General features: G+C 39.3%; 3 protein-coding genes and 1 long non-coding RNA gene across 4 annotated transcripts; 3 read left to right on the top strand and 1 right to left on the bottom strand.

Annotated features, from left to right (window-relative positions):
• The first annotated feature begins 19,010 nt into the window (after positions 1–19,010).
• On the top strand, positions 19,011–46,099 carry dennd3a (DENN/MADD domain containing 3a). Its single transcript, XM_015973603.3, has 30 exons — positions 19,011–19,149; positions 26,580–26,671; positions 27,605–27,748; positions 27,841–27,976; positions 28,559–28,674; positions 28,763–28,893; positions 28,969–29,080; positions 29,154–29,273; positions 29,343–29,441; positions 29,522–29,641; positions 29,947–30,062; positions 32,314–32,469; positions 32,548–32,644; positions 32,742–32,845; positions 33,703–33,905; positions 33,976–34,135; positions 35,182–35,338; positions 35,706–35,928; positions 36,809–36,888; positions 36,984–37,163; positions 37,255–37,425; positions 40,744–40,873; positions 41,043–41,150; positions 43,783–43,880; positions 44,434–44,588; positions 44,932–44,998; positions 45,105–45,177; positions 45,262–45,371; positions 45,469–45,606; positions 45,690–46,099. The coding sequence occupies exons 2-30, from the start codon at positions 26,591–26,593 to the stop codon at positions 45,882–45,884; spliced, it is 3,780 nt and encodes a 1,259-aa protein (XP_015829089.3). The 5' UTR covers positions 19,011–19,149; positions 26,580–26,590; the 3' UTR covers positions 45,885–46,099.
• Positions 46,100–50,408: 4,309 nt separating this feature from the next.
• Positions 50,409–78,399, top strand: LOC139064268 (uncharacterized). Its single transcript, XR_011517335.1, has 3 exons — positions 50,409–50,559; positions 51,256–51,331; positions 78,171–78,399. It is a non-coding gene; the product is annotated as an uncharacterized lncRNA (long non-coding RNA).
• A 405-nt stretch (positions 78,400–78,804) lies between these two features.
• Positions 78,805–110,144, top strand: LOC107394603 (solute carrier family 45 member 4). Its single transcript, XM_015973604.3, has 14 exons — positions 78,805–79,339; positions 101,854–102,042; positions 103,922–104,101; positions 104,175–104,365; positions 104,451–104,637; positions 104,719–105,180; positions 107,050–107,321; positions 107,400–107,561; positions 107,649–107,748; positions 107,830–107,910; positions 107,989–108,119; positions 108,233–108,301; positions 108,933–109,087; positions 109,737–110,144. Exons 1-14 carry the CDS (start codon positions 79,033–79,035, stop codon positions 109,912–109,914), a joined length of 2,664 nt encoding a protein of 887 aa, XP_015829090.1. The 5' UTR covers positions 78,805–79,032; the 3' UTR covers positions 109,915–110,144.
• A 6,046-nt stretch (positions 110,145–116,190) lies between these two features.
• On the bottom strand, positions 116,191–119,477 carry LOC129164536 (G-protein coupled receptor 20). The gene is made up of 4 exons (XM_054744948.2): positions 119,466–119,477; positions 118,879–119,135; positions 118,042–118,174; positions 116,191–117,862 (listed from the first exon to the last, which is right to left on the bottom strand). Exons 1-4 carry the CDS (start codon positions 119,475–119,477, stop codon positions 117,257–117,259), a joined length of 1,008 nt encoding a protein of 335 aa, XP_054600923.2. The 3' UTR covers positions 116,191–117,256.
• Between the last annotated feature and the right edge of the window lie 14,855 nt (positions 119,478–134,332).

Raw genomic sequence — 134,332 nt, 5'->3', positions numbered from 1 at the left:
GAACCTGATGTGCAGAAGAAAAATGGAAGATGAGACGAACAGGCTATGAAAAAGACAAGAAATTAAGGATGCACAATATATCGGCATCACTATCGGTATCGGCCGATGTTGGTCATTTTTTAAACTTATCTGTATCTGTCCTACAAGCAAAACTGGGCTGATATTAACATTTTTTCTATCTAGTTTCCGTATTTTTCAGAGGACGAGGGGGGTGATGATGTGTAACTATTTAGTCATGTGACAATGATGGTAATCACCGTGTAAATGGGTGTGGTGTGTGTATATACTGGTATCGGCAAATATTGGTTATCGGCCATAACAGCAATATTAATATCGGTATCAGCCCAAAGATTCCATATCGGTGCATCCGATGTAATGTAAAATCCGAAATACGGCAACAACAACCCTAGACAAGCACACATGAACAAAGAAACATTTTTGAGAATCTAAAATCCATAAATATGATTTTTTTGTTGTTGTTTAAGAGCTAAATATGAATCCATAATCAGTGTTTTTATTACTTATATTTACAAATGTGACGACCAGTTTCTCCATTTTAAAATGACTGCTATACATCTATCACCAGTTTAGAACTTTTGGTCTTTTTACGTCTCTTGACACCAGTGTTTCCCTGCAGCCACACGCCTGACTTAAAGCTGCATTCCGGAGTTTTCCCCTTTCAAAAATGATGTATGATTTTTCAGAAATCTTCAAAAGTGATTATCTCATCATGTACTGTGATATAATAGAAGCAATACGTCTTTTTTTTTATTTATTTTTTTGCTGCCCCGCAGAGCTCCATTCAATAGGGAACTGAGCGCCGACCAGAGCTAACCAATAGTGTTATACTACCGCTGATTTGCTTCAAATTTAAGGAATACCTCGGCTGATGCAGAGTTGATTAACTTTTCACGGACAAGTATGTCTCTAAAATATAAATATATGAAAACACAACATGCCATGAGAATATTACTCATAAAACAGCGTGTTTTAGCTTCGTTTGTCGGCTAAGAAGCACATTTATAAACAGAAACGTGAAGTCGTGATCTAAACAAACAGAGGAATAGACTTTTTGTGTGATATGCTTGTCGGCCACTAGATGGTGCCATCAGATAAGAGAAATACTCCAGAAAGAAGCTTTCAATAAATGAGTGATTAACAGGCATCTGTAGCACTTGATGTCCTCCTGAGGAGCCGATGTTGATCAGGTGTGCTGAAGCAGACATGGAAAACATGCAGGTCAGTGTGGCCTGTGGACCAGGGTTGGGAACCACTGTCTTACACCATCTACAAAGACTTTTAGCCCCCCAAGTTCCTGACCTATGACCGTAACCAAAGAAGCTTTTGGGATGAGAGAAGAAACATTTTCAGGGAACGGCAAAAGAAATCATGTCCTGGATGAATGAGAATCTACACCAAGGTCTTCCACAAGCTTCTATTTAACACGATCATTTTAGATCGATGGAAAACAAAGGTGCAAACTCATAATACTTTCCTTTACCTTTATAGGATGCAGAAAAACAAAACAAACACTGTTTACACTGAAAAATGTCTTACCATGGTAAAGTCCCTCCATTTACAGAAGAGAGAGAGCAGAAGAAGAAAAGAAGAGAAGACTAATCCTCTTCTGAAAGACCGCTGAATTGGAAAAAGCCTAAATCCCAGGCTTCAGTGGTCTCGAGGCTAAAGCTGAGCTAGCCAGCTCACTCAGTAATGACGGGTGATGTCGACTTAAGTTCACAGCTCGGCTCCTTCCGCCTCCCGTTTGTACCACGACTACCGCTGCTACTACACTGACACCGAGCAGTGTGTGCAGAGGGAAGAGAAGGAAAACGGGGGAAAGAGGAGCATGAAAGGGGGAGGGAGATGAAAGGGAGAAAAGGAATAAGGGGGAGGAGGGGGGAGTGGCTTTGTCCCACAGGAGAGTGATGGACCGGAGGAGCAGAAGCCAGATGTACAGAAGTGAGGAGGGAAGAGGGGTGGAAAATATGATGCAACAACTGCAAGAAGAGCAGTGAAAAAAAAAAGTCTTTATATCTAAATAAGGGACCATAAAGAGAATACCTGTGACACAAGGCAACAGGAAGACAGCCGCATATAAAATAAGGAGATAAATGTGTTATTTAAGCATGGGGGTGTTGTGTTGCCTGGGGCTCTTCTGTCTCAGTGGCACAAATGAACCCCAGAGGAGTCACTCAATTAGTCATAAAGTAATATTCTCTCAACAGAAATCATCCATCTTCAGAGCAACAGAAAGCAGGAAAACGAGGGGAATCCCAGTCAGTCGTTCCACTGACTTTACACGTTTAATCTAATTATATTGTAATCAAATCGCACGCAGCTCAAAGAAAGATCTACTCTGCTAGCGTTGCACCTCCTTTTCCTCCACATGGAAGCAGAGCATTACTACTTAACCAGTTATGTGAAAATGGTAAAAAAAAAAAAATAATAAAAATAAATAAATAAATAAAAATAAAAAAAATCAAGAAAATGAAATAATGACATTTTGAGAAAAGAGCATTTACTTTTGGAAACAGTTCGATGTAGAGTTTAGGACATCCTCAGGTCTCAGGTGAACATGGTCAGACATCAGACCCTAGAGGGATTGGCCACTCCCATCCCCGAGGGCCGGTATCCAGCCTGTTTAAGGCCCTGTCCACACGTAGCCGGGGACCTGCCAAAACGTAGATATTTTTCTACGTTTTGGCCTGTCATCCACACGAAAACGGAGTTTTTTCACACGAAAACGGATCTTTTTAAAAATTCCGGCCAAAGTGAAGATCTGCGTTTTCTCCGTTTTGGGTGTCTGCATGTGGACAGACAAAACCGGAGTTTTAAGGTCCGCAACGTCACTTTCCGCGACAAAAAAATGCTGACATCACGTGTGCGACCTGTGTTTACACTAGCCGACAGCATGGACGCCCTCAGAGCTGCGCTCGCTTTATCAATTGTCCAAGCGCTTTCTGCTCGTTTGTTTTTGCAAGCGGAATTAATGCTCCTTGCGGAAGACCACAGACGAAGGACGAGGTTAAGAACGGGGGAAGTACTGCCGCCTACAGGTCTGGCATGTCCTTAACAACGTATTTATCCGGGTACGTGTGGACAGTTTGTTTTTAAAACGAGGTGGTGTGGATGCAAGTTTTTGGAGGGGCGGATATTCGTTTTTTAAAAAAGCCGGCTACGTGTGGACTAGGCCTCAGTTGTTTCACTACTCAAAACACATTTGATTCACCTGTTTAGCAGCTCATAAAGCTCTACAGAAGTCTGCTAATCACCTCCTGATTAAAATCAGGTGTGTTGAAGCAGGAAAAACAGTCAAACATGTTGGATACCAACCATCAGGGAAGGGAGATGGGGCTCACTGCTGTAGAGCATCACAGTTCTTTCAAAACATCAGACTTCTGACTAAACAGCGTCAGAAAAAAAGTCAGGAAGAAACTTCATCAGGTGAAACTTTCAGACAGAAGCATCATGCAGGTGGCGCTGTTGTTAGGTGCGCAATACTTTTCCACAGACTTTTGTGATATGTTTGTAATAAATGCAACAATTTAAAATAGTAACGGTCACCTGTAGAACACTTCTTTGAGTAACTTCTTTCTGAAACTGTGCAATTGTCTGATGGCAATTTTCCTGAGTCCATTTTATCACGTTTCATCTGATGATCCAGAGTATGTTTTATCTGAGGGTGTTTCGTCTGATGCCAGTTATCCTGAGTCCTTTTCATCTGACTGCGGTTTTTCGACTCTGTTTTGCCTGACAGTGTTTTGTTTGACGGTATTTTCCTGAGTCCATTTCTTCTGATGATGTTTCATTTCATGGCAGTTTTCCTGATTCCATTTTATAAGACAGCGTTTTGTCTCATGACTGGTTTTCTTGAGTCACTTTCATCTGAGGGTGTTTCTTCAGACGGTGTTTAGTCTTGTGGCAGTTTTACAGAGTACTTTTCTTCTTATGGCAGTTTTTCTGAGTCCTTTTCATCTGACTGCAGTTTTTTTGACTCCGTTTTGTCCGACAGTGATTTGTTTTGACGGTATTTTCCTCAGTCCCTTTCTTCTGATGGTGTTTCATTTCATGGCAGTTTTCCGGAGTTTGTTTTGTATGCCGATAGTTTTCCTGAGTCCGTTTTGTATGATGATAAGTTTTCCTGATTCCATTTTATAGGACAGTGTTTCATCTCATGGCCAGTTTTCTTGAGTCAATTTTGTCTGAGTGTTTCTTCAGACAGTGTTTAGTCTTGTGGCAGTTTTCCTGGGTGCTTTTCTTCTTATGGCCGTTTTCCTGAGACCGTTTTGTCTGACGGCAGTTTTCCTGAGTATGTTTCATCTGACAGTGGTTTTCCTGAGTTTCTTTGTCTGACAGTGTTTCATCTTATGGCAGTTGTCCTGAGTATGTTTTGTGTGTCCCTGAGTCCATTTCATCTGATGGAGCTTTTCCTGATTCAGTTTCGTCTGACGGTGTTTTGTCTGCAACCTTTTTTTCTGATGCCATTTATTCAGAAGCCTTGTGGGTTTAACTGAACTCTGATGCATTTTTCTATCTATGGTCTGATTTCTGACACCCTTTGTCCTGTTGTTTGATATTGTTTCTCTGAGACCTGAGCATATCCTAGAATGTGGACTGTATATCTGTGTGAAATCGGAGTGAAGTTCACCATAAATCTACACTCAAAATAAAGCAAGCAGGCAGATGAGATGAGAAGTACTCAAGTGGAAAGCAGATTAATGGGCCACTGGATTAGTGGGTCAAGATGTCTCACACACTCACACACACACACACACATCTCTGACTATCATTTAGAAGGTAAGTCTAAGCTCTGACCTGATGTCTCTCTAAATGTGAGAATATATGTTGAATGGCGTCGATGCTCGAACATCACCCTCTAGTGGATTTTTCATTCTTGATGGGTAAATACTGTGCTTTGCTTTCTTTTCTCAATAATTATTAAAAACATGCGAAAGATGTTCAGTGGGCTGTGGTAAAATAAACACATGAGTCATTGTGACTAGAGATGATAAAAATAGACCAACTGTTTAATCAATTAAAAACAGTTCATAAGACCAAAATCAGTGTTTTCATTTATTTTGGTTTATGTGATTTTGATTTTGAAACCAGACAATGTAGAAGAGAGCAGAGAGTGAAGTACAAACAGCGAGCCACAAAACAATTCCTCAATGAGTCTTTGTTATACGAGGGGCCCTGTTGGTGACTAATCACGTAGACAAGACACACAGACACGGTGCTGTTATACCCACATCTGACCTCAGCCCTGTTAGTTTATGTGAGTGTGATGATGTCATACACATGGCTTAAATCCAGGTGTTTCAGCAAAGATATCTGCGTTTCTCCCTGTGGGACATTATGACTCGGACCTTTTCTGTTTCAACATGTGGCTGAGGATGGATCTAGAGAAGACATGTCATGGATTGAGTAGACACTTGGACCTGGTTTGTGAAACTTTAAACTGGGCGGGTATTACCCAGAAACATGATATTCTGCAATATTTATTGTCCATCATTCCTGCAATACCTAAACTATTTGATTTGGGTGACTTTTATCATTTAAACAGTGAATCGGTATCTAGGATTTTGTTATATAGGTAACATTTATCATCGTGGAACAGGGAAATGTTTGAACCCCCAAGATAACTGTCTCCTAAGCTATTCTATAAACTCTGGCATCTTATAATTTCATTAATATAATTCTATACTATGGTCTGAGTTAATATGTGGAGATTTACAAATATGCAACCTAGCCCTGCCTCATTCTTAAGCAGTTATTACATCCCTCCCCGATCTCTGCCTAAAGGACCAACGTGCTTTCAGTGGACATTGGTGTCTCGTTCCAAACGAGACAGGACTGAAGCAAACGGACCCAGATATATGGATGAAAGTCCAAGGTCAACCAACCCTGTTCCTCACTATCTTGCATTCAATTTACAAAATGGGATCATGTGTCATGGACTCTGAACATTATTCCTTTTACCCTCTCCTTCAGTTACACTTTAGGAATTAAATCTTCCCTCAGGATATTTTAGAGAGCGACTACAGCCAAAAGCAGGACAGATAAATGTGCTAAAAGAAAATTGCAAAGGCAAAAGGGGATGTAAAAGTGAGGCGAAGTGAATCCACGGAGAATATGTTATGGCCGTGACAAAAGAATTAGACATTAGAAAGCTTCTCTAACCACTCTGACCAACTCCAAGCTAAAAAACCTGTAATCTTATGAATAAGGTAAAGAGAGATAAAGTTTAGTTTGGTCCATAACCTGGTGATAGATATGGAAAACTAAATACAGCCCTGCTCTTAAACCATTGTATTTTATAAAGAAGTGTGAGAAACTTCTCTTGGTGTATTGTGGACAACGATGCTAGAGTCCAGGCACAGCAGGAGGTAAGAAAAACCCTCAAACATGGCTACTTCCTGTAGAAAAGCCCCCATGAAACTAAAACATCTTGCAGATGAAGCCGAGTGAAAACAACGTGGTGCATTTTGAACAGATGCATTTTCTACACACCGTCTCGTCTGCCTGTCCAAATGACAAAGACCAACAACTACTTCTTTCTCCCAGACTTCTCTGACTCATCCAGTGTAATTACAACACACGCACACACGCACACACACACGCACACACACACACACACACACACACACACACACACACACACAAGGGGCAACCCTTTTAATAATTTCTGCAATGTTAATTGCTCTTCTATAGCTGGTTTAATCACAGCTCGGTGAAAAAGGAGGAAATATGAGAACCGTAATTAGTTTCTCGGGTCGTACTGGTTGAGGAATTTGAAACAAACCAGACACCCAACTTTGCACCAGTGGTTCTGTTCCATTCATCAATGAAATGTTGCTGCAGTGACCAGCTTGGCTGAAGGTAGCTAGCTAACACTGAAAGCCCGAGGGAGAAACAAGCCATCAAGAGTGATGTCATTTCCTGATAGTGTAAGAAATTCTGTTTCCGCAACAACAGTATTGCACTGCATCCAGTGCATACTATCGCTGCACAACAACAAATGCTTGACTCATTAGCTGCCATTGATGACTAAAGTTGCCATTTGCATTTTTTTAAATGAACGATAAATGACCCGCAATTGTATGGCGCCTCTCAGAGTAAGGACTCCAAAGTGCTTTACACTACAGTGTATCATTCACCCATTCACACACACATTCACACACTGATGGTGATGAGCTACGATGTAGCCACAGCTGCCCTGGGGTGCACTGACAGAGGCGAGGCTGCCGAGCACAGGCGCCACCGGTCCCTCCGACCACCATCAGAAGGCAAGGTGGGTTAAATGTCTTGCCCAAGGACACAACAGCAGAATTCTCTGTCTGGAGCCGGGATCGAACCTGCAACCTTCCAATCACTGGACAACTCACTCAACCTGTTGAGCTACTGCTCCCCCTGTGTGGGAGTCGGAACGAGCCAGCCGATCTTCATACACGTACGTCACGTGATCAGGAAGCAGAACATCCATGTGTTAGGAGATCGTTTTGGGTCTTTGCTGTAAAAAAAAAAATGAGGCGCGAACCAGAAAAGCTTCTGCTGATCACAATTCGACAACGGATTATGAAAGAACAGATAACAGTCGAAACGCGCAGATTCTTTCTGACATTAAGAGGTGAGTCTCCTCTTTGTTTTGGTAGTTGTAGCGTTGACATAATCCCAGCACGCAAGGTTCTGTGACTCTTCAAAAAAACAGTGAAAACGCTGAAAAATGCTGACAGCGAAGGGCTTTACTGATCAGGAAACGGCTGGCAGTGAATGAGTTAAATCTCTGAAAGAAATGTGATTATGAATGAAGTGTGATTAAACAGATGTGAGATCAGTGGGATGGAGCTTATCAAAACTATGAAATGGACACTTGGGCCAGTATCTTAGTGCATTTACGTGTGCATCTAAATCAAGCTTTGGCAATAATTTACCTAAAACCTTAAAAAGAATGGGAGTTTTAATCCTAGTTTACATGTCAGTTAAAAAACCAAATTACTGAATGAAGTAGGGATGTACATAGTTAACCAGTTAATTGCAGTTAATATTGTAACCACGTAAAATAGCTTTGTCCGGTTAACTGCTTCAAGTTCTTCTGCTGCACTTGGGTGTAATATATTTTGTGCCTCTAGGGGGCGGAAGTACGTCACTATCAAAATATGTTTACTGGGCAACCGCAGACGAAGAAACAAGCTCGTCACATGACCAAACAAATGTGCCCAGCGTGGGAGAAGTTTATTCTTTTTCATTCTTGGAACACAAAAAGCCTCACATCAAAGTGCTGAGCCTTACAAAACATGGCGCAGCAAACTGAACCGAGACCAGCAAACAACAGATCAGTGGGCCATGACGCTCCAGCTGGTGTCTGACTCCTAGTAAAATACAGAAATGTCAGTGTAATTATTTTGTTCAGTGTAAGGAAACTAAAGTGTTTTATTTAGTCAAACGACATACATCCCTACAATGAAGTACCTTCAACTCCACAAATTTAGGTGCAAACTGCGCCCTTTTGTGTTAGCATTCGTCCTGTTAGCTAATAGGGAGCCTGAGTGTCCCCCCTTTCTGGTTGGCTCATGGGTCCTCGGAAGAACAAAAAAATGAATGCAAGTCGGGGGCTTTACCTTACGCGTTGGATCACATGTTATACTTCTATTTTAATGAAAAGTAATGATGGGTGTTTCGACCACTCCAGTCACGTACTTTGAGTTTTATCAGCTTGTAAAAGTTAGTAATTAGCATGACTACACAGCAGAAATTGGCACGTCAACACATAATTTTCTCTCCCCTAACGTAGCTGCTACTTACCAAATGACCAGATATATGGTGGTTCTTTCTTCCTGTGGGAAGTTCGCTGAACTTACAGCAATTTTCCCTCAGTTTTCCTCGTGTCTGGTTCGATGACGTCACTTTGGTGAAGCACATTTGTAGTCCTGGACTTATTTTCACACAAAACCTAAAATATCGTTTCCCCCGTTCCAAAATAGACGCGTTCTTGGTATCAAAATGTGTCTTTAAAATTCACGGACATCATATGTGAAATCCATGGCACAAAACAAGCGGAATTAGAAAATGGCATTTTTAGCCCCGTTGACTTGCATTCATTTTTTCGTTCTTCCCATGGTCCCGTGGTCCGGAATTAGATGGGCGTGACTTAGGCTCCCTATTGGCATTGTTGATGATTTTGAAAGCAACCATAGGCTGTCTTACATTTCTAGAACTTTCTGACTTGCAGAAACTAAACTGAAATGCTTGAGACAACTATCTTTTTAACGCGTCCTAAATCTAAGCCACAAAATGCTACATTTACAGAGATAAATTATCACCATCGCCCACTGAAAACAAAAAACGCAAACGCAACTTCACTCAGTTTACACCGACTCGACAAATCTAACATTTAAAAAATAGCCTTAACTGTTCAGTAGAGCAAAACACACACAATCATGCTAATAGACAACTGGCTGGTACACACACACACACACACAAAGAAAACGTTTGAGCAGTGTTGCTGCTCGATAGGAAGAAGGCGTTTTCCTTTTACGCTCCTGAGGGACGCGGCATGTTTTAGGATGTACAATAAGTGCTCTGGAAACGTGTGTGTGTGTGTATGTGTGTAGGGTCGGCTTCCTGAATGCAGCTCAGAAGCAAGAAGGGGGGAATAGATGTTGGTTTAGCTTCATAACCACTAAACATTCAAACACATACCTATAAACCCCAGCCAGGACGGTAACACGAGGAAGGAAATGTAGACAGATATCACATTTAATTGCACACACATGTGAACACATAAACTAACAGTAAAAAATGTGTGTGTGTGTGTGTGTGTGTGTGTGTGTGTGTGTGTGTGTGTGTGTGTGTGTGTGTGTGTGTGTGTGTGTGTGTGTGTGTGTGTGTTTTTTATAAATACAAATTAACACAGATCCTAGCTGTATTAGCCATGCTGCCAAAACTTAGTTCAACAGTTTTATTCATGGGTTTTCGTTGCTTCCGTGGAAAACAGGTAAATAGCAATGGTAGATGTGAACAGTTGACCTTTATATTGCAGCAAATATTTACTCAGTAGGTGAAGTGGCCAATCACACTGAAAAAATAAACACCCAAACACCATCAAACTGAGAGGAAGCCACTGCGCAGATGTGTTTTCTCCACCTAATTAGGTATTATGAATTCCTCATGACATACACACATGGTTCTTTTCAGGATCTCCACACACAGGAGGAGTATGAGGGCGATTACTTGTTAGACTCAATGTGAGTCATTGCAGACTGCAGTTCACTCACACAAAACTGCAGTCTTTGTTACCATCGCTGGGCTTTTCTCCGTTTCCCTCAATCTGAAGTAGCCCAAAGAGTCCGCATTGAGTTCAGGCTTTAAAAAAAAAAAAAAAAAAAAAAAAAAGCATAAATAAATGGCTAAATGACCAAAATCAAAACACAACGTCACAGGAGTGAAATAAAAATGTATAAATCAGGAGATCTTGGTGCAGTATAGTGGACTGCTTCTGCAGGATCTCGGAGTGAAGTCAAGTGTTTCTATAAATACATGCCTCCTGCACTGCTCTGCAATTCACACACACACACACAAATACGCCACGCCTGTTAGCCTGCTGTAGACCTGCCTCGGGAAGAGTGGGTTTTCATTGTCTGCTCTCTACTCCTCCAACAAAATTCTACCCCCTGAAACAGAAGCACCAGAGCTTTTCCCCCCCACAGAAAACAACTCACAAGCCATTCAATCAAGAGACCCCAGCAGATTTAATGAGAAAAATAAAAACAAGGAAATAAGACTTTTTAGATTTGGTATCACTGTTGACACTTGTGAAACTAAGAAAATAAAACATTAGATAAATCTTTTTCTAACAGAGATGCCTGCATGACACCATCCAGGCAGACATCTACGATTCAGCTCGTCAGTAACTAAGTATAATTTTAAGTTTATTAGATGAAGCATAACATTAACTAATGTTATTTGCACATTAATGATAACGCAAGATTGCGTTACAAATCAGCAATCCAAGAATGGAAATGTAAGTGTGCGTGACTGCAATCTTATTTGTACACAGTAGCTTTAATGGCCATGGGGTACTGCACTGCATTTGCATTTTTCTTGTATCCAGAATATGAAGTGGAAGTAGAAGCAAGGCTCCACCACACTTGGATATATATATATATATATATATATATATATATATATATATATATATATATATATAGGGATGTGTATTGGTGAAATTCTGGCGATACGATACGTATCACGATACAGGGGAGGCGATACAATGTATCATGACATATTGCGATACATTAAGTCAGACATTATTAGTGATTTTTTTTAACTGAATTTATTGTAGGAATAGTCAATACAGTCCAAACTAATACTTAACATGTTTAACTCATTCACTGCCAGCCGTTTCCTGTTCAGTAAAGCCCTTCGCCGCCAGCGTTTTTTAAGAGACACAGAACATTACGTGCTAGGATGATGTCGACGCCAAAAGTACTAAAACAAAGAGTAGACTCACTTCTTACATCAGGAAGAATCCAAGCGTTATTCGTTCTTTCATAATCCGATGTTGAATTGTGATCAGCAGAAGCTTTTCCGGTTCGTGCCTCACTTTTTTTACAGCAGCGGCCCAAAACGATCTCCTAACACATGGATGTTCTGCTTCCTGATCACGTGACGTGTGACGTATGCGGAAGAAGATCGGCTTTAGAGCTGGGATGTTTGTTCTCATGGTGCGGGGGCTCGTTCCGATGCCCACACAGTAAAAAATGCAATTTCAAAAATTGGCAGTTAATGAGTTAACGTGAGGTATCTGAACCAAAATGGAGGGATTTACATTTCAATGGTGGAAACAAAACAAATTGCACACTGCTGCCAACTAGCGGTCAGCGTTTGAATTGCACCAAAAGAAAAGAAAATACACAAATGTTTGCCATGTAAATTCTTCCAAAAATTAGATACACGGCTTTTAAAAAACGATATATCGCTGGAAAAAATATTTACAATACATTGCCATATCAACATTTTCTCACATCCCTAAATCAAATCAAAGATACTTTATTAATCCCAGAGGGAAATTAGAGTTTCAGTACACACAAATCAGAGATCAGACATACATGGGCAAGACATAGGGCTGCTCAATTAATCGAATTTTAATCACGATTACGATCTGAGTTTTGAACGAATATACAAACAAAACAAGCCGATTATTTGCTCCTCCCACTTGCGCTGCCCTGAGTTGCAAATGAAGCGCTCCTCCCACAGTGTTGCCAACTTGGCGACTTTGACGCTATTTCTAGCAGCTTTTCAGACCCCCTTCTTGACTTTTTAAATCTTAAAAATATCTAGCGAACACCTGAGAAACATCTCTGGTAACCCTTAGCTACTTTCTGGATAACTGTCGTTGACATTTCCTGCAGGTTGGCTAAACACTCCGCCTGCACTCCGGACCGTTCTTCAGGACATTAGGAAAGGGAATGATGCAGTGATGTGTCAGTCGCTAAAGAAACGGCTCTCGGAGCCGGCTCCTTGTTGGAGTAACCAGAGTGAGTGACACACACACCGCACCTGCGGACTCCTGAGCCACTAAAAATGGCTAAATGTGCGCACAGCTGTAGTTGGGACAATTATTACATTAACTGATGGACTTGTAAATAAATAGTTTATAAATAAGGTAGAAATAAGTTCCTCATGCTGATAATAACTAATCTCTCTGAGGACACGGTGCTAGTGCACTCTCCTACAGCACCTTGACACGACTCAGTAAATGTTATGCAACATTTTGTGAACATCAATTTATTTACATTTATTTGTTATGAATGCCACTGCATAATTATTGCTGTCAGTATTTGCAAGACATTGGTATTTGGGTCTGTACTGGTTAGACTTAAATGAGTTAAACCAAGGTCTATAGCCCTTGGGTCATAGACTATGAGCTATAAGTATATTGGTCTTTTTATACTGGGAATCAGGAGTTCTTTTAGTGATCATCTTGTTTCTTATTTATTTTTGTCCTGGTTGTGCCCTGAGCAATTTTATGACTGAATAAAAACAAATAAAATCAACACAAATTGAAAAATCGTCCTAAATAATCGAGATCTCAATTTCAGTCACAATAATCATGATTATTGTTTTTGCCATAATCGAGCAGCTCTAGCAAGAAACATGACAAGAATTGGTGACTGTGGTCATTCGCAACCCTGAGTCGCGCTACCTTAATAGAATATAATATATGCATATATTATTTATTTAAAAAATAATTCAGTAAGTCTTTATATATGAGCAAAATTTCGTAATTGATAGATGTGTTGATGATATTTAGTGGAATCTGCCTCTAAATGTCTGCCAAAATGTTTCAATTACATATGTTATTTACAAAAAATTACTTATTTGATCTGGAGGAGGGAAAGCCAATTATTACAATATATGTTTGCTTAGCTGGAAACAACCTCCATGAAACCTAAAGCCACTCAAAGTGAGAAAAATTGAATAAAATTGTAAAAAAATAAAAATAAATAAAGAAAAGAAAAACTGGACAACTGTGATCCTGAAGATCCAGAAAATAGTCTGGACCCGATTTGTTCGCACATCTCTCCACTAAGCAGCGTAAATCACAGCAGTCATCTGGATATTCACACAAACACTTGAGCTAACTGGGCTAATAAGCTCTTTATAACTAAAAAGGGGATAAAAGAGGAAATAAAAAATGGTTCTTTAAGGTGGAAAGTTCATCAAGTTCAGTTTGTTGTGGAGGTGAACACACCGGTGAGCACACGGAGCTGAATTCGGGGCCGACTGCGGAGCTAAATGTAGGTTAATCTGGTGAGTTTAATAGTGACAACGTTACTGTGGCGACGAGTTTGGCTCCGGTGACCTTTTCATCAAGTTAGAAACAGGAGCAGCACTCCGGCACTGGCACGAGAGTAAAACACGTGTTGTTTTTTTTTATTTCACTACGAAAACGGGGAGAGTAAACTAAAGTGCTACTGAGAGGAAACGGGTGGCGAACGTTAACCACATCCCCGTGAATTTATTTTAGCACTTGAAACTGTCCCAACAAACGCATCACTCACCTTGACTTCGTCCCGGAGGTTTTTATTTGTCCCACCGGCGGGAGAAGTTGTCTCCAGGTTGTTGATAATCCGTTATTTCGGTAGGGGTGGTTAGGGAGAGGGTTTTCCTCGCTCCCGTCCCTCTCCACTTCGTTCGCACTCACATCAGACTATTCCTACTACTTCCCACCCGCCCGCCTCCCCACATCCAGCATTCCAACATGGCTGCTGCAGGGAGGGAGCGACGCGCATTAGCCATGTAAGGCAGCCCGTTGTAGCATATAATCATACCACATGTTTGGACCTTTTTATCAATCCACAGCTTATCCGGAGTCGGGTCGCGGGGGAGGCAGACTAACCCGAGAAGCCCTGACTTCCCTTTCCCCAGCCACTTGGGCCAGCTCTTCCGGGGGAATCCCAAGACATTCCCTGAGCAGCCGATAGTCCCTCCAACGGGTCTACCTTTGGGTTTCCTCATGGTTGGACGTGCCTGGAAAACCTGACCAGGGAGGCATCCAGGAGGCATCCTAACTAGGTGTCCGAGCCACCTCAACTGGCTCCTCTCGATGTGGAGGAGCAGCAGGTCTACTCCGACCCCCTCCCAGATGACCGAGCTTCTTACTCTATCTCTACGGGAGAGCCCAGCCACCCTGCGGAGAAAACTCATTTTGGCTGCTTGTGTCTGCGATCTCATTCTTTCAAAGCTTGAGAGCACAGGTGAGGGTAGGAACGTAGATCGACCGGTAAGTTAAGAACTTTGCCTTCCGGCGCAGCTCTCTTTTCACCACGACAGATTGATACAACGCCAGCATCACTGCAGATGCAGCACCAATCTTCCTATCAATTTCACGCTTCATCCTTCTCTCACTTGTAAACAAGGCTTAGAGATACTTAAACTACTGCACTTGAGGAAGGACCTCATCCCTGACCTGGAGAAGGCATTCTACCCTTTTCCAACTCAAGACCATGGTCTCATATTTAAAGGAGCTGATTGTCATCCCACCTGCTTCACATTCAGCTGTGAACCGCTCTAACAAAAGCCGGAGATCACAGTCTGATGAGGCCAGGAGGACAACATCATCTGCAAAAAGCGTAGAACTGATCGTCAGGCCACTGAAACAGATCCCCTCAACACCTTGGTTGCACCTAGAAATCCTTTCAGAAAAGTTTTGAACAGAATCGGTGACAAAGGGCAGTCTTGACAGAGTCCAACTCTCACCTTAAACGAACCCGACTTACTGCCGGCAAGGTACACCAAGCTCTGACATCAGTTGTACAGGGACCTAACAGTACCTTTTTTTTTTTACAAAGAAGTTCATTTAATTTCACCTGTTTGCTAATAAAGTGGAATCTCATCTATTGTTTCTTCACAAAACCAAACTTATCCTTGAAAATATTTAAAATTACATTTTACTTTATTGAAAAATAAACAACTAAATTAGATTTTAACTTGTCACATTATTATCGACTGTAATTACACTGTTATTGTTTCCCACTCTGTACACAAATTCATATAACTGATGGTTTTTACACTGTACACTTCTAAAGTACTAAATTATGGCAAAGTTTTCTTTTAATTATATACAACGTTCATTCTGGAGAGAATTCAAGCTTGAGGGTGGATGAACTTTTAAATGATAAATTGGCTTGCCAACACTCACAGAGGGGAAGGAGGCAGGAAAAGGCAAAGAAAACAGCAGGATATGAATGAATGGATGTTCATAATACTTTAAAAAATCTATCTCATTTTAGTTAGTAACAGTTCTTTTTTTTTATTCATATTTTTCTTGAATGGCTCGTTTTGTTTTTTTACACTCGTGGAAAAATGTTGTTTATCCACTGGTTATACAAAATAGCTTTGGATTATGACATAAATAAAATAAAATTTACACTTTGCAGAGAAACTGGATAAATCTGTTTATGTTATCAGAGAAAGTCAATAGCAGTTTAAAAAATAAGTGGACATTTTGACTTATTGTTATTACAGTGAAAAACTCTAAACTACATTTTACTTTTGTGAAATAATAGCTACTTTCATTTACTTTATCAGATAAAAAAAGATACAGGCCAGAAGTTAGCTTTTAAAAAGGGAACAACATAATCTCACAACCAGTGACAGTAGAAAAATATCACAACAACACATTTAAAAGAAAAGACAGAAACTTTGTCGTTTTTAAACGTTTTACTTTCAAGTTCTTGAAATTACAATTTAACTTTGCAATCAAACAATTTAGGAAGAAATCTGAAGTTTTGAAGCCTAAAGAGGTCTGAGCGATAAACTAACTGCTCCTTCTGCTTGTTTGCTATTGATATTTTAATAATTAATCTACTTATAAGATTATTTCCTCTGAAATAAAATTTTTATCTTTAAAAAAATGAATATTTAACCAAAACCTCTAAATGTTTAGTCAAGTATTTGCAACAACAGTAACTTTTACTAAGTAATTAAAGCTCAAATGTCTGTCCTCTTCATCAGTGTAGTCAACAGCGACATCTAGTGGTCATTTAATACCACGACACTTTGTCTTTTTTTTTCTGAAATAGAATAAACCCATGTTGCAGAAAACATATTATTAGAGTTTTTTAATGAAGTTTTATTTATTCAGCCTGCACTCCACTCACTAAAACGGATCATATTTATTAAATAAAGGGATCAAAAACATAATGTGTCTTACAGATTTTGCAGGATTCCATGGTACACTTGTTGAGTCTTTTTTTAATGATGTTTAAGATTTTTGCGATTATTAATGATCATTTTCAAACAAAATTTTTTATTTAGCTGGTGTTTGGTTTGTGCATATGTTTAAAATCCAAGCTTTAACTCCAGAGATTAATGGAGGCGATTACGTGAAGAAAACTGCTTCGGCATGGATGCTGCAGCTGCATGTGTGCAGTCATCAGTAATTTGCATTCTGGGATTTTGCTGTAATTAGGTCAAAGCACATTTTAAAACTATTTAAACAATTCTAAATGAAAAAAATCAGGAAATTAAAACAGTAAAAAAATCTGAGGTTTAGGCCACAAAGGTACATTTTAACTGTGAATTACATATATATATATATATATATATATATATATATATATATATATATATATATATATATATATATATATATATATATATATATATATATATATATATATGTAATTCTATAATAATAATAATAATAATATAAGACTTGCAAAAGCCTCACATTAGGCCTAATGCAGACTGTTTTTTGGTGCAGATTATTCTGGGGCAAGTATGTCAAATTACATACATGTGCAAACCCCCATTGAAAAACAACAATTGTTTGACATAATGAAACATTATGAGACAAAACAAAAAATATGAATGCATTTCTTTTATAACTGTGAAAGACTTGTTGGGCGAGTATTCTAATCCAAAACATCCAGGCTGCATTGTCTCAGACTCTTCATGTAATCTGCCTTAATCTGCATCAAACACAGTTTCTTAATCTCTATTTTTTGAATCTGCAGCTGGCTCCCCAATTCACAGAACTGGAATTTTATATTCAAATTCAAAAAAAACTTTAATCATCCCCGAGGGGCAATTGTTTCAGTACAGACAGTTCCTACATCATACATACATAGACACATGACGAGAATTGGTACTGTGGTCATTCGCAACAAGAGTCGCGCTACCGTTATAGATCAAAGAGGGTTTATATGAGGGTAGAGTCAGGGAGAGGGAAAAAAGGCACTTCAGAGTTACCCCCGACAGAGAGGATAGCTTTGCTATGCAAAAAAACACCTCAGACGAATATGCACACAGACTTCAGACAATACACAACATAAGTGTCCACTAGGTGGGGAGGGAGGGTTCTGGGACTCTCCTCACTTCAGAGTGCGCAGCCGCAAGAGCAGCGCTCACTCACCACCTCCATTTGGACAGGGGAGGGCAATTATTGGGTTAGAGAGCACATTAACTCCTAGATACGATTCTATGGCCTTCACCGGTCACAGTCCCGCCCAGGCTGGGATAGGGAGAAAGAGTTTCCATGGCGACAGCAGCATTCCACATTTCTTCTGAGGGGAGTTTACACTTCAGCCTCACAGGCTCCAAGGGCACCAGATTCAGATAGCAATAATTGTTTTGGGTACAGGCAGAGATAAGTTCCTCTCTGCCTTGGAGTTCTGTCGGTCTTCAACCCCTCCAGATCCAATAATGGCGTTATCAAACTATTCCAATCTGTGCTGATCCGTCAACTCTCTCCTTGATCGAATCCACCTTCTGTGCCAGAGCCTGAATCTCAGCCAAAGTTCCAAGCTTACGACTCATCTCGACAGTTAGCTGAGTCTGAGTTTACAGCACAGTGCAGTCCATCCCTGAGCTCCGGGATTAAGGCTCCTCGAAAGCTTGTTAATTTTCCGGTATGCCAGGTAACCGCTCAGGCCAGACAGCAGAAATCCCGACACCAACGCAACGAATATCCAGACATCTTCAGAATCCTCTACTGACAGTTGAGACAGGCAGATCAGGTTCCACTGTTTCCAGGAGTCCATGATATGCCCAGCTGGCATAGAGGAGGAGGAGAAAAAAGTGTCTGTACTCTCCAAGAGCCGGAAGAAGTTATGTGCTCAAGTTGTGTGTGTGTGTGTGTGTGTGTGTGTTTGTGTCTATGAATAGGTTTCTGAGAGTTTTATAATTAGCAGATTAATCTGCAAGTTATAATCAAATCATAAATCAATTGGGATATAAATTAAATGAAGTCATACTAGCTTTTCTAATTTATTCTTTAATTTGACATGAAAAAAGTGGCCAGTGTTACTTTCCTGTGTACTTTGTCAACATAAAAAGGTGTGTTATACTATTTGTACTCCAGGGGGTGCTATTGTAGCACTTTTACACATCTTTTTCCAACGTGATTCTTTTATTTTGAAAATTGACCACAGGAAATCAATCTTAACAATTTCCTTGCTAATTTTGACAATCTAGCGGTAAACTTGTCTTTGTGTCTTTTTCCACAGACATTAGTGTGCGCGCGTAACTTTGGAATCTTATCGTACAGTAAAATACCGAACGGACAGCTAACTGGAGCTACGTTAGCTAACTAAGCACTCGTCACCGTCTATCTGGTGGAAATGATCGAGTAAACTTAAGGTCAGTCGCTGGTTTGATTTGAAATGTTCTTTTTTTGCTCAAAGTTTGCTTATTTGCGACAGATTATAACTTGTTTGGTTAAGTTTTGAATGGAAACACCCGTCAGCAGTGGGACGCGTAAAGAAAATTGATTAATTTCATAAAAACTAGTTTCCGAATTAAGTTTCTTGGTAAATAAATAAGTGTTTCCTTGTTTTCTCGACAGCTAAGAAAATGTACGATAAAATAGAAACTTGAGAGGCAACAACTTGTATTTTTAGCATTATAAAAATGCACTGGTGTTGGTGGATTTTGTGGGTTAAAGAAGGAAATAATTAATAACCGAAAAATGGCTGCGTCTTTTTCCTGCAGGATTTCTACATTTTAGCCATTTTAGCTAATCTTCTTCTTCAGCAGCAGCATCTTGGTATTTTCTCAGAATGCAAAGCTAAGGCACATTTTCAAAAAACAAACAAACAAATGATTAGCCCCTGAGAATTAATACTAATTATAAGTAACACTTTACAATAAGGGTCCCTTTATTAAACTTACTTAGTGCATTGTTAAGCATTAATAAACCATAACGTTTTAACGACTGCTAATAGTTAACAATATTGGGAACGTGAACAAAGGGACATCTGTTTATTAATGCTTAATAATGCATTATGTGACATTAATAAAGGGGCCCTTATTGTAAAATTTTACCATTTAGTGTGTTTTGAGTCTGCTGAGCAACACAAATCACTCAAATAAATCCCTGAAATCATTTTAACTGACTTGTTAAATGGCTTTTGAACATTTACATATCAGTTTCTGCCACTCTAACTTCTATAAAGCAACTCACCAGCGTGATGCTTATTTAAAGCAGGTGACTGCAATAAAGCTTCGACAGAAATGAGGCCAAACTTGTTTGTCGAAGTCTTTCTGGATGTCCTACCTCCTCAAAGGTGCACGCCCAAATCGGGTCTAAAGTTTCATGTATTTATTTATTTATTTTTGACTTTGTGTTTATCTTTTCACATTTTCTTCAGAATGCAGCTGAATCTTTTGGTTAATGTTCTTCTGGGTTCGCATCTGTTGTTAATCAAATGTGCATGTAAAGCACGTCAGTGCAAGAAACTGTTTACTTGTGTGAAGAGTTTATGTGTTGCGCCCATGTCATCAACTGCACACACAGTCTACTAAATAAGAGGTTTTCAGGGTTATAAATGACTCCAGTGTGTGTGTGTTGCTCCGTGACACAGCAGGGCAGTAAGTCAGAGTCCGGAATGGCCTGGAGACCAAGAGAATGAAAGAAAGAAGGGTGAAAAAGTGTGTCAAAGGTGAAGGAAGAAGAGAAAACTTTAAAATAAAAGAGGATATTTGAAAATCAATAGTAAATATTTGACATTTATGCATGAAAATGTCATTTGTAAGAAACTAGAAACAAAATAAAGCTGAAAGCACTGTAAATTAAAAGCTGTGCCACCATAGACACTTTAATTAGAATAGAATAGAATAGAATACTTTATTGTAATTGCTCATGGCAATTAAATTACAGATGGTCCGCCATCAACAGTGCACAAGACAATAAATATCAAAACCACAGAGGACTAAAACTATTTAAAAACATTTAGCAAACATCAAGAAAGTGCAGTGCAACCAGTGATTCAGATCTGCTAAAACAACAATTGAAAAGGATTTAAACCAGATGAGTCCACATTACTGACGGGGATGTGGGGGTTAAATGGTGCTGTTGTGTTGAATGTTCTGATGGCCCAAGGGAAGAAGCTGTTGGAAAGTCTGGTGGTATGTGATTTAACTGACCTGAAGCGGCGCCCTGAGGGCAACAGGTCAAACAGGCAGTGGGCAGGGTGGGTGGGGTCACGGAGGATAGCAACGGTTCTCTTCAGGCAGCGGGTTCTGGAGAAGGCCTCAAGGGATGGCAGGGTGCAGCCAATAATCCTCTGGGCAGTGTTTATTGTCCTCTGAACAGCCTTCCTGTAATCAGCAGTGGAGCCTCCATACCACACACTCAGAGAGTAGGTGAAGGTGATCTCCAGTGGTAGAAAGCCAGCAGCAGTTTCTGATCCAGGCCACACCTTCAATGCCTGGAGAAAGTGCAGCCGCTGCGGAGCCTTTTTAACCAGAGCTCTGGTGTTGGCAGACCAGGACAGGTCAGCAGAGATGATGGTGCCCAGGAACCTGATGGAGGGGACACAGTCCACATGCTCTCCATTTATGAGGAGAGGGGCGTGTGTGTGACTGTGTCTCGTGAAATCCAGAATGAGCTTTATTGTTTTTTGTATATTCAGAGTGAGGTTGTTATCTGAGCACCACCTTGACAGATTACAGATCTCTGCCTGGTATGCTGCCTCATCTTCGTCTGTGATGAGGCTGACCACAGTGGTGTCATCAGCAAACTTGAAGATGGCAGTGGATGGGTGGGATGCAGTACAGTCCGATGTGTACAATAGGGGGCTCAGCACACAGCCCTGAGGAGAGCCAGTACTAGGGTTGTCACGGTAACCGGTGTAGCGGTAAACCCCGGTAAAAAAGTTGACAATAATAATAACCATCCTGTTTTTAAAAAACTATATTATCTCGGTGGGTTTACCGTGGCTGCGGTGTAGGCGCGGTGACCCTTACCAGCTACCGTATCGTCTGCTGAAGTTGCCGGCGGCACATGCGCACTTTGTTGTTTACAACCAAAACTTTCTTGAAGCTAAAGCTGAAATAATGGTCAAAGGAGGAGACGGCAGCGCTCAGGACATTTATTATCCCTCAAAGAAGACAAAGTGGGAAGTACGGGCATTTTTTTTGGATATTTGAAAAATGCCAAGGGACAGTTGATAGAAGGCAGCTATCCTGTTTGCAGCACGTGCAGAAAAAGTGTCTGTGAAAGGCAGCAACGCTTCAAATCTCATGACACATCTGCGTGACCATCACCCACAACTCTACAGTCAACGCAAGGCAAGCTAACGTTAGCGTTTTAGCTAAAATGCGTGATCCGATGATTTGGGTTGAGGGAGAATGCAACGAGTCGCTACATAAAGCAGCCGCAGCGCCGCTACCTGCATATAAACCGTGTCGCGGACACCCCCATGTTGAAATGACGCTATGCATTACGAGGCTCCCAGGGGCAGATAAGAGTTGGTCTCTCTCCGAGAATAATTATGAATTTAACAATGATTACTGCCTGATGACATTTTCCCACATCTGCAAAGCTCACTGGAAGAACACAAACCGAGGACAATATTTTCCTGATATAGGGTTTATTACTCAAGTAAGGGTAAAAAGGTATCTGATTAGAAGGCTACTTGAGTACTGAGTATCATCTGATCTAATATTTTTAAAATGATGACATCAAACAGACAAAAAATAAGAAGTTATGGGCAAATATTGGTATTTTAAAGACTAAAGGGGAAAAATGTAAACAAATAAACAACATAATTACAAAATAACACATTTTAGGCAAAATTTAGACACAAACTGAGGACAATATTTTCCTGATATACAGGGTTTATTTAATTGTGTGAAAATGTAGCATGTTTAAAAAAAATACCGCGATAATACCAAAAACCTTGATAATTTTGGTCACAATAACCGTGAGGTTAAATTTTCACACCGTGAGAACCCTAGCCAGTACTGAGCAGGGTGGAGGAGGAGAGATGGGAGCCAAGTTTAACATGCTGTGGACGATTTGTGAGAAAGTCTTTTATCCAGTGGCAGGTGGAGGGAGGTATCTGAAGGCTTAGCAGTTTTCAGATAAGGATGTCTGGGATGATGGTATTGAAAGCTGAACTGAAGTCAACGAAGAGCATCCTGACGTAGCTTCCCCTGGTCTTTAGGTGGCTCAGTGTTGTGTGTAGCGTCAGGGCGATGGCATCCTCTGTTGATCTGTTTCCCCAGTAGGCAAACTGAAGGGGGTCGAAGGAGGTGGGGAGACAGGTTTGGATGTGGTTGGAGATAAGTCGCTCCAGACACTTTGTGGTTACAGGTGTGAGGGCAACTGGTCGATAATCATTTAAGCTGTCTATGGAAGATCTTTTGGGGATGGGAATAATTGTTGCAAACTTGAGGCAGCTTGGGACTGAAGCGTGAGACAGGGAGAGGTTAAACAACTTGGTGAGGATACCTGCCAGCTCACTGGCACACTCCCTGACCACGATCCCCGATATGCCGTCTGGTCCAGCAGCTTTCCTGGGGTTTACTGCTCTCAAGGGGTAAAAGTGGGTGGGCAGTGGTTTCAAAACGAGCAAAGAAGTTGTTTAGCTCCTCTGCCTGTGTTCTGCTGCTGCCAGTGTTGGACAGAGTGTGGCCTCTGTAGTTGGTCAGAGTCTGAATCCCCTTCCACATCTTCCGGGGGTTGTTGCTGTGAAAGAGGTCTTCTATTTTCCTCCTGTAGACTCTCTTTGCCTGGTGAATGCCCTTCCTCAGACTAGTTCTGGCTATGCGGTACAAGTTGCTGTTACCTGACTTGAAGGCAACATTGCGGGCTCTGATTAAAGCCTGGACCTCTGATGTCATCCAGGGCTTCCTATTTTCCTGTTTGGTCACTGATATTTTCTACACGAGTTCTGATGTAGGATAGCACTGTCTCTGTGCGTGCCTCCAGGTCCTGTTGTTCAAACACTCTCCAGTCTGTGCAGGCAGAGCAGTCCTGTAGCTGAGGGAGGGCTTCAGCAGGTAAGGTGGTGATGGTGTGTGTTGTGGGCTTTGTTTGTTTCCTGAGGGGCAGTGTAAGCTGGGATGAGAAACATGGAGAGATGGTCAGACTGTCCAAGATGGGGAAGTAGTTTAGCTCTATAAGCATGCTTGATGTTGGTATATACATGGTCCACTGTATTTTTACCCCGGGTTGCAAACTTGACATGTTGGTGGAGTTTGGGGAAAACAGTCTTTAAGCATGTTTTATTGAAGTCCCCAGCTATTATGTGTACCCCATCTGGATGAGTCTGCTGCTGTTTGGTTAAAAAGTGATGAAGCTGTATGAGTGCAGCGCTAACGTTAGCATTAGGTGGGATATAAACAGCAGTAGCAATGCTGCAAATAATCAGCAAACAACAATCACAAATGGTGTGGTTGTAAGCAAGCTGTGATGGCGACCGGCTGGTCTGTCTATCTCAGGAGGAATATTGTATGTCCTGGTGAATTCAACTGTTACTTTAGTATTTAGCTGAGATTCGATGGCCAGTATCTCCTGGGGTGAGTAATAAGTCCATGGCAGAAGTGGGCTGATAAAAGAAGACAACCTAAAAGACAAACAATTGTGCCTAGTTGCTGGGAGCCATGAGCCGCTGCGTCCGTGCGCGCCGCCATCTCTCTGGAATTAATCCTGTTACAGATCTTATTGATGATTATAAAGATGAGAGCTGAAGGGACCGTGGGAAAATGGAATAATCTTAAAAAAAGGATTAATTTACGATAACTTGGATTATTTTACAGTGTGGTTTTGATGACTAAGTTGTTTCCTGCTCCGGTGACACAACAGCTGCCTGGAGTGATTTAGGATGTGTTTAGTTGTGATGCTGTGCACGATTGCATGCATCTGGAGGAAGTTGCACGCTGAGCTTTTTATCTGTTCATCATGGTCATAGTTTTTGTAAAGCTAACCAAGTCAGATTTCACAAGTGATGATTAGTTTCTTCTGTAAAAGCTGGTGGATAAATGACCTGTTTTATACGTAAATGTGGGATCTAATAGGTTTAAGTATAGATGCAACATCTCGTTATTATCCTCTCATGTGCAGCTCTGGCTACATTAACTCCACATGCTGTCTTCTAGGAGCAACCCTTTTTCCTTTTTATGCTGCACAAATACAGTGGGGCAAAAAAGTATTTAGTCAGCCACCGATTGTGCAAGTTCTCCCACTTAAAATGATGACAGAGGTCAGTAATTTACATCATAGGTACACTTCAACTGTGAGAGACAGAATGTGAAAAAAAATCCATGCATTCACATGGCAGGATTTTTAAAGAATTTATTTGTAAATCAGGGTGGAAAATAAGTATTTGGTCACTTCAAACAAGGAAAATCTCTGGCTCTCACAGACCTGTAACATCTTCTTTAAGAAGCTTTTCTGTCCTCCACTCGTTACTTGTATTAATGGCACCTGTTTGAACTCATTATCTGTATAAAAGACACCTGTCCACAGCCTCAAACAGTCAGACTCCAAACTCCACTATGGCCAAGACCAAAGAGCTTTCGAAGGACACCAGGAAAAGAATTGTAGACCTGCACCAGACTGGGAAGAATGAATCTACAATAGGCAAGCAGCTTGGTGTGAAAAAATCAACTGTGGGAGCAATTATCAGAAAATGGAAGACATACAAGACCGCTGATAATCTCCCTCGATCTGGGGCTCCACGCAAGATCTCATCCCGTGGGGTCAAAATGATCATGAGAACGGTGAGCAAGAATCCCAGAACCACACGGGGGGACCTGGTGAATGACCTGCAGAGAGCTGGGACCACAGTAACAAAGGTCACCATCAGTAACACACTACAACGGCAGGGAATCAAATCCTGCAGTGCCAGACGTGTTCCGCTGCTGAAGCCAGTGCATGTCCAGGCCCGTCTGAAGTTTGCCAGAGAGCACATGGATGATACAGCAGAGGATTGGGAGAATGTCATGTGGTCAGATGAAACCAAAGTAGAACTTTTTGGTATAAACTCAACTCGTCGTGTTTGGAGGAAGAAGAATACTGAGTTGCATCCCAAGAACACCATACCTACTGTGAAGCATGGGGGTGGGAACATCATGCTTTGGGGCTGTTTTTCTGCTAAGGGGACAGGACGACTGATCCGTGTTAAGGACAGAATGAATGGGGCCATGTATCGTGAGATTCTGAGCCAAAAACTCCTTCCATCAGTGAGAGCTTTGAAGATAAAACGTGGCTGGGTCTTCCAACACGACAATGATCCCAAACACACCGCCCGGGCAACAAAGGAGTGGCTCCGTAAGAAGCATTTGAAAGTCCTGGAGTGGCCTAGCCAGTCTCCAGACCTCAACCCCATAGAAAATCTGTAGAGGGAGTTGAAAGTCCGTGTTGCTCGGCGACAGCCCCAAAACATCACTGCTCTCGAGAAGATCTGCATGGAGGAATGGGCCAAAATACCAGCTACTGTGTGTGCAAACCTGGTAAAGACCTATAGTAATTATGTTATGTTACAAAGTATTGAGTTGAATTTTTGTTATTGACCAAATACTTATTTTCCACCCTGATTTACAAATAAATTCTTTAAAAATCCTGCCATGTGAATTCATGGATTTTTTTTCACATTCTGTCTCTCACAGTTGAAGTGTACCTATGATGTAAATTACTGACCTCTGTCATCATTTCAAGTGGGAGAACTTGCACAATCGGTGGCTGACTAAATACGTCTTTGCCCCACTGTACCTCAAGAGAAAAAGAAATGATCTCATGTAATTAATGCGTGTCTGAAAATGCTGTTTGTTCTTTCTGGCAGCGTTGGAGGAGATGGCAGAGCTCCCGTCTGGTCTGCTGGAGGCGTGTGTAGTGGTGGGGGCTTCCAGTGATAAACTTCGGGATTTACATCACGTATGTAAACAAAACGGCAGCCTGATAACAAGCAGAGAATAACTTAAAATATGCAAACTAAAGGCAAGGCAGCTTTATTTGTACAGCACATTCATACGCAGAAGCAATTCAGTGTGCTTTCCCAGGAGCAAGAACATAAAACATTCAAATCAACGCGACAACAGAAAGCAGCTGATTATAAAATCTAATTAAAAAATGCACAAATAAAACTTGTCGTAAGATAAAAAGGCAAAGTTAAAGACTGAGCAGTTACAGCGCAGAAGGTGCGGCAGAAACGAGTGCTGCGTGTTTACTTCTGAAACAGGATTACTTTATTCATGTTTGACGAGACAGTGTGTATTTTCCTTGGCAATGGGGGTAGTACATACCTAAATCATTGCAAGCAAGCATTATTTTTGTGTTGGAGTAAGACCTTATCTATGAAAGGCCGTTAGGGTCAAAAATCCCAGGGAGCACAACCTCCAGAAAAATGACAAACACATCTGACTCCCTGGCAACAAGCAAAGAGGTAAATGTTTAAAACAACATTTATGAACGGCGAAAGTTTTTTATCCGCTTGGTACAAATCAGTAAATGCACTTTGTCCTCATGGGCTCCCGTAGAAGGAAACACGGGGTCTAATATGGCGTCGCCCAGAGATTAGACCCACTCTAATAAATTTTAGGCTCAATTTTTATGGTTATATGTTACAAAGTTGCCAGTATTTTTCAACAAGTGGGCATCATTTAGTTTTGATGGATATTTCCAGAGATTACTGCTATAAACTACACTTTGTCTCTTTAAGTGCTTTAGACACTATATTTAGCTAAAGTGTGTTAATTTGTGACAATAATTTTATTTTTATTTTCGAAAAAAATACATTTAATCTGCAATTTTTTCATTGTGTTTTACGTTGTCACAAAAACTACGTTTCCCATCATTTTGGTTTTGCAGATTAAGCTATATGAGCTCCCCCTGCTGGAAGCAGAGGTATTGCAGGTCCATGCACCGCCCTTTGTTTCCCGGGAGACCAACTCCAGCCACATGATTGGTCCAGCTTTCAGCCGTGTCCAGAAAAGAAAGAGCTTCATTAAAAAGGTCAGTAATTGATGTTTTTATTTTATTATTACATTACTTTTAAAAATGATTTCCACATTTCAGAAAGGTTTTGTGCTTTTTGTGGTTTGCAGAAGAGGCGAGATCGTGCTGCCGGATCACTTTCTAACGGAGAATCGAGTAGTCGGGATGAGGTGTCGTCAGCGACGGAGGACATCAGCGTTCCCAAGGATCTGGACCTCATCGCTCTGCCACAACTCTGCTTCCCTGGTACAGTTGCCTCTGCTGCTTTATTTAGCAGACATCGCACTTAGACAGGTTTTCTGCCTATATAGCTGAACTCATTCACTGCCAGCCGTTTCCTGATCGCTAACGGCCTTCGCTGCCAGCGTTTCTCACCGTTTTTACAGTTTTTTTTAAGAGTCACAGAACGTTGCTTGCTAGCATGATGTCGATGCCAAAACAAAGCGGAGACTCACCTCTTACATCAGGAAGAAGCCGCGTGTTTCGAGCGTTATCCGTTCTTTCATAATCTGTTGTCGAATTGTGATCGGCAGACGCTTTTCCGGTTCGCGCCTCACTTTTTTTTACAGGAACGGCCCAAAACGATCTCCAAACACATGGTTGGTCTGCTTCCTGATCATGTGATCTGTGACGTATGCGGATGAAGATCGGCTTCAGGGCTGAGATGTTTGTTCTCTCAGCGCGGGGGCTCGTTCCGACGCTCAAACAGTAAAAAAAATGCAAATGACGACTTTAGTCGTCATTGGCATTGAATGAGTTAATAACAGTCACAGCCCCTTGCATACCTTCTTATTTTATGTATCTACTCATCTTGTTTTCTTTGATTAGGTGGGCTTCACTTAGCTGTGGAGCAAAGGGACGATAGTTATCACTTCCTGGTTTTCACCGACCTGTTTGGCAACCGAACCCATGGAGTTGTAGTACAGTACTACAGATCTGTACAGGTACAGACACACATTTACACTCAATTAAAATGTGTTGAAGAAAATCTGAGTGGTTTTTTTTGTCCTCGCTGGCCCTCTGCTCTACTAGTCGTGTCTGGGAGATGGCGTCCAGAACGGCCATCGACGGAATTCAACAAAGTCCCGCCTCTACGTTCCCTTTGCCGTGTGCATCATATCCAAGTTTCCTTACTACAACGCCCTGAGAGACTGCTTGTCGTGGTAACGATTCATTTTAAACGCAAAAATGATGGAAACCCTTGTTGTGATTATCCTGACGAGTGTTTTCCTCCTCAGTCTGCTGGTTCAGTTACGGACGGCAAGACAGAGCGACTTTGATGAAGCGATCAAGGAGTTTTCCGCCAAACTGTCTCTTGTGCCGTTACCACCTCCTGGACAGCTGCATGTGGTCAGAAAACCTTCTTTCTCCTGATTGGAACGTTTACTTTTTGATGGATCTAAACCGTGATTCCCATCATCAGTCTTTCAGTCTCCGCCCTCTTCAAGTGGTCCTTCCATCCGCTGAGGATCAGGACGGTCCTGTTGTCGACATTGATCTTCATCTTCCACTTCTCTGCCTTCCTCCCACGGCTCTGCTCCTGGTAACGGAGAAAACAAACATATAAGACGAGATGAACTGTGGGGAATTAAGTATTTCCTTTGTTTTCCAGGTGCTCTCCTGCCTCCTCCAAGAGCAGAGGACGGTCTTCTTCTCCTCCGACTGGGCCAGACTCACCCTGTTAGCAGAGAGTCTGCTGTTATATCTGCAGGTTTGTGTAGAAACCATGTTGGGTGGCTTTTTGTTTAAAGGAATATTCTCATGCTGTTTATGTGTCTTATCTTCTCCCAGCCACTCTCCTGGCAGCAGCCTTATGTTCCTGTGTTGGCGAGAGGAATGCTGGACTTCCTCATGGCTCCTACAGCCTTCCTGATGGGCTGTCACATTAATCATTTTGAAGAAATCGCTGCTGTGAGTAAACCGGGGAGTGGCAGAACGTATTCTGGGGCTTTAGTTGTAGGTCGGTCAGCTCTGGTTCTGTTGTTCCTCAAAGAAAACACGACGCTCAATGATATAAATGTGAAAAAAGCAGCAATTTAAATGTACATCGTGCAAACCAAATAGTATTTGTCTTTAAAATCACATTCAAAAGTCAACAATAACAGCTTTTTTCCAGCTGTGTTCATCTTGCTGAGTTCATATTTTTACAGTAGCTCTTCGTTCTTCATGTCCAAGACCTTCTCTTTGTTGAATTGCACCGCCATCTTTGTATGCAGGAGACAGAAGACTTGATCCTAGTGAACGTTGACGAAGGCATCGTTCAGTCTTCTTGGTCTGAAACCATCGAGCTACCTACTATCCCTGCAGCTGCAGCAGAGTGCTTTACGTCAAGGTAGCACATTCAAACCGCTCTGCAGACTGTTGTCCTCTAGCTATGAGAAGATGAATCAACATTTTTTATTGTTTCATTATAAATAATTCAAGCTATAAAGTTTGTTTTATTCCCTAAAAAGCACAACAGAAGATGTACAGATGTGGTTTCTTTGTTTTGCTGAAATAAGCAACGTCTGTTTTGAAAAAGGAATCTGTCTTTTAAAATAATGGTCCTAGAATTTAAAACCACATTTACCTTGTTGCAGTGTTGGACGTCTAATCTAGCATACCTTAAAGGCTGCGCTGTGTGCGACCTACTTTCCTATGTAGTTAAGAGATGTAATCGCCATGGAGAAAAGCTGGTTTAAAACGTCATAAGCGTAGACACACACACACACTTTATATTTATTTATTTATTTATCCATCCATCCACTTTCATCCGCTTCTCTGGAGTCGGGTCGCGGGGGCAGTAGCCTAAGGCGAGAGGCCCAGACTTCCCTCTCCCCAGCCACTTGGGCCAGCTCCTCCGGAGGAATCCCAAGGCGTTCCCTGGCCAGGTGAGAGACATATGGGCCATTCCCATCTGTACCGGGTCGGCCCAGGCTGGGTAGCGTAGGTTGTTTACATATCTGGGTGGCCTGGTATTTTTCCGGGCCAACCAAGGCTCATTCTCAGCCCTCTTCTTGAGGGGGTCTGCTTCAGGCCGACCAGGGCCAACACACCCACTGCTGACAGCAAATTTGCGCCTTCCATTAGAGCAAGCCTCTGATTGGTGGGTAGAATCAGCCCACATGGGCTTAAGGCAAGGATGTGTGGAATCAACCGGGCCAGGCTGGGGCCGACTGGGGCTACCCGGCCCGGGTCGACCCGGTACAGATGGGAATGGCCCAATAGTCCCTCCACCGTGTCCTGGGTCTACCTTTAGGTCTCCTCCCAGTTGAATGTGCCCGGAAAACCTCACCAGGGAGGCGTCCAGGAGGCATCCTGACCAGATACCCTAGCCACCTCAACTGGCTCCTCTTGATGTGGAGGAGCAGCGGTTCTACTCCGAGCCCCTCCCAGATGACCAAGCTTCTCACCCTATCTCTAAGTCTGAGCCCGGCCACCCCATGGAGAAAACTCATTTCGGCCGCTTGTATCAGCGATCTTGTTCTTTGGATCATTACCCAAAGCTCGTGACCACAGGTGAGGACTGGGCGGTAGATCGAGAGCCTGGCTTTCCGGCTCAGCTCCTTCTTCACCACAACAGACCGGTTCAGCATCCACATCACTGCAGACGCTGCCCCAATCCGCTTGTCGATCTCCCGCTTCCTCCGTCCCTCACTCGTGAACAAGACCCCGAGATACTTGAACTCCTCCACTTGAGGCAGGACCTCTCTCCCGACCCGGAGTTGGCAAGCCACACTTTTCTGGTCGAGAACCACAGTATCAGACTTGGAGGTGCTGATCCTCATCCCAGCTGCTTCACACTCGGCTGCGAACCTCCCCAACAAGAGCTGTAGGGCAGAGCCTGATGAAGCTAGGAGGACCACATCATCTGCATAAAGCAGAGAGGAGATTCTCCTGCCACCAAACTCCACACCCTCAACACCACGGCTGCGCCTAGAAATGCGTTATAAACGCCATGAGCAGGATTGGTGACAGGGCAGCCCTGGAGGAGTCCAACCCTCTCCGGGAACAGCTCAGACTTACTGCCGGCTGGGCGGACCAAACTCACACTTCTCTGGTACAGGGACTGAATGTTCCTTAGCAAAAGACCATCCACCTCATACTGCTGGAGTGCCCCCCACAGGTTGCCTCCGGGGACACGGTCATTAGCCTTCTCCAAATCCCCAGGGACTCGTTAAACTAAAGTGTGTCCTGTTATTAGAACCATGGCTTTCTTTGGCTTTAATTAGTCAGCCTGTCTCTTTAAAGTGTGAAAGGTAGTCACAGTGCTGTTGGGTCTCATGCTGTGTACTGATCATGGACCACAGAAAGATCGGGAGAGTTGTCTCAGGAGAACAGAAATACAGTTATGGACCAGCATGTCAAAGGTAAAGGCGAAAAGACCGTCTCCAAGCAGCTTAATGTTCCTCTGAATATGGTTGCACAGATTAATCAGAAGTTTAGAGCCCAAGGGACTGTAGCCAACTTTCCTGAAGGTGGGCATTAGAGGAAATGTAGTGATCAGCCTAATAATGTAAACAGCACTTAATTAGGATCAAATAGAAGTGATCTGACACATTACTGGACTTGTGTGTGTGTGTGTGTGATGTGTGGTTGTTCAGAGCAGAGAGCCTCCAGCTTCACTACGACCTGGAGCTGTGCCACCTCGGAGCGGGCACCGATATCGACTCTCTTCGATTCCAACGCAGAGGCTGGCAGAGGAGTCTCAACTCCCAGATACAAAACATCGCCCTCGAGCTAGTGGTCAACATCTTCAGGTGAGTCTCAGCTAGTGGCCGATTTATTAAAAATGAACATTCTCCGAAATCACACGATGTGGTGTTTGTTCTGATCAGAGGAGTTCAGGACTTTCTAAACCACGAACACCGAGTCTTTAACAGCGAGGAGTTTCTGAGAACGAGGGAACCTGAAGATCAGCTGTTTTACAAGAAGGTAGCGATGAACATTCATAGAGATGGATACGATCACACACACACACACACACACACTCGGCAGGACCGTGACTTTTACCCTGTGCTGTTGTCCTCAGGTATTAGAAACTCATATCTTTCACTCATTCCTGCGAGACAGGCTGAACAGGAAACGGGACACCTTCAGTCGCATGGAGCAGATGACTCGTAACCAAGTGTCCAGGTACGATGATTTAGTAACACCATAGCCAGATGACAATAGGACCCAGGCAGCTGAAGACGAGAAAATTATAAGTCATGTACTAGTTTTCAGACAGAACACGCTAGGGGATATTTTTGTTGTTGTGCAATTTGTGAGCTGATGTGATTTCCTTGTACAAATGTCTGCTCTGGATTTATGGATGATCAGTCACTGAGCTTTCTGAAAATATTTGCTCTTTTTAGTCTTGGTCAGTAATTAGGTGGATTTGTTGAACTATCAACCAATCACCTTTGTTTTTAAAGTGCTTTCCATACTTTTCAAGATGATCCAGCCTGAACACAGCATAAAAACGCTGAACACACGATTGAGGCCTTACTTCCTCCAACATACAAGGAGTTACAGTAGTCCAGTCTTGAAGTAACAGAAGCATGGGTATGCTTGTTCAAAATTAGCTCTAGACAACATGGTTTTTATTCTAGACTGTCAACGTAATTGAAAGAAGTATGATCTCACACGCATTTATTTGCTCATCTGTTTTGAGGGACACATCTAATTCCATTCCCCAAGTCGGTAACAACCATATTCTCATGCAGGGCTAATGAAGAAAGGTCACAACAGTGGCTCCCTCTCACTGCTAGGTCTAAAGACCAACTCAGTTGGATTGGTAAATACACTTGGTAATCATCCACATACAGGTGGAATTTAAGGCCGTATTTGTGAAGGATCCACCCTAATGGCAGTAGGTAGACAGTAAACAAAGATGTCCAAGGATAGAGCCCTGTGGTACTACTTATTATAAAACTCTTTCTTTGAGCTTCATGTCACCATTTTTGTCCAGTCATGGTCTTAAAACGGTTCCCCAAATTGTCCCCCTGCAGGAATCGTGCAATGACGGAGTCTCCCCGCCGTCCTCCGATGTCCGAGATGTCCCGTAGTGGCTACAGCAGGTACACCAGTCCAGACCGTCGACTGAGCAAAAGACTGGGAGCCAGTCTGCCTAATCTGGACCAACCCATCCATGAAGTCCACAGTATCAACCCCAACAGATCTCAGTCCGTCTGCAAGATGACTCCTGATACGGGTCAGAACCAGAAATGAAAACCAAAATCTAAAAATTAGGAATCACTTGAATTGTTTTCATCTCTCTCCAGGGCTGAAGCTTTCTCAGAAACCTGTGAAGGTGTTTCATCTTCCGGAGTTCCCGCCACCGCTGGCCTACCACTATGTCCAGAATTATTACAACAGCATGGTCGCGTCTCTGAAGAAGGCTATCGAGATGACATCACCAGAGGAGTCTGCTCTGTTGGCCAGGTACTGAGAAGACGCAGAGCTGGAAGTTTTAGTGGTTCCTGGTATAACGAAGAGTCTATTAATGTGTGCACAGTAATGTACCAATGTACAGTAAGGATGTCTACTGCATTGAGCATTTATATATATGTATATATATGTATATATGTGTATATATGTGTGTATATATATATATATATATATATATGTATATATGTGTATATATGTGTGTGTATATATATATATGTATATATGTGTATATATATATATATATATATGTATATATGTGTATATATGTGTGTATATATATATGTGTATATATATATATATATATACACACATATATACATATATATATATATATATATATACACACATATATACATATATATATATATATACACACATATATACATATATACACACACATATATACATATATATATACACACATATATATATACACACATATATATATATACACACATATATACATATATATATATACACACATATATATATATGTATATATATATATATATATATATACATATATATATATGTATATATATATATATATATATATATATATATATACATATATATATATACATATATATATATATGTATATATATATATATACATATATATATATATACATATATATATATGTATGTATATATATATATATATATATATATATGTGTATATGTATACATATATATATATATATATATATATATATATATATATATATATATATATGTGTATATGTATACATATATATATATATATATATATATATATATATATATATATATGTATATATGTATATATATGTATATATATATATATATATATATATATATATATATATAGATATATGCTTTTCTGTAGATATTCTGCTGCTTCATTACTTTATGTGACATCATTAACTAGAACAACAGGACTTGTATTGGCTTTTTATTTTTTTATATCTTGATGTTTTACGGTTCGATGGTTTTAAAGAAACTCTTCTGTATGAAGATTACACGAATAATTGAACCACACCTCGCCGCTCTGTGTTCAGGTATCATTACCTGCGTGGTTTGGTGAACACCGTGTCCAACAAGCGTCTGGATGCCTTAGAGGACTTCCAGAGCCTCTACAAGACAGATGCAGAAATCTTCCCTTCGCAGATGGTCAAGTCTTTGGTTGCCTCCCTTTCAGAAGCGGAACGTTTACAAGTCAGTTAAGAGCAATAATCACGTTGCCTTCATTTATTTTAGTAAAACTTTAACAATAATGTAAAAGCTGTGTTGTGAATTACACTCAACTAGAGCCATTTAAACATTTTTAGATCAGTATTTGTAAAGTCAACTGATTTGTTGCAACTTTTGTGTTTGCAAAATTCAGTAGGCTGTGGTAGCCATCTTGAATTGGATTGACTCCAAAAAATGATCAGTGGAAGTTGTTCATCCAATGTTTACATTTACTAAGTTTCATTAAAAGCTGTTGAGTTGCCAAGATTCAGTGTTTTTATTGCATCATTTAAGTCATGTGACCAACATGCAAAGCATCACTTTATTTATAAATGCATCAATCTCCCTGCAGGGCGACAAGCGACCAGACATCAAAAGTCTTATCAGTCGAGTGAAGAGGGAACAGGAGCGGGAGCGGGCGATCGAGGGCAGCAAGCACAACGAAGCTGCCATAAAGCGCTTCCAACTACCGAAAACCTACATGCAGCTACAGGAGTTTGTTAAATGTGTTCAGGAGTCGGGAATGGTGAAAGACCAAGGAACCATTCACCGGCTGTTTGATGCTCTGACTGTTGGTAAGACCTGTGTGTGTGTGTGTGTGTGTGTGTGTGTGTGTGTGTGTGTGTGTGTGTGTGTGTGTGTGTGTGTGTGTGTGTGTGTGTGTGTGTGTGTGTGTGTGTGTGTGTGTGTGTGTGGTATAATTCTGTATTAAAATTCACAGTTCAGGTGGTTTTGGAGAGTTTCGTTCACAAACTCTAAGATGTTGGATTAACAGCCTCTCACACACACACACACACACACACAGATTTTCTTCCACCACTCCTTACTTTCTTCTGCCAAACATTTCTTCCCGGGGTTAATCATTGCCTCAGTCCTTCCAAAGGGGTTCTCATTCACCTCTGTAGACATAACAAAGAATCATTCATGCCAGCTCCGGGTTTAGTTTACAGGAAAACACACAAGGAAGGAATATTTATTTAGATTAAAGCAAAAAAGTAGGACGATTAACAACTCAACCTTCTTTTTTTTACTAAAATCTTGTTTTTAGCTTCAGGAATTAAGATTAGGGTGAGATCTTATCTTTCCTTGCTGATGGGAACAAAAAGCCTTTTCTGTCAGGCGGGTTGTCATAACAATCAAGGTTTGCTTTTACACCTGAACCTGAGATGGATACAAAGATAGGGAGTGTTAAACCCAATCACTTCCTCCAGCGAGCCACAGCCTTTCCGTGCTGAGCCCTTATTTTTTTATCTCAATCTACTGTTGCATCTCAGTGGGGTTCATGTTGGGGGCGAGGTGGTGCACGGGTGTGGTGCTGCAGTGAAAACAGCCTCCAGCTGCTCCCTTTGCTGGCATGCACTGACCAGAGGTCTTTGTGTTAATCTGTGCTATTCAAACAAAAGTCTCTCAGAGTAAATTATCCTGAAAACTTGTTGAGTTTGTTTGTTGTTTCAGGTCATCAGAAGCAGGTTGGTCCAGATTTATTTCGGGTGTTTTACACCATCTGGAAGGAGACCGAGGCCGAAGCTCAAGAGGTTAATTGTTTATTTCTGAATCCTATTTAGCCTGATTGTGAGTTTGTGTTTTTTTTATTGAGTCACTGATGCAATGAACTCTGGTTAATCTCCAGGTTTGCTTGCCACCGTCGGTCGTGGAGCACATCGACGAATCGGAGTGCGTCTTTAAGCTGTCGTCCTCGGTGAAGACCAGCCGAGGCGTGGGGAAGATCGCCATGACACAACGACGGCTTTTCCTGCTGACCGACGGACGACCAGGATACGTGGAGGTGGCACAGTACCGAGACTTGGAGGTGAGAGGAAATGGAAAACAAAATTCCACGTAGCCGTGACCGCTCGACAGATATATTAAAACACAACTCGTCTTCACGTGTTTCCTTCTAGGAAGTGAAGGTTTTCTCCGCTCCTTTCTTACTCCTGAGAATTCCCAGCTTGAAGCTTCGAGTTCATGGAAGGAAGGAGGCGTTTGAGGCAAATCTGAAAACAGAGACGGAGCTTTGGAACCTGATGGTTAAAGAAATGTGGGCCGGCCGAATAGTTGCTGACCGACACAAGGTGAGGCTGTGTGTGTGTGTGTGCGCTCGTGCGTGCCTGTGTGTGTGTGTGCGTGTGAGAGATTTATGCATGCTTGACTGTGAACGTCAGTGACCTTTGTGGGTGTGGTTAAATTCCATGCAGTGTGAACGATCAAAAATGTGCACGCTTGAGCTCAGACAGAAGGTTTCCTTTGTGAGACCAGAGGGCACATCTGTACTCTGCCTCACACACTTGTTCTTTTTTTACCTCCCTCCTGAGACCTGAGCCTTTTTTCGAGGGTGTGAAGTTTGTATTTCCTCTTTGCTGTTCGGTATAAGTAGGACCTCATAAAAGCCAGAAATTTAAAAACTGAAGAAAGTCTTTAAATAAATAACACTAAAGAGTTTCCTGCTTCTCCGCCCTGCTGGTTAAAAGTGGAATTACCACAGTTGTACACAATCCTGCTGCAGTGTAATGAATCAAAAGGGTCAGTTTTCACCATTGAATTGACACAGTAACCTTTCATACACGCCAGAGCTGCAAAGTCGAGGTTACACCAGCTGGAGGATCCAGACACACAAATCAACCTTTTGCTCACTTAGTGTTCTTCAACACAGACATAAATAAACTGTCATGGTCTTCCACAAAAGCCCTTCTCTCTCTGCTGGACTGCTGGAATCCTCGCTCTGAATAAAAGTGAACCTACATGAATCCTACAAGGCTTTATATAGCTTATAAGTTTTTTAACTTATAAGCTTTTTAACTTATAAGTTAAATTATCGTATGTGATGAATGAACAAGATGTTTAAATGAAATGTTTGAATAATTTGTGCTTAAATCAATGAAGTTTAAATGAATATTGTTTTTACAATGATCCATTGCAGATCTTACGATCAGTATGTGTTTGATTTAACAAGTTAATCATTCTTTACTCTCATACACTTTACAGTAAGATACATATTAATGTTAAAAACATTTTTGTATCTGAGGAGGACGTGGCTTTCTGAGGCATGTTGGTAAATACTCAGAAACGTGTCAAATTCTGATTGGCCAAACTGGGCCAGAAATCATAAGAAAGTAGTTGAATAAAACAAGAATTACTTCCTGAGTAATTCAGTTTCTAGCGGAGTTCCGAACCGGACAATTGGGCACAAGCATCCTTGAGACATCTCTTTTGACATACAGTCAAAACCTGTTTGCACGCTGCAAGCTGACACAGCCAGCCGGCTCCCTAAGAGCCACATCCACTTTGGACGCAAACAAGCATTCCAGCTACTGTTGTGACCTGGAGACATCTCAAAACTCAACGGGTCGTATCAGATTTAATCTACGAAATCCTGGTGCCGTGAGATCCGCCCGACTTCTGACAGTCTGCTGGGGGTCTCCTCCTCCAGGGTTTGTAGACACAGCAGATTGCGTCTGATGCTGTTTTATTAATAATCAACTCTCTAGTTTATAGCAGACAGCAAATTCTTTTACACCCAGATTTCACAATTGTTTTCAGATACTAAGATTCTGATAAACATCTAGTTTCCATCACTGCATATCCACTCCATCACATCTCATTATTCATATCTTGTCATGTATAATCATTAGTTTAAAAAAGAATAAAATTCCTTTTTATCTAAATACCTGAATCTGTCTGAATTAATACGAAGTGTGTTTGTGGTCCCTGAACAAGTAAGAGTAACTATAATCTTATAATTAAACATTCAAAGATCAATCAGAGTAATATTTCATATTTATATAGAATCATCACATCTTATTGGTCATAATTAATTTGCAGTCGTCATGCTATTAAGTGTGATCGCTACAACAGCCTGCTGCAGCTAATGCTGACAACAAGCTAACTCTAACCAGAGACATTTATTACTAAAATAAACCTTAAGGTACAAAGATCCACACTGTTGAACAAAACAACAAAGCCAGATCATCATCAGTCCGCAATTTCATATCTTCCTTTAGCTCCCTCAGACAAGTCCCTGCCGATGTTCACGCCGGATTTAGCTCTTTGCTTCACCTCCAAAGACATCTCTCTTACTTTTACTTCCAGACTCCGCCATGATGCCAACAAAAAAAGCAAATGTCTTATTTTTCTCTTTCTTGTGCTTTTTAATGATGATCAGCCAACTGAAAAAGCTAACTGCTAGCCTTTATATAGCGACAGGAACAGTAAGTAGCTATAGTCGTAAAGCCAATAGAGACCTGCCCATCCCGGAAAACTGTTAAATGCTGCATCTGGTCAAGTCAGAAGTTTCTACCTCAAAAATTATTGAAACCATTTTGAAAGCTATAGGTTGGCGTGTTAACAACTTTTTAATGTAACTTTCTTTCTTAAGGAACACTAAAGTCCAGATTTTCTAAATATTAAAAACTGAATAAAATAATACATTACAGAACGCCTGCGCCCTCTTTAGAGGATTCAGGGTTCAGTAGTTTAACACAAATGTTGTCATTTGTTGTATTTATTGTCTGAGCAGAACCTCCCTGAACCGTCTACAGGTGGTTCAGAATGCCTGTGCTCGGCTTCTGACCAAGTCCTCCAAACACACCCACATCACCCCGCTTCTCCTCCAGCTTCACTGGCTGCCAGTCAACGTCAGGGTTCGTTTCAAGATCCTGGTTCTGGTCTATAGGGCCTTACATGGACAAGCACCATCTTACATTGGTGATCTTCTTAGTCCCTACACCCCCAGCAGGTCCCTGAGGTCCAGTGATCAAAGCCTACTGGTTGTGCAACGCACCAGGCTAAAGACCAAAGGTGACAGATCATTTGCTGCTGTGGCCCCCAGACTCTGGACCTCTCTCCCCCTGAGCCTGAGATCAGTGGACTCAGTGGTCTCCTTTAAAAAGCAGCTGAAGACTCACTCGCTGGCTTTTGTATGACCTTCTTCACCACTCTCTCTTTATTCTGCTCTCCCCACCTATTCCACCTTCCTCAGGATCCACTGATTTCCCTCTTTCCTATTCACTCTCTCTCTTTCTTAACATTTTTTAATCACAATTGTCTATTTTTTGCTCATTTTAAATATATTTTTAAACATTTTCTAAATGCTTTTTTATATTTTTTACATTTTTTGTTTTTGTGAAGAGCCCTGTGATTTTTATCTTGAGAGGCGCTATAGAAATGATTTTTTTCTTCTTCCTCTTCTTCATTTCTCAGTTCCTCTTATTCTCTCTGCACTTTTAATCTAGTCTGAGCCGTAAAAACTGTCTTAGATGGAAGTTTTCCGAATCCTGAACTGTATTCTAGCTCTGATGTTTTATTTCCCTTCTAAGTACCTTTAGTAAATCCTAATTTTTGCATTTCCTGCTGTGTTTTCGTCCATGTTTCATTGTTGGCATGTTTCTCTCCAGGACCCTCAGTACATGCAGCAGGCTCTGACCAACGCCTTGTTGATGGACGCCGTGGTGGGCAGCCTTCAGAGCAGCAAGGCCATCTACGCTGCCTCCAAACTGGCTCACTTTGACCGCATCAAGATGGATGGTAGGGAATGACTCGGGAAGATGTCACTCGGGTCATCATAACGTCTTGATTTTATGTAGGAACCTCCTCAGAGACGGTCCTGAGATTAATTTCTTGTAGTTTTTTGGAGGATTTTCTTTGAATATCATGATGTTAAAGTTTCTTCTTCTTCTACTTCGTGTGTCTGAAGTTCCTATGATGATTCCTAAAACAACAGCAGACACGCTGAAACATAAAATAAATGTTTCTGTGGAGCTGGCTGCACCTCAGGCTGTGGATGTACTGCTGTACACACCAGGTATGCACACACACACACACACACACACACACACACACCTCCAGAATGTATCCTATAACCAAGCAGCGTTCTTATTACCACCATGATGACAGGTGTCAGGTTTCTCTACTCTCTGATTGGTCCGGGGGAATTCTGTGATTTGATTGGCTGTTAGAAGAAGCAGAACATTTTCACACCTGCTTAGTCAAACTTTAACTTGCAGGGAAAAAACACGTAAAGCTGAACATCAAACATAGCTTCCTCCTTTAGTGGAAAGTACGAGAGAAATTTAGAAATACCCTTCCTCGCGGTTACCGAAACACTGAGTCATAAACACGAAGGCGATGCCAGTGTCGGCATGAGCTGTGATGTTTTTTATTAGGAACTCAAACACTTAATCCACAGCTGTTAAACCTTAATCCTAAAGCTGCTGTTTTTTGTTGACTTTGAAATAATTTAAAAGCATGCTTTCACTTCGGTGGTGCATCTGGTGGAGCAGCTGGAAGCTTCCCAACAGCTGAAAACTGGGTACGTAAATTAAGTCCATCTCTGTGGAGGAGAAAAAATCAACTTTATTATTTAACAAGTAAAAGCAGATCAATTATTAGAACAGTTTCAAGTTGGTTCACAATAAAAACTGAAACTTTCTTATCATTTTATTCTGTTCCTTCCTTCATACAAGTGTTGAATTGCTTTTATTTTCGATTTTTCATCGTGTTTCACATTTCTCATGTACCGTGTTCAGCGCCGTGGGCTTCCCGACAGGGTCGCGGAAGGTGCTTTATAAATAAAGCTTTGATTGATTGATTGTCACATATTAATGGAGTGTTTAAAGGTGTGGTTTACTCATTTATTCAATACATTTGCAGTGTTCTCTGGTGTAGATCAGTGCCGTATGAATCATTAAAATAAAAAGCCATGATGATCCTGTTCTGAGATGCAGAAGTTTGCTGGTGGGTTCAAAGCAGCAGGATCAATCATTATTAATGAAATGCACACACCTTGCTTCTGATTGGGTAACAGAACGCGTTCAGCCATGATGCGAAGTCACTATCGACAAGACACACTCCGCTCTCTTTCCTCACTGCAATTTAAAAAAAAAAAGCCTTCCTGTGGGCGAGCACGAGCCAAGATGGACGAGGCCATGAATGCAAATTCTCAGTGTGACATAGATTTGTGAGGGTTTTCAAATCCTAGCATTTCACCGTCTTTTTTCAGAAGCCAACGCTGGACATCGGTGAAGGAGACTGTTTTATGTTCAGCCTGCATGAAAAACTCAAAGGGACCGATTAGAATCAGAAATAATATTTAAAAAAGTTGTTTTTCAGTCATCTGCTAACAAACACACACACACACACACACATGGCTGTGTCTTACTTTCCACAACTAAAGTTATGTTTTGTTAGAATTTTGGTAAAAAGTACTAAAATGATATTTCTCCTGATCACATTTAAAGACCAAGTTCACAGTGGTTTCTAGTCTAAATGAACGCCTTGTGAGTCGAACTCTGTGTGTGTTTGTGTGTGTGTGTGTGTGTGTGTGGGGGGGGGGGGGGGGTGAAAAAAGCTCTGGTACTCCTGTATCAGAAACTAGACGTGAGCCAGAGAAGAAGTGAGTTTCAGACGGCAGAATTTGGAGTCATATTTCCTGATATTTGGACATCTCTCCTCTGATTGGATAACCGCAACGTGACTATCACTGACTCCATTGATGTTTTATCTCCACAAATAACACAAGCCTGAAGGAGTTCTGCCGTGTGGTGGAGTTGCCAATGCTAACGGTTAGCTTCTACTTACCTAGCTTGCTCTGCTCTCTCGTCGTGAGCCAAGATGGGTGAGTCTGTGGATGCTAATTAGGAAATTTAACGTAAATCTGAGTGTCTTTTGTAATCCGAGCGTATCCCCGTCTATTTTCTATCAGAAGCTAATGCAGGAGATGCGTTCAACCTGCTTGTTAAAGTCAGAGCGATCTATCTTATTTAAAAAATAACAAGTGAAAAAGCGGTTTCTCAGTGAACTTTACCCTTTAAGCAAATGTGTGCTACACTTTATGTATAAGAGCTGAAGTCTTACCAGCCTTTGTGTGATTGCCTCTTTTTGGTGGCAGCAAAACCGGAAAAAGTCCAACAAAGCTGTGACCTTCAGTGTGAAACCATCTGGGGCCACTTTAAACATGCTGGGGCTGACTGAAACACACACACACGCACACACACACACACACACACACACACACACGAGCAGCACAGTTCTTCTGTATCCATCCTGTCTTTGGTGAAAATAACACATCTATTCATGCCTCTGGTTGGAATATAGGTCACTGAATTCACACACACACACACACACACACCACTCTGCCCTCTCTTTATACATCTCTCTCACTTTGCTTCTGTTTTGACATAAATCAGGATTCTACTTTTGTTCTAGTAAATTCCCACCAGCAGTGTTTCGATCCAACTAGACGTTGGAGTAAATGCGACCATTAGCTTGGGTGCGGTCCGAAATAAGAGTGTTTTCAGTGAAGTTACTGGATTGTTTCACATTTCCATAACAGTTTGTGATTTTTCCCGTTGACGATCACACGCCAGCAGATGGGAGTTTGGGATAAAATACTCAAACGCGATCAGTAAACGCCCCGTGTGTTTGTTTTGCTTCAGGTCAGCTGTGGGTGTCTGTGAGTGGGGGGAAGATGATGGTGTTTGATGCCTCCAGCTGGTCTCTCATACAAACCTGTCAAGTTGGGAATGCAAAACTGGTGAGAAAGAGATGCAAGAGTGGCAAGAAGACACGAGCGTTAAGTACTGAGCACTGACCGCTTCATTAGATTGTTTTCGATAAGAAAAGCCAGGAGGAGGTCAGTTTTTCCCCATGATTAACCAAACGGATCTATTTAAAGTCGCCTTTAGTCATCGCTGACGGTCTGTTAGTCCTGAACACAAAAGATCCCATCACGGTGTTGTGACTCTGTCCTGATTAGATTAAATTTGTGTCTAATCTATTAAGCACACCTGCTAATAGTGAGCATCAACAGTTACACACCAGATAAGTTCGTATTTTATAGAAAACTAAAAGGTTTTAGTGTTTAAAATGACACAACCCAGACAGATCCAGGAGATACTCTTCACACGCGCGTCTGACACAGAATTAGGTGATATTATTGTCAGAACTTCTGTTTCATAGTTTTGTTGACATATTTTAGCAAAAACAAACTTTAATGTTGGATTTGAGCACTCCTGCCACCTAGTGGAGAGGTTAGGTAGTGTTGTGTACAAGATTTCTGCTCATGACTTTGTTGGTTGTGTTTGCAGAACTGCATGCTGGGAGTAGACAAGGACCAGGTGTGGGTGGGCTCTGAGGACTGCGTTATCTACATCATCAGCATCGTGTCCATGGTGTGTAACCGACAGCTGACAGAACACAGGGCAGAGGTCACCGGATTGGCGCTGGACACTGACAAGATCAGGTAACACGCAGCAGCTCTCAGATCAGCTACAAAATCTAAAATCCACTCTGAATCTCACCGGAAATACTCCGAAATATCATGGATGCGTCATTAAAACCGTATATGTGACTCATCCCAAGCGTTGGAATAGATTTATTTGTTGTTTAAAATTCAGAAGTCCTCTTCAAACTGATGCTACAGATTGGACGCATAAATGTGCTCATTAGGTACTTACAGGTATATACATATATATATTATATATGTAAATGTGTGTGTGTACTATATATATATGTACTTTGTTACTTTTTAGAGTCTAGAGGTCATTTAGAAATGGAGGATATCTAACGTGTGTTGTGTCCTGCAGCCACAAGGTGGCGTACTCTTGCAGCGCTGAGGGGACCATTATCGTGTGGGACGTCTCGACTCTACAGGTCAGGTCACAACACAACTTTGTTTTCACTTACTGGCAACATGAGGCAGAAACATCCCAAAATGAGCTTCCTGGCTTTAGTACCGACTGGTGTTCCAACCCTCCAGGTGAGGAAGCAGTTCCGTCTGTCCTGTGATCGTCTGCTGTCCGTCCACAGCTGCAGCAAGACCCTCTGGTGTTGTGAGTTGCGCCTTTCGCTCAGAAATTTTAAAAGGAGAAAGTTTTCTGATTCTGGGTACCTTTTTTTTTTCTTGCTCCTTTAAGGTTCCAGAGATAGTATAATGGAGGTATGGAGGAACGGTACTTTAAAACAGCGCACGAGCTTTCCAGAACATCAAAGAGTTACGTTAAGCTTCACGTTGCTCTTAGCTGAGGTAACAGGCAGTGTTTTTGTTTGTTTGTTTGTTTGTTTGTTTGCTCTCCCTGTGTTTGTGTGTAGAAGTGTGATTGTGTTTTATCTGTTTGTGTCAGCGGGAGGAGCTGTGGTGTGTGTTTGGAGACTCCACAGAGGTGTACATTTGGCACATTAAGGACACTGTCAGACTGTTCCACCGCATGGTGCTTCCAGACTGCATCGGCTGCTTCGGCATGATTAAAGTTAAAAACCAGGTTAAAACACAACAAGCACACTCAGTCTTCCAAATGTGGCGGCAGGGTGGAATCCAGCAGCGTTACCTGTTCACTCTCTCCAGGTGTGGGTCGGTGGGTTGAGCCTCAGCTCGACCAAAGGGAAGGTTTACGTCATCGACGCGGAGCGCTACGAGGTCCTGAAGGAGCTCCACGGTCACGGCGACAAGGTGACGGCACTGTGCTCCGCTGAAGATCGCTACGTCCTGAGTGGAGCCGGAAAACAGGACGGAAAAATCGCCATCTGGAAGGTGGATTAGAAAGACCTGGAATCAAGCACTTTAGGGTTCTGGATGAGTCGACTGCTACATTAAGCTTGGTTTCAAGGTTAGAAATTATTTTTTAAAACAAGGTAAAATCCACGTGAAGGAATTTGTTTATATGAAGGAGCAGCCAGCGTGAAGCATTTCCTGCTTTCTTAGTCAAATGAAGGAATAAAAACAAGTGAAATACAAAATCTGAGCACGAATCCTGCTGAAGGTGTTCAAGCCAACGTGCCTCAGTCCTCTGAAGGCCATATTTGTAGGCCGTGTGCAATGTGGGAACGTTATGTGAGCGAGCTTCACCTCCAGCTGTGAGGTTGATATGAAAAACTAGTTCAGAGGAGTCAAACTACCAGGAAAACAGGAACGAGGCGGGAGGTTTCAGCAGCGTGGTGGGAATGCCGCAACAGGAATTTGTTTGGATGGAAGTTGGGCTTTGATTGTAACACTATGATACTTGGTGGTGGGAACTGGACTAGTGGAGCGGACGAGTATCAGAGGAAACGTGTCCAAAAGTCTGTCAATAGGGTCATTTCTTCGTTTCTACCGTTTGTTTCACTGGTTTAAAAAAAAATCTAAATTGTTAGATTTTAGGTGTCTTAAAGTTGAAAAAGAAAATGTTTCACATGTATTGATTTATATTTATATTCACTTGTGTTCTAACTTTGTCATTTTTACAGTGTTATTTGCATCAGTACTGAAAAAAGGAACAACTTTGTTGTGTTTTTTAGATTATTTCAAGAAAAAAGTATTTTTGATTAAACTCTTTTTAAACTATCAATATCAGTCCAAAGGCTCTCCTTTTTATCATTTTTGTTTAAATTCTGTACAGCACATACAAAAAAACATGTTTGTAAAATTATTACCAATAACTGAAATAGCTATTTATGATGTTTTTAGCAACAAAACTTTGCAAGACTTGGCATTAAACCATTAACACCGACTTTTAACCGACTGACAATATAAAGACTTGAGTGTGTTTTTGAATTTTTTTATATGTGAAAAATTCAGGTTGTTTTTCTACATGTCAAACTCTAAATTTGAAACCCTTTACTGGCATTAATGGTGACAAACGTGGATTATTTAAAAAATAATAGCACCCCAAGCTGGATGGAAACCTATAAAGTGCTAATTTTAGATGCACAAAATAACTCAATTTAATGGAGTTATATTTTGTAGTTGTGACTTTTCTTTGAGTTTGTCAGTAGAGGGCGCTGTTTGATTCCAAATCAGATGAAAACTTTGCTACTTGTCTAGTCCACAAGTGGCAGTACTCTCACAGATTTTATTTTTCACTATCAAATTTGTTTGCAAATAACTTTTTTTAAAACCACAATCTGTTTTTAAAAGTAGTAATTTCATGATCACATTTAAGCTAATTTTTTAAAACCCTTGTAACTGATCTGGCTGCAACTCAACAGATCATCGTACTCTGTGTCAAGCTGTTGGACTCCCTGCTCGGGGAGAACGGTGGAAGACAAAGCTAAAAAGGCAGTCCGCCCTGCTCAAGTGTCCTTGAGCAAAACACCGACTCCCTACAGGGGCGGCCCGATCCACGAAGAACCTCCCTGTGGAGTTGATGCAAGTGTTTTTCAACTCAAGGCCTCTGGTGTTTAGAATCGTCTTTGTTGTTGTAGAGCTGTGCGGCTGGGATGGAGATTGTTTTGTAACAGAAAAAAATGAGCAACTGGTAATCTCCCAGCATGCTCTCTGTCCCGGTGGCATGTATGCTGCCTCCTGCTGAGTTCTGTTAATGTAAAAAATTACCTACCATGTGATATTTTAAAAGCAATGCTATTCAGTGTTAATCGCTCATCCGGAGGAAGTGCAAGGTGATGGGCAACAGTGGGAAGGAATTACTCCGTAACAGAAAAAAAAACCTAATTCATCTAGAATCATTTGTTCTTGCTCAAAAGATGAGATTCATCTAAGCCAATTTTTTTTTGGTAATTAACGTAACAACGGATAGTTTTATAAACTTTAAGCTAGAGCTTTAACGTTTTAAGCTAGAGCTTTAACATTGATCTCAGTGATTGCTGAGTTAGAAACCTGACCAGTTTCATATTTGACACCATTCTGCAGCCCTCTGCTGACCAAAAACCACACTAGATAGTTTAGTGGGGTGGGTAGGTGTTCCAAGGGGTGCTCTTTACCTGCTTTAGGGCTGTTAGCTGTAATGCAAGCAGTTAGCATTTTCAGTTCGCCAATCGTCAAGAAAAAGCACAAGAAGAAGCTTATTCTGTTGGCATCATGGTGGAGCCTGGAATTAAAAGTAAGAGGTTAATGTCTTTGAAGGTGAAGCAAAGAGATCAAAAACCAGAGTGAGCATCGCAGCCTGCAATAGTCTGATGAAGCTAAAGGAGGCTTCAAAATCACGGACTGATGGTGACCTGGCTTTGTTGCTACTAGACTTGTAAGTAATAATCTTTTTTTCCAACTGTGTGGATCTTTTTACTTTGTTGTTTATTTTAGTATTAGCTAACTGATGTTAGTGTTAGCTGTCTGTTAGCACTAGCTACAGCAGGCTGCTGCAGGTTGGTTTACGACGGTTGTAATTCCACTTTTAACCAGCAGTGCAGAGGAACAGGAAACTGCTCGGTGTAAGTTTAAAACGTTTTTAATAATTAAAATAAATATGAACACAAATTACATAGACTAAAAAAATACAGAGCTATTATCCAGGGGAACAGTGGAAGATTTGGAGAAAGTAAGGAAAAAGTCAGAAGAGGACTTTGCAAATAAAAAGAAGTAATGGATTTAAGCAAAAAACAATTTTGATGGTCAGGACAGCATTTCTGGGCCATCAAAACCATCTGTGTGGTCTAGAAATAACAGTGAGCTCAAAACAATGTCTAATAGTAACTGTTATAAGTAAAATTGTATTTCTAGCACCTCTCAAGACGTACAATGGTAAAGGGCTTCACAGAATATGAAAAGAAATACAAAGAAAAAGCTCTGTCCCCTTGAGTCTTTCTTTTAGTATTGGGCAGCGATTGACCGATGTGGGTTTTCTATTGCCAATAACTAGAGCTGATGCTGGCGATTTTTTAAGGCCTGTTATGGTAGATTGTCTCATTTGTCTGCTAAATTGTCTCTTATAACAGCGGGTGCACATTTCTTAACCTGACTTTTATTTAAACATTGAAATTAACCAACTCTTGTGCACTGCTCTATTAAAATCAAACATTCAACCAAAGTTAAGTAAACCAATAAACTGGCAAAGTATTAAATATAATTCAGGTAAATAAAAGGAAATTTCTCTAGAAAATAATGTTAGAGCGTTTAATAAGCTGATATTAGTCAAGAACGTAAAAATGATATTTAAATAAAACTCAGCAGCTGCCCACATATGTGCCTGTTATTGGCACCATTTTAGACATTGGTTCAAACCACAGACATCAGTAGTTGTCACATAGATGAATTGACACTGCCTATTGGAGCTGGTGTAGCAATGGGCTGCCATCTTGGATGGGTCTCCATCTGCCCCAGTGCATTTATTTCTGTGGAGGAAGGTGCTGCTTTACCCAACTAAAAAACACATTTTATTATGCTTTTTCACAAAATCATACATATGGTATGGCATTTTAATTAAAATATAAAAATAATTAAGCAAAATAAATGTAAATATAAAATCCCAACAGGTAGGCTAGAAAAGTCAGTAATAATCTCACGCAATCTGTTTCAATAGTACACCGGTTGTTGCAATCGTTGGCTGTACAAAAAACGGGCATAGTTGCTCACTCTGTGTTGACTCAGTTGGGTTTGAAGAGTGAGGAACCCATCCAATATGGCGGTGACACTGTTCTGCTTTCCAGTGCCCAATGGGGCATCCACATTTACATGTCTATATTTCATCAGATATAAAACAACTGTATATTTGTCAACCATGTAGATCGGTCTATCCCTAGTATGGGGTCTGGAAGCAGGCCACGGTCAGAGGATGTGAGGGCCCATTTGGGGGTAAAAGTTTGCAGCACACCACTAATGCACTCTGGTGTTTGTCGGTGCAGGGCTCTTCAAGTTAGGACCAGGATCTTGAAATGCAGACGATAGGCGGAAGAAACAAAAACAGTGATGAATGGGGGAAAAAAGTATTTTCTTGTATGTGGCAAATATGTAAATCTGTTACTTTTGCTGCCTCTTGGCCTGGACTCCCTTGAAAATGAGGTTTTTAATCTCAATGGGACTTTACTGGTTAAATAAAGAATAAATAAATATAATCGAATGTATGGTAATGTATGTTTTGTGCAAACCACCAAGCAACAATTCAAGATGGCAAGTTTCTGCTGCTGTTTTATGGGTTTGGATCCAAAAACGATGTGATTTTCTTGCACACATAAAAGTTGCTCAAATTTGAAATCATACCAATTCAAAACGAGTCATTTTGATAAAAACGCTTCCTGCTCGAGTATTTTTGACAGCCTGTCCCTTTAAATGAAGTGGGCCGCGGCCCTGCCTCTTTATGCAAATGCACCGTGACGTTGACGGAAGCCAGCCGCTACGTCTCTTCTTCCGACAGATATTCGTTAAAGGCGTATTTAAAGCCCTGGCTTCGGTTGGAGCAGCAGTGGAGGATCTATGCAACAAAAACAAAGCTGCCGCAGAGCCGAGCGACAGTCCGAGCCCGGAGCGGACACGAACACGGAGCCAGCGGGTGATAGGACCCGGCGAGGTGAGCGCGGTGTCCGGGTGTAAAATAGCAGCCTCACCGGGAGATCGAGACGGACGGCTTTTAAACATTTGGCTCACACACACACACACATACACACACACACACACACACACACATACACACACAGCATCTCAGGTTGCTGCTGCAGAGAGGAGGTAGAGGGGGTGGTGTTACAGTAGTTTCTGCAGGCCTGCAAAAACAAAAAAAGAGAGGTGGAGGCAACTGGAGACAGGTCAGCCTGCGTCAATTAGAAAGTGCGCTTAATTAGAAATGAATACAGGATGACGTCACTATTCCTACTTTTATATTCACACCGGGGGAAGTTTTAGGAAAAATCGTTACTGTTTTGTTTCTATTGGGAATTTTAAACAGACAAAAGATATTTATTAAAAATATTTTTGAACTTCAACCATTAATTTTTTTTTTCAAACGTTTTAGTCTTATTTTAAAACTCTGCTTTATTTCCCTTAAACGACACACTCTCGTTATATTTGTTTACGTCCAAATGTTCCTGCAAGGGAGAACGTATTGATTTAATGTACATTAAAAGCTGATAAAGTGCGTGTGTGTGTGTGTGTGTGTGTGTGTACAGTACACTGTGTGCTGATTTCTTTTAGAATTTAACTCTTTCGTGTGTGTGTGTGTGTGTGTGTGTGTGTGTGTGTGTGTGTGTGTGTGTGTGTGTGTTGTATTCAGACACAGGGCTTAAGATTGCTGCCTGGACCAAAGAAGGGCGTCTCAGAGACATTTATGAAGCTTTCACAGTCTATTGGTGAGTCTAAATCTGCACGTAAACATCCCAGCTGTCCGGATAAATAATGCAAATGCCCAGCAGCAAATGTTGGTTTCAGATTTTGTTTCAAACCACCAAACTGACCTGCTAACAAACACATCCCTGCTGTGGGGACTGGTGTGTCAGGCTCTTGTTTTCTTGGGTGATGCAGTTGAAGTTTCAGTTTTCACGCTGAGTAAGCAGCAGGTTCAGCTGAAGTGAAAGCAGTCGACTTCCTCCTGATGAAGTCTTTGCTGACGATCAGCCGCCGCTGAGTCAACATCCAGTGATGAAAACATGTTGCTGTGGCCAGACATGCATTGGTCACGAGCAGAACGTCGTGTGAACTCGAATATGCTTCTATATATTTCCAGTGTGTGTAAGCAGACACACAAACTGACCTTTTATCAGTCACACGTACCAAAGTCTGTCACTTTTCCACACATAAACAAACTCTAAAGTGTTTAAATATCAACTTGAGTTGTAACGATTTATTATTATTTCTAGTAAAGTCGTAAAAAAAAAGCACATATCGAAGTTAAAAACTGACTAATAGTTGTGTTGTTATTAATTTGGGCACAAATGCACACACAGACTTGTTGATAACAGCCAAAATTCAGCCTTTAATCTTAAATGGTGCTGAGTGGACTTTTTCTGTGAGTCCAGATCTGTTCACGTGAAAGAGATTTGAGTTTTAGCAAAAGCTGAGTCAGCATGCAGGTTCCTTTTTAGAACAAGCCCACAAACTGATCTTTGTTCTCATAAGAATCTAAACGTTGGTATAAAAAACTGTTAAGTAATGGAGTGAAAATGGGTTCACCTTTACAACTTTTCTATTAAGAACCAATAAAATGCTAAATTTAAAAAATAAGTATCAAGGGAATTTATTATGACACCGAAACAAAGTTTGAATAATAGTAGTTCTAAATTATTTGCTATAAATATGTATGAATAAGCCGCATTTATTGAATTTAACATTTGGTGAACGTAAAGAAAATAGGAGATTTTTAACCACTTTTGGAAATAGCAACCAGAAATATCCGGAAAATATTCTAAATTTTTCTCTAGACGATAAATGTTTGATATTGCTAAAATTCTTCTGTATATTTAATATCTTTGGGATTTTTGACCGTAATGACCATCCGTTGGTAAGGTCTTACTCGAACACATAAATGTTGCTTGCTTGCAATGATTTAGGTACGAACTGCCCCCTATGGCCAGGGATAATACACGTCATCACTTTAAAAGACTGTGTTTTGATTTTATTTTATTTTTGGGGCCAAAAAATAATACAGCATTGAAATAAAACAAAGCACGTGTCTTTTTGATCACTTTAACTCTTGTGTTTTTCAAATGGATAGAAATTAACAGAAGCACCGCTATTTTTCACAGATCTGAATTCTTTTTTATTTCCTTAATAACATTAATGCAAAACAACTGCCTTTTTTTGCAAGAGATTTTCTTTTTCCATGTTAATAAATAATCATTTGGGATTGGGAGTTTTCACTTTCTTGTACTTGGGCGTCTGAGTAAAACAAGCTGGCTTTTGATGGAACTTTCTTCAGCTTCGGTTTAGAGATTCTAATGTAAATCCTGGAGAATTTTTTATTTTTCCAAAATGGAAAAACAGCAAAACAAGAGAACTTACGTTGTTTTTGCCTCCTCCTGTTTTGAGGAAGACAGTTTTGGCCTGACCAGCGTTGCTTTCAGGTCTGTTTATGTCACCATATTTTTGCGAAAGCATCTTCATTCCGAGTTTCTTTCCTCGCAAAAGGTTTTCATTTGTTTCTTTTTGAGCTTATGTCCAGTTTCACCGCTACTGACTAAGGAGGTGATTGCCCAATGACTAAATGAAGCCACGCGTCTTAATTTAATTATCAGAAAGCTGCCCGGATGCCAAAGATGGCTGTGAGCGGCTCTGTCTTGGTGTAATGTATCTTAGCCCCCCGAAGGCACGTGCCACGCCCTCTTCTCAAACATTTATCTCTTGAGTGTTTGCTGTGTTGCCCCAGTCGAAGACATGTAATCTGAGATATTAAATCTATTTACTCAACACATGGATTCAGGAGGGAGAACAGTTCTCTAATATCAGAATTTCATAAACATGCTTGCTAACTTCAATGTCTTTCTCATTGTAAATCTGATCATAAAAAATGTAGTCTCATTTCTAAAATGCCCGCAGATGGCTTAAAATGTTCTCTATCAAAACAACAAAGCAGCAAAGAAACACATCTCCTTTTTTTGTGCCTGGTGAGGAGTTTTTCCACTTAAAAAAATTCTCATACATGTACAGCTTACCAAACAGTGCAGTGATTGTCTGGCCTCTGGATGTGAACAGAGTCTCTACAGATGACACCATCTGAATGGTGCTGCACACTGAGAGGCTGTCTGTTGTGTTGGGAAAACGAGGAGAGGAGAGAAGTGGCTGTTTGCCAGTAACGTCATTAATGCTGTTACTAATACTGCACTCGGAGTACTTGCTCCATCTTGTGTTTTTCTTTTTACGAAAACGAAAGAGGAAGTGATGTCCTTTTCTAACCATTTCTCGAATCGAAGCTGATCTGCTAGTTGTAACTATTTAGCTTTTAGCATCTTGGCTACATATTTTAGTAGGGCTAGGTGGTATTCCAGTATGACGTCTTGAAGGTTTTGAATGTGTCGAGGAGCTGCCAAAGCAAAGAGATCAAAGAATTGCCACATTCTGTAATAGATTAACAGAGAATTGTTTCCACCCTGACTGTTTTAGACGTGACACGCCTCGAGCCTGATCACTTCAGTGTATTTTAATAGAAAACCAGTAATGCTAAAGATGTTTACTTGGTGATGACTTTTTTCCCTCAGTCTGTTAACGTGATTTAACAGTGAGACGATTAAGCTAACTACTAGCTACAGAAATATGTTGGCGTTGCTGGGATGTTAGCATAAGACATTTATTTGTTAGCTACAGTTAAGGGGATTGCTCGAGACCGTTTTGCAAGCCCTTCTGTGCTGTATCTTTTAAGTCTATTGAGGTCTGCATGCTTGCCATGTTTTTAATACGTAATTCTTTTTTTAATGTTGGTAAAGGGAAGTATAACTTTGAAGCATGCCTCACACGGTTGTTAGACTGTGCAGCCTCTAGGGGGCAGTGCAGAGTTCAGCATCGCCCACTTGACCTGCTTGTTTCATCCAATATGTTCCCAACTGGTGTTTTCTGGCAGCACCACAGATAAGTTTGTAATCTAGACATTCACGAAGCCTCTTTTCCAAAAGTTCCCCCATTTTTAAAAACTTTTCTTCTTTGTCTCTTTTACTTTCTGCTTTATTTCTTGTTTACATGTGCAATTTCTCCATGAAATACACGTTTTTGTTCATGTGTTTAATATTGAGTATGAATGGACCTTAATCCTAAAATTCTCAGACATTGACTAGTTTGAGACACAAGTTGGACACTAGAGTAGAGATGGTGTGATGGAAAATCCATAGGAAATTCAGATCACTTGCAAATATTTGGAGATAATTTTCTAACTCCTTCACAAACTCCATTTTGCAATTTGTCAGCATTTGTCCCATGAGATACTTGCTTAAAGCAGAAATCTGGAGTTTGTTCTCAGAGGTCACCATCTAGAGGCAGAAAAATGTATTGCACTTTAAACCCCTCTCCCTACTTACGTGATTACGGCTGAAAGCAACACTTCTTTTTCATGAATGCGCACCTCTAGCAGGCCACCAGAGCTAAAACACATCGTTTTACAATTATTATTCTCCCAATATGCTGTTTACTCATTTATAAAAAAAAAAGTTAGACTTACTTTTCTATAAGAAATGTTGTCAAATCTGCATAGATACTTCCACAAACACATGCTCGCTTTGTGACATCTGTACGTAGGCGAATGTCTAACCCATTGGCTAACGTTGAGCAGTGCTTTGTTTAATTGCATGGGGTCCTACAGGCAGGCTTAGCGAAAAAATATGTGTTGTTGCCTTCATTGTATCACAATACAAGGTAAGACTATGACATTTAGGTACCGTATTTCTCAGGGATGTGTATTTTTGAAATTCTGGCGATACGATACATATCACGATACAGGGGAGATGATACGATATATCACGATATATTGCGATACATGCAGTCAGACGTTACAATTTATTTTTTTTACTATTTTTATTGAAAGAATGTTCAGTAAACAGTCCAAACTGATACGTAACATGTTTAACATGAGGTATCTGAACCATGATGGAAGGATTTACATTTCAATGGTGGAAACAAAACCCGTTGCACACTGCTGCCAACTAGCGGGTGGCGATTGAATTGCACAAAACGAAAAGAAAATACACAAATGTTTGCATGTAAATTCTTTCAAGATTTAGATACACGGCTTTTGAATATCGATGTAATAATCGCAGGAAAAATATCACGATATATTGCCATATCGATATTTTCTTACATCCCTAGTATTTCTATAAAATCCTCCATAATTCCTGAAAAGGGAGAAAACGCCAGATTGTTTCTTTAAGAGCTACAGATGAACCTGAATCCTGATCCTATGACCATAACATACATGCTAAATGTACTTTTTTAAGCTGGTTGATTTGATCTCGTCCTCTTTAAGCAGAATCTTCAGGCGAACATAATGACATGTTGCAAGTTTTTAAATTAGTGGTGTTGACACAGCTCTTGGTTGGTGTTTAGTCACACTTTGGTCTCTGTGCCGCCAAAGTCACACCAGTCTTTATTCTTGTCTGACGGATAAGCAACATGTGAAAAGGGGAAGTAAAGGAATAAAGAAAATCTATGAAGTTTAATAATGATTTTCTGTAAAATAACTACAGTGGTTTTTTTTAGGATTTATTTCTGTTTGTAATTAAAGTAGTCGATCTGGAAGATGCAGGTCAAACAGTTTGGCACGTTATCTTCTCGTGGTTTTTTTATCAGCACTAAGCATGCTGTGTGAGAACCAGGAAGACTTGTGTGTTCATGTAGTGGAATATTCCATTAGATGAGTGCAACCTTCAGGTTTTATTCCATCCCTGTTTTTTTTTTTTTTTTTTTTTTTTTTTTTTTACATGTGTGGCTCTTTCACATGCACTTATCCTTCATTTTGGCTCACTGCCAAATTCCCTGACATAAAACAAAAATGTTGGTTGCAGAACGAAAACAAAAACATCCGTGTGAGGACTACTGTCAGGCTTTTGTGCTGAGTCGATCACCGATGCGTGAACTGACTCAGAGGCAGCTTTAGGGTTTTATTTTTTTGTTTAGATGCCAAGAAGAAGCAAAACTTTATAGTGTGACAGGCCGTTCGTGGTCACATCGTTTGCCAGAAAGTAGAAAACGAGCGGTGTATTTCATCTTTGTTTGCTCTTTTTTTTTTTTTTTTTCTTGTTTACATTTATGTGATCATCAGGTCCCCTGCGGGGTGAAATCGTCATAGAGGAGGGGGAGGGCATACACAAACACCCCTCCCCTGGGTCAGAATGTCAGAATGCAGGTGGGGGGTTGTAGGAACGGCGTTTGTGGTAACGTGTGACAGGAGGAGCAGCACTTGAGGGCAGAAGTAGGGTTACAAGTGTCAACCTTCAGAAATAACCAGACTTGCGGGATTTAACACGACTTTTACCTGATGCCTCATTTGTATAAAGATGCCAAATTTCTGTGGTCCTAAATGTCACAAAGACATGCAAACCTTAGCTGAGTCTGCTGCTGCTGCAAGTTAATGATGATTTATCACAGATGATGTAGATAAACCGTTCAGCCTTTGCTAGATGTTGTCTGAATCCCTCAGTGGAAATATCACAAGCCCAACAGTAGATAACTAGCCCAAACACAAGTGTGTGTGTGTGTGTGTGTGTGTGTGTGTGTGTGTGTGTGTGTGTGTGTGTGTGTGTGTGTGTGTGTGTGTGTGTGTGTGTGTGTGTGTGTGTGTGTGTGTGTGTGTGTGTGTGTGTGTGTGTGTGTGTGTGTGTGTGGGTATGCATATAAACTGGCTGCTATGTGTATGTAGGCCAGCTGTAGAGCTAACTAGCCAGGCTATTAGTTATCTGGGCTAAAAATAATCATTAGAATGATCAAGCTGTTGCAACAGCACAGCCTACTCCAGTTCCATTTATGTTAGGTCAGCCGTGCCTAAAATCTTTGCCACATAAGCCAAAAAGCCAGGTCAACATCATGTGATTTGAAAGCCTCCTTTGGCTCATGTAAATTTGCAGAAAAAGCAAAGTTGACAAGCTGTGTAATGTAAACGTAAATTATTTTCATTTGAAATAAAAAAAATAGACGAAGTGAGAAAAAAAATACAAGCTTCAACCGATGGCTTCAACCTTCAGGGGAGATTTCATGCAGCTGCGCCCTCTCTGGTAGACTTTGGCACTGCAGGCCACTTCTAAACTGGTGAAGGTTCTCGGTTATCCAGGTCACGGTGATGAAAAGGGGTTCAAATGAAAGCAACTGGGCATCTTTGGTTTCTTAAAGACGTGTTGCTTCTCATCCAAGGAGCTTTGTTAATTCTTACTGGAATATGGGAGGGTCAAGTAAATAAACTAGTTTTCTATTGCTGCTTAACAATCAGAAACTACCTACGAACACCCCTCTGCCCTACCCTCTGATGAGTCGTTAGCCTCTATTGTGTGGGAGTCGTGTTGAGTAGATGCAGGAGGGTGTGACCTTCAAAAGCAAAATTTAGATTTGGGGCTTTTCATAAAACATCTGTGGCTTGAGCCCAAGTAGCCACCCCCTAGCTCCGTCCCTGGCTTCAAAGACAAGTGTTAGATTTTGGTATCAGATCAGTCTTGACTCTCCTCCCCATGTGGTTTCACAACTATTCACACCTTGAATTGTTCTTCACACGTTGGTCCTTTTCGTGCGACTGCCCAAACGGGTGAGTCAGGGACTAAAAGCTTAAAACTTTCAACCCATTATGGGTGAGAGGCAAAGCATCCTGCATTTAAACGTCAACACTAGCTGCTTGTTTGGGATTTGCTGCTGTTCACCTATTTATCACCAAGATACCAAAAAGACAAAGAAACTAAACATAATTTCTAGTGAGGCGTCTTTCAAATGTGTTCGTTTCTTCTTCTTCTTTGATGGATGGACCAGGCCATCGGCTAGGCTGGAGTTTCATTACGAAAAGTCTTAAGTAAAGAAAATAAAACCCAAGAAAAACAATGAGGGTTTTTTTATGAGGTCAGTCTCTCCTGCCTTTGCAGCTTTACTGGTCTTCAGTAGAAAAATTCAGCTGGAGACCAGCCCGCCATCAAAAACACAATAATGTTATCTGATGATGATGATGATGATGCAAGAAATTTGACCTGCCTGGGGGCAGATGGCAGCTTTCAAATTCAGGTGATGTTTTAATAGGAGACTTGTTTAAGTCAGAATAAAACCGTGCGTGTGCGTGTGTGTGTGTGTGTGTTCACTTTATATTACATCATGCTCCTAAAAGCCAATATAGTGTACAAGCCTTGTGTTATGATTGGGGGATTTGTCATTGATGCTAGTGCACGTTGATACACATGTGCCCACAAGCACATCTTGTGCTCACTGCACTGCAGCAGCAACGGCACAATACTGCACTTATCCAATCCACCTCTGTTATCCTAATCCATCTGCTTCCCAAAGCTGGGAGTAGAGTCACTTTCCTTTGGACTGTTGCAGCATCACTGAAGCGCTAAAGTGTTTGTAGCCTGGACACATCTGGGAGCATGTGTGATGTGAGAGTTATTCATCTCAAACCATGCTCCGTGCACTTTGTAATGCATGTTTTCTTTGTGTGCATGCTCTCGCGTGTACCCGAGACTAAATTGTTTCAGCGCTTCAAAGTATCTTTGATAGAAATCTTCAGAAAGGCCCAACTTATTTATATAGCGTCAAATCACGATGAGTCCCCTCAAGGCACTTAACCGTATTCCAATACGGTTCAGGTCATAATTTAAATTTGATACTTTTAACTGGGTACAAAGTTTAACAGATTTGCTGTAGAATTCTCTTCGTTTGTATTTTGGCTGTAAAAACACCAGGCCTGTTTCCACTGGTCCTTGAACGCTGCTTTTTACATCGCACAACCACCCTCCCTGTCCCCTGAAACTATTAAATTATGGCGTTCTTTGGCAGCATAAAACTTTCTTATGTCTGTGGACGCCTTTAGGAGCTGATCAGTGACATCACTGCGGAAACGGTCCCGATATGCTGACGTCTTGGCAAAGTCCTGAAAGGGATGATTTTTCACGGAGACACAATGGCTTAGAGGACCAGGCCATCGTGTTTTGCCCCTTGTCATTTTTCTCCTCCCAGAATTTTCTCAAAACTCCTGTAATAGAAACACAGCTATTGGTATATAAACTTTGCACCACCACTACCACACACACTTACACGGACCGTATACACAAGGACAATAGGGACAGACTGGAGTGAATGTCCAAGAATGTGGCTCAGACATCTCAAATTGCAGGTTAGATTACATCCTCTCTCCTCCTCACCTCTAGACGTATCATTTTATTCTTGAAGGAATTCCTCAGATTTTATAGTGATTTTAATCCTCAAATAGTGTAAAGCTCCAGATCAGGTCTCTGAGATTGTCCCATTCTGGAAATTAATGTTGTATGTGTCTTTCACAGTAACAAAATACCCCTTTCTATTTCTTTTTCTGACTCACCAGGATGGAAAGAAATAACTACTAGTTTGAGTTTGTTATTTGTTTCTGTGAGCTTTTAAGATGGCAAGTATGTTAACATCCATAAAATAATGACTGTTATAATATTATAATGACCTTTTTGCTTTTTTATAAATGTAATTGTTCAGACAATGATCAAAATGAGGCCTGTTTTGGAGGAGTACAAATGATATAAACATTGCAATAAAATTTTTGCATTTTTAGATTTTAAAAAAATCCTATTTTTGTTTCCCATGAGGACTGTAACTGTGATTATTACTGCACTCGTATTGCAAAATCCATACGTCTCTGAACTAGAGGAGTTAGTGGCCGTAAAATTATTCAAAAACATTTTAATGACTTTGGGCAATAAAGTAAGCCTTATATCACAGTCAAACTTTTATGGATTTTTGTGTTTGTTAAAGCTACTTTAACAAATTTACAGAACAAGCTAGGTTTTGAACGCAAACACGGTAACGGATCACTCACCCCTGTCCTTGGGTATCTCCTTCGAGATGCTTCTGCCAGAACCGGGAACCCGCAATGACGGAGGACACAAGATTGCGCTAAATACCAGTTGCTCTTTTCTAGGTCCAAACATTTTTTATTGTCCGTGACTTCAAATAGTGTTTTTCTTCCAAATTCAAAAAATTCTAAACCCATTGCACATTGCTGCCAACTAGCGGTCGGCATTTGAATTGCATCAAAACAAAAGAAAAACTACAAATTTTTGCATGTAAATCAGGGCTGGGCATCATGGCCTCAAATATATATTGCGATATAATCTGAAGCATGTGCGATAACAATATATATTGCGATATATTTTTTCCTCTGTTTATATATATGTCAAAATGGCATGCTTTTAAATATCCTCATGTGGCAAATATGTGCCACTTGAGGCATATAGGCCTCCTCCTCCACCCACTCCATGCTTGCAGTCACTGCCATTCTGTTGCCCCAATGTCAGCAAGGTGCACTTCTTAGTGACATCATGCGTTATCGCAATATCGCGGTATTGCGATATAGCCAAAAACTCTATCATTGCCCAATTTTATATCGTTTCTACCTTATATCGTTTATATTGCCCACCCCTAATGTAAATTCTTCCAAAAATGTGATAAACAGCTTTTGAATATCGATATATCGCAGGACAAAATATCACTATATAGTGTCATATCGATATTTTCTTACATCCCTAATATAATAAATTATATGTTTATGTTTATGTATTTAGCAGACGCTTTTGTCCAAAGCGACTTACAAGTGATAATCGGCATGTTGCCCTTGAAGCTAACAACAACAATAACAACAACTTGACATCAATCATGGAGAAGAGGGAAGAAGGAGTGGATGGTAGAGAGGGGGGACAGGTGCAGGGAGGGTGCTAGTTAAGCAGATGCTCTCTGAAGAGCAGGGTCGTCAGGAGTTTCTTGAAAATTGAAAAGGAAGCCCCTGTTATGGTAGTGCTTGGTAGGTCATTTCACATTTGTGGAACGATGCATGAGAAGAGTCTGGATTGTCCTGAGCATGGTGTAGGCACTGCTAGCCGACGATCCTGTGATGACCGGAGCGGCCGGGCCGAGACGTAAGCCTTTGCAAGAGGATTCAGGTATATGGGAGCCGTACCATCTCAGACTTTGTATGCTAGTGTTAGCAATTTGAATTTGATGCGTGCTGCTAGCGGTAGCCAGTGGAGCTCAATGAACAGAGGGGTGACGTGTGCTCTTTTTGGCTGATTGAAGACCAGACACACCACTGCATTCTGGACCATTTGAAGAGGTCTCACAGTACAGGCTGGAAGACCAGTTAGAAGGGCATTGCAGTAATCGATGTGGGAGATGACAGCAGATTGCACCAGGAGCTGGGTGGCATGTTGTGTTAGGTATGGTCTGATCTTTCGTATGTTATACAGCGCAAAGCGGCATGAACGAGCAACAGAGGCAACATGATCTTTAAAGGTCAGGTGTTCATCAATCACAACACCCAGATTTCGAACTGCCTTTGAAGGAGCCAGAGATAGGAAGTCATTTTGGATTGAGATATTGTGCTGTATGGATGGTTTTGCTGGGATGACAAGTGGATCAGTTTTAGAGAGGTTGAGTTGGAGATGGTGGGATTTCATCCATTTTGATATGTCAGAGAAACAGTTTGATATCCGTGCAGAGACAGTGTGGTCGTCCGGTGGAAATGACAGATAGAGCTGGGTGTCGTCTGCATAGCAGTGGTAGGAGAAGCCATGAGATCGAATGATCTCACCCAGTGAGGTGGTGTATATGGCAAAGAGAAGAGGTCCTAGTACTGAGCCCTGGGGAACTCCTGTGGCAAGATGGTGCACGGTAGAGGATTGCCCAAGCCAAGATACACTGAATGATCGTCCTGTGAGGTACGATTCAAACCAGGCATGTGCTTTCTCTGTGATGCCCATGCTAGAGAGTGTGGACAAAAGGAAGCCATGGTTGACAGTGTCAAATGCTGCCGATAAGTCGAGCAGGATAAGCACTGAGGATTTGTCTGTCGCTCTAGCTTCTTTTAAGGATTCAGTCACTGCTAACAGAGCAGTCTCAGTGGAGTGGCCCTTTTTGAACCCAGATTGGTAAATTATATGTTGGAGATGGTGGGATTTCATCCATTTTGATATTGGTGGTGGGCATAGATTAATTTTTTTAATCTAGATTAATCTCACTGTAATCTTGGAATTAATCTAGATTAATCTAGATTAAAATGGCTCATTCAAATTCTGCCAAAGGCATATGTGTGTGCTACCTAGATAATGAATAAAAGCAAGTCTTTGAGAATGGAGGCATATTTCTTGTTTCAATAACGCATCACAGACTGATAAAGCAGTTTTACTACGATAACTGATGATGAAAATAAATAATGATCAATAAGTATTTGTGTTTAATAGCTGTTTATTCAGTTCAACAAATTCTGCACTGTAGGTCTACAGAATAGGTCATGATTAACTATTTACAGTCAGTAGCATTTGGTCAATCAGTCCAAGCTCTATTTCTCCTTCTTCCACCAGTTACTCAAGCAGACCAGCTTGTTCACATTGTCTGGTGACAAACTAGATCTTCTCTTCTGCACAATATGGCTTGCTAAAGAAAAAAGTCTCTCACATGGGACAGTTGTGGCAAGAGTCCCCAAATATTTACGGGCAATGTGGGCCATCTTGCCATACACAGCAGTGTGTTCTGACCACCACTTCAGTGGACACTGATCTAAATTTGCACTGGGCTCTACCTTGTACCTCTCCACAGTGTTGTCTACTGGTGTGTCCTCATCTGAATCTGAGTCTGATCCCATTAGTAGAAGGGCTCTTTTCTTCTTGGGTGGCTCAGGGTTCTCCTCCCTGAGTGGCTTCAGAGTAGGTTCTTGTCCCTTCACCAACTCACATAGCTTTACCCACACTGGCTCCCTCTCTGCTCTGGGCAAGCACTTGAGGTCCTTAAATCGTGGATCTAAGGCAGTCGCCACCTTTAATAAATAAAACATAATAATTATTATTGATGAAAATTTCACTTTCCAAATCTAACCTCCATATTTGTTCATGACTCCATCTATTCATTTGACCAACCTACTAGATGGCTTTCATTTCCACTGCGCAGACCGCAAGAGCGATCTCTCTGGCAAAACCAAAAGGTGTAGGTGTGTTATACTAACAACAGTTGGTTTGGTGTTCTGATGTGACCATAATCTCCCAGCACTGTTCTCCTGATTTAGAATGCCTACTCTTCAACTGTAACCCTTTGTACTCTCCCCGTGATTTCTCCTCATTTATTCTGGCCACGTCTACATCCTGCCGAGCGCAGACGTGCACGCAGCGCAGCGTGCACTTGTGGATAAAATTTTGTGCGTGGAGCAAAAATATTGTGATTCCAGCATTGTTCCAACACTCACCAGACTGTATTTCAATAACGACAAACCACGGCCAAACTCAGTCAGCTCAAGATGGAGAAGGAGATTGCATTTAAAAACAAAGACACAGAGAGCTACAAAAGAGGTGAAATACAGGTTCAGCAGGGAGGTGAAAAATGCTATATCAAGGTACCCTGAGAGGCTGAAAGAACAATTCTCAGCTAACGACTCGACTTTTGTGTGGAAAGGGCGCTTAGGCAAATCACTGCCAAGCCAAATAACCCACTCAACAGAGGACCTATAGTCAACAGGCTAAACAAGTTCTAATCAGTGAATGTAGAAAGAGAGTTTGGTTGCCGCTATGATGGCCCAACAGCCAACCAGGACATCACCCATCAGCTACATCTCCATTTCAACAAGGTCACCTACACCTCCATGGCCCCAGAAGTCTCCTCACAAAAGGCATGTCTCCCCTCCTCCAACACACCACTAACCATCCTGGAAGAGGATGTTATTGGGCTATTCAAGATCCCCACAAGGCGTGTCTCCATCCACTGAAAGAAACTGCAGCTGTGCCCAGTCTTTACAGAAACTCCATATATGCATTGGTAGCTTCTGCTTGTTAAGCAACAACAACAGAACAGAGCACAAGCAACAACGTAAAGCGTAAACCTATGGTTTATGGGCTTCACCCTCCCATATTCTAGCCAAACTTGACAAAGCTCTTCAGATGAGAAGGAAACATCTTCAAAAAACTAAAGAAGTTCACATACCTTCATTTGAACCCCTTTAGATCATAATGGTCAAATAATGCATTTATCTTCTGTGTCTGATATACCTTAAGCCATTCCAGGTTTATGTTCTCCCTTCACTGGTTGAGGTCCTTGGTGAAGGCAGCCTTGAATCGCACACTATAGGCAGGATCATCATCTGAGATCTTCATTGCGTGCTGGAGGTGGCACAGGGCAGGTATAACCACAGAGCAGGATACGTAGTTTTCCCCACCAAGCAGCTCAGTGATGCGCGCACACACACACACACACACACACACACACACACACACACACACACACACACACACACACACACACACACACACACACACACACACACACACACACACACACACACACACACACACACACACACACACAGAGAGAGAGACAGCGTAATAAATAATTAATGATCAATTCATTTGACTCTGATTACACATTTTTTAAATTCTTAATCACATTACATTTAAGGGCAGGTGGTTCTTAGATACAAAAGTGACATTTCAAAGCACTTGTTTGCCAGTTCATGAACATGTTATCTTTGTAGACCATACCTGCATGGCTCCAGCATTTTCTCCAGCTTTGCCAGCTTCTCATATTCAGCATTTGTTGGGAGGGCAAGATTGTGCTTCTGCTGAGACAGCGTTGTGTGCAGTGTGTCTCTGTTTCGCCTCACGCGTTTGACCATCTCAAGGGTGGAATTCCACCGTGTTGGAACATCTTGCACAAGTTGTACCTGTTCTTGTCCAAGGGAGGCTTGCTGGGCATTCAGCTCGTCTGAGTTTGCTGGACTGTGTTTGAAATGTCCGACCACTTTACGGCACATGACCAGAACGCCATCAAAACCACTTTCCCGAAGTGACACTACTATAGCTCTCTGAATAACATGTGCAACGCAGGGCAAATGCTCGAATGGCAGTATCCTCCCTGCTGCCACCATATTACGAGCGCTGTCTGTTCCAATAGTGCTGGTTTTGTCAGCTGTCCCCCACTGATTAGCAACGTCAAGAAACTGCCTGGCACATGCGTCTGCAAACTGGCGCTCCTCTGTTTTCATCACACCTAACGGTCAAACAAAGATCAGAATAAGTTCACAAGCAGTAAACAACTAGCAATCATTAAGAAGCAAACATAATGTGGTGGTAATTCATGGTGTTGTGCTAATTAATAAGTAGGCTAATTAAATTAAATTATACAACAGTTAGTTCTAACCAAGTAATTTGATTGGACAAGAGACATTCCTTGAGTGCTGATATTGGAGTACAACAGCACTGGGACATTTTACAGACAATATCAGGCGTTCTAATGTTATGTTGTGTTATTTTTGTGTTGCCTAGCAACAGCTTTCTAGTTGGAACCATTTGTGTTGGCGGAGCTAAATAAATGATTGAATAAACTAACAAATTATAATCTTAGGTCGCTTATTATTGTTGAATAAGAAAATTTGCTCTTAGAACTGTTGTATAGAAACAATATCACATGAGAGGGAGTGCTGTTGTGCTAAATATCAGCACTGGTGTGATTATTTACGTATTAATGATATGAATCACACAAATGCATATATTCAACACAACAGCACTCCCTCTCGCGTGTTAACCTCTCGGTTAATTATGAAATTTAAAAGGACACAGCCTAACTAAAGCAAAGGAGTGAAGTTCCCAGCTGGCATCGATGAGGTGTGCAGTAACACCGAGGTAGTTATCATTACTGACAGAGGTCCAGTGGTCCCCAGTCAGTGCTACACAAGTTGCCTCCACCAACTTCTCATCTTTCGCGGCTTTCTCTGTTGCATGCTGGTCATGTATTTTCCTCACGATTGTTCGCCTCGCAGGTAGTTTGTAGGATGAGTCACCCGTGGCCGCCTGGAGAACAAGCTCCAGCCCATCATCTTCGACCACGCTGATGGGCCGGCAGCTCGTGGCAATCCACTGAGCAAGGAGATCAGTGAGCTTACTTGCTAGAGCTGCACTGATGGGCTTGCCTCGGTTGCACTCAAACATAGTAGTTTGACGAAAACTCTTCCCCTGCGCAACACGTGGTCCAGCATCTTCCAAATTAGCTAAGGGATGCTTAGCGTTTAGGTGGTACTTGAGACTGGAAGAACTTCTACAGTAAACAAATTCCGCATTGCACAAGGTGCAAACAACTTTAGTCTTGTCAAGGTTTCCATTGGGAAGCTTCTTAAAAATAAATTTTCCCTGGAGCAAACCCAACGGCTTCATAGGTGCATCCATGTTGGCACATCACGTTTGAAGATTCCTCCGGCATTAAAGATGTTCTCTTTCGCGCGTATACATCCACGCCTTGTATGTCGATGATCCGCGCCGAGTATACATCCGCGCCAACCAGGTATCCATCCGTGCAATATCATCATAGCTTACTTAATATAGAACCAGATCCCAACCCAACTTTGAGAATAGATTAACGGCGTCATTTTTTTTAATCGCGCGAAAAGAGTCTGGCTTTGCCGCAGCGCGTTAACGCCGTAACGGTCCACCCCTAATATATATATATATATATATATATATACACACACACACACACACACACATTGTTCAGAGGCTTGAAAAAAAATGTGTGACGCTAATTTGTTTTCCAAATTTGCCATTGTAGGCTTGCTATAAAATGCTATATTTATTTATTTATCTATTTGTTTATTTATTTTTGTCCAAATGAGTTTATTAGGACAGATTATACCTTAATGTTTTCTGACCAACCTACGTCACTAAAACAAAGCCAAGTTCTTGTTCTCATTCAAATGCCTTTTTTCCACGCATAATTGATCTAGTTAATTTAATTTATGTTGTCGGAACGGTTTGTTTATTTAAGCATGCTTAAAGCCATGGAAGGCTGGTAAAAAGACACGAGAAATGAACGTAAAAGGATCAGCCATTCTCTGCAAAAGTCACTTCTTTCCTTTCCTTTTTAGATGAACTTGTATCCACCGGTGTCTTTGATCAGCATTTTTCTTCATGAAGAAATGGTTGCATCACGAACAACAAATTTTACTGATATCATTATATTTGACTATCTAAAACAAACGGGATCTTTTTTTATATCACATAAGAATATTGACTTGTTTAGACTGATTAAAGAGAAGGTCTTGTGACTGTCCAAAGTGCAGCATTTTATAGATGCACGTTGAATTTTTCATGTCCGTAGACTCGACCCACTCTGGATTAAATTATAATGAATCCTGTTATGCAATCAACATAAAGCATCACATATTTCTCTTTTTAAGGACCCCTCATACTCAAACTCATATAATCTCATCTGAGAAAGATGGGGTGAAGATAGGGTGGAATAACAGATTTGGTGTATAAAGTAAGAGACAGGGTTTGCTTTGATTTCATCTTGATGTGACAGGTAATCTCCTCTGGCACAAGAATAAACACTCACTAAAATAGGCCTGTTTGTCTGTATGTGTGTGTGTGTGTGTGTGTGTGTGCGCGCGTGTGCAGCACGTGTGTGTGTGTGAGACACTGGAGACGGCACTCTTAATTTGTCCTTGAACTTTACAGGCATCACCTTCCATCCTGCCCTCATTTCTGTCCTCTTTCCCTCTCTTTTCTGTCCAGCTCCACTACTATAAACTCCATTGCCAATCGTTGTTGGATCTTTTTTTTCATAATTTCCTTTCTCTTCTTTGCTTTCTTCAACTTTACCTTTATATTTTCCTCCCCACCTACTTCTTCTGTCATGTCAGGCCCCTGGTGGTGTAATTCTATGAGCAGAACTTGCTTTACAGACGCTCACCCATGCAAAGCATGCATGTAAACAATAAGGTACTGCCTGTGCACAGACCTATGATCAGATAGCATTCACTGCTGTTTGTGTTCTACGAGAGCAGCAGAAAAAATTGATGCCCCTATTTTATCAAACTTATTTCTTTAAAAACCTTTTTCTTAAAAGTCAGAAGACATTAAAACTTATTTCCATCCATCCATCCATTGTCTGAACCCGCTTGTCCATGTATTTTAAACCAATTAAAATTGATCTGCTGCTCTTAATAATGCACAAGAACCACAATTATATTTTATATTATTTCAGGAAAGTTAAGTAACGTCCAAACTTGAAGGTTTATAACTAACTATCAGAAAGTCTGCAAAGGGCAAAACACAGCTAATGATCAGTTTCCTAGTCATGAGGGTTGTTTCCACCTGCTGCGGAGCGGCGTGCCTTGGACTGTCCCCAAATCATAGTGGCTAGCTCTCTGCTAGCTTGATGCTTTTGGTCTATTTTTTACGTTCTACCCAGCCTTTCAATCCAACAAATGAGTAAGCAGCACATAAAGTAATGGATGTGTTTTCCCCACAACGTCTTCCCACCAGAAGCGTTTCAGATACGAAACGGTATTTAAAGCATTTTACCAAGCTGGTCCCGCAAGGTCCCCGGAAAATTTCAAGACTGTACATGGTTTCGGCAGTTCACGCTGTAACAAGCAAGGAAAAAGACAGCATTGGGGGGTTTTTCTGTACTTTTTACCTAAGCCACAAACATTTCACAGGTAATTACACTTAAAAAAAAGTTATGAACTGGAAGTCTCCAGTTGTCTTTTATTTTGAAAGTTGCTGGATGTTTTACACTGCTGCCATGTTTGACTTCCTGTCTGGCTCAATCTGAACTGCAGAGCTTGATGTGTTCTGGATGTGAAGCGAGAAAAAATAGCAATAAAGCGTGAATTTAGCAAAGCAACATGACACAACGCTACTGGGATGCACATGCCGTTGAGCAACTTGTGTAAACTCGTCAGTCGACTCTAACAACAACAACTATTAGCCTCGTATTACCCTAATCACGGATGTTGCGCAATGCTTATGCATCCGGTGGAAAGCTGGGGTAAAACATCAAGCTCAGCAATTCAGATTAAGCCAGACCGGAAATTAGACCTTTTGGTTAATTGTGGCCATTTTTCTCCTTTGCTGTTATGACATGAACTAGTGAAATCACACGTGATTTTTTTTTAATTCTCCTGTGATTTCGTGATCTTTTGGTATTAGCTATGCAGAACACATTCATTGCTGCTGCACATCTGAAAACACTCCCAGTACAGACGCGTTGCCGATGTCACGGTAAAAATGTACCTATTTTGTTACAAATCCGGTGGAAAGTTAGGTTTTTATTACTCTCGCTATCTGTTCACAAAGCAAAAGGCAAATTAATAAAACCAATTTCTGAGCACAATTTATTTTAGTGCAGCTGTATATTAAAATATTTTTACAGTAGTATTATTCCCTTATTCAGATATAAATTAAATGTCTGTCATGTTTGTCGGTGTTACTGGCTAACAGCTGATATTTATACTGGTTATTTAGCTGAGGGAGCTAAACTCTCAAAGCTACCACATAATGTTTCCCACCTACCAACACCTTGGCAGAGACTCAGTTGGGATGCCTGTCAACATGTTTATAGTTCTTAAGATTTTCACCCACGGTTTTCTTTACTAGCATGAGTTCCTGCACCACACCCATCTCACTGAAACCTTCTTTTTAACTCAACACCTTTTCTTTTGTTGCTGCTTCCTTTTGTGATATGATTGTTTTGTGACTCTCGCACTGAATCTCTAAGTAAAAACAGCTACGCTGACATTTCGAGAACATATAATTCCTTTTGCTCGTAAATATTATTTTTCTTATAAACTGTGGTTTAAAGCCCAATTACTGTTATGGGCCATCAAGTTCTCATTAAAAACGTTTACAATCTCACACTAGGTCACTGAAATACATCTTTTAATTGCTATTTCATATTAACGTCTACTTTCTGCCGAACAACTTAATATTTGTGTCTCTTAAACATGTTTTTATACCATCAAAAAAACCTTTTCTCTCCTCTCCATATTTTACGTCTTTTTTTTTATACGCAACCTGGACAGCATTAAGACTGTTGATTTCCCTTTAAAGTGATAGTCTTGTTGTGCTTATTAAAGAAAAGTGACAAATATTCTAATTGAAAATCATAATTTCTTCTTTTGAGCACAACTGATAAAATTAGTATTTCAGTTTTGACTTTTCCCCTGAAAAAAGGGTTATTCTTATCCTAAGAAGTTGGTAGTTTATCGTGATTTGCGTCATTTTAAACATATTTTGATGATTTACACAATCGCAAAACATAAAGGGCAGGCTGAAAGTGAACATGGTCTTCTTCCCCTATCTCCTGAATTGGCTTTTGATAGAAAATAGGAAAACGTTCTGTTCAGAAAAGCCAAACAGAACTACATTACGCTGTCACTCAACATTCATGGACTCGCCCATCTTGGCTCATGACGGGGAAGGCTGTTATTGGTTTAGCATCCAGGAAACGGCAGAGAACGTCTCTGCTAGTAGAAGCTAACCGTTAGCATTAGCAACTCCACAACACAGCAGAACTCCTTCAGGCTCGAGTTATTTGCAAAGATAAAACATCAATGTTGAAGAGCAAAACCGAGTCAGCTGTTGAGTCACGTTACCCCAGACATCAGGAAATAGACTCCTTCTGTCTTTTGCCACTTTCGTCTTCAGCTTACTTCTGCATTCTCAAACAGCAGCATTTGAGGTTTTTTCCCCAGAGAACAACTTACAAGGCATCTATTTCTACTAGAGGCCACTGCAAATGCATTAACCCTCCCAGTATTTATGGGTGATCCCACGAGGAAAGTTGACCATTGAGCAGGATTGATGGTTCATCCCTTGAAGTCCATGTGGCAGGGGTGAGGTGGTGCTCACTCCTTACCCAGCCACATGGACCCAAGGGATAAACCATCAACCCTGCTCAATGGTCAACTTTCCTCGCAGGGTCACACCCATTAGGACAGTAGGAGGGTTAAAAAATGAGACTAAGTTGTATCTTTAATCACTTAAAGTGTGTGTATGCAGGTAAGAGTTGGGGTTAGGAGGAGTCTAGGCATGTATAATCATAATGTCTATATTTATTAGGGATGTGTATAGGTGAAATTACGACGATACGATAGGTATCATGATACAGGGGAGATAATACAATATATCACGATGTATTGCGATACAATCAGTCAGACGATATTAGCGATTTTTTTAGACTGAATTTATTATTTTAAAATTCAATAACAGTCCCAACTGAAACTGAAACAAAACCCACTGCACACTGCTGCCAACTAGCGGTCGGCGTTTGAATTGCACCAAAAGCAAAGAAAATACACAAATGTTTGCATGTAAATTCTTCCAAAAATAAGATGCACTGCTTTTGATTATCGATATATTTTTGCTGGAAAAAATATCACGATATATTGCCATATCGATATTTTCTTACATCCCTAATATTTACCAAAGTAACATCACTTACAATGTCCCCCTCCTTCAAGCAGCCCGACTAAAGATACGGTCACAGAAAATATTTTCTGTTTACTGCCTTGTGAACCTTACATTTGTACTTTCACAGCATAACTGCAGCTTCTCCACCCTGTCGGGTTCTTCTTGGGACTCCCAGTTTAACCATAACTCATGTTTTGCATCTCATATGAACCATTTAATTATGTCTGTTCAACCAGATCTCAAGTTGTTGTCACAGATTTGGACGTCTGCGTTTTTTTCTTTCTCATATTTGAAGTGAACTCAGAAGAAAGTGTTTGTTTTCTGTGTACATGTGAAAGTGTGAAGGACACGGGCTGTTATGTAATCTGCTGCAGTGTGTGTGTTTCAGTGTGAGCTCAGGTGGGGAGGAGCTTATGTGTATATGCATCATCAAAGATTCACAACCATCTTCAGCGCGCTTTAAATTTTAATGGTGACATTATCCTGAATAATTAAGAGAAGCAATGAAGAAAAGCATTTTGATGGGAGACTTGATATTTTTAACCTCTCATCTATTCCATCTGTCAGTCTCATATCTGTTTGCCTGACTCAAATTTGTCTTCCCAAAACATATTTTCTCTCCATTACTTATTCCACCCACCATCCCTTTTTGAACTTTATACGTCTTGTTTTTAGCTTTAAAGTTGGAACACGATGCGAATCTGAATGCTGTTAAGCATGTGTTGATATAATTCCCCATCAGTCTATGTTGGTGCTGTTTTGCACAGAAACTCTGGAGTTTGAAGAAAGGAATTAGTTTTCGTGAAGTAGGGTTGTGCAAAGTACTAGTATGCAGACAGTATCTTACCTGCAGTAGACAGCAGGTTGGGGTGATGGGGAGAATTTCTCATAACTGAGCCACCTAACCCTTCATTTTACCTGTACGCTTTGTTAGTATGTTTATAAGATGTACATATCTCATGGCACTTTTTGAAAAGCTCTAAATAGGGATGTCCGATATTATCGGTCTATCACTAATATTAGCGTTGCAGTGTAATATTTTAAAAACTTTGAAATACTATACACATTATACACCAAACTCTTCAGCTACTTCTCCTCTCTCTCAAAATGTCATAATATGACAGATCTGAGGTAAAGCTTTTGAAAATTTTTAGTTTGGCCCTACTTAGCTATGTGTAGCTAGCAAGCTAACAAACGACTAAAACAAAAACAAGACTCTTCACCCAAGGCTTGTTTTTCTTATCGTATCGTCATAGCTGCAATATACAGAAAAGTAAAAGTACATTACTAATACACACAAAATAAACATGATACTTTTCCTATTACTAACATAAAAATAAATAGTTGTCTTAGAAATAGTTGTTTTTGCACAACTGATATATTGGTATCAGTTTATATCGGTATTAGAAATGAAGAGTCAAACAATATCGATATGTCGGATATCGGTAAAAAAGTAAAAATCGAGCATCTCTAGCTCTTGTGGGTGTAAATAGCAGCATCTAAGGAATGTTTTTCAGTAAAGATAATTTGGGGAGCTACTGCCACCTACAGGCTTAACATGCCTATGAATTGGCTTCATAACGCACTAGATATTTTGGATGAAAACTAAGGTTTTTTCTAGATGTGCGGGAAAAATAATAAGTTTTATAAAAACCCAGTAACGTGTACATGGCCTTACTGAGCTGCAGACCCAAAAAAAGTCTTCTTCCTCCTCCTTTGCTAGTGACAATGATTTATTCATGATGCTGTGTTGTATATTTTTTGGTTTTTCCTGATTTTTTTTATTTTTTTATTCTTTTTTTTTTTGTCACTGAGGTTGCAGCTCAAACAGGAACTGGTCCCTTTCCAGTTTGAACAAAGCGATGCATCCACACTACCTGTGATCATCTGAGTCTTCCAGGAGTTGTTCTGTCTTTATAACCATTATTTTTTTAGAATTGGACTCAAACACTCAGAAAAAGGCACACTGTCTTTGCTTTTCGTTGCCCTCCTTAAAAACAGCAAAGTCTCATTAAACCTCCATGCTTATTGTTTTCGTGCTTTCGCAGTATGGGATGTTGATGGCTCAAGACTTTTACCCTTTTTTCTTCATGTGAACATTTCTTGAGCCACACACACACACACACACACACACACACACACACACACACACACACACACACACACACACACACACACACACACACACACACACACACACACACACAACCCCTCCATTTGAAACTGTGGCGCAATTTTAAACCTCTGTTTGTGTAGCACATTGTGTTCTTTCATACTCCCTGCTCTGATTCAAAGACGATCAGAGACGTTGTGTCATGTGCTTGGACCAGAGACACTGTTAGAAAATGAGTCTTTTCACAACTTTACATAGAAACATTTGTTTTAATATTTATTCTGGTGTTCATGTTGAGGAATTTGTACTAATAAAACAGCTAAAGTTGTAACAGCTGTAACTGGGTTAACCAATGTTGGATATTTACGATGTAGAATAAAGTTTCAGACACATAATTAATTGTCTAGTTTTTGCCAAAGTAGTACACAATATATCTCTTTATTTTACCATTAATTGTTTGTAAAATAACAATTTTTAACTGTTTTACAGTTATTTACTTGAATTAAAAACTAGTTTCCAATGATTCACATGAAAATAAATTTCTACAAAATTACAATTTTTAAGTAAAATAAACACTAACACTATGTTTCTTTTACTTTTTGTAAAATTACAATTAGGGATGCTCCGATCACATTTTTTTGCTCCCGATCCGATTCCGAGTCATTTGATTTTGAGTATCTGCCGATACCGAGTCCCGATCCGATACTTCAGCAATACAATAAAATAGCAAGAAAAAAGGGAGACTGCACCCAAATTGACCTGTTAGGTTTATTATTATTATTATTATTTATATGACTGCATCCAACATGATACCATGAGAAAGTAGAAACATTTTGTTAGTGCAGCAGCACTTCAAACTAAGTAAACAAAATTATATCTTTGTAGCTTATCAGTGGTGCAACAATATGTAAACAAATTTGTTTTTATAGAAAAGTAGAAAAGGTTTGTAAAATAACTCAACACAATAATAGAAGTTAAATTAAAGTGCTTACCTCCACCTCTAAGAGGTAGTTGCATAATTCAGTCAGGTAACAAAATAAAATACATCTTAGGCGCCTTTGACTGACTAGTTTATTAAAACGAACAAAAGATATGCCTAATCAAAGTGATGTACGAACTTCACCATTCAAGTATAAAACATCAACATCAAATTGCAAAGAACTGGTAAATCACCTCTTCCATGTGCTCTACATGGAGCTCAACTTTTACTTTAAGGCTCCCAAATAAAGTGCAGTTTAAAATGATTCCAAACCGCTGACATTTTTTGCTCTCCTGGAGCGAGACGAGCATTAACCTGCTAGCTAACTGCTACCTGAATTCCACGGTCCACTTTAAAACGTGTGACGTTACGGCTGCCGTATGGTGTTGTCAAGTCGTTATTGAGGAAGTGAAACTTGGTACAAAATTAAGCCATTGTTATTCAATTTGAAACTCAAGATTGATTAAAAATGTCATGCTTGTTGTTTTATAAGGTTAAATCCGATCTTTAACACCCGATTCCGATCTTTTAAAAGTCACGTGATTGGGCCTGATTTCCGATCACGTGATCGGATCGGAGCATCCCTAATTACAATGCCACATCATATTGACCCTTTGCACCTAATGTCACCTAATTACTTGGGATGTCCCGTTCCGATATTGATATCGGCCCCAAAACACTATCGGATTATATTGGACTGCATAAAAAATCTTCAGATTTTAGTACGTTCCGCTTTAAACTCCATTCCAGCAATTCTATCCATCAGCACCCAGATCCAGCATGCAAAGTCCACGCGGTCAGAACAATGTGTGCTAGCAAAGTAGCAAGGAACAATGTCGGCCATGTGGCTGTATTTTTCGTTAAAGTCCGAAAAAGACCATTTTGCTCAGTGCAGAACTTGTCATGCACAGGTTTCCCGTGGTGAAACAGAACCGGGGAAGTTTAATATGTCCGACTAACCTCATCGTGAATTTGAAGCAGGATAACAAAACATTGCATGAGGATTTTCGCAATGTGTGAAATTGAAACTTTAGACACTCAACTTGTAGCGGTTGGTCGGTGACTAATATTGTGTATTTTTCCTTATGTCCCTAACCTAAGCTGTTCACATTCGTGCAACCAAAGTTTGATTAAAAAAATGATGAGTTTATAATACTTACAGTTGCAGGCTTTTGTTTTTTTGTTTGAGTAATTTCACTTGATCAAGCCATTCCACACTATGAAATGGGTAAAAGTATGTATGATTTGTGCAGATATCGTAGGGCTGGGCGATCTGGCCTAAAATCAATATCACGATATGCTGAGGATTTCATCTCCATAACGATAAATGGACGAAAACTACAGCTATGTGCAGAAATAAAAGTTGTCCACTAGATGGGGCTGTCACATGTATTACATTGAGTCACATTTTTCATAACTCAAGGTGGTACAGCTTCTTAAAGGGACATGAACACTGCCAACCTAAACGCATCTTTTCATTTTTTAAATCAAATTTATTGACATGGGGAAAATTATCGCTAAGAGTCAGAAACTTTGATAACAATACATTTTCGATTTATTGCCCAGCCCTAAGATATCATATCAGATTGATGTCGGTATCGGTCAGTACTGAAGGCTGCAATATCTGTATCGTATCGGAAGAGAAAAGTTGTATCGGGACATCCCTACTAATTACGTGGGTCTACCATATTGGTTAGCTAAAGCATGTAAACAGTGAGTGACACGACTACTAAACAAAGGGAAAAGCAGAGCCTGAAAAAGTTTTTTGTAATCTAGTTCAGTTATCAGTGGAAGTAGCACACTAGCTTAAGTTCTCTTTGCAGCTGTTTACAGATGTAAGTTGCCGACTTAGCCTAAATTTACCCCGCTGGGTTTATAACATTATGTCACAAACAGTGTTTCACTTTACACCGAAGCTTTGAAATCAACTGAATAAAAGCAATAAAAGGCTACAATCTGGCTTAATTTCACTCGCTTCACTGGACTTTCAATGGGTGTAAACTATCTTTTTGCCAACCATCATGGCAAAGGGGGCGGCCCCATGAGTGGTGTGACATCACGTGCAAAGGGTGATTACGTCGACACCCCGTGGTCTGAATGCCTCCCTGCTTGACACAGCTTTAAGGGGTTGGATTGGGGGTGTTAAGCCACCAATTAGTAGAGGTGGGAAAAATGATCGATTCTAAGATGCATCGCGATTCAGCCGTGCGTGCATGATTCTGCATCGATGCAGCAACGTGACATAATGAGATTTTCTCCCTATATCTGTTCTGGACGTGCGAGGACAATAAAGTTTTGAGGTTTTACAACTAATTCTGGGGGCAGAATTGCAATGACATGAACACTGCGTTGCCCTAGCGCCAATTTAAAACAGAAAAGGCGGACAGGGATACAGGACAAACATTACCAGTAATCAAAGATGCACCCGTTACATTTAAATCGGATGTCTGGGCTAATTTCAGTTTTGGGATCCTGGATGTGAAAGAATCACAACACAGCATTTGTTTACAATTTTTAAGTTCAGTTGTATTCTATCTTAAAGCTGCTCTACAGAAAACATTATTTCTTATATTGTTTAAGTAATTATAGGCAGCACACTTTAAAAATTGTTGCTCACTATAGTGAATAGATGTATGATCTGTTTTTCAGGGATGTCGAAATAAAAAAGAAATTGAGAACTATTCTACTGCTTTTATTAAGGAATGAAAAATTTTGTGTGAAGAATCGTGATGCATTTCAGACTCAAATCAAATCTTTAGGCAGATAATCGGAATCGGATCGAATCGTGAGGCAAGTAGAGATGCACCCCACTACCAATTAGTTCCCAAGTGCAGCCACAGCTGCAGCTCAATGCTCCCCATAGGGATGGGTCAAATGCAGAGATGAATTTTACCAGTGTGTGATGACTAATGGGACTTTAACTTGACTCCGGTTGTTGCAACCATAGGCTGCATGAAAAACGGGCATAGCTGCCCACCCTGCGTTGTTCCATTTGGGTTTGGAGAGTGTGGTACCCACCCAATATGGCAGCGATGCTGTTATGTTCTCCAGCACCGAACGGGGCGTCTACATATTCATGTTGATGAATAGCTCTCTAGTTATCCATCTGTCAAATAATAGACACCTCCTAGTGGTTGTTTGTAAAATGCTGGTTTCAGGATTCATACATATATAACATGTTAGAAATTCATGGTTTATGCATTTTGCCTTTCTGTATTTTCCTCCAGATTGATCGATGGGGATTCTCACAGGAGCTCCGCCCACCGTCGCTGCCCGCCCTCCTCCCCCCTCCCACAGCTGCTTGTCGTTTGCCCCCAGCCACACCATCATTCAGCCCTCCATCCAGCCCCCTAGACACAAAATGACTCTGGAACTCACTGAATGGTCTTCTATATGGATTTTTATTGCTTGTAATAATAGACAGTAAAAAGGAAAAAAAATTGGGAGAAACCTCAATGACAAAAAAGCCATAAACACCCCACACTCACACACACACTCATACACATGCAAAACACAGTACCGATAAACCAAATAAACACAAATGCACAAAGTCGCTCTAGGAATGTACCACCCACTCTTCCTGTGGAAATCTTACTTAATATTTTTGAGATTTTTGTGAGCCTTTGGAAAGCTGATTTACTTTGTTTTAACTGTGGCTGGAAAACAAGAAGGATTTCATTTTCTTGGAGGACGAATTATTGCTATTTTTCTTTTCCAGCGTTTTATTATTTGGTCATTAGAAGTTCTGTAAAATTAAATCTGTTGATTGTAGTTTCTTCAGCATTCATGTAGTGTTTATGGATAATGTAAATTTAACAAGAATTAATTTTACTGCCTTGTTTTTAAATCCTAATTCTACTCTTTTTGAACACTGAAGTTAAATATAGAATAATAGCCAGCCAGTTCTGTGCACTGGTCACGGATCGTAGCTTGATAGGGTTTTAATGAAGTCACGGCTAGTTTTAAAGTAGCATCAAGTCACTTGAAACAAAAGTGTTTTTTTTTATTTAATTTAATTTTTTTTTTACACAGTTGCACATTCTGAGCTTTTTGTGTTCATAGGGGAGTGCTTGTTTTTTTGTTGCTTGCATGCCATCCACTATGCCTCCCCAGAACACAGAGGCTGACACTATGCAGGTCGGATCTCTGGTCCGCGGCACTGCCGCCCAAAAATCAACGGGATCAGGTGCAGAAGAGGAGAAAAGTGGAGTGGGCGGAGAAGCGGATGGATTGGGGAGCGGAGGAGGCGGTCGAGGAGGGGAGGAGTCGGCGAGCGAAGGATCCATACAGGGGATCCCCTTGAAGAAATGGGTGATGCATGGCGCTGTGATGTTTGGCCGGGAGTTTTGCTACGCCATGGAAACGGCATTGGTGATGCCCGTGCTGCTGCAGATAGGTGAGTTCATGTTGGGTTTTTTTTGTACGTAATTCTGTTCATGTTCTATTACTGATTTGAATTCAAGAACCAATATTTGACCATTCATTCATGGCCTTGCTCACTTTGGCTTGCGACCGCCCACGCAAGGCTGTGTTGCTTGGAGAGACCAGAGCACATCTTGGCTAGTAGAAGCTAACCATTGGCAAATCCGCAACAGAGCGAAACATGTTCAGACTTGTGTTGGAGCTAAAACAACCCAAGAAAATATGTTTTACAGAGTTGAATTGCGGTTGGCCAATCAGAGGCTAGAAATTTGCATATCGACAAATACACAGACAAATTTCAACTTCCTGAAACATTCATTCATTCATGCTAAAGAGCGCAGTAAATTTATTCAAAGAATTAGTGAGTGAGACTTTTGAAAATTGTCTGATAGTTTGTCTCTTTCAAGGCACACTAAGTAACGTTTTCATATTTTTAAATAATTTTCTTGAGCCAGTAGGTGCTAATATGACTAATATGTATTGCAGCCCCCTCCACCCTTTCTTAGTAGGATACTCCGCTTGCAACTTCAGTCTCTCTGGACCGCTGCCCTGAAGTCTTATAAAGTCACGCTTTACGTCTCAGAACAGACAAGCTATACCTGGCTAGCATTTATTGTAGTGTGTTCATCATGGTGGAGCCTCAGAAAAAATGAAAATATTTATCTGATGATGCTACAAAAATAAAAAGAACATCAGACTACAGTCGGAGTCAAACGAGTCAACATCAGGGAGTTCTCTCAAGAGACATGATCCCTGCATATTTTAGATCATGAACACAGCCCATTAGCTTTATTTAGTGATGAACTGCTGCTGTAGAAACTAATGAGGGTTGAGGAGACATTTCAGCACTTAGATTAGGTGTTAAAAGCACGAGTGCACAGCAAGGAGGAGAGTTTCAATTTTTACAACATTGTATTAAAGCAGTCACTAGGGGGTGCTAAAAGCAAGCCAAAGCTTCAAAGTTGATTTAAATCAACAATGTGTTGGCTTTAGAGCCTCCTAGAGGTTAAGAATGTAACTGCAGTCCTGCACATAGAAGCTGTTGAATTTAGGGAACTGCTATTTGATTTAGCAAACAAACCAACCAATGTTAAACCTCAAAATTGTTCTGTTCACTTTGGATTTTGAAATAAAAGTTGTTGCATTAAGATATTAGCAGTTTAAAAAAAATACTATTTCATCCAGAATCAGAAGAGTGATTGCATTGCTTAAGTACGGGTGGGATGAAAATATTTGTCATACAGAAGTACACAAACCAACAACCATTTGTACGGTCCTGACGTGTTCGTGTCCCATCACACACCCTAAACTCCTCCCCATCTTGTTGGCATGGATGTCTACCAGGAGATTATCTGGTTTGTCCTCTGACTCACAGCACACGTGCACATTAACACATTCACTGAGAGACAAATCTATATTTACGACTATTGAGACTCTGTATCGTTACAGCAGGAAAGTTTTTACTGAAGGAATTGTGAGCAGAAACAGGAGTTGAATGAATAAAAATGAGGTTGATGGCGAGCTGAGCCTGGCATACGCTTATTTATAATTAAACATATTTACTCATGCTGCTCTCTTTAGCTGCCTTCCTTTCCAAATTCCTTCTCCTCTTTCTTTGACCTTGTGTGATCTCCTTCTTTACATAACCAAGGAGCCTTTTATGGACAGGTCACTCTGGCTGCTGTGACTCCTGACTTTCTCAGCTTAGGATGAGCCGCCACAGGGGACAGATCTTTAAAACCCTCCCTTCACTTGTGTCTGAAGAACATTTGTTGACTTTCTGACAAGTGTTGCATATTTACAGTCAGATTAGCCAAATGCAGATGAGTTTTAAACCGTAAAATAAATACCTGAGATGCTGCTGTTGCTCTCCAATCTGCACCTTGTTTTTGTTATCTCTGCAACCCTGTTTCTGGCTCGTCGGCTGCTGTATCTGACAGGAGAGGCACTGCGTGTTTTTGTTCTAATTTTAGCCCTGATTTAGCCGCCCTAGCCTACTTTTGTAGATCAGGACATGTCTGAACCCTTCTTAATAGATTTTGAAACAACTGAAGTACAAAATGCTCTGATTAGTCCACAGAAATAAATTAAACCAAAACAGGCTTTGATATCTAGTTGAGATTGATCACTAAAGAGACAGTAGCCACGTTTACATGCACATATTTAATCGGATTGAATGCCCAATCAGATCGAAAATTCTGCATGTAAACATGTCAATCGGAATATTCTGATCCGATTCGGCCCGATCGGATTGAAATTTCGATCCGATTGAGAGAGGTGGTTTATTCCGTTCTTCATTCCGATTGACGTGCATGTACACAGCCAGTTAATCCAGTCAAGCTGCATTTCTCCAGTTAATTATGCTAGCAAAGATTTTTGTTTTTTGTTTCCGAGCTCTCAGAGGCTCATTGTATTGCAGAATTCAATCAGATTGGATGTAGATCACAAAACCTGTGATTAATTATCAACGAGTAATGGATTGGGCCAAATGGGTCAAAATAATAAAGAAGAAAGAATAGTGTGTGTGACTAACTTCCTGATTTAACAGCGGTGTGGCGCCTACAAAATGCGTTCTTTATTGATTAATCAAGGATTGCATCCTTTTATTTTCAAATACAGAACGATTCTTTTCTGGAGATGGTTGGCAACAGATGAGCATTAGCATGCTAGCAATTCAAACTGGCATTGTTGTTCTTGTAAAGCTAGTTTTTGATATTTTGTGACATAAACCCAGTTATGGTATTTGTGGGTGTTTGCCTCCTGAAATAATTGCTAGGTAGTTTTAAGGTTTCACCTAAACAAATCTTGCTAGCTTGTTGATGTTTAGCACAAGACCTGAGACCATTATGGCTCCAAAGTGCATGTTTCTTGTTTGCTGAGAAACCGTATATTACTTATTTATTTTTAAGTATGGTCGATAACTCTATGCATGATGAATGTGAAAATGGTCTTCAACTCCCATTTCCTGTGTTAGCTCATTAACTGCCACCCATTTCCCACCCATTTTCCTATCAGTAAAGCCATTCGCTGCCACCGTTTTTCAGCATTTTCATAGTTTCTTTAAGATTCACAGAACGTTGCGCCATTGGCGTAGATTTGCTTTTAACATTGGTGGGGACTTATAAATCTAACACCATATGCGTAATGGCGGTAGGACTTGTGGAGAATACTTCATTTAACCCTTTCTGCACCTCTAGGCTAACTAGACGATGAATGGCGGCTTGTTATGTTTTAGTAGAGGTGGTCAAATTATTGGTGGGGACTATTTGGTCATCGCTGGATATTGGTGGGGACACGTCACCTCCGTCCATGCCAAACCTACGCCCATGCACTGCACTCTATGATAATGTCAATGCCAAAACTAACAAAACAAAAAGGAGACTCACCTCTTACATCGGTAAGAATCCGTGTGTTTCGAGTGTAGAATTGTGATCGGCAGAAGCTTTTCCGGTTCGTGCCTCACTTTTTTTACAGCAGCGGTCCAAAACGATCTCCTAACACATGGATTTTCTGCTTCCTGATCACGTGACGTGTGACATACGCAGATGAAGATCAGCTTTAGAGATAGGATGTTTGTTCTCACGGTGCGGGGGCTCGTTCCGACACCCACACAGTAAAAAAATTTGCAAATGACGACTTTTCCCGTCAATGGCAGTTAATGAGTTAAAAGCCAAAAGGAAATAAGACAGGGAAATGCTCAGGTCAGAACTAGCCAGACAGATACAGAAAGCAGAGCACATCTTGGCTAGTAGAAGCCAACCATTAGCATTAGCAACTCCAAAACATGGCTAGACACATTCAGGCTTGGAGGCTGTGGAGAGAGCACATCAGTGGAGAATTTTTTACCAAAGAAAGAAGAGCAAATGAAGGCAGTAGAAGAGTAGCATTGCCGTTAGCCAGTCAGAAGTGAGACTAAGGATGCATCAATACCACTTTTCCCCAAACCGATACGATACTTGGATCTGAGTACTCTCCGATACCGATACTTCCACTGCACAAAAAAATGCAATGAATTGAAATACAGGTTTTATTTTCTTCTCTGCTTTCAACGGGACAAGACTGTGAGGTACATAAAAAATCAAATATATTAACTCATTCACTGCCATTGACGACTAAAGTCGTCATTTTAGATCCAACCGTTCACTGCCAATGACGACTAAAGTCGTCATTTGCATTTTTTTTACTGTTTGAGCATTGGAACGAGCCCCCGCGCTGAGAGAACAAACATCTCAGCCCTGAAGCCGATCTTCATCCGTATACGTCACAGATCACATGATCAGGAAGCAGACCATCCATGTGTTAGGAGATCTTTTTGGGCCGTTCCTGTAAAAAAAGTGAGGCGCGAACCGGAGAAGCGTCTGCCGATCACAATTCGACAACGGATTATGAAAGAACGGATAACGCTTGAAACACACGGCTTCTTCCTGATGTTAGAGGTGAGTCTCCTCTTTGTTTAGGTTGTTTTGGCATCGACATCATGCTAGCGCGCAACGTTCTGTGACTCTTAAAAAAACAGTAAAAACGGTGAGAAACGCTGGCAGCGAAGGCCGTTGGCGATCAGGAAACGGCTGGCAGTGAATGAGTTAATAGAAATGGTCACAAAACTAAAATATTAGGTGAACAGAAATGACGAGTTACAGTGAAGCCACTTTCAGGCAACTGCATTGGTATCTGTTAATTTTTACCGATACCGATTAAAATGCGTGCAGGGAATTTTCCTCCTTCCTTTGTCTGCTGATTGGCACCATGATTGTTTTAACGAAGCTTGATGTGGCACGTCTCTGCAGCCTCGGCTGATGATGACTGTGGCCAAACATGGTCAAGAAATAAGAGAAAAACTTCAAACAAAGCAAGTGAATCCCAGCAGACCAGAATAGTGTTTTCCACCTCAAACACTATTGAAAAGTGTTGATGGGACCATTGTTACGCAGTTGAAAAAGTGCTGACAGGACAAACGAGGTGAAAGCCACACGAAGGACTCTTGGAACTGGGAAAACGAGTTTGCATTTTCAGATGGAAGCTTTGTTTCGAAATACAAACTTAGCATGTGAATTCATGCAGACGGCACTTCACATTATTCCCATATTTGTGTGCTGAAAGTTTGGGAATAACAACTATTGAATGGCATGTTGTTATTGCTCCATGCATGTTGGGGACTGACTGTAACTATTTGAATTAGCTGGATAGATGGTAAGCTAGGTTTTTGGCTCTCCCTGAGTGAGACTAGTGTGTGTGTGTGTGTGTGTGTGTGTGTGTGTGTGTGTGTGTGTGTGTGTGTGTGTGTGTGTGTGTGTGTGTGTGTGTGTGTGTGTGTGTGTGTTCAGCAGACACAGTTTAATCGAGGAGCTTGTATTGACACAAGACGAAGACTTCTACCCTACAAGGTCTTGTGTGCAGAGCACAGACATCTTTTTTCTGCTTTCACATGTTAAGACTGATGTTTTTCACCCAAGAAAGTGGCATGAAGGTACAGTAACAAGGTCACTGAACCAATTCTTCAGATTTATTAGGACTAATCTGAATGCGTTTGCCTAATTTCGGTCGACCAGTGGTGGGGCCAAAGTTGTTGGACTATGTGGGAGATTTGCCAATGCTGAAACAACGGCCTGATTATGCCAACCTTAATCAGAACCAGATGTTTATTTTTTTACCGTCATGAAGATGGAGTACTCAGAAAGTGGTATATAGTTTCATTTAGTTGGATAAGAGGTAAAATAAAGTCCAGTCCAACATCAAGATGAACATGTATTCATTATTTTCGTGCCCCAAATCACTGCAAATGTGATGCTATCAGGGTCCGAAATTAACACTCGCCACTCGCCAAATGCGAGTAATTGCTCCATTTGGCGAGTAAATTTTTGAGCTCTACCTGCCACCTGGCGAGTAAATGTTTGCACCAAATTAGTTATGTTTATCAGTCATCTTCCATGTATTTCTGATACTCCTCCCGCCTGCACGCAACGTACACAAACGTACGCGAAACGTGAACGCCGCATCCAACGTCATTTGCACCTATCCCATTCAATCAGTTTATCAAGTTAGCAGTTAGCTTCGTGTTAAAACTAGCGGTGAAATGTGGCGGTTTTTAACTGGAGTCAGCCAGCCTTCCAAAAGAAAACTCGTCGAACTGGAAGAAAAACCACCAGGACCAGTGGCAACCAGAAGATTTTGTGAAAAGTGGCGAACTGGAGATGGCGGAGTCGTGAGACAATGGCTACATGATGATGGCCACGTAGCGTTGCTGCCTTTCACAGACAACTGTCCCTCGGCATTCTTCAAATATCCAAAAAATGCCCATACTTCCGACCTTGTCTTCTTTGAGGGATAATAAATGTCCCAAGTGCTGCCGTCTCCTCCTCTGGCCATTATTTCAGCATTAGCTTAAAGAAAGTTTTGGTCGTAAACAGCAAAGTGCGCATGTGCCGCCGGCAACTTCAGATGATACGGTGGCTGGTAAGGGTCACCGCGCCTACACCGCAGCCACGGTAATCCACCGAGATTATATATATATATATTTTTTAAACAAGACTGTTATTATTTATTGTCAACTTTTTACCGGGGTTTACTGCTACACCGGTTACCGTGACAACCCTAGCCCTGACACACTTTCAGATATTCTCATGGTGCAGCTGTGTTCTCCAGAGATCAAGGACTAGGACCCAAATGAGGCTGTAATGCTTTGGCACAAAGACGGTGTCAGAAGCAGGAGGCCAGACTTAATGGACAGAGAAAACAAGGAGTCTGACTAGATTTTAATGAAAGAGTTCATAAAAACATCTCTAAAAATAAATAAATAGAAAAAATGACAAAAGAGTTGTTTTCCTTATTAACTGATGTTTTAATTATTTTGTCACTCTGTTTGGAATCAACATAATATAGAATAACATGCTTTAGGTGGATCTAAATCATTTAGAATTTTGGCCGGTAAAAAATATGCTTGGCCGGTAGATTTTCATCATCTACCAACCAACTTGGCCGGTGAGTAAAAAATTTAATTTCGGACCCTGGATGCTATCCAGTGGAGGGCACATGAATAGCTAAAAAAAATGTTGTTTCATTTTGTTTTCATTGTCTTTGGTTTATTGTCCCTGTCCGCTAGATGTGTCGAACCCATAGTCACGCTCTAGGAACACCGCCCAGCGAGTTAGGAGTGAAGGAGACGTTAAGACAATGGGACAAAGAGGATTAAACCGTACGATAAGTTGAGTAAGGTGAGAGCACATTTAGAAAGAGAGAGGAGAGAAAGTGATGCGAGCAGACGGTGTGTTCCTTTACTCTTTTGGGATTTGGGGATGGCACGTTGCATAACGAGTTTTCCCAGAACTGAGCTCGAAAAGATAAAAAGCAACACGTTAAAGATTAAATGAAGTCGAATTAGAAGAAAAGTCGCTTATTAAGCAGGTTTTATCCATGTTAATGGTGACTCATCTCTTAAAGGATTACATTGCTGAGAGGTGGCGTCTCTGAAGAGACATTTTTCTTCTAGAGAGTCTCTATCGCAGCAAAATGATGCTTTTGTAACTTTACATGTATTTAAAACTTAAAGAGCAAGTCACCCCTTACAAGAAGCGTACTTCACTCCCACTTCATGTTTGAAAAATGCAACAAATGCTGTTGCTTGGCAGACTGAGAGGGTGGAGCCACTAACAAATACACACACTCACAACATTGTGACATCATAATGTACCAGTTTACATCATAGCATACCTCTTAGCCAATAGCAGCAGCAGATTTTAATTCAAATCCAGTGAAGAGTTTTTACCCGACAACGGCACAACACTGACAGTTTCAGGCAGAAAATTTAAATTTTAACTAAAATGCACTAAAGTGCAAAACTACTGACTACACGTGTCTGCAGCACGATTAGACACGCATTTATATAGTTTATCAGAAAAAAATAGTTGATTTGGGGGTGACTTGCTCTTTAATGTCTGCAGAAGTCTTGTTTTTATTTAATTATTGCAACAAAACTGCAAGTTAAAGTTTGTTCATATTGAGAGTAAAGCTGCAATTATTCTAAAGGTGGCACCATAGATTATTTTTATTCTAAACTGTTATTTTTTAATCCGTTCATTTGCTTCGCCCGACTTGCTTAGGGTGCAGTTTTTCCGTCATTGTGGTGGCATGCAGACTTGGCAGCCCTGCAGCATTGTTACCCTTCTTTGGAGGCGTTCTTGGCTTTTCTTAAGAAGATTACTCCAATCCAACAGGAAATACCCCTCTGTTTAGTGTGCGTGCATGACTTAAAGTAGCAAGTCGTCATATCAGAGTCCCTCTCTGCTTTAGATGTTTTCATACCAGAGTCTTTTATGTCTTTATATAGCTTGTCACGGTGCCAACCAGCTAGCTAGGTGTTAAATCTGCTACATGCTAGCTGTTATTTTAAGCCCGCAAAGGGAACAAAAGCAATTGCATGTTCATTTGAAAGCCCTTCAGCACTGGCAGCAAGTTGTGAAAGGAGACACTTGCCCAGTCTGCACATCAGCAGTCACAGTAAAACTGCTGCCTTTCACAATCTTCTCCCACAACAGCCCCCTTCCCTGGCTCTTGCTCGTGCGACAAATCGAAGCACTTCCCTCTCATTTAACGTGGCAAATCTGTTTGATCTTGCATTGTTTATGCTTGCATGCCACTAAGTCGCCGAGTCATCCCGTCATGTCAGCCGGCCTAATCTAGCAGGTGACCTTGCAGACGAGGTTATATAAATGACTGGCTCGGTGTCACGGTGACTAATCACCATAATCTGTCCAAATTATTCGTGGAACTGCGGAAAGGATGGAAGAGTAGATGGACAGATGGATAGAAAAGGTCTTTTTCGTGTTGTTATGTTTGTAGCAGTACTGTGCAAAAGTTTTAAACTATACCGCTATTTACTTTAAATCTGGCTGTCCGGAAGCTCCGAATAAAGAAGTCGGGTCCTCGATGTGGTCGGGTTGTCCAGTATTTTCCTGTGGGTTTGGTCAGGTGTGCTCCAAAAAGAATGAATGAAAAGTCCAAAAGAACAGACTTTGTTTTATGTCTTGTTCTGCTGGGAAATCAGTGATCTCACTGGATGCTGGATGCTGGAAGTCTGCAGCAGACCTCTTCACTTCAGTTCACAATAACCACTCCCTCACTCGTCTGTCCCCACTGTTACAGTGCCTCTCAATGTTTTCTCTCCATCGTAAAATGTGGAGAAACAGCAGAAATTGTTAAGAAAAACCCAGATTTGATGGATTTCATCATAACATCAGCTCCACATCTAGGATTGTTTTGTTTTGGTTGTTCTGCTAGGAGCTACCCGGTGTTGTGTCTAAATGTGTTTCCTAATCAAAGAATGAGCTGTCTCACCTCCATGTGGGGCCAGCTCTGTGCCTGCATCTGTATTGGCTACTTAAGCAAATTTCTATCCATAAACGCTTTTAATATAGAGCCGGGGTCAATTTTAGGACTAAAGAAATCTTGTTAAATAAATCTTCAGCAGATAAATTTTCAGCTGTTCAAAAATCTGTTTGTTGGTGAAAAAAGCAACTTTAATATTTTCCATGAATTCATAAGGGAAGTAGAACAAAATATGTCCAATTCATTTATCTGTTATCTGTTGACACATCATTGGCTCAGCCCTTGAGTTTTGCTTTTTTTCTGCCTGAATGCTTCACAGCTCTGAGTTAGGTGGCTTTGTAAACAAACAACATTAATTTTAAAAAGACCTGAAAATGTAGAAAAATCTTCCCAAATTCTACAAGAATGACTTTGAATAAATCTGAATCTAAGCCACCAGTTATAAGGACATCTGTCCGCTTGGAAGCGAAATATAAAGTAGTAAGGGCGTGCCAAAGACTTGTGGTCACGTAGGTCTGAGGCTGCGGTCACGTGGGTCTGAGGCTCATTAATTATACAAAATTTTAGGCTTTCAATACACTTAAACCGAAGAGTGACAAAAAATTCACCCCTCTCAGAGTTGTCATGGGTGTAAACTAGATCTATTAAACCTAAAACATGTTTTGGAACCAGGCTGTAAACATGTTTATTTCTGCTGTGAAATTGGTATTTTTAACATGGGAGTCAATGAGGATTTGCTCGCTTCTGACACCAGCCCCTAGCGGATGAGGGTGGAACTGCATTTTATTTCACTTCCGCGTTGGCCTCAATTTCTGTCCCGCATTGTGGGGGCTTGGTCATGGCCCATTGTTAGTGTTTCTGTGAGGTTAGATTGCCTTCTTTATGCTCACATGACCGGCAAGCTAGGTGTGTGTAGGCTAAGTGTAAGACATGCTAGGGATGCAGGATGAGTGTGTGTTGTCAGCACATTGTTGCCCCCCCAGGGAGGTGGTCATCAAAAGTAAATGAGCTCTTGGATGATGACGAAGAACAAACAAACATGATAGGAAGCAGATCCTTTAAACCGTGTTGCGCTGCAAATGCTTAAAGGTACAATATGTACGATTTTTAATGAAATAATCACAAAACCGTCTGAAGTCTCAGTCATGTTGGAAGGACGGTTAGATTGAAACAGATTTCTTCAGAGTTTGGTGACATTTAAGGCATTGCTAAAAACAATTTTTTTACCTGGCTTTTAATGTTAATACAATTTTAAAATAATTAATCCTTTTTATTGTTTTTTTTTATTAAGGTCTGATTTTGTCAGTGTTATTAGCTTGTTGTTTTAATGTTTAATGTTTTAGTCTATTGTTGGTATGTTTATCATGGGTGTGTATGTACAGCACTTTGGGGTTGCGGAAGCAACAGTAAGTGTGCTTTATAAATAAATTTGACCTTGACCTTGACCTTCTTTCTCGGCCGGCTAGGGTGTTGTCAGTTTTTCTCATTTCAAAAAAATTCAAGCGGGACGTAGTCTTTGTTTACAATCTGTCAGCCCGCGGGGTTGCCATGTCTGCGCTAGCTAATGCTGCTGCAACCAGGATTTGTAATTGAACACCAGCTGGCAGACCCAAACGCATAGTGAGGGTCTGCTGGGAACGCCTGGCAGAAGAACCTGTCAAGACGGTCTTCAACTCCCACCTCCGGCAGAGCTTTGACCACGTCCCGAGAGCAGTGGGGGACATTGAGTCCGAGTGGGCCTTGTTCCACTCTGCGATTGTCGAGGCGGCTGTTGCTAGCTGTGGTCGTAAGGTGGCCGGTGCCAGTCGTGGTGGCAACCCCCGTACCCGCTGGTGGACACCAGAGGTTCGGGGAGCCGTCAGGCTGAAGAAGGAGGCCTACAGGGCGTGGCTGGTCTGTGGGTCTCCGGAGGCAGCAGACAGGTACCGGATAGCCAAGCGGGGTGCAGCAGTGGCAGTTGCCGAGGCAAAATCTCGGGCGTGGGAGGAGTTTGGTGAGGCCATGGAGAAAGACTATCGATCGGCTCCAAAGAGGTTCTGGCAAACTGTCCGGCGCCTCAGGAGAGGAAGGCAGCAACTCGCTCACACTGTTTACAGTGGGGATGGGGAGCTGCTGACGTCAACTGAGGCTATAGTCGGACGGTGGAAGGAATACTTTGAGGAGCTCCTCAATCCCACCAATGCGCATTCCGAGGAGGAACCAGAGCTGGGAGGCCTGGGGATGGACTGTCCGATCTCGGGGGCAGAAGTTGCCGAGGTAGTCAAACAACTACACAGCGGCGGAGCCCCGGGGGCGGATGAGGTTCGTCCTGGGTATCTCAAGGCTATGGATGTTGTAGGGCTGTCATGGTTGACACGTCTCTACAACATTGCGTGGTCATCGGGGGCAGTTCCTAGGGAGTGGCAAACCGGGGTGGTGGTCCCCATCTTTAAGAAGGGTGACCTGAGGGTGTGTTCCAACTATAGGGGGATCACACTCCTCAGCCTCCCTGGAAAGGTCTACTCCAAGGTACTGGAGAGGAGGGTCCGATCGATAGTTGAATCTCAGATAGAGGAGGAGCAATGTGGTTTTCGTCCTGGCCGTGGAACTGTGGACCAGCTCTATACCCTTGCAAGGGTGATGGAGGGGGCATGGGAGTTTGCCCAACCAATCCACATGTGTTTTGTGGATTTGGAGAAGGCTTATGACCGTGTCCCCAGGGGCACCCTGTGGGGGACGCTCCAGGAGTATGGGGTGGGTGGCTTTCTGTTAAGGGCCATTCAGTCCCTTTACCAGAGGAGCGTGAGTTTGGTCCGCATAGCCGGTAGTAAGTCGGACCTGTTCCCAGTGAGGGTTGGACTCCGCCAGGGCTGCCCTTTGTCACCGGTTCTGTTCATCACTTTTATGGACAGAATTTCTAGACGCAGCCGTGGTGTGGAGTGTGTCGAGTTTGGTGGCAGGAGAATCTCGTCTCTGCTTTTTGCGGATGATGTGGTCCTCCTAGCTTCATCCAGCTCTGACCTTCAGCTCTTGCTGGGTAGGTTCGCGGCCGAATGTGAAGCGGCTGGGATGAGGATCAGCACCTCCAAATCTGAGACCATGGTTCTCGACCGGAAAAGGGTGGCTTGCCACCTCCGGGTCGGGGGAGAGGTCCTACCTCAAGTGGAGGAGTTTAAGTATCTCGGGGTCTTGTTCACGAGTGAGGGTAGGAGGGATCGGGAGATCGACAGGCGGATTGGTTCGGCGTCTGCAGTGATGCGGACGCTGAGCCGATCTGTCGTGGGGAAGAGGGAGCTGAGCCAGAAAGCCAGGCTCTCGATTTACCGGTCGATCTACGTCCCAATCCTCACCTATGGTCATGAGCTTTGGGTAATGACCGAAAGAACGAGATCGCGGATACAAGCGGCCGAAATGAGTTTCCTCCGTAGGGTGGCCGGGCTCAGCCTTAGAGATAGGGTGAGGAGCTCGGACATTCGGGAGGGACTCGGAGTAGAACCGCTGCTCCTCCGGATCGAAAGGAGCCAGTTGAGGTGGTTTGGGCATCTGGTCAGGATGCCTCCTGGACGCCTCCCCGGGGAGGTGTTTCGGGCATGTCCTGCCGGCAGAAGGCCCCCGGGTCGACCCAGGACACGTTGGAGAGGTTACATCTCCAATCTGGTCCGGGAACGCCTTGGGGTCCTGCCGGAGGAGCTGGTGGACAAGGCCGGGGAGAGGACGGCCTGGAGCTCCCTAATTGGGATGCTGCCCCCGCGACCCGGACCCGGATAAGCGGAGGAAGACGAGACGAGACGAGACACCAGCTGGCAAAATGCAGCAGTGTTTTGTATAGACCCAGTAACAGGAGCGACCCAAAAGTTATGTCTTGTACCTCTAAGAAGCCACGGCATCTTTTTGTTTTACTCTAAAATCTGGTGAAGAAGGCTAGAGGCTAATGCTGAGCTAGCAATGCTAACAGTGAATTGTAAACAAATAGTTGGCTCTAAAAGTATCTCAAGCTACTTTGCCAATTATCAACAACTCAATGCAATGCAATGTATTTGATATATTGTATGTATACATAGGACGCTGTTCTTAAATAATGCACCTTTAAGTACGAGGCTGGTCATTTTGTTGATTAGAACCCAAATGTTGTGTTTAATAAGGCATGTAGCCTCCAGAAGGCTCAACATGCAAATGGATCCTAAAGGTTAACACAATATTCTCAGTTGATTTTCTCATTTTGGGCTTTTTCATCACTAACATCTCAAAAAAGTGCAAACTGGAAGCTTCTAAAGATGCAAAATACTCAGAAATTTACTGCTTAGTATGATTTTAGTCTAATACAGCCTGGACTGTAGCCTGATGTAGTTCATTAAAGTGATGAATGTGGCCAAAAAACTATAAATCACACCAGCACAATAAACCCACTTAGTTCATGTCATCTGGCACAGCAGGAATGGTTTTCCTCGAGCTAAACGTTCGTCTGTTAATGTAGAAAGAACAGAAAAACATTTGTTGTCATTCTTGGTGAAGTATTTTATTTCGACCACAGGAAAGGGTTGTTTTTATGCAACTTTCTAACATAAATTTCTACTGGTCTCTGCATCCATTGACGATCTAAGACTTTTTAACTTATCTGAGCTGAATTTCTGTAAAAGCAGAAAGTAGTTCTGCACCTTTTGCTACCCCTAAAATCTTGCTAAAGAGAAAGTAGAAAAGGCCTGAGTAAGATTTAGTATTGTTAGTTTTTCTCTTGTATTGTTTTATATTAGATTTTATGTGTTGATGTTTTTATGTAGCAGTACTTTGGTGACATGTTTGTGTCCGTGAGGTGTATACAAATAAAGTTTGAGTTGAGTCGAGTCTAGGAAGCTGAAAGTGTGGCTCTATTAAAACCATATTTAATGGATGCATTGGAGGAAAACCATGTTTGAGGCTTTTTGTTGAACAAATTGCTGATTGGCTTATAATTGTGTGACCTGCTGTTTTAATTGCATAAGACCACCAGCTGATCAACGTTATTGATCAGCTCTTTGTTGGGTTGAAGCTTCCTGCCGGGGATGGTAGGATCTCTAACCCTATTTTTCACATTGGCTCATGTCAACATGTTAAATAAACCTGATGGAGAATGTGTTATAAAATACAGAAGAAATGAATTTGGGGGTTTTAAAACATTTATCTTTGTGGTGTTTTAACTCTACCAGAATTCCTGTGTTCCTCAGCAGGAGGCAGCTAGTTTTGCTGCAGTGCTGTTACGTAATTCTGCTGCCTGGAAGCAGCTGTGTGTGTGTGTGTGTGTGTGTGTGTGTGTGTGTGTGTGTGTGTGTGTGTGTGTGTGTGTGTGTGTGTGTGTGTGTGTGTGTGTGTGTGTGTGTGTGTGTGTGTGTGTGTGTGTGTGTGTGTGTTATTTGCTGATTCATGCATTTTGAATGCCACCTTATGACATGAAGACCGGTGGTGGGAGATGATGGACACACACACACTGACTCATCACAAGGGCAAACACCCATCACACAGTTTTACAATCAGCAATCAGAGCTTTAGCATAAAAGGGCAACAGGTGAGCTCTTCTGTTTTGGAGCAATGGATGCCAACACTGGAAACCGAGGCAGAGCCGGAGGAGTGAGAGTAAGAGGAGGAGGACGGGGTGGATGAGAATAAGGAAGACCAAGGACCGTAATCTCTGAGGTCCGAGCCACTTTGATTGACCATGTGGTCAGTCATGGTCTTACAATGAGGGAGGCTGGGCAAAGAGTACAGCCAAATTTGAGCAGGTACACTGTAGCATCCATCATCCGGACTTTCTGAAATGAGAATAGGTAAGAAATCTTCTCTCACTAGAAAATGGCAGTACTGCATATCAATACAATCAGTATTCAGTGAGTATAGTAGTAGTAGTATTGCCTGTGGACTGTTTTGTTGGACAGTAAAAATACTGTAAAGTATGATTCCAGTATTTAGGAAATGTAGACCTACTTTGTATTCACAATATTTTACTATTTGTTTGGCAGAACTGAAAGATTACCAAAACGAGGTCGTCGGGAACGTCTTCTATCTCCTGAACAGGAAACTGAAATCATGAACATGGTCCTAGAAAACAATGCCATAACATTACGGCAGATACAAAGAAAAATAATAGAAAACAATGACATGTTTCAAAATATTGATAGGGTCAGCTTATCAACTTTGTGTTGGTTGGGAATGGGATATACATTGTGTACAATGTTTTGTGGGAAAAATGAAATAATTTTTTACCATGTATTTGTGTGTTCAGAGTGTAAATACAGTATTCTGAAATATTTTACAATAAATGTATGTATATACCGTCTGTAGTAACTGTAACCAAAACGGCTTAAGTCATTATGATGAATGGAGAAGAAGTGTTTTCCATTCATCATAGTATTTTACATTGAGCACCTAAGTGTTCGGCTGGTTCTTATAAATGTCTATTTATATGATGGTTTGTGTGTGTCATTTGACAACATAATCACATTATGAGGAGAAACAACATTGTTTTGAATGTGAAGTTTCATTTTGCAGGCTAATTGAGGGGTTTTGCCCATTGTGTGTGTGTTTTTTTGGATTTGTGTGTAGAGTTCAGAGAATATGAGGCATGCTTTCAGAAAATGTGTGTAAACCAGAATCATGCAGCTCTAATTGTGTTTTCTGCTTCTTCCATTTGAAATGATTGAATTATTATTATTGTTTCTCTCCTCTGTACACAAAGATCTTTTCTCTACAGCTCTAACACTTTTTGTCTACATTTTATGGGTGTAACGGTACGGGAACTCAGTCAGATTTTCATAACGGGATGCACGGTTCGGCACAGAAACGTATCAGTTTCCTGCTCTGACGTGTAACTGTGTTGCACACATTAGCCATTAGCTAACAACCCATATGGCTATGTTCAATTTGAATTTATTTTAATCTATTTATAATTAAAGTGACAGTGTGTATTTTCCCTGGCGATCATGGGGGCAGTAGATACCTAAATTGTCAAAAGCAAGCAGTATTTTTGTGTTGGAGTAAGACCTTACCAACGGATGCCCATTAGGGTCAAAAAGCCTGGGGAATGTAAACTTTAGGAGAATAACGAGCACATCAGACTCCCTTTCATCACTGGCAGCACGTGAAGAGGTAAATGTGTAAAGCAACAACATTTAAGAATGATGAAAGTTTTGTAACCGTTTGTTACAAATCAATAAATGCATGTCCTCATGGGCTCCCGTAGAAGGAAACATGGCATCTTAAGCTGGGCGGACACTGTGCTACTTTTTACTAGGCTTGTAAGGCATTTTTCCTTCAAAAACATAATCCAGCATGTGACTGTTTTATGGCTTTGTTTCAAGCTTCAGTAACTGTAATAATTTCTCCATGAGTTGCTTAAGCGACTCGTTTAAAAAGCACCAGAGTTAAGACAGGACAAAGATGAATGAGGGAGGGGAACAATAGAAGGCTCTCTACGTTGCAATTTGCAAGACAAACAGAATTAATTGGTATTAAAGACTGGAAAGACCGTTTGCATTGATGAAACACTACATATGTGATGTTTCCATTCATTTGCTTTTCGCAGTTCGTCCTTCTAAAAAGGGACACTGCTCTTGTTCAACAACCCCCAATAGTCTCACGCTGCAGCAAAGTGTTTCTATGCAGGATGAGTCATCATCTGACGGATACATCTCTAAAATACCTTAAAGTACACCACAGGCCAAGTACAGCTGCATACGTGTGTGTAGTGCGCAAAAAGATCATAATCCATCTGTTTTGGTCCCACACTTCACTCCGTGTCTGCTACACCTGGCTCACTTCATGCTACTTCCTCCTTTCCTTTCCTTGTACTCTCTGTCCCTCATCCTCTCACTTTCTCCGTCCTTTCCTTCCTTTCCCACTTTCTCCCATTATGACCTCTGCTCCAGTCTCACAATCACACCGTTTCTCTGGCTCTTTTGCCTGTCATTTTCTCACACCGTTGCAGGATATTAACGGATTGTTTTGTGTTTACAAGAAAAGGGGCAGGAAGGAAAGAGCGAGAGAAAGAAAAAGAGTAGAAGACAAAGGAAAAGGAGGAAAAGTTGGGGTTAAAAAGAATTTAAATTGAAGAGAAAAGCTGGATTGGGGGGGGTTTGTTTGCCAAAGAGGAAAGTGCTTGTTGAGAGTTAACGGTGGACAAAAGAGGAAGAGAAAGACGAAATGTAGATTTCAAACAACGTTTTCATTCGATAAGAACTCTTATTATCCAGAGTCTGGAGCTGCTAGAAGGGGGATTAAAGGACACATTTTCCCATAAAACCTGCGGTGTTTTCACATCTTTGTTTGCACTAATGCACTACACAGATTACAGGTTACCTAAATAACCACATTTCTTTCTGCAGAAGTCTGATAAGCTTCTTAAAGGGAGACTTTGTTTTTAGCACCCCCTAGTGTCCATTTAGGAAAACCAAAAGTGAAACTTATCCCTCCGCTGTGCGTTTGTCTTTTTAATACCTTAATCTAACCGCTGAGATGTCTCCTCATCCTTCAGTTGTGTCTACAGGAGCGGTTCATTACTACAAACAAACAAATCAGCTGTGCTCATGATCTTTATCATGCTGGAAGCAGACTGCAGCGCTGCCATGTCAGCTCCACCTTATTAAGTCCAGCAGGGACTGGACTGACAACTCTGGGGTTGCAAGTGCGGTATTCTGGACACAGAGGGCGGTGGGGGTCTGGGTGACATTTCCCTGTAAAGGGTTATTTTAGCACACTCTGGCTCAAGAAAATGATTTAAAGATACGAAAAAGTTGCATAGTATCCCTTTAAAAGATAAAATGCTAATGTGACGTTTGAGGCTGTACAATTTTATTTTGGCCTAATTCTGTCCTGCAGGTGTTAAATATTTTTAAAATGTAAAAGAAAATACACAAAATCTATAATTTGTATATTTTTTTCTGAGGTTTTTTTTTTGTCTGCATGAAGAAACTTTCATAATTGTGTATTACAAAAATGGCTTGGTGATGGATGGAGCTCCCCCCCCCCCCCCCCCCCCCCCAGGGTCAGTCAGCAGCAGTTTGACAGCATGAAGCCAAACCTTTTCTTCCAGCGTCTCCATCTCTGTCCTCCATTTTTCCCCTCCTCACTCTTTTTCTGTCCTCCTTTGATGTTAATTCTTTCTCACACTCCTTCTCTCCTTCACATCACTCACTCTTTTTTTCTTTTTAAAATACTTCCTGAGCTCGGATTCTCTCAGTATTGTTCTGTGTGTGTGTGTGTGTGTGTGTGTGTGTGTGTGTGTGTGTGTGTGTGTGTGTGTGTGTGTGTGTGTGTGTGTGTGTGTGTGTGTGTGTGTGTGTGTGTGTGTGTGTGTGTGTGTGTGTGTGTGTGTGTGTGTGTGTGTGTGTGTGTGTGTGTATGCACACATACAGTAATTGGAGTGTGTGGGAATGGTGTTTTTAGAAGTCTATGGGAACAGACGTGCATTTACTACATTTTGCGTGTGTGTTTTTGGATGTGTGTGTGTGTGTGTTTGGATGTGTGTGTGTGTGTGTGTGTGTGTGTTACGGCAAAGGGCTGTTTACCAGAAATGGTTTTCCTGTTTTGATGTTGACAAACGTACAGACAGACCGATTCCTATCTGCTGCCTTGTCTCCTGCTTTATGGCAGCACCACACCACCCTTTTGTCTGTGTGTGTGTGTGTGTGTGTGTGTGTGTGTGTGTGCGTGCGTGTGCGTGTGCGTGCGCGTGTGAGAGAGTTTGTGTGTATTTAGAAGTGTATTCATAAAAGAGACCGAACTGGCTGGAAGTAGTGTAAAAACACACAGACACACTGTCTGAAAAAGCGCCCTGACAGGAAGTACGTTGTGAATGACACGTCCATATTAGGAGCCAGGAAGCGAAAGGTGATGGAGACTCTGTGGTGACAGAGTTCCCAAGACCTGGTCACCATGGCGGCAGAGGTTAAGCCCGGTTTGTGGACGCTGAAGAGAAAGGCAGAGGTCGACATTTGCTCAGAACAATAAGAACATGGTCTTTATGATCTGAGATGAGGGCGAATGCGTCCCCTCAGTGTGATTTAGTTTATTCATCACCGGCTCTCCGTGGGTCTAGTTGGGAATCCCACCAGCTGGAGGGTTAGGGCTCGTTTTTCTAAGCTGTTCTGAACTGATCAACAGTGGTTGTGACATTCTTCTTACAAACGAGTCACTTGCATCAATTCTAGTTGTTTTATGGAATTTCACACAAAGAAAGCAAAGCTGAAGATGGTTTAATGAAGTCCACTGTTCTCTCCACACTCACACAAACCTCCGTTGTCATGGCAGCCAACTGACAACACATTAAACTGTCCAGATATTCTGTAAATTTTGAAATTCACTAAAACGAGACCTTATTCAAGCGACTTGTTCTTTTGTGAGAAGAACGTCACGATATCCGTGATCACCTCAGTTGGTTCCTTAGCAAACAAACGATGGGACCCTGCAACACAAACTCAGTCTCTCGCAAAACAAAGTCGGGATCTCGGAAAACCAAACTCGAGTTCTCCCAAAACAGATGAGATTTTGCTAAAGAAAGTTGGAATTTTACAAAAGACAGTTTGGGATCTTGCAACATGAACTCTAAATCTGATTTAGTCACATTTCTTTGCATCAGTGAGACGAAACGTTAAAAATAAGGGTTCTGAATGTATCCTATTAGTTTAGCCTGCCTGCTGTGGTCGGCGAGTTTCGTGTTTTTTGTGAATTTCTAGGTTTATAGAGGGAATTCTCAGAATGGCAAGAGCCGTGCAGATAATATACTTGTTGAAGGATAGGTGTGATGTTTGTCATCACTGTTTTGATGCCGTTGGCCTCAGGATGTTCAACTAAACCTGTAAAAATTTGAACAGAATGTCTTTTTCTCGTAATTTCTGTCAAACCCCAAAAGAAATCCTGTTGTCTGCGTCGACGTGTCTTAACGCAGATATTTTTGGTGTTCGTTAATAAAAGGGACTGCATGTCCGCTGCAACACATTTTCAACTAGCTGCATTGAGAATTTGTCAAAGTTTGGATTGAATTAGATTTATTCCTCTTCCACTATTCATCAGCTCAGCGGTGGTGCGTGTTGGTGTGTTTGTCGAGCCTAGTGCCATTAAAGAAAGTAAATCTAGACTTTAAGACTGGTGGGTATACCTTTCTGAGCTTCATGTTCCACACATCAAACGCTAATGTAATATGTTGCTCAAACAAACCCTGCAGCATTTATTTTAACTCAAAAACTTGGCAGCTAACGCTCATAAATCATCGACAGTTCGAGCTGTCACCGCTTCTACATAACGAGTGACAACAGCTCGGTCGGGGACAGGTGTGCTCTGTGTAGGAGTGTAATTCACAGGTATTGAAAGCATGTGTGTCTTCTCAGCAGTTTGCTGTTTACCAAAGTCATTTCCTCTAAAACATCCTTATTTGAGAGCCAGGCACGAAAGCTTCGCCTGCGTTGCGACGATGGAAAGTTTGGCCACGTGAAATATTCAATAAGAGCTCGCTGACAGGATCAGATGCACGACACAAGTCGGATTGTTTAAAGGGACGATGTGTAAACTTTACCATTAATTTCTGGAAACTTCCATCAAAATGTTGCTGAAAATGAATTAAATGAAGGTCAGTTGTTGAAAAACATTGGCAGCTTTGTAACAAATAACCATAAAAATCAGGTCTAGAATGCATGGCAGCAGGTCTAAGTCTCTGGGCGACGCCATACTAGATACCATGTTTCCTTCTACGGGAGCCCATGAGCACAAAATGCATTTACTGTTTTGTAACAAGCAGTTACAAAACTTTCGTCATTCTTAAATGTTGTTTTACACATTTACCTCTTCACATGTTGCCAGGGATGAAAGGGAGTCTGGTGTGCTTGTTATTCTGATAAAGTTTGCACTCCCTAGAGCTTTTTGACCATAATGGGCATCCGTTGGTAAGGTCTTATGGGCTCGACACACGGGAGGCGACAAACGACCGCGATCAGCGAAATTTGTCGCTGTCGCTTTTATTACCTGACACACGGGAGGCGACCCGCGGCAGCGGCAAAGCCGTCTACGCGTTCTGTTCCATGGCGAAATTGAAACTTCCGTTGTTTTGTTTGGCTGTGTCAGGTTGGAGGGAATTAAGGTTATTTAAGCGGTTCAGAGTTAAAAAAGCGGTAGATATGATGTTTCACAAGGTGCTGCTAGAGTTATGTGAAATCTTACTTCTGATTTTACTATTTAAAACATAATAATAATCAACTTCTCCTCCATATTTGCTCGGAGATGTGCGGAGCATCCTGTCCGCTCATTGGTCAGTGAATGAAACCTCCGTTGACTGGTCCTCGTCCGAGCGACAGCGATGAAAAGTTGAAAATGTTTAAACTTTCTGGGATCGTCTCGCTGGGTTGTCCGTGCATGACATGTGCACGAGCGCAAAATTTCGCACGCACATTTTTCGCGTTTCGTTTAGTAGGAGAGAGACCCGCGATTATCTCTTTGTCACGCATGTCTCATTGAAAATGAATGGAAGAGAGGCGATGTTGCCTCCCGTGTGTCGAGCTCATTACTCCAACACAAAAATACTGCTCACTTGCAACAATTTAGGTATCTACTGCCTCCCATCACCAGGAAAAATACACACTGTCACTTTAAGTTCCTGCCAGTTTTTTCAAGAACATGAATACTCATGTTTTCTCTTTATTAGCTGGCTAAAATGGTTCAAATATGACAGTGAGTCTACAGTTGGAAGCAACGCAGATGTGTTTCGTTGTTTGCAGGAGTTTGGTGTAGTTGTGCACACGAGCAAATCCTGGTTTCATCGTCACGCGTGCATGAGCAGAAGGTCAGCAGGGCACAAATACAGTTTGCGTTGCCCAGCCAGCTGTAAATGTTACCAGCAGAGCGGCATCTGTCCGTTATTATCACGATGGCAGAACTCGGTGTTGTGTGTGATTAAATAATTTTTGTTTCTAGTTTGATTTATGGTCATGTGGATTAAAGCTGCTGTAGCTGAATGCATTAAATGAACATGTAGTTCTTTATTGAATAAAGAGCTGTTGGTCGTTTTTTCCTCTTTGATGTTTAAATGTAAGTATTTTTTTTTTTTACTATTTCTATGAATAAATATAACTTTCTCCAGGGGTTAGGGTGCTTCTTCTGCCCCCTGCTGGTGAAAACGGGGAGAACAAATATTTTCTTTACCTGTCCTCAGCTGAGTGTTTCTGCCCTTTGCAGGTCTTCCAGAGCAGTACTACAGTCTGACGTGGTTCCTCAGTCCGGTACTCGGTCTCATGTTCACCCCTCTGATTGGCTCGGCCAGCGACCGCTGCACTCTGCGCTGGGGCAGGAGGAGGCCCTTCATCCTGGCTCTCTGCATCGGGACGCTGATCGGGGTGGCGCTGTTCCTGAACGGGTCTCTGATAGGTGAGTGCGTTCAAATTAGCTCTGGATATTTGATCAATTGATGTCAAGCACCTTAAAACCAGCCGACACTGACCAGAGTGCTAAACACAGAGACTAAAAACAATAAATAAGTTTGAAAAAATCACAAGAAAAAAGGCAAAAGTTGCTAAATTAAGCAAAAAGAAGAAAAAAACGTATTGTACAGTAAAGATTTTTAACCCAATTTCCTGAAAAGTTTCATTTTTGCAGATAGAAGGATTTTTTTTTACCAGACAGAAAGCTCTTTGAACAACCTCCGTTTAAAAAAAGGAAGAGATGAGCTCTGGGTTGCCAGGCTAGTCAGAATGAAAGAGGTTAGAAAGTGTTTCTGTTGTTATAAAACAACATAAATGTCATAAATATCATTGCAGATCACGCAAACATTTCAGAAATGTTTACATAAGTAAGTGTGAGGCAAACTATTCAAGTTCAAATGATGCTGTAAGTGTTCAGAGGTGCGTCCAGCACAGGGAGATGTTCAACCAGTAAAACTAAAGGTGCACGAATCCAAAGCAATAGAGTCAGCAACCTGAGAATGAAGAAATAAAGAGGAAATAAACTAAATCTAAAACTTAAACATAGATTAGGTCAAATCTGATCATAATCTGTACTAAACTTGTTTTATTCACTCGTCCATTTATTTATCAGTCATGAGAAATAAAAATGAAAAATGACATCAAAAAGAAAAGGCTGACGTTTTTGTAACTTTTGCATTTGTTTAGATGTCTAAGCGTTTTCTACCAGATTACAGCTTAGATTAGAACAAAAAGACCTTTCCGGGTTTTTAAATGCCGCTAAAAAAATAAATTGTGGTAAAGTATGAGTGAGTGAATCTACTTGTCGGCAGATTTTATTCTTTTGAAGTTATTTCTGTTCCGTCTTTCTGGAGTCTGGTCAAAATAGGTCACCTGTGTGTGTGTGTGTGTGTGTGTGTGTGTGTGTGTGTGTGTGTGTGTGTGTGTGTGTGTGTGTGTGTGTGTGTGTGTGTGTGTGTGTGTGTGTGTGTGGTTAGCAATATCGACATGACAAACAGAGATTTGTGCGTTTCAGTGGTTGTAAATAAATGTGTGCGAACAGCACAGTATGACATGGGAAAGCTGTACTAACCTGTGTGTGTGTGTGTGTGTGTGTGTGTGTGTGTGTGTGTGTGTGTGTGTGTGTGTGTGTGTGTGTGTGTGTGTGTGTGTGTGTGTGTGTGTGTGTGTGTGTGTGTGTGTGTGTGTGTTGACATGGGAACACTCGAACAGGCAGTTCACAGGGAAATGGTTCCTGTTTGCTCCCTCTCTCTACCAATCCCAGGTCACTTCCTGTCTGTGTGCCTGGCTAATGAGTACTATGACTCCATCAACCCCCCCCCCACCACCACCACCACCACCACCACCACCACCAACACACACACACTGTTTTCTTTCTAAGAACACGTTTTTCTCTCCCACGTTTATGAACTTCAGTTTGTGAAGTCATGCTGCGTCACACTGCCTCTGATATATATCTCTCACACACACACACACACGCACACACACACACACACACACACACACACACACACACACACCCCTATAGTAAACACATCCTACTGCACTCTGAGGTGTTCACACACATCCATGCAGCATCTCCTAACATTTAAGGCGGGGTCAAAAGAGACATACAGGGTCACTTTCAAACAGCTAAGCATTGTGGGTAATGTGCAGTGACCCGTTGCTGGGCAGCGCTTACATAGTCACAAATAACTTATCGATCACATTTACTACAACATGGGTAACATCAACATAAACAAACCAATAAAAATGTCCGAGATGTCCTCCATCCTCATAATAAAATAAAAGCGTTTCTGACGTTCTTCCTTCTTTTCCTCCGTCAGGTTTGTCTCTAGGTGACGAGCAAGGGAGACAACCAATAGGAATCGTCCTTACCGTGCTGGGTGTTGTAGTGCTGGACTTCTGTGCAGATGCCTCAGAGGGACCGATCAGAGCGTACCTCCTGGACGTAGCGGACACAGAAGAACAAGACATGGCACTCAATATCCACGCTGCGTCTGCAGGTGCGGCTGACGCCAACGCTTCACCGTGGTTTACTCTCATCTGTCCTAAACCTTAACCTCTGTGTGCTTTCAGGCCTCGGAGGTGCAGTCGGCTATGCTCTTGGTGGTTTGGACTGGACACACACCTTTCTTGGAGCGATCTTCAAGTCCCAGGAGCAGATCTTGTTCATCTTTGCTGCCATCCTTTTCTCCATCTCTGTGGTGCTTCATCTCCTCAGCATAGAGGAACAGCAATATTCTACACAAGCCGACAGGCTGGACCAGGTAACGAGCTCCTCTACCCGTATGAAGTTATGTGTTTAAAAACATAATCTGTTGTGGGTCAGTGAGCTCAATCCTCTCACTCTAGGAGAGTCCTAATCCGAGCCACCTGCAGCCATCAGCCAACGGCCGGGCTGGGCTTCTAGCCCCCAGACTGGAAATGATTGGAGAGGATGATACCATAGAAACTTATGACCTCTATGATTCATATGGAGATGGACATTCAGAGCAAGGAGACATGGACATGGACTTCCTGGAGGTGGAGCTTGTGAGAAGTAAGCTTATATCAGGTCAACTGCAACTTCATTTAATTTCTAATTTCTTTCTGATCTAAACTCCTCTAATCTTCTCTCCAGGTAAGAGTGACAGCGTTCTCGCCATGGCGGACGCAACTCTGGACCACATGGACCACGACGCCTTGTTCTTGTGCCACCTAGAGCCGTCCATCTTCGCTGAGAACCTCTCGCCCTATCACGGCTCACCCTCCAGGACCGGATCCTTCTTCAACCCGCATCACAGCAGCTCCCGTCCGCACCTCGCCAGCATCAGGCGCAGCAGCAGCACAGGAAGTGAAGACTTACTCCGCCCCAACAACACCAGCCATCAAACACACAATCCCACTCCCAGGATTTCCCGCCTCTCAGCATTCTTACAGGAAATGGAGAATGATGATGGACAGGAGGCGCTGCTGAACAACCAACTCAGTGAGCAGCGCACTCTGAACGGTCGCCTGTTAGCCAGCGTGACCAATGCCGACAGAGGAAGCTCCGACAGGCTGAGCTCTAAAGGACGGGCGCATCGGGCTGGGATGGTAAAAGGTCAGTCTTCAGGCTATAATGGAGATGCACCGATTCATGTTTTCTTCTTAATTTTATTGTGAGGTACTACTGTCAAGGTCAGTAGCAGGCGGTCAGACACAAAGGCAAACGCATTTAAAGAGTCCAGTGAAGTCGATTAACTATGAACAGTAGTGGTGCTTATTGGCAGAAATCTGGTCATGCTATACACGTCACAACACAGGGGGACCATACTAGCCTACAAATCTAGACCGTCTGTTGCCGAAGCAAAATTATTGTGCTTTGCCTGCCGATCGGAGCCTCAGCAGCTCCGGCCAGTCTGGTGGCTAGCCAATCACAGTACTCTGTCCGTTTTGTGGGTGGGATGATGCGACTGAGCGAAACTAAGATGGGGACAGCTAGTTTGAAACAGCTTTGGCATCAACTTTAGAAAGTTGGGCTTTTCTTTGAGCCAAGAACAGACAGAGGTGAGTTCTTTATTTAGAAAAAAGGATGTATTTGCATCTTCTTTGACATGTAGGGGGGTTGACCGACGTCACATTTTTTGTCGAATGTCGTGGGGAGACCGTTTGAGAGACGACCACAGATCTGCCCAACGATAGAGAGCCATCAGTGGGTCATGGCCAGACTAAATATTCACATATATGATGGCTTACCAGGCCAGGACGATACAGTATCTATTGCAATATAGGAGAGACAATACGATATATATCGTAATACAGGGATACGATATATATCGTAATACAAGGAGACGATACGATATGTATCGTAATACAGGGAGACGATACGATATATATCGTAATACAGGGAGACGATACGATATGTATCGTAATACAGGGAGACGATACGATATGTATCGTAATACAGGGAGACGATACGATATGTATCGTAATACAGGGAGACGATACGATATGTATCGTAATACAGGGAGACGATACGATCTATATCGTAATACGGGGAGACAATATGATCTATATTGTAATACGGGGAGACAATACGATATATATCGTAATATGGGGAGACGATACGATCTATATCGTAATACAGGGAGACGATACGATATGTATCGTAATACAGGGAGACGATATGATCTATATCGTAATACGGGGAGACGATACGATCTATATCGTAATATGGGGAGACGATACGATATAAAAGCCAAATGATATTACAATTTTGAAGACTGAATTTTATTGGAAATGTCAGGCTTCCAAGACACATCTAGTGTTGTCGCGAGATCGCGTTGTTCTGTTACAATGACAATGGTGATCGCTGCCACCTACCGGAGTTTGAATTGCAACACAAAAAAGTGCAGTAAATTTAGCAGTTCTCAGAATCTTCCCTGAGAAGCTTCTGCCGGAACCGGAAACCTGCATGGGTGGAGGAAACGAGATAATGCTGAACACCAGTCGACGTTCTCTACATCCACGTGTTTTGTTGTCCGTGATTTCAAATATGTTTTCTTTTTGGGTAGTTTGTCCTAAAGTCGAAGTGGTAGCAGCCCACTGTTTCTCCTTCTCTGATATTATTGAGCGGAGTACCTCTCACGCCAGTGGAGTTCTGTTGCTAATATGCGAGTGTGTAATGAGTGGAGGACCCAGGGAGTTGCGGAAGCGTGGCAGTTCGGCAAGACAGACAACCGGATGGTCCAATAGTTGCTTTTGGTCCCAAACGTGTTGTTGACAAATACGAGAAAACTACTTTATTAATTTGCTTTAGCAGCTGGAATGGCTGCCTCGTCATTTTGAATCTTCTTGTAAGTAATTTAACAGAAAAGCTGAAAATGTAAAGATTCCTGTCACCAGTCAGAACCGGTGTATCCCTAACCTGCCAACTGTTCCATTATATTTAACCTCGTCCTTATTTAGATGTTTCCTATCATTCATTCAGCTGCTAGCACCGGCGCTCCCATGCGTCAATCTCGCCATTGGCACACCTTCTACCGCCAGCCGTCCTGCACCTTCTCCTACTACGGGCGCGTAGGAAGCCATCGTTACCGCTACCGCCGAGCCAACGCCGCCTTCCTCATCAAGCCGTCTCGCAGCATGAACGACCTGTATGAAGTGGAGGCCCGACACAAGAGGAGGAACAGGCAGAGGAAGCGACACCGCAGTGAGAACACAAACTCCTCCAGCGGCGACACGGAGAGCGAGGAGGGCGAGGTGAGGGCGCGCGTCCTAGCTTTAGCCACCCTCATGTCCCCGTGCTTGTTTTTGGTGATACCAAATGAGTCCGTTCAGGTTGAGACCACCGTCCGTCTGCTGTGGCTCTCCATGCTGAAAATGCCTCCGGAGCTGCTGCGTCTGTGTGCCTGCCACCTGCTCACCTGGTTCTCCATCATCGCACAAGCTGTCTTCTTCACCGACTTCATGGGACAAGTCATCTACCTTGGAGATCCTACCGTACGGAACTACAGCAATACACTTATCCTGTTTAGATGTGCAGATGTGTTTGATGCTCTTGTCAAACTAGACCTTTCTCTTTGGCAGGCGATTACGAACTCAACATCATTGGACAATTATCACAAAGGGGTTCAAATGGGATGCTGGGGATTGGTGATTTATGCCATGACTGCTGCTACATGCTCTGGTAATTTATTTATATAAGTTAAACCCAGATTTCAGTCTGGATGAACGATCAACCATCAACTAATCTTGTTTTTTTCTCCAGCTATTCTTCAGAAATACCTTGATAACTTTGACCTCAGCATCAAGGTCATCTACATCCTGGGAACGCTGGGCTTCGCGATAGGTAAGAGCAGCGAGCGGCAATACCAGGGCTTCTTAGGGGGTTTATTACTAAAGTTTCCGTTTTTTTTTCTCTCCACAGGAACTGCTGTTATGGCCATCTTCCCTAATGTGTACGTCGCCATGGTGATGATCAGCAGCATGGGTGTCATCTCGATGAGCATCTCCTACTGTCCCTATGCTCTGCTCGGACAATATCACGAAATGAAAGAGGTGCAGAATCGGTTTTAAACTGAATAAACTCGCTTTAATTTGCTTACCTGCTTCCAGATTGCAGATGAAGATAAATGTCACGAGATAAATGTCACCTTCTCTCCCTCCTGCAGTACATCCAACACAGCCCTGGTAACTCCCGCAGAGGCTTCGGCATCGACTGTGCCATCTTATCCTGCCAGGTTGGTGTCTAGGTGATTAGACAGTACAATTAAACGGCAAACATCCAGATTACTCCTCTTGTATATTATATTAGTAATAATCCAGGCTTCTTCTTAACTATTTTATTCGGGCTTAGTGTGACCAAATTAGATTTGACTCAATTCTTATTCCTGTAGTTTCAGAGATTAACCCAGGCTTTCCACAGAATGCGTAACGTAAGAAATGTTCCTTTGCATCGAGACGGTTTTAGACACGAGGCAGGTGCGAGTTTATTCCATGCAGCTGGTCTCACGAGATCACACGAGAACTGCAAGATCACGCGTGATTTTGCCAGTTCACATGATAAAAGGCAAGAAGAAAAATTGCATTGTTTATCCAAAAGGTCTACAGTTTATTTCCTGTTCTTTTACCCCAGCCAGGGAGGTGTGACAGGTAAGCAATAGGAAATATACGTGTTTTTTATTTTAGCTACATGTGTTCAGGAAGCGAAGTGCTAAAAAAATAGAACAGGGGGTTCTAACCAGTTCACTGTAACAACCTCTAATAGCTGCGTGTTGCGCATCACAGGTGTTACATGACGATTACGTACCCGGTGAACAACCGGGGTAAGAACATGCACGTGTAACGTCATGACTGATTGTGTGTTTGCAGGTGTACATCAGTCAGATACTGGTGGCCTCAGCTCTGGGCGCTGTAGTGGAAGCTGTTGGCACCGTTCGTGTCATTCCCATTGTGGCCTCTGGGGGCTCTCTTCTTGGATTCTTCACCGCCTGCTTCCTGGTCATTTATCCCAGTCCAAACAACGGGTGAGAAGACCACCTGTTTTTAGATTTTAGTGCAGGTCTGCTGTTACGGTTGCTTCCCTGCATCGAAACACCACACTCGGCGAGTGAATTACGTCATCGACATCTGTGATTATTGTTAAAGTGTGTGTTGAAGCGGAGAAACAACAAAATGTGGAGGACATTGACCTCTAGTGAGCAACAACCGTCTGTGTTCTGGATATTTCAGTTAAAGCAACTCTAAAAAAGCTTCCCTCTTCTCCCTCCCACTGGTTGAAATCTGAATTACAGCTGTCATAAACAACCCTGACGCAACCTGCAGTAGCTAATGCTAACAAGCTAACGCGAGCCCCAATATAGTAATGAAATAAGCCACAAAGTAAAAAGATACACTGTTGGGCAAAAAGTGTTCTTACTTACAAGTCCAGTAGCAACAAAGCCAGGTCACCATCAGTCCGTGATTTTGTAGTCTCCTTTAGCTCCCTCAAACTAGCAGCTCACTGTGAGCTTCTAGAAGGAGGGTGTTTTAGACTATTTCCTGAAACTATCCCGTTAGATGGTGTACCGAGGACTGTAACTGGTTTGTAGGTGGACTAGCAATCAGTTTAGGGTGTCTGGTCAGGGCATACTAGAGAATGTCCAGGTCCTAACTGATTGCCCCTTTGATTGACAGAGATGGGGACTCCACCAAAGCTTCAGAGAAACAGGCCTTGACGACACTAGAAAGTCTCAACAGCACCGAAGGCGCTGTTACCGTGGCGATTGAAAAACCAAGCTTCCTGAAGATCACCAAGGAGGGCAAGACAGCCACAAGCACTTCCTGTCAACTGGAGAACGAGTCCGCTCTGTGATCGGGTCTCTGAGTTGCTGCAGAAACAACGGATCTGACCACACCAACTCATCCAACAAAAATCACGCTGGTCGTAGAGCTTTCTTTGAGCCGAGAGCTCAAAGCTCTTCCTTCTCCTAGCCCTCATGGACAGTTGATCAATCCGCCAGGAAGGGGTCACGCATTCTAAAAATCATAAGGGTCTCTCAGGGCTTCTGCGCAGCTGCATGGAGATTAAAACTTCAGGGGACTTTGGTACACACCCCCACACACACACACACATACTCACACCTCATCTGGGTCAATCACATGAACACCTGAATTACAAACACTGCTGATGAACATTAATCCTTCAAGCTACAATCATTTAAACAAGCTGAAAATCGTTCTTCCTCACCCTGGAGTTGACTTGATGAACCTTTTCTTCTTCACGCTGAAGCTGATGGACGCGTTTGTCTCCAGCTGAGCTGCTGTGCTCACCTCACCAAAACAACCAACGAGCTCAGCTCTGCGGGACTTTTACCGCTCGCCGCTGCAGTGGCTTTAAGACTCAAAGACTTTTGGAGGAACCCGGGGAAATGTCTGTGCCCCAAGCTGATTGTAAATATTTGACTTTGGCCCTCTTCCACCTGGCAGGAGTGCTCAAAACTTTAATCTGTATTGCATGACGTGACATCATATGATCTGCTGAGATGTGCATCGGGTGAAACTCTCAAAAAGAGCTAGTTGCAATCTCTGCAGAAAATGGGGGCATTAAAATCCCAAATATAGTTTGATTGGTGATTCAGAAAGACGTTTGTTTGTTTTGATGAATCCTAACTAGATGCTGCATGTCGGGCGAAGCAGAGAGGACACAAACCAAACTTGTTTTGCTTTTTGACGATGCTGTTGGGACGACGTTCGTCCTAAACGGCACATCGGCCGAGTCGCTGTTGGAAAAGTGTGTCGCGTTCAGGAGGTTGAGCCGCCTTTCATTTGTCTTTGGAGGATTCCAGCAGGGTGGAGCTACTGGGCCCAGTTTTGGATTGTACCTTTTTTTTTTTTTTTTTTTTTTTTTTTTTTTTTTTTTTGCAACAATGGGCCAAAATTTGTAATCTGGAAAGATTGAGCAACTAATAGAGTATTTCTCAGATATCAAAATAGTTTTTGTGAAGCAGAAGTTTTTAATACGGGTTTGAAAATTCACTTTTCAACTTAACCCGGTCTGAGTCGGGCTGCGAATGTCGACAGATCACCAAATGTGGGCCGGTGAAGGCCGCCGGCTCGGTTTAAGCTGCGAGCGCCTAGAGGGGGGTCCGTTTGGGCCAGATATTGGCAAACGTAGCCATGTTTGGGTTGATTGTGAGTTGTGACTCGAGAAGTCGGCCTGGTTTTGGTTTCAGAACCTCAGGAGTTGACCCCACAAACGATGCTGCAAGTCTACAATGAGAGGATTAAGAATTAAGCAACCGAGGAACAAGGAAGTGAAAAGGCTGAGTTTAACGATACTTAAACCCAAAAGTTAGATCCCTTGGGTGAGGTTTTGGTCGTCCCTGTAACCACAAACGCAATAAATAGTCGAGACACCTTCAGTTAAAGGACAAACGTTATTTTGAAAGAAGGTTTTGGAATGAATGCATGAAACAACAGCAATATGCATGTGTGGAACACCAAAGTGTGACTCGGGCTCTTCTCCTTGTTGTCCCAGCAGGTCAGGGATGGATTTCTAACGCATGTCTCTTTTATTTTTCATTTTGGGACTTTAAAACATGTCTTTAAGCTGAAGCTTTGTGCTCGAATCTGGGTCAGTACGCTTTAACGAAGCATGTGAGTTACTTCCCTTTTTCTTTTTTTTTCTTTTTTTTGCACAGACAGCATTTATCCCTCTCGACACTCTCGTGGACAGAAGCAGCAGACTTGAGCGAAGTCTCACTCGAACCAGAAACCGCTGGCTGCAAGTACTTGAAGACAACTCGGGTTTGTTTTAGTGCCGAAACAGTTTTTTGTTCATAGCGTCCTGAGCCTTTTAAACCTGAATGTTCAGAAACGCCGCGGCTGCTCCGTGATTCTTAAATCTTTTGATTCCATCTCGTGACCTAAAATGTTAAAATGTCAATGAATGTGAGTTGATTTCAGCGGAAATCATCCTTATTTTGATGTTTGACGAGCCAGGACGAGCCTCCTGACTTTGCACAGACCTTGCACATGAAAAGCTTAAGAGTGACTTATGTTGCAGAAAGGAAGAAAGAAACTGGATATTTATTTTTTGGAGCTTTTGTGTCTGTAGAGGACACCGTTCATTTTTCTATTTGCTGTTATGGGAGATGTTACTGAAGTCCATGTGTGTGTGAGCGTAAACGAGGCGTGAGGAAAAAAGTGAAGTCATCTCAGTGTTTTCTGTTTGTTTGGTTTTCACGTAACTCTGGAAAAACCTCGGCTGCAATACTGAAAGTTGTTGTGTAGAAAAAGCCTCATCTTTTTTTTTTTTGTTGTTCTCATTCTTTAAATTTCTAGACTTGCGAGAGTTTGGTCTTTGCACTTTTTCTGTGGCCGCCATGTTGGATTTATGCGGAAACGCCTTTTATTGTTGGTGGAGGCAAGATGGCGGCCATGCAGTTAGTCCAACCGATCTAACCTCTGTGGTTCTGCCTCTAGTGCATTGTGTGCTAATGAAGGAGTGTGTGTGTGTGTGTGTGTGTGTGTGTGTGTGTGTGTGTGTGTGTACTCACACTTTGATTTTTATAGAGATTACATCAAGAAGAATACTTAAAGAATGGGAAAATAAAAAATATATACACAGTGTATTATATAAATATATATATTATGCCTTGTTATTTGAAAACAGATGTACATATACATATATAGTTTCTCCTGTTTTGCTGCTATGAAAAGATGATTATTTTTGTTAGTAGTTTTGTTTTCTATCAGAAGTCTGTACACTTCTCTCTGTTACATAAATATGCTCGAGCCTTCACTAGCAGGACTCTGGATGAACACTGTATGGAACGCACCTTTAAAACCTGTTCAGAAGTAAAGAGGAAAAGAAAACTGTGCTCCGTTTTATTTTTGACATTTTAATTTATGTTTTTGTTTTTTGAGATTGGGGTTCCCTCACTGTCTAGCCTTTAGCTTGTCAATCCAGTCTGAATTAAACAGATGGAGACAAAGTAATGGTTTTTATTATTTAAATGCCTTTCCACAGAGCCCTAAAAGATTAGAATTATGCATTCAAAGTAATTAAGTGGTACAATGTTTACTATAACTATTGTAAAGATAAAATAGTTTTCTACAAAAGCTATTGTAATTTTCTGGTTAAAAAAACAAAAAAAAAACTACATTATCACTTTATCATGAGTACAGATAATAAAGGTTTCAATCACTAATTATTTATACTTCAGAAAGCTCGTGTATAAAAATGTTCAATCCGCTTTACTAAATAAAACAAGTTAGATTTCCACTTGTTAGCTTTAAAATACCTAGTTTAAATGTATTTTCCAGAACTAATGGAGGAAAATTACTTTAAATCGTGAAAAGAAAATCATATGGAGCTTTTAAACTAATGATAAAAGTATTTAGTTGTTTTACTCTCTAAAAAACGTTGGGTTATAAACAACCCAAATTCAACGCAGCCACTGAGTCGTACCCAACACTGGGTTGTTTTAACCCTAATGGGTGTGACCCCACGAGGACAGTTGACTATAGAGCGGGGTTGATGGTTTATCCCTTGGGTCCATGTGGCAAGGGTGAGGAGTGAGCACCACCTCACCCCTGCCACATGGACCTCAAGGGATAAACCATCAATCCTGCTCAATGGTCAACTTTCCTCACGGGGTCACTCATAAAGACAGTGGGAGGGTTAATACAGAAAACTGGGTTATGCAATCAACCCAATGTCTTTTAGAAATGGCCATTTGTGAGACTGATGCAGCATTTTCTGACAATTGTCTTCAACTCACCAGTTGGGTTTATTTTCACCCAGCAGTTGGTCAAAGCTACCCGACCTGTGACCCGACAGATTTAGTCAAGCTTTGGAGTTAAAGCACCCGACTCATTGCCAACCCAATTCCTGGCTCAAGACTTTTGAACCAATAGTAATAGTAGCCCAGCAGTTTGGTTATGAAAATAACCCAGTATGTTTTTAGTGTGCAGCTACACTAATAATTTGTGTAAATCTCACAGCTATTTGATTAATTTCCTTTAAATCACTTCACTGATGTAAAAATAGGTTTTATGGAAATAAAATAAAAATCAAGATCTTAACTATTCAGACAGAATGAAGTCTACAAAAATGATCAAAACGTCTAAAGTTTTTAAACTTTATTAAAAAAGAATGATGGGTTTGTTTAAATAAGGGTGTGAAAATGACCTGATTTTGTTCTAACACAAGGCTATAAAGAAAGGGGAAGTTATTTAAGATTTACCTAAAACATTTACCCAAGCCAAAAAAAAAAAAAACCATCCTGAGGTCTCAAAGTAAATCCTAAAATCTGTGCTCATCAGCAGATTCACATCCATGTCCTAATTCCTCTGTTGCCTGCTGATCACACCAACAAAACACAAGCGTGCAACCTGGCACGTCATCGACAATTAACTCCATTTATGATCAGGTTTGATTTAAATGGGGGCAACTGTTCCTGATGCATCTTTGAAGGTGAAATCTCAAGAATTAATCCTCGTCTGCTCAAAATCAAGAAAATGAAAATGAGCACTTTAGATATGTTTAATTTGGATGACGATTCTAAGTAAGTTTTTATTTATTTAATTTTTTACCCTAATACTGACTGTGGTTTCCCCAGATGGAAAGATCTGCAGTGTGTGTGTGTGTGTGTGTCCACCACCAGTGAGTCGTGGTGAATGGCTGCTTATACTGAGTCAGGATCGTCTGGAGGTTTCTTCCTGTTAAAAGGGAGTTTTCCTCCCCACTGTCGCTAAATGCTTGCTTAGTATGAGGATTGCTGTAAAGTCACTGACACTAGTCAGTGACTTGATGCAATTTGCTGGGTTCCTTATATAGGAAACATTATTTCTGATTGGCTTAATGAACTGACCTGAATTGGAATATTTATTATGTGAAGTGCCTTGAGACGACTCTTGTCGTGATTTGGCGCTATATGAATAAAATTGAATTGAATTGATGCTGATGAATAATCTCTCGTTCATGACACGAAAGAAACGAGATTTTTTTTTAAATAGGTGGGAAAACGTCCTGATTCAGCATCTTAATAGCAGCTGACCCATTTCTCACAATGCTGTGTGGTAAGAGTGCTGGGATAGAAGAAGTCAGTAAACACACACACACACACACACACACACACACACACACACTATGCAGATCTTTCCATCTGGAGAAACTGAGGAGGAACCTGAAACTCATGTGTTGCATATTTGTGCCTTTGACCGAGACACATCATGTGACCATGCAGATCCAGGTGTGTGTGTGTGTGTGTGTGTGTGAGAGAGAGAGAGAGAGAGAGAGAGAGAGAGAGAGAGAGAGAGAGAGAGAGAGAGAGAGAGAGAGAGAGAGAGAGAGAGAGAGAGAGAGAGAGAGAGAGAGAGAGAGAGAGAGAGAGAGAGAGAGAGAGAGAGAGAGAGAGAGAGAGAGAGAGAGAGAGAGAGAGAGAGAGAGAGAGAGAGAGAGAGAGAGAGAGAGAGAGAGAGAGAGAGAGAGAGAGAGAGAGAGAGAGAGAGAGAGAGAGAGAGAGAGAGAGAGAGAGAGAGAGAGAGAGAGAGAGAGAGAGAGAGAGAGAGAGAGAGAGAGAGAGAGAGAGAGAGAGAATAACTTTACAGACGTAGGACATTTTGTCAAGCAAAGTGTGATATCATGGTGCTCTTCTGTATGGAATAACAATGATGCCAAAAAGTAGAGAAAATAATCTGTACATAAATAAGGAACATAAAGCGGAATAAAAGTAAAAGACAACTACAAGCAGAATTATGTAATGTTTTTCCAGTTTTCTTTTCCTAAAAGTTCAATTAGGTTTTTTAATTATTTGAAATAGTCCTTGTAGTGTTTTCTTGTGGCAGTGATATTAAGCTCTACATGTGTTAATAGTAAGTCGTGCAAGAAGTGTATGAAATTATAAAAGCAAAATTTTCAGAGTAGGAAAATTAAGAAATATTTTAAAGAAAGGCTAAAGCAAGAGGGAACAGTGGGAAGACATTTTTACATAAAGTACATAAAAAACAACATTTATTTTATTAAATACTTTATATTAATTTATTTTATTTCCACATAGTTTATTTATACATAATATTTTTAATTAGCAAAAAAGTTCATAAAATGTAACAGGATGAAGGTGTTAGACCCCCCCCCCCCCCCCCCGAATAAAAAAATAAAAAAATAAATAAAGGGAAATAAAACCTCTTTGCATCAATAGGAGTTCTGGAAATGTTCTTGTTGGGAGGGGAAAAAATACAAAGGCTCTGTCCTCTGTGATTTTGCTACAGACCAATATTGCTCATTTTTTTCAACATATTTGCAGTGGTCCCTAGCATAAATGGATGCATTGTGAGTCAATCTATGTGGAGAAAGGAAGCTCTGGCGCTCCTGTTTCAGGGAGTAGAAGTGAGCCAGAGGAGTAAGCAGGAGAACACGGCAGGATTTGGAGTCTCATGTACCGATACTATCATGAAGTGGAGTAGCCTGGTGAACTAGACCAAATTCTTGTTTTGCAAAGTTTGGTCTAGGAACGCTCCACTGGAACCTCTGCAGCCCCTAACAGCATTCTGGCTGGCCAATCACAGCTCTCTAGAGAGGCTTCAAACACATAAAGAGCTGTGATTGGTCCATAATGGTGGGCCAATCATAGTGCTCTATCTGCTTAGTGAACAAATCACAGAGCTTTATCTGCTTTGTGGGCCAATCAGGGCACTCTATATGCCTGGTGGGTGGGATGATGCAACAGAGTGGAAAAAGATGGCGACAGCTCGTTTGAAACAGCTTTTACGTCAGTTTTGGACTATTAGAACTTGGGCTTCATTAGAATCAGGAGCAGATAGATGTATTTAAGTGCTTTTTTTTTTTTTTTTTTTTAGAAAAAATTGTGTGTTTTCTCCTTCTTCAACTGTGGACCGCCTCATTTACCGATAGCTGTTCCGGTGAGTATGTCACATTCATTGTCCAGTAGCATGCGGAGATCATTTGAAAGACAACGGTAGAACCCGCCCCACAACCGAGAGCCGTCAATGAAGCGTTGCCAGACTAAATAATACATTTATTTAGTCTGGCTTTTCAGGCTAGAAGTGGATGGGAATCAACTCCTTTTCTCTATTTTTTTTCCTAACACTTTTTTTTTTTTTTTTACCTCTTATACATTTTTAATGCATCAATCTGATTTCTCAAATACTTTAAAACAGACAAAACTATTTTTGTTCTCTTTGGTTCTTCAGAAGGAACCACCTGCTTCAGCAAAGGGTCCAGCATTGGCTGCAGTGAGCGGGGTTCTGGTGAGGCTGAGCGTAGCTACACTCTGCACTATCGCCAACGCTGTACCTGAACATTTCTTCATGAAAATCTTCTCTCCTTCTTCACCACGTGAGTTCTTTGCCTCCTCTTCCCTCTTCCTCCTCCTCTTCCTCCACATCGTCTTGAAGCTGTCTGTCACAAAGCAATACACCACAGGATCCAGGCAACTGTTGAGGCTGCTCAAGCTCACCGTGATGTGATAGGCAAGCACATGCCCCGCCCCTTTACCCTCCGTCATCCCTGACCCTCCGGCGTCCTTCACCTGGAAGTAAACCAGCACCTGGCGGATGTGGAAAGGTGTGAAGCAAACTGTGAAAACCACCAAGACGGCGGCCAAAAGGCGGACAGCTCGAGCCCGTCTGGCCTTGCTCTGCTGGGGCATCTGTCCGTGGTTGGAGGAGAGGAAACAGGTGACGCGGAGCGTGAATCCCACCACGGCAAGCATGGGGAGGAGGAACTCCAAAACTGTCAGGTAGAAATGGGCTGGGAGGAGCACGCAGGAGGAGCTGACGTTCAACGCTGTAGTCTGGAGAGAGAAGACAATTTCTGCCGACTTTCAGTGTTCAGTCGTAAAAGAGCCGTTTCATTAGAAACAAATTTTACTTATTACCTGAAAATGATTCATGTGTAGTAAACATTTACAACAAAACAATACGTCAGAGTCGTGATTTGTAACTTCTAGTTGTGTTTATGTAGAGTCTGCACCTGAAAGGAATATGTGACCACTACTGCAATCAGCCACATGGTGGCGCTAACACTCTTTGCTGCTCCGGTTGTCCTCCATCGATGGACGGTTCCGGACACCTGGACAACAGCGAGGTAGCGATCCACACAGATGCTGAGAGGAAAAGGAGAAACAGTTATGTGTGAAATGTATGGAAGGCTGCAACGTTTAGCACAGGGGGGAAAAAAGAAAAATGGTTTAAAGTTGAGCTGTTTTTGAAGTCTGAACAAATTTCTTATTTCTCTTGATTTTATGACTCAACCTGATTAAAGTAAAATTTTGGGGGAGGCTTTTTGATTCATGAAATTTTTTTTACCCTGAAAATTTCATAAAGATTTTTTTTTATTAAAGTTTTCTTAATGACTCAAAATCTTTTAACATAGCAAATATATTTATTTAGCATTTTAGCATGCTACTTCCTGCTTATCAAGGCTACAAATGTGTAGAAAATAAAATCTCGCCCTCTGGTGGCCTTTCAAGAAACAGAAAATAAGCCCCTCCCACAACCTGTTTGCCTCTGGGATGCTTAGAATAAAAATTTTGATTTTCTTTTCTGATTTTTAAAAATAAATATATTTATGTTCAGAGTCGTGGCAATACTATTTTTTTTATTTCTACCTTTATCGTACATACTTTCACAAACAAGAAAAACAATCATTTATGAAAACTTTTGTCTTTGTCCTTAAATCTTTTTTTCATCTGGGTCTTAGGTATAAAGTCCAAAGATTAATAGATATTTGGTCAGACTTAGAAAACGGTAAAACTTTTTTTTTTTTGCCTTTCAGGGCTTCCGTAGACTAAAGTGAAATTCCTCCCACCTGGTCAGGAACAGGATGCTACAGTACATGTTGACAAAGTAGCTGAAGGTGTGGACGTAGGAGCAGGCCACACAGCTGCCCCCGCTGTGATACAGCGCGATGCGAGCGGGCAGCGACAGCGCCACCAGCAGGTCAGCTACGGCAAGGTTTATGGTGTAAACCACAGATGCCGAGGACTGAGTGGAGGACCCGCAGAAAACATAGAGGGCCAAACTGTTGAGGACGACCCCGACCACCAACATCAGACAGTTACAGGCCTGCGACAAAGAGGAAACGACTAGATTCACCTCATTTTAAAGGTCACCAGGTGTTTTATTCATGTGGTCTCTAATCTGAATAAATTCAACTCTAAGGAGAGAAAAGGCTTTGGCGCTTCTGTTTTAGGCAGTGGAAGTTCGTAGGAGTAGGAGGTGGTGCAGAAAACAATAAGGATACAAGTCCTGCTCATTAATATTCATGAGACGCAAATATATTGCCTCTGATTGGCTAACAGCAACGTGACTCTTCCGCTGCTGCCTTCACTGTTTTTTCTTGGGTCAAAAAATCAACAGTGATGTTTTCACTCAATAAATGACACAAGCCCAAACGTGTTCCGCCATGTTGTGGAATTGCTATTGCTAATGGTTAGCTTCTACTAACTGAGACATGCTCTGCTCTCTCCTGGCTACAAAATCAAAACCGCCTTCCCGTGGGCGGTCGCAAATCAAGGTGGGTGGGTCCATAAATGTTAATTTTCTCTGTGTCATAGAAGATACTGGCTTTGTCTATTTTCTTTATATGATATTATTTATACATTTTTAGGACACATACTATAGTATGCAATTATTTATACATTTTTAGGACACATACTGTAGTATGATATTATTTATACATTTTTAGGACACCTACTATAATATGATATTATTTATACATTTTTAGGATACATACTATAGTATGATATTATTTTTACATTTTTTGGACACATACTAAAGTATGATATTATTTATACATTTTTAGGACACATACCTTAGTATGATATTATTTATACATTTTTAGGACACATACTATAGTATGCAATTATTTTTACATTTTTTGGACACATACTAAAGTATGATATTATTTATACATTTTTAGGACACATACTATAGTATGATATTATTTATACATTTTTAGGACACATACCTTAGTATGATATTATTTATACATTTTTAGGACACATACCTTAGTATGATATTATTTATACATTTTTAGGACACATAGTATAGTATGCAATTTTTTTTAACATTTTTTAGGACACATACTATAATATGATATTATTTATACATTTTTAGGACACATACCTTAGTATGATATTATTTATACATTTTTAGGACACATACCTTAGTATGATATTATTTATACATTTTTAGGCCACATACTATAATATGATATTATTTATACATTTTTAGGACACATACCTTAGTATGATATTATTTATACATTTTTAGGACACATACTATAATATGATATTATTTATACATTTTTAGGACACATACTATAGTATGATATTATTTTTACATTTTTTGGACACATACTAAAGTATGATATTATTTATACATTTTTAGGACACATACTGTAGTATGATATTATTTATACATTTTTAGGACACATACTATAGTATGCAATTATTTTTACATTTTTTAGGACACATACTATAGTATGATATTATTTATACATTTTTAGGACACATACCTTAGTATGATATTATTTATACATTTTTAGGACACATACCTTAGTATGATATTATTTATACATTTTTAGGACACATACCTTAGTATGATATTATTTATACATTTTTAGGACACATACTATAATATGATATTATTTATACATTTTTAGGACACATACTGTAGTATGAAATTATTTATACATTTTTAGGACACATACTATAGTATGCAATTATTTTTACATTTTTTAGGACACATACTATAGTATGATATTATTTATACATTTTTAGGACACATACCTTAGTATGATATTATTTATACATTTTTAGGACACATACCTTAGTATGATATTATTTATACATTTTTAGGACACATACTATAGTATGATATTATTTATACATTTTTAGGACACATACTATAGTATGATATTATTTTTACATTTTTTGGACACATACTAAAGTATGATATTATTTATACATTTTTAGGACACATACCTTAGTATGATATTATTTATACATTTTTAGGACACATACTGTAGTATGATATTATTTATACATTTTTAGGACACATACTATAATATGATATTATTTATACATTTTTAGGACACATACCTTAGTATGATATTATTTATACATTTTTAGGACACATACCTTAGTATGATATTATTTATACATTTTTAGGACACATAGTATAGTATGCAATTTTTTTTTTACATTTTTTAGGACACATACTATAATATGATATTATTAATACATTTTTAGGACACATAACTTAGTATGATATTATTTATACATTTTTAGGACACATACTATAGTATGATATTATTTATACATTTTTAGGACACATACTATAGTATGATATTATTTTTACATTTTTTGGACACATACTAAAGTATGATATTATTTATACATTTTTAGGACACATACCTTAGTATGATATTATTTATACATTTTTAGGACACATACTGTAGTATGATATTATTTATACATTTTTAGGACACATACTATAATATGATATTATTTATACATTTTTAGGACACATACCTTAGTATGATATTATTTATACATTTTTAGGACACATACTGTAGTATGACATTATTTATACATTTTTAGGACACATACTATAATATGATATTATTTATACATTTTTAGGACACATACTATAGTATGATATTATTTTTACATTTTTTGGACACATACTAAAGTATGATATTATTTATACATTTTTAGGACACATACCTTAGTATGATATTATTTATACATTTTTAGGACACATAGTATAGTATGCAAATTTTTTAACATTTTTTAGGACACATACTATAGTATGATATTATTTATACATTTTTAGGACACATACCTTAGTATGATATTATTTATACATTTTTAGGACACATACTATAATATGATATTATTTGTACATTTTTAGGACACATACTGTAGTATGAAATTATTTATACATTTTTAGGACACATACTATAGTATGCAATTTTTTTACATTTTTAGGACACATACTATAGTATGATATTATTTATACATTTTTAGGACACATACCTTAGTATGATATTATTTATACATTTTTAGGACACATACCTTAGTATGATATTATTTATACATTTTTTAGGACACATACCTTAGTATGATATTATTTATACATTTTTAGGACACATACTATAATATGATATTATTTATACATTTTTAGGACACATACTATAGTATGCAATTATTTATACATTTTTAGGACACATACTGTAGTATGATATTATTTATACATTTTTAGGACACATACTATAATATGATATTATTTATACATTTTTAGGACACATACTGTAGTATGATATTATTTATACATTTTTAGGACACATACTATAATATGATATTATTTATACATTTTTAGGACACATACTATAGTATGATATTATTTTTACATTTTTTGGACACATACTAAAGTATGATATTATTTATACATTTTTAGGACACATACCTTAGTATGATATTATTTATACATTTTTAGGACACATACTGTAGTATGACATTATTTATACATTTTTAGGACACATACTATAGTATTCAATTATTTTTACATTTTTTAGGACACATACTATAGTATGATATTATTCATACATTTTTAGGACACATACCTCAGTATGATATTATTTATACATTTTTAGGACACATACCTTAGTATGATATTATTTATACATTTTTAGGACACATACCTTAGTGTGATATTATTTATACATTTTTAGGACACATACTATAATATGATATTATTTATACATTTTTAGGACACATACTATAGTATGATATTATTTTTACATTTTTTGGACACATACTAAAGTATGATATTATTTATACATTTTTAGGACACATACCTTAGTATGATATTATTTATACATTTTTAGGACACATACTGTAGTATGATATTATTTATACATTTTTAGGACACATACTATAGTATGATATTATTTATACATTTTTAGGACACATACCTTAGTATGATATTATTTATACATTTTTAGGACACTTACCTTAGTATGATATTATTTATACATTTTTAGGACACATAGTATAGTATGCAATTTTTTTTTACATTTTTAGGACACATACTATAATATGATATTATTAATACATTTTTAGGACACATACCTTAGTATGATATTATTTATACATTTTTAGGACACATACTATAGAATGATATTATTTATACATTTTTAGGACACATACTATAGTATGATATTATTTTTACATTTTTTGGACACATACTAAAGTATGATATTATTTATACATTTTTAGGACACATACCTTAGTATGATATTATTTATACATTTTTAGGACACATACTGTAGTATGATATTATTTATACATTTTTAGGACACATACTATAATATGATATTATTTATACATTTTTAGGACACATACCTTAGTATGATATTATTTATACATTTTTAGGACACATACTGTAGTATGACATTATTTATACATTTTTAGGACACATACTATAATATGATATTATTTATACATTTTTAGGACACATACTATAGTATGATATTATTTTTACATTTTTTGGACACATACTAAAGTATGATATTATTTATACATTTTTAGGACACATACCTTAGTATGATATTATTTATACATTTTTAGGACACATAGTATAGTATGCAAATTTTTTAACATTTTTTAGGACACATACTATAGTATGATATTATTTATACATTTTTAGGACACATACCTAAGTATGATATTATTTATACATTTTTAGGACACATACTATAATATGATATTATTTATACATTTTTAGGACACATACTATAGTATGATATTATTTTTACATTTTTTGGACACATACTAAAGTATGATATTATTTATACATTTTTAGGACACATACTGTAGTATGATATTATTTATACATTTTTAGGACACCTACTATAATATGATATTATTTATACATTTTTAGGACACATACTATAGTATGATATTATTTTTACATTTTTTGGACACATACTAAAGTATGATATTATTTATACATTTTTAGGACACATACCTTAGTATGATATTATTTATACATTTTTAGGACACATACTATAGTATGCAATTATTTTTACATTTTTTAGGACACATACTATAGTATGATATTATTTATAAATTTTGAGGACACATACTATAGTATGATATTATTTATACATTTTTAGGACACATACCTTAGTATGATATTATTTATACATTTTTAGGACACATACCTTAGTATGATATTATTTATACATTTTTAGGACACATAGTATAGTATGCAATTTTTTTTACATTTTTTAGGACACATACTATAATATGATATTATTTATACATTTTTAGGACACATACCTTAGTATGATATTATTTATACATTTTTAGGACACATACCTTAGTATGATATTATTTACACATTTTTAGGACACATACTATAATATGATATTATTATTCATTTTTAGGACACATACCTTAGTATGATATTATTTATACATTTTTAGGACACATACTATAATATGATATTATTTATACATTTTTAGGACACATACTATAGTATGATATTATTTTTACATTTTTTGGACACATACTAAAGTATGATATTATTTATACATTTTTAGGACACATACTGTAGTATGATATTATTTATACATTTTTAGGACACATACTATAGTATGCAATTATTTTTAAATTTTTTAGGACACATACTATAGTATGATATTATTTATACATTTTTAGGACACATACCTTAGTATGATATTATTTATACATTTTTAGGACACATACCTTAGTATGATATTATTTATACATTTTTAGGACACATACCTTAGTATGATATTATTTATACATTTTTAGGACACATACTATAATATGATATTATTTATACATTTTTAGGACACATACTGTAGTATGAAATTATTTATACATTTTTAGGACACATACTATAGTATGCAAATATTTTTACATTTTTTAGGACACATACTATAGTATGATATTATTTATACATTTTTAGGACACATACCTTAGTATGATATTATTTATACATTTTTAGGACACATACCTTAGTATGATATTATTTATACATTTTTAGGACACATACTATAATATGATATTATTTATACATTTTTAGGACACATACTATAGTATGCAATTATTTATACATTTTTAGGACACATACTGTAGTATGATATTATTTATACATTTTTAGGACACATACTATAATATGATATTATTTATACATTTTTAGGACACATACTATAATATGATATTATTTATACATTTTTAGGACACATACTGTAGTATGACATTATTTATACATTTTTAGGACACATACTATAGTATGATATTATTTTTACATTTTTTGGACACATACTAAAGTATGATATTATTTATACATTTTTAGGACACATACTGTAGTATGATATTATTTATACATTTTTAGGACACATACTATAGTATGCAATTTTTTTACATTTGTTAGGACACATACTATAGTATGATATTATTTATACATTTTTAGGACACATACCTTAGTATGATATTATTTATACATTTTTAGGACACATACCTTAGTATGATATTATTTATACATTTTTAGGACACATACGTTAGTATGATATTATTTATACATTTTTAGGACACATACTATAATATGATATTATTTATACATTTTTAGGACACATACTGTAGTATGAAATTATTTATACATTTTTAGGACACATACTATAGTATGCAATTATTTTTACATTTTTTAGGACACATACTATAGTATGATATTATTTATACATTTTTAGGACACATACCTTAGTATGATATTATTTATACATTTTTAGGACACATACCTTAGTATGATATTATTTATACATTTTTTAGGACACATACCTTAGTATGATATTATTTATACATTTTTAGGACACATACTATAATATGATATTATTTATACATTTTTAGGACACATACTATAGTATGCAATTATTTATACATTTTTAGGACACATACTGTAGTATGATATTATTTATACATTTTTAGGACACATACCTTAGTATGATATTATTTATACATTTTTAGGACACATACTATAATATGATATTATTTATACATTTTTAGGACACATACTGTAGTATGATATTATTTATACATTTTTAGGACACATACTATAATATGATATTATTTATACATTTTTAGGACACATACTATAGTATGATATTATTTTTACATTTTTTGGACACATACTAAAGTATGATATTATTTATACATTTTTAGGAGACATACCTTAGTATGATATTATTTATACATTTTTAGGACACATACCTTAGTATGATATTATTTATACATTTTTAGGACACATACCTTAGTATGATATTATTTATACATTTTTAGGACACATACTATAATATGATATTATTTATACATTTTTAGGACACATACTGTAGTATGATATTATTTATACATTTTTAGGACACATACTATAATATGATATTATTTATACATTTTTAGGACACATACTATAGTATGATATTATTTTTACATTTTTTGGACACATACTAAAGTATGATATTATTTATACATTTTTAGGACACATACCTTAGTATGATATTATTTATACATTTTTAGGACACATACCTTAGTATGATATTATTTATACATTTTTAGGACACATACCTTAGTATGATATTATTTATACATTTTTAGGACACATACTATAATATGATATTATTTATACATTTTTAGGACACATACTGTAGTATGAAATTATTTATACATTTTTAGGACACATACTATAGTATGCAATTATTTTTACATTTTTTAGGACACATACTATAGTATGATATTATTTATACATTTTTAGGACACATACCTTAGTATGATATTATTTATACATTTTTAGGACACATACCTTAGTATGATATTATTTATACATTTTTTAGGACACATACCTTAGTATGATATTATTTATACATTTTTAGGATACATACTATAATTAGATATTATTTATACATTTTTAGGACACATACTATAGTATGCAATTATTAATACATTTTTAGGACACATACTGTAGTATGATATTATTTATACATTTTTAGGACACATACCTTAGTATGATATTATTTATACATTTTTAGGACACATACTATAATATGATATTATTTATACATTTTTAGGACACATACTGTAGTATGATATTATTTATACATTTTTAGGACACATACTATAATATGATATTATTTATACATTTTTAGGACACATACTATAGTATGATATTATTTTTACATTTTTTGGACACATACTAAAGTATGATATTATTTATACATTTTTAGGACACATACCTTAGTATGATATTATTTATACATTTTTAGGACACATACCTTAGTATGATATTATTTATACATTTTTAGGACACATACCTTAGTATGATATTATTTATACATTTTTAGGACACATACTATAATATGATATTATTTATACATTTTTAGGACACATACTGTAGTATGAAATTATTTATACATTTTTAGGACACATACTATAGTATGCAATTATTTTTACATTTTTTAGGACACATACTATAGTATGATATTATTTATACATTTTTAGGACACATACCTTAGTATGATATTATTTATACATTTTTAGGACACATACCTTAGTATGATATCATTTATACATTTTTTAGGACACATACCTTAGTATGATATTATTTATACATTTTTAGGATACATACTATAATTAGATATTATTTATACATTTTTAGGACACATACTATAGTATGCAATTATTTATACATTTTTAGGACACATACTGTAGTATGATATTATTTATACATTTTTAGGACACATACCTTAGTATGATATTATTTATACATTTTTAGGACACATACTATAATATGATATTATTTATACATTTTTAGGACACATACTATAATATGATATTATTTATACATTTTTAGGACACATACTGTAGTATGATATTATTTATACATTTTTAGGACACATACTATAATATGATATTATTTATACATTTTTAGGACACATACTATAGTATGATATTATTTTTACATTTTTTGGACACATACCTTAGTATGATATTATTTATACATTTTTAGGACACATACTATAATATGATATTATTTATACATTTTTAGGACACATACTATAGTATGCAATTATTTATACATTTTTAGGACACATACTATAGTATGATATTATTTTTACATTTTTTGGACACATACTAAAGTATGATATTATTTATACATTTTTAGGACACATACTGTAGTATGATATTATTTATACATTTTTAGGACACATACTATAGTATGCAATTTTTTTACATTTGTTAGGACACATACTATAGTATGATATTATTTATACATTTTTAGGACACATACCTTAGTATGATATTATTTATACATTTTTAGGACACATACTGTAGTATGATATTATTTATACATTTTTAGGACACATACTATAGTATGCAATTATTTATACATTTTTAGGACACATACTGTAGTATGATATTATTTATACATTTTTAGGACACATACCTTAGTATGATATTATTTATACATTTTTAGGACACATACCTTAGTATGATATCATTTATACATTTTTTAGGACACATACCTTAGTATGATATTATTTATACATTTTTAGGATACATACTATAATTAGATATTATTTATACATTTTTAGGACACATACTATAGTATGCAATTATTTATACATTTTTAGGACACATACTGTAGTATGATATTATTTATACATTTTTAGGACACATACCTTAGTATGATATTATTTATACATTTTTAGGACACATACTATAATATGATATTATTTATACATTTTTAGGACACATACTATAATATGATATTATTTATACATTTTTAGGACACATACTGTAGTATGATATTATTTATACATTTTTAGGACACATACTATAATATGATATTATTTATACATTTTTAGGACACATACTATAGTATGATATTATTTTTACATTTTTTGGACACATACCTTAGTATGATATTATTTATACATTTTTAGGACACATACTATAATATGATATTATTTATACATTTTTAGGACACATACTATAGTATGCAATTATTTATACATTTTTAGGACACATACTATAGTATGATATTATTTTTACATTTTTTGGACACATACTAAAGTATGATATTATTTATACATTTTTAGGACACATACTGTAGTATGATATTATTTATACATTTTTAGGACACATACTATAGTATGCAATTTTTTTACATTTGTTAGGACACATACTATAGTATGATATTATTTATACATTTTTAGGACACATACCTTAGTATGATATTATTTATACATTTTTAGGACACATACCTTAGTATGATATTATTTATAAATTTTTAGGACACATACCTTAGTATGATATTATTTATACATTTTTAGGACACATACTATAATATGATATTATTTATACATTTTTAGGACACATACTGTAGTATGAAATTATTTATACATTTTTAGGACACATACTATAGTATGCAATTATTTTTACATTTTTTAGGACACATACTATAGTATGATATTATTTATACATTTTTAGGACACATACCTTAGTATGATATTATTTATACATTTTTAGGACACATACCTTAGTATGATATTATTTATACATTTTTTAGGACACATACTATAGTATGCAATTATTTTTACATTTTTTAGGACACATACTATAGTATGATATTATTTATACATTTTTAGGACACATACCTTAGTATGATATTATTTATACATTTTTAGGACACATACCTTAGTATGATATTATTTATACATTTTTTAGGACACATACCTTAGTATGATATTATTTATACATTTTTAGGACACATACTATAATATGATATTATTTATACATTTTTAGGACACATACTATAGTATGCAATTATTTATACATTTTTAGGACACATACTGTAGTATGATATTATTTATACATTTTTAGGACACATACCTTAGTATGATATTATTTATACATTTTTAGGACACATACTAAAATATGATATTATTTATACATTTTTAGGACACATACTATAATATGATATTATTTATACATTTTTAGGACACATACTGTAGTATGATATTATTTATACATTTTTAGGACACATACTATAATATGATATTATTTATACATTTTTAGGACACATACTATAGTATGATATTATTTTTACATTTTTTGGACACATACTAAAGTATAATATTATTTATACATTTTTAGGACACATACCTTAGTATGATATTATTTATACATTTTTAGGACACATACCTTAGTATGATATTATTTATACATTTTTAGGACACATACCTTAGTATGATATTATTTATACATTTTTAGGACACATACTATAATATGATATTATTTATACATTTTTAGGACACATACTGTAGTATGATATTATTTATACATTTTTAGGACACATACTATAATATGATATTATTTATACATTTTTAGGACACATACTATAGTATGATATTATTTTTACATTTTTTGGACACATACTAAAGTATGATATTATTTATACATTTTTAGGACACATACCTTAGTATGATATTATTTATACATTTTTAGGACACATACCTTAGTATGATATTATTTATACATTTTTAGGACACATACCTTAGTATGATATTATTTATACATTTTTAGGACACATACTATAATATGATATTATTTATACATTTTTAGGACACATACTGTAGTATGAAATTATTTATACATTTTTAGGACACATACTATAGTATGATATTATTTATACATTTTTAGGACACATACCTTAGTATGATATTATTTATACATTTTTAGGACACATACCTTAGTATGATATTATTTATACATTTTTTAGGACACATACTATAGTATGCAATTATTTTTACATTTTTTAGGACACATACTATAGTATGATATTATTTATACATTTTTAGGACACATACCTTAGTATGATATTATTTATACATTTTTAGGACACATACCTTAGTATGATATTATTTATACATTTTTTAGGACACATACCTTAGTATGATATTATTTATACATTTTTAGGACACATACTATAATATGATATTATTTATACATTTTTAGGACACATACTATAGTATGCAATTATTTATACATTTTTAGGACACATACTGTAGTATGATATTATTTATACATTTTTAGGACACATACCTTAGTATGATATTATTTATACATTTTTAGGACACATACTAAAATATGATATTATTTATACATTTTTAGGACACATACTATAATATGATATTATTTATACATTTTTAGGACACATACTGTAGTATGATATTATTTATACATTTTTAGGACACATACTATAATATGATATTATTTATACATTTTTAGGACACATACTATAGTATGATATTATTTTTACATTTTTTGGACACATACTAAAGTATGATATTATTTATACATTTTTAGGACACATACCTTAGTATGATATTATTTATACATTTTTAGGACACATACCTTAGTATGATATTATTTATACATTTTTAGGACACATACCTTAGTATGATATTATTTATACATTTTTAGGACACATACTATAATATGATATTATTTATACATTTTTAGGACACATACTGTAGTATGATATTATTTATACATTTTTAGGACACATACTATAATATGATATTATTTATACATTTTTAGGACACATACTATAGTATGATATTATTTTTACATTTTTTGGACACATACTAAAGTATGATATTATTTATACATTTTTAGGACACATACCTTAGTATGATATTATTTATACATTTTTAGGACACATACCTTAGTATGATATTATTTATACATTTTTAGGACACATACCTTAGTATGATATTATTTATACATTTTTAGGACACATACTATAATATGATATTATTTATACATTTTTAGGACACATACTGTAGTATGAAATTATTTATACATTTTTAGGACACATACTATAGTATGCAATTATTTTTACATTTTTTAGGACACATACTATAGTATGATATTATTTATACATTTTTAGGACACATACCTTAGTATGATATTATTTATACATTTTTAGGACACATACCTTAGTATGATATTATTTATACATTTTTTAGGACACATACCTTAGTATGATATTATTTATACATTTTTAGGATACATACTATAATTAGATATTATTTATACATTTTTAGGACACATACTATAGTATGCAATTATTTATACATTTTTAGGACACATACTGTAGTATGATATTATTTATACATTTTTAGGACACATACCTTAGTATGATATTATTTATACATTTTTAGGACACATACTATAATATGATATTATTTATACATTTTTAGGACACATACTGTAGTATGATATTATTTATACATTTTTAGGACACATACTATAATATGATATTATTTATACATTTTTAGGACACATACTATAGTATGATATTATTTTTACATTTTTTGGACACATACTAAAGTATGATATTATTTATACATTTTTAGGACACATACCTTAGTATGATATTATTTATACATTTTTAGGACACATACCTTAGTATGATATTATTTATACATTTTTAGGACACATACCTTAGTATGATATTATTTATACATTTTTAGGACACATACTATAATATGATATTATTTATACATTTTTAGGACACATACTGTAGTATGAAATTATTTATACATTTTTAGGACACATACTATAGTATGCAATTATTTTTACATTTTTTAGGACACATACTATAGTATGATATTATTTATACATTTTTAGGACACATACCTTAGTATGATATTATTTATACATTTTTAGGACACATACCTTAGTATGATATCATTTATACATTTTTTAGGACACATACCTTAGTATGATATTATTTATACATTTTTAGGATACATACTATAATTAGATATTATTTATACATTTTTAGGACACATACTATAGTATGCAATTATTTATACATTTTTAGGACACATACTGTAGTATGATATTATTTATACATTTTTAGGACACATACCTTAGTATGATATTATTTATACATTTTTAGGACACATACTATAATATGATATTATTTATACATTTTTAGGACACATACTATAATATGATATTATTTATACATTTTTAGGACACATACTGTAGTATGATATTATTTATACATTTTTAGGACACATACTATAATATGATATTATTTATACATTTTTAGGACACATACTATAGTATGATATTATTTTTACATTTTTTGGACACATACTAAAGTATGATATTATTTATACATTTTTAGGACACATACTAAAGTATGATATTATTTATACATTTTTAGGACACATACCTTAGTATGATATTATTTATACATTTTTAGGACACATACTGTAGTATGATATTATTTATACATTTTTAGGACACATACTATAGTATGATATTATTTATACATTTTTAGGACATATACTATAGTATGATATTATTTTTACATTTTTTGGACACATACTAAAGTATGATATTATTTATACATTTTTAGGACACATACCTTAGTATGATATTATTTATACATTTTTAGGACACATACTGTAGTATGATATTATTTATACATTTTTAGGACACATACTATAATATGATATTATTTATACATTTTTAGGACACATACCTTAGTATGATATTATTTATACATTTTTAGGACACATACTATAGTATGATATTATTTTTTACATTTTTTGGACACATACTAAAGTATGATATTATTTATACATTTTTAGGACACATACCTTAGTATGATATTATTTATACATTTTTAGGACACATACTATAATATGATATTATTTATACATTTTTAGGACACATACTATAATATGATATTATTTATACATTTTTAGGACACATACTATAGTATGATATTATTTTTATATTTTTTGGACACATACTATAGTATGCAATTATTTTTACATTTTTTAGGACACATACTATAGTATGATATTATTTATAAATTTTGAGGACACATACTATAGTATGATATTATTTTTACATTTTTTGGACACATACTAAAGTATGATATTATTTATACATTTTTAGGACACATACTATAGTATGATATTATTTATACATTTTTAGGACACATACCTTAGTATGATATTATTTCTACATTTTTAGGACACATACCTTAGTATGATATTATTTATACATGTTTAGGACACATAGTATAGTATGCAATTTTTTTTTTACATTTTTTAGGACACATACTATAGTATGATATTATTTATA

The sequence above is a fragment of the Nothobranchius furzeri genome, chromosome 19, assembly GCF_043380555.1.
Source record: "Nothobranchius furzeri strain GRZ-AD chromosome 19, NfurGRZ-RIMD1, whole genome shotgun sequence".
Taxonomy (NCBI): domain Eukaryota; kingdom Metazoa; phylum Chordata; class Actinopteri; order Cyprinodontiformes; family Nothobranchiidae; genus Nothobranchius; species Nothobranchius furzeri.
Note: the sequence above shows the minus strand (reverse complement) of the source record. Positions and strands in the feature narration are given on the sequence as shown.

Excerpts from the sequence above, each read along its gene's own strand:
- LOC107394603 (XM_015973604.3), top strand. The coding sequence starts at position 79,033 with ATGCCATCCACTATGCCTCCCCAGAACACAGAGGCTGACACTATGCAG. Across the intron at positions 104,366-104,450 it reads AAGCCGACAGGCTGGACCAG|GAGAGTCCTAATCCGAGCCA; the intron begins GTAACGAGCTCC and ends CTCTCACTCTAG. Across the intron at positions 108,302-108,932 it reads GTGCCATCTTATCCTGCCAG|GTGTACATCAGTCAGATACT; the intron begins GTTGGTGTCTAG and ends GTGTGTTTGCAG.
- LOC129164536 (XM_054744948.2), bottom strand. Across the intron at positions 118,175-118,878 it reads AGCATCCTGTTCCTGACCAG|CATCTGTGTGGATCGCTACC; the intron begins GTGGGAGGAATT and ends TTTTCCTCTCAG. Across the intron at positions 117,863-118,041 it reads TGGTCACATATTCCTTTCAG|ACTACAGCGTTGAACGTCAG; the intron begins GTGCAGACTCTA and ends TTCTCTCTCCAG.
- dennd3a (XM_015973603.3), top strand. The coding sequence starts at position 26,591 with ATGGCAGAGCTCCCGTCTGGTCTGCTGGAGGCGTGTGTAGTGGTGGGG. Across the intron at positions 29,642-29,946 it reads ATTTTGAAGAAATCGCTGCT|GAGACAGAAGACTTGATCCT; the intron begins GTGAGTAAACCG and ends CTTTGTATGCAG. Across the intron at positions 43,881-44,433 it reads AAGTTGGGAATGCAAAACTG|AACTGCATGCTGGGAGTAGA; the intron begins GTGAGAAAGAGA and ends TTGTGTTTGCAG.